Consider the following 113,043-nt stretch of genomic DNA (forward strand, 5'->3'; position numbering starts at 1 on the left):
CAGAGCGAGTGAATTTCCTCCCAGCACCAGATACCCCAATGGACCCCCAAGCTACTATCCTTCGATGGTGTGGCTTTGGGCTTTGGTCCTGCTCTCTCTCCCTATTTTCATGAGTGAGTACAAATATCTGGTTGCATGTTTAGCATTCTTTGTCTTGAGCACAGGTCAGTGGAGATGTTAAGCCATGAAAAAGCAGGTTCTGTCTCTCAAAGGTTCCTGTCCTATGGGCTTGGACTTGAGCCTGGAACAGGAAGATCCAGCCAGCCCCAGATTTCCAAAGATGGAGTGGATGGCAAATGGGTAAGACCCCAACTACAGCTGTCTGGCACAGGAGGACAACAAAATGAAGCATAAAGAAACGAAAGAGGTCATTTTAATTTCTTCTTGATTCTTAGCCTACATCTGGACTGATAATGAAAGACTTAGCAAGACACTAAAATCATCAACTACCCAGTAAAGTTCTATGAAATAAAAGCACTGAAAATATGCATCAGGCTCACAGTAGGTAGTTAATATGTGCACAGATCATGTTGTGCAGTGTCAATTGCTGCACTTCTGTTCATGACTCCATCCCATATGTCCACTTTTCTATCCAACACCCTAGCTCCTGCCCACTTCATCTGAGTAGAAAGCCACCACAGGCCATGCCTGGTGATTTCTGCTCAGCCTGGACCCTTCTCCCTGTGAGTCCCTGCATCTTTCTGGGATTTCCTGGTATTGTCCCCTCTTTCTTGTTCTACCACTCTGGTAGGTGTCCCACTCCCATCTGTAACTTTCCCTGGGTTTAACTTTGTATTTTCCTCCGTTCACATACTGGCTCTTGAACATCATACACACCCATCCCATATATAGCCAAAAAAACCAGATATTGTGAATGCTGGCGAGTTCTTGCTGATGGAAGCCTGATATGGCTGTCTCCTGAGAGGCTCTGCCAGAGTCTGACATACAGAGGTGGAAGCTCACAACCAACCATTGGACCAAGCGTGGGGTTCCCTGATGGAGGAGTTGGAGTAGGGACTGAAGGAGCTGAGGGGGTTTGCAGCCCCATGGATGGAACAGTAGTATCAACAGACCAGAACCCTCAGAGCTCCCGGGGACTGGACCACCAACCAAAGAATACACATGGAGCAACACATGGTGCTGGCCTCATATGTGGCAGAAGATGGCCTTGTTGGACATCAGTGGGAGGAGAGGCCCTTGGGCCTGAGGGTGTTCAATGCCCCAATTTTAGGAATTCTTATAAGATCATCATTACGACTTAAGAAGTCATCTATTTGTCTATATAGCATCACTGCTAGACAGTACATCTTCATAGATCTGCTCCCCAAAGGCTAATACCTAGTTATTGTTATATATGTTTAATAATAACAGGAAAAGCATATTAATAGCAGGAATCTTTCCTAAAATGAATCCTTTTACAGCCTTGCCTAATAAGAATGAGCCTGTCACAGATTATATAATAATCCAAGGCAGATCATCTCAGGAAGATCACTTGCTGGTTATTAGCTTGTCCCATTATGGCTCCTGATAATGAATATTTTAATACACATGCTTTTCAAGAAAGCTATCCCAGTGAGAATGGTAAGGCAAAAGCAAAAGAGCAGGCATGACGTTTGCCCTTAATTACTAAAAAAAAAAAAAAAAAAAAAAAAAAAAATGAACAAGGCTTTATAATGTGACTTTCTGCAGACTTTATAATGTTATTAGCTATTCTTGCTATAAAAATGCTCCCCAAATTACTATGGGTTACTCCAGTGGTAAACTCATGATCTTGAAGTTAAAAATAAAATCATGTGAAAATATGTATAATCGGGGTCTATCTATGCATAACTTCTATAAAGCCCCCTTGGTTTTCCTATTGTTCATTAAACATCAATAACAGGATCAGACTTACTGGACACAGTTTGGAATTGGTTTATTGATGCAAAAGACTTGGAAGTTATACTCCCTTTTATGCTTGGGTGTTTCATTGGCAATTTTTCTGGTAGAGAAATCTAGATTAGTCTTTTCCTTTCTGACCATGTATTTTGGATGAGATAGATTGCTGCAAAGTGTTGGAGAATTAGGGATTAAGATCATGTCCAAAATGTGCTTTTGAGAGCAAACAGGGCTTACCGATAGTAGCCATGACCTAATGTATGGATAGCCTCCTGCCTCCTGAAGGTGGTTCAAGGCCATTCATTCCAGTTTCACAGCAGCTAGAATGAGGACAGGGGTTACACTGCAGGGAGAGGAGGCAGAACTATCTGTTGAGCAAGAATGGAGCCAATGTTTACCCCATCACCTGATGACCAGTCTCTCGCTCTCTGGAAGACAAAGTCCAGAGTCAGGAGAAAAATATTGTAGAATATTATTGGATTATTGATCCCATATCTATTTATCTTACTTATTTGCCCACTAAATAAAGGCTAGTCCCCCAGCCTGTATTTTTCCTGACACACACCCGATAACCCAAGATTTTTATCTACTTCCCTTGGACTTTACCTAGAAATATTCACATGCCATTCACCCTTCCCAGAATGGCCCTGTGTTATGCTATCTCTGGACTTTTACACTTAAATCTTATTCTTCATGATTTCTGCTCCTTTTTCATCTCCTGTTATTACTCTTGCCTCAGCTGTAAGTCAGAGGTCCTCCTTGATAATACCAACAAAAGACTTCATTCCTTCCAACTTCTGTATTCTTTCCATATCTCTCCTGGTTTATAACTTCCTTCTCAAAAGTCAATCAAGCATGCCCATGGTCCTTTCTTTACAACAGTGGTTCTCAATCTGTGGGTCTGGACCATTTCAGTAAGTCAAACAACCCTTTCACAAGGTAGCATATCAGATATCCTGCATATCACATATCCTGCATATCAGATATTTGCATTATGATTCATAACAGTAACAAAAATATAGTTATGAAATAGCAATAAAATAATTTGATAGTTTGGGGTACCCACAACATGAGGAACTGTATTAAACGGTCATAGCATTAGGAAGATTGAGAAGCACTACTAGGTCAGTACTCCCGAGACTGTACACTTCTCATCCATTGCTTCACCCAACATGTAGGTCAAAACCTCAGAATCTTAATGGATAAATATTTACAGAGGCTTCTGAGAAGGAGACAAAGGCCTTGTTTATTCCCAACATTATTTTTGTGATTATGTATAAAAATCTGAATACTTTTATATCTCCAATTCAAATTGGAGTTCACTCCTTCTCATCCCAGTTTGGAAGAACAGTTTTCCTTATCTTTATTTTACAGGAAAAGAAGCTGGTGTCTAGAGAACTGAGATGACTTGTTCAAGGCCACATGCCTGGGAAGTGACAAAACTCACATGGAACCCAGGTCTGGACCTTCCCTTCACAAATGTCTTCATTTTATCTTGACCAGCAGGGTGTCTGTTCTTATCACACATGGTGACCACCATCCATGGCAAAGCTCTGGACAAGTATGCTAACTTAGAAGGGTTTGCACAGCCTGTGGCCATCTTCCTGAGAGTTTCTTTTGCCAAGTCCCCTCTTGGATCCCTAAGGTTTGCTCCATCACAGCCTGCAAAGCCCTGGAGCTTTGTAAAGAATGTCACTTTCTATCTACCTATGTAAGTTGCAGGGATAGGCCTGGGTCTCTTTAGGTGGAGATGTGTAGTGTGCAGCAGCAGTAAAGAGACAAGGTAATTCTCTAGTCACTTTATTCTAAAATTCTCAAGAATTCAATAAGACATTTGAGAACGGTCATCACTTTCTGGAGTCCTTCACTGGGCATGTATAAAGTGAGAACCTATAATATGTCTGGTTTAGAGTCTATTAGGAAATAAACCAATGACTCTTATACTCATGGGGCTTATATTTAAGAGGTGGAGAAAGATGATGTACTGTACATGAATTAATAAAGCAATTATATACGGGTTACAATAAGATCAGTGTTTGAAAATGCTTACTCAGTAATGTTGAAAGAATATTTACTCAGGCTACCTAGTGTCCTATCTTGACTGTTGACACTGTACAGGAATGAACAAAGTAATGATGTGTATAGCTGCGTACTTCCAATCTGAGTAATATTTTGGGTGTCATGGTCACTCTGGTATGCTTAGTTCGGGTTCCCAACATATCTAGGTGGCCTCCCAGCAGCTACTGGAGCACCTTAGACACTTACACATGCCAACCCAGACAGTCATCTCCTTGCCATCAACTGACTCCCAGGATCCTCCTTCTGGCTGTTTTCTTACTAATGCTTTTCTTTTAAAAATAGCATTTGTTGTGTTTGCATGCTGATTTCAAGTGGAATGCATACACATTAAGATCATTTGCAGTTCACACACTCAAAATTGCTGCTAATATTTGAAATTAGCTTTTTATGCTTTCTTTCAAATGGGTCACAAATATGGAAAATCTGTGTCACTGTCTTGTACATTAATGACATCAGCATCACTCTGGGTCATTAATTAAAGTTTTAAATTTGTATATTACTTCAATTTATATCTAGACTCTTATTTGAGGACGTTAATGTTTTTATATTCTTGACATTACAAATTCTGTGGTGAAATTATAGCTAAGTAACTACACACAATCACAGACCATTTAGGATAAGTACCAAGGAATGAGATTTCTGAGACCGAGTATGCAACTGTTAGTAACTTTGTGTCCAGAATTCCCAACTGCATACACTCCGTACACTCCGTTCGTAGAACTATAACAGCATCCATACAGCAGAGGCCCTCACCTCTTCTTAATCTTATTTGAATTTGTTTATTGAACAAATAAAATGCTCATATAACAATCATAACAATAAAAATCATCATGTCTCTCTTTTCTTGGCATACCTTGAAATAAAAGTAATGATAGGTTGTTTCCATGTTTTAAATTTTAAATTTCTTTTTCTAGTTTGACAAGTATTACTTTTTGTATTCTTGTTGATTAAAGAGAGTTTGCCTAGAATGGAGATGTTGAACATGTAGATGCTTCCTTCATTTTTATAACTAGGAAGCTGTGTCTTCTTGGCACCTGAGAGATAAGGTTTTCTCTTCTGCACATCAGGTCCGACGATGCTTAGCCTTCTCAGTGATGAGAGATCTGGGGATGTGGCTTATAATGGATTGGAATTACAAGCACTGTGGTCCTGGCTAACTGTCTTTTGGCCAGTTGTGTATCTGTCTGGTGACCAACTTTCCTCATCTGTATGACAGCCACAGTAGATGTCTGGGGCTTGTATAGGTCTTAAATGACACTGCACATATGGAGATTTTAAATCAGTGCTGAACCCTCTTGGAGCACTCAGTAATTGTTGGCAATATCTACTCTGATTGTACCCTTGAGACCTCTTATCAGGGAAGCCAATAGTGACTGTTGGAATGGCAGAAAGTTAGAATCTTAGCTGACCAGGGCATCAAATCCCATAGTAATAGTATCTGCCTCATCTGGACAGAGAATACTGGCATCCAGAACAAGAAAATAATTTACTCAAAGTCACCCAGCACATTCCCCAAGGCATGAATGTCATTCTCTGAGGCTGTCCCACAAAGTTGTTGCTCCTGACTTATGACAGGGTAACCAACACTATAAGTAGTGGCTTTGGTTGGTGGAAATCTCCCAGGACTAAAGCACGTTTACCCTTCAGTGCACTATACAAAGACCATCAGAGGATGGAATCCTGTGTAGTCCAGGAGGAAATGCCATGAGCTGGGAAGGACAGCATGTGCATTCTTCTTTCCTGTGGTGAGAACAGTTCAAAGGCTCAAGGAGGGATAAAATATAAAGTTTTACCCTACAGGATTGGAAGAATCTAGAGTCTTAAAGTTACTTCCAGGATCCCCAGAGACTCAATTACCCACTGATATCAGTTCCATGTACAGCTTCAACCCCCTTAATACAAGGCTGAGCCACAGGCAGTTTATCCAGATTCCCTTTGTAGAATCTCAGTGCCTCCATGCCCCCCACCCCAAAAGTCCCAGGTGTTCTGAAGACAGGGTAGGGATTCTCAGAGTTCATTACCAACAGCTACCAAAGTGAGAACCTGACCCCAGAGCAGCTGAAACATAATTTGAATAAACTTATGTTGAAAAACCACAGAAGAAAATCCAGCAATCCAAGTAAATGATAATTTATGTAAGGAGAAACTACAGCTCTGACTGGGAAAGCTAGGACATAGAGTAAATAGGGCAATAGCCTGACTCTTTTGATCTTTGAAACTGTGCATTTTGATAAAGGCTAGGCATGGCAGCCAGTGTGTCTCCTTTCTCTTTGTAGTACCTGTGATAGCACCTGCTGAAATATGATAAAGGGGAGGCGGGAGGAGCATGAGGTAATCTTAGTAGCACTTTCTTTTGCCTTCTGTCAATATTCTTTAATTTTATTGTAGGTCATTCCTATCAGTAATTGCCTTTGGCACTTACTGATGAGTTAGTATTTCCCACATAAATGTAGTATTGCCAAAGATAGAGCAAGCTTTATTTATATAGGTCATGGATCAAGAAGGGGCTGCTTGGAAGTATAGTATAGTATAGTATAGTATAGTATAGTATAGTATAGTATATAATCCCTGGATTCTATAGCCTTCGGTGTCAACATTCTACCCATCTTTCAGGAGCACCATAGCATGAATTCAAGGTATATAGAAAGAAATTTTGAATTTTTGACTATTTAGGTCCCTACACATGATTTCTAACATTAGGGAAAGGAAATAAGGACAAAGGTTCATTTATTCAACCTCTGATTTCTTCATCCATCTTTTATGAAATTCGTGTCCTTAGACTCAATCAAACTTGAGAATCAGAGAAAGGAGGAACAGAAACCATTCCCACATGGCCTTGCTTCAAGGACGTTGCCATCTTGTTTGTAGAATCACATCATACATTCTTCTACATCCCAATAGCCCCTGACCTGCATCTTCACTCTGAGATGACCTTGACTCAGTCCCTCCCTGAAAGTAGTAGAGAACCCAAGGGGCAGGAGAAACAGGGATTCTATCCTGAAAATGTTCCAGCTCTGGAAATAGGTCTTTGAGCCACAGGGTCCAGGCTGAAGTCCTGGGTCTGCCTGTGAGAAAGTGGGAGACAGGGACCATTTCTTTCCTTGTCAGCCCATGATCCCTCAAATAGGGATAATCACATGAGTGTTCAGTGACAACTGTCAAGCTGTATCTCATTTCTCTGTAGAGAGCACCATGTCTGCTAACCCTAGCTCAGCACACACAGCAACACCTATGCTTTGTTGAGTGCTCTGAATTCTCCTTCAACAGCCAGTGCACTGTGCTGTGCCCATGGGCTTCAGGTTTGGGGTGTGTAAAGCAGATGACTTGGGTCAAGTCCTGCCTCTGCTTCTTAGCAGTAGGATCTCATCAGGCTTCAGTTTCTTCTCTGCCACAGGGAGGAGGGAGTCAATATTACTGTCTTCCTCACAGAAACGCTGTTCTGAGTGTTTGGGACAATTATTGGTTCATGGTACCTACTACAATTTCATTTTATTAACAAGATTATTACAATATTATTTAACACACTCATTCTTCCCTATTCTGCATCATCTTCAATGAAAAAAAAAGCCGAATCATAAATTATTGTATTCCTTGCATCTTCAAGTCTTATCAGGTGTACATAATGTTATTTGATAATGTTGACTAAATAACTGAAGGCTTTCTGGAATACCCAGGTGTGAGCTGAATTTAGCACTGGGAGGATTTGATGTGCAGAGGAGGCACATTAGGAAGGGGCACCATAAGGGTAGCATATGTCTTTTTTTAACTAACCACTCATGCACAGAGGATTTTAATACACCTCTAAATAGATAACTGAGATGAGATGAAGCTGATGAGATGCAGAGATGCCCATAATCTAGGCACCAGGTGACGGGAGAGAACAGGATACTTCTGGGCTTAGTTGTTACTTTGTTGATGTCCTCAACTTGAAGAGGCTTGGAAGGAAGAAGTGAGCATGGCTGTTGCATTGAGTTATATTACACCCTAAGTCTGAGTTAGGAGAGTTGGAAAGGAGATAGATTGTCTGCTGAAACCTTGCCAGGAACTAGTGTGTGGTTGGTGATATCCTCCTTGCCTCATAGCCTCTCCGTGTATTAGTCCTTGCATCGGCCTGTGGTTTTGTTGTTTGTTTGTTTGTTTTGTATAACATGCCTGGGTGATTATGAAGAATTTAATTTATTTAGTCCAGATTCCTGGAGGCTAAAAGTCCAAGGCTGTGTAATTTCCAGATGAGCTATTAATGATAGCGCTCAATTGTGTTACAACATACTGCAGAGATAGGAACAGAGAGTGAACAGGCAGACAAATCTCAAGGTGAAGCAGGAAGTTAGCAAGCAGAAAGGGGGAGCCGTCTCTCTGTATGATAACTCACATAGTAGGGGAAAAGATGGAACTATAATAGAGTTATACTTTATTACGAGTTCCTTCCAAGAGTAGCATCTCTAGTGACTTAACCCTCCACCAGGCCACATTCACAAATTCAACTATAGCCGGGTCTTGTTACAATGTAGACCAAGATCATCTGTACCAATGAACATTATTTCTTATCACAAAGTTTCATCTGTCTAGGGAAACTATTATGATAGCAATTTAATATGAAACCCTGCTATTTTAATGATAATAGGTATTCTGTAAAGAAGTCAGAATATTCTGCAAGTTTTTTATAGAGTCCTGCCATGCTTTTGTATATTTCCATTTCACTTAAAACAACTTGGAGACTCTTGTCAAGGCTCATAGCACCTAGTTCCCCTGGGTCTCACATAATTTGATTTCACCTTGCTGTCCCTAAAGCTTTTGTACCGGCCATTTCTCCTAACTGCAATTCTTTTCTTTGTATGCTGCTAAGACCCACATGCTCATTTCATTGTCATCTCTACTAAATGTTGCTGTCCCCAAGAAGCCTTCCCTAGCCATGCAGTTGAAAGTATCACTTCAGTCCCACATTTTCCTCTTTCTTCACTCAATTTCTTGTCCTACATATCACTATATTCTCCTTTGGTCAGTTTGCATTTGGTCTGCAGAACAAGCCGAATGTAGCCAAAGAAGTTGTTTCTTCTGTCCTCGGATGTATTTTTATTTCTTAGACCTGAGTTCTGCTTCCTGGATCCCTAGTACACAGGTAGGTACTGGAAGATGAGTGTAGAGCCCCATGGAGAACACTGCTACAGAGATGGGTGGAAGAGATAAGAGATAAGACAAATGTCAGGAATACAGAGCTGAGCCTTATTTCAGAATGCTCACCGAGAGCTCCAACATACCTCCGAAATGTCCCAGCATAGTGACATCTCACTTGATCTGTTCATGACCTGTTCACTGCCTGAGAAAGTTTCATGCTCCAAGCTGACTACAGAGGGCACAAGCATCGTCTCAGTGTGGCCAGTGTGCATCTTACTTCACATGAGCTACTCCTGTTGGTGGCTCTCACAGACCCCTCTGCACTGCAGAGCTTCTTCACAGAGGCCTTTTTGATTGAACTCAGAGGCCATTTTCCATTGTGAGCCTGTGAGAGGAGGGCTTGCAATGATTCTTTATAAAAAAAACCAAAAAACAAAAAACATGGTGGGTAGCATGGTTCTAAGTCAGAAGCCAAACATTTTTTTTTTAGAAGCCAAATATGGGAATAAATGTGTAAAATTTCCCTATCAGGATGATAAGGAGCGTGAACCTTCTTTCTCATTAAGTCTCTCCTATGTGGTTAGCACACATGGCACAGCTATGTGTGTTTTTAATGTTCTTCCTAGCAATAAAAAGAGGGTCAAGGAGGCAGAGGAGAGGAGGGGAGATCAGGGAGACAGAGGAGGGGAGGGGAGTGCAAGGAGGCAGAGGAGAGATGAAAAACCAGGAGAGAGGTAGTTTAGCCTCTACATTTTTCTCTACTTTGATATTACTGTATTGTGGCATATTCAAGCAGGAAACAGGATATGAAATATGAGCCCAGAGTTTTATGATTTCTTAAATCAGGAGAGATGGATTGTCTCATCTCTGCATAACTTTTGTGTTCGGTATCTCAATTTTCAGGGAAGCAGCCAGAGCTATATCCATCTCTAAAGAGAAAAACACTGTAAAGGCTCAAAGCTAGTTGCATGGAAGGGATCTGTGAGGTAGAGATCCAGGAATGGATGTGCACACATCTGTCCTCACTGGCCCGAGTGCTGTGCATATACTGTCCATATGATCCACTCATTGCTTATCCAGTCACCATCTCACTCAAGCGACACTTCTACAGCAACCAGCTGTGCAGCCCTAAGCAAGCTGGTGAGACCTCTGGAAATGGTTTATCTCCTGCACAGGTAAAAAGATTTTATTACCAGAGCCAAGACATTAAAACTATTCAGATGCATTTCTGGTAACATGAACTGTACAGCCATGTCTCCAGAGATGTCAGAGCCCCCACCTACATGATACTAAGAGTTTCAGTATCAACAAAAGCCTTGCATCAGACACAAGACCCATGAGACCCCCAGCCATGATAGGGAACCACAGTGATGATATCCTCTCCGTATGTGGAGTTCTGTTTTGAAAGAATAATGAATAGGTCTTTGCTGGCAGCAACCTTGGGGTTAGGAGGCCTGGGCTTGGATTTTGGATTGATGGCCTTGAGAAAGTTTCTCTTTTTTTTTCCTAAATCTTCTTTATTGGTTTTCTATAGTAAGGCTGGGGTATACTGGGAGCCCCGAAGTTTCTCTTCCTTGCTTTCACACACAGGCCAGTGACAGGCAAGGTTCCTGGCCTATGATACCAGTAAGAGAGGTGGTACCTCTACCATAAAGTCTGGCCTTAAGGCAATGCCGTCAGAACTTGGTTCCCAAGGTGGGTAGACTAGTATCTTCTAATCTTGAAGACTCTAGTGTGCTTCTGCCCATCATTGATCTACAAATTTACTATGTAGTATTCTATCTTGCCTACATATGCACTTAGAGACACAAGCTCTGAGGGGTACTGTTTGGTTCATATTGTTGTTCCTCCTATAGAGTTGCAGACCCTTTTAGCTCCTTGGATACTTTCTCTAGCTCCTTCATTGGGGGCCCTGTGTTCCATCCAATAGATGACTATGAGCATCCACTTCTATATTTACCTTGCACTGGCATAGCCTCACATTCCCCTGTACTGGGGCATAATTGCTAGCATATGCAATAGTGTCTGGGTTTGGTGGTTGTTTATGGGATGAATCCCTGGGTGGGGCATTCGGTGGAGGGTCCTTTGTTCTGTCTCAGCTCCAAACTTTGTCTCTGTAACTCCTTCCATGGGTATTTTGTTCCCCATTCTAAGAAGAAACAAAGTATGCACACTTTGGTCTTCCTTATTCTTGAGTTTTATGTGTTTTGCAAATTGTATCTTGGGTATTTTAAGTTTCTGCACTAATATCCCCTTATCCATGAGTGCATATCATGTGTGTTCTTTTGTGATTGGGTTACCTCACTCAGGGTGATATCCATTTGCATGCCACTCAGGCATACATCCATCTGCCTAAGAATTTCATAAATTCATTTCTTTAATAGCTGAGAGTACTCCATTGTGTAAATGTACCACATTTTCTATTTTTTTTTTTTTTTTTTTGGTTTTTCGAGACAGGGTTTCTCTGTATAGCTCTGGCTGTCCTGGAACTCACTTTGTAGACCAGGCTGGCCTCGAACTCAGAAATCCGCCTGCCTCTGCCTCCTGAGTGCTGGGATTAAAGGCGTGCGCCACCACGCCCGGCTGTACCACATTTTCTAAATCCATTCCTCTGTTGAGGGATATCTGGGTTCTTTCCAGCTTCTGGCTATTATAAATAAGGCTGCTATGAACATAGTGGAGCATGTGTCCTTATTACCAGTTGGAACATCTTGGTATATGCCCAGGAGAGGTATTGCTGGATCTTCCAGTAGTACTATGTCCAATTTTCTGAGGAACCATGAGACTGATTTCCAGAGTGGTTGTACCAGCTTGCAATCCCACCAGCAATGGAGGGGTTTCTCTTTCTCCACATCCTCGTCAGCATCTGCTGTCACCTGAATTTTTGATCTTAGCCATTCTGACTGGTGTGAGGTGGAATCTCAGGGTTGTTTTGATTTGCATTTCCCTGATGATTAAGAACGTTGAACTTTTTTTTTCAGGAGCTTCTCAGCCATTTGGTATTCCTCAGGTGAGAATTCTTTGTTTAGCTCTGTACCCCATTTTTAATGGGGTTATTACATTTTCTTGAGTCCAGCTTCTTGAGTTCTTTGTATATATTGGATATTAGTCCCCTATCGGATTTAGTATTGATAAAGATCCTTTAGTTGGGGATATCTTATTCTGTCAAATCTTTCTCTGATTCGTCACTTTGTCTGCCACTCAATTAGACATCAATTTCAAACCTGGGGCTTCCTTTACAGACCAACTTAACCTTCACTGTTTAGGATTAAAGGTGTGTTCTAAGGACATATCTATATTATGGCCAGAGATATTAAAGGTATGTGCTAAGAATGAGCCATACCATGACTAGAAATATGTTTTTCCAATAAATTACACAATATCATGGTTAACAATGTGATCAAATATCCTGCAACAAGTTGCAGGTTCTTGGCCCCAGCATGGGCTTCGTTTTGTAGAGTGAGCCAATTGTAAGTTATTAATCACTCCAATGACGTTTATGTCACTATTCCAACAATGGGCTTGTCTTGCCAGGCCAATCATTACCGTAGCTCACAGGGTCACATCTGGGTAAGAATAATGATTACTTTCTCCTATTCTGAAATTTCACTTTCATTCAGTAATAATGGGTAAAATACAAAAATTGTATTTTTTTTTCATTTTTATTAGGTATTTTCCTCATTTCCAATGCTATCCCAAAAGTCCCCCATACCCTCCCCCCTGACTCCCCTACCCATCCACTCCCACTTTTTGGCCCTGGCATTCCCCTGTACTGGGGCATATAAAGTTTGCAAGTCCAATGGGCCTCTCTTTCCAGTGATGGCTGACTAAGCCATCTTTTGATACATATGCAGCTAGAGTCAAGAATTTTAATATACATATAAAAAATTATCCACCATAATCAAGTTAGCTTTACTTCAGATATGTAAAATGGTTTAATATATACAAATCAGTAAGCATAATATATCACAAAGACTAAAGGACATAAATCACATGATCATATTAGATACAGAAAAGACTTTTGACAAATTCCAACATCCATTTGTGGTAAAAAGTTCTAGAAAGAAAAAAAAACGATCTAGAAAGACTAAGGATAAAAAAGATGCATCTCAAAATGATAAAGAAAAAATGCAGGACAACCACAGCCAATGTCATTCTAAGTTTAAAAATTTCAAAGTATATACACTAAAATCAGGAAGAAGACAAGGATGTCCAAATTCTCCCCTCCTGTTCACACAGTGCTCAACTCCTGGTAAGAAGAGATAGAAAAGGACCAGGGCTCCACCTTGGAACATGTCTCTCCAAATCAACATGTCTCTCCAATCAGGTAATTATTTTCACCTTCTTAAGTTATCACCATGTCTGGATACAGCCATCAGATGGTGACTGGGGCTTTAACACATGAGCTTTCAGGGAAGAATATTAATTACAAAGCATAAGCATCTGCCCTAGTTCATGTCCTTCACACAATGCAAAATTCATGTAGCTCATCTACAGCTCTCTACCTCCTCAATGATCAAAGGTCCGAGACTTTGTATCCAGTTGATCTCAACTGAGTCCCCGTGGAAATGGAAATACTTGGCCATTCCCATGATTCAATGGCAAAAGTAAATCCTCTTAATTACTAAGGAAGCAACGGGAAAATAACACTCAGAAATTGGAGCAAAACACAAGGTAAATCTAGGAGAGCAAATCTTAAATCCTAAAGTTCTATTTCCAGTGGATGGACTAGCATCCCAATGGCTTATGAAGCATTTCCTCTATGGTATTGCTGATGCCCTAGGGAATCTCTGTGGCTTACTCTACTCATATTTTGAATCTTCCCTAGGGAGATATTTCAGATACTGGCATTTCTAACTTGCTAGGGTTTCCAAAGCAACATCACCTTCACTTCCATAGCTTTATGCATCATACTCTTATGGTTGCTAGCTAGGAATCTAAACCTGCTACATGCTTGTTGAGATCCCAGACTTTCATTTTAAATCTGGCTAGATGCTAAGATGACCCTAAAACTCTTGCCTTCTGCATGCCTCAAAAACAACATCATGTGGATAATAGCTGAAGATATAGTTAAGGTCCTTGGCACATCAATTGAAAAGCCTCAAATGTCCAAACATAGAAAACATTTTCCCCAGAGAACAGTCCATCAGGCCACACTTGGAACCAAGATTTCTAGTGCAATCTTCTCAAAGCAGTTTCTTCTAAACCATTTTACACCACCACCATCACCACCACCACCACCACCACCAGTGCTAGGAGCAGTCTTGGATTCCTCACATGTCCTCAAGGGCACCTTTCCTTTTGATGAAAAAAAAACTTGGCTTATTTTATTGCACTAATCTCTTTTACAACAGTACTCTCTTTTTGTACAACCTTTTAAATGATTGATTTGGGAAATTTGTTTCTTTGGAAAGGCTGGGTTTTTGATATATTCATCCTGTGCTTTTTCTCAGTGCTGAAACCATTGAGGAGGTAGAGAGCTGTAGTTGAGCTATATGAAGTTTGCATTGTATGATGAACATGAACTAAGACAAATGCTTATTATTTATGGTATACTTTTTTCCTAGAAGCTCATATGTTAAAGCTTTTTTCAAATCTGACTACAAATATGATTGAAACCAACAAAGCACCTTAATGTCCTAATCTTGTGCTAACCACAAATTTTCTCCTTTAATTAAAATCATTTGTGAATCCAGCATGTCAAAAAATCTCAGGTGATGAAAAATCCAAACAAATCCAAACATGGATGATCTTGAGCCTGATTCCTAATGAAGTCCTCATTCCCATTTGAGCCATCAGGAGCTTGACTCCACAGTCTTCTTTTCTTTAGTGCCCACCTGTATCCCTCAAAAGCCTCACTCACTACCCTCTGGGTTTCAACAGCACAAAATGTTCTTCAAACATTTCCAAATTTCTTCACGAGGCACTTAAAATGATTTCTGAACCACATAATCAAGTTAGTTACAAAATGATCCACTTCTAGTAACAATTTTACAACAAGGATTAGGCTGTCTCAGGAGCTGGAGGATGACACATTTGTGAAATGTTACAGACAAAGGTTATCCTTGCAAATCTGAGAGCACTCCAGAAACAGCACAGTTGGTATACTGAATTTCTCTTTGTTCTGTTTGCTGGAGCACTAATGGTGAGGGCTGTCCCATTTGCCAGAGTACGGCCAGAAGAAAGGATACCTACAGATTGGAGTCCCAACACAGGCAGCCCATGGGCTAAAAGATAAGGAAGTGGCTTTTGGACTGAGCTCAGAGCCAAGGAGGCAGCAAAGAGGCAAACTCAGGGAAACAGGTTGAGCCCTGAGGTTTCTTATTGTTAAAGCCATAAAGCCTGCAGGGTGCAGGGTGCAGGGTATATTGCACAAAGGTAATAAATGTTATACTTTCTTATTACCTCAATTTGTAAAGAAATTGAAAAAAAAATATTCTGTGGAATCAAATCATGTTTTATTTCTTTCACACAAGATGAATCTATATCCCTCAGAGAGGGAAGCATGAAGAAAGAGACATCATTAGAAAGAGTTGTTGCACATGTGTTGGCTGGATGAGTGTTTCCTCCAAGATCTAATGGAAGATGAGTACCTTGGAGGACACATGAGATATTGTTTTATTAACTTCCCTGTGTGTCATAAACAAACCTCTGTTAACGTCAGCTATGACTCAAATGACAAAAACAGAGATAAATTCAACCCAACGTTTGGCTTTCTCTTAGGCTTATGTTGGGGTTACTTATAAAGATGCTTCATCACCAAAAAGTCCCACCCCAGCATGGATGCGAGCTTTCCCATAGCTGCATAGAGGGGTTTCCAGTTTCAGCTAACTTTCTGCCTTCTGCATATTCTAGCACCTCCAGAAATAATATGTAGCTGGAGTAAAATTATATATAGTTGGGAGGGTGCTACAGAAGATAGTGGCTGGAATCTCAAGCGAGGGTCTAATGACTCTGCCAACCCCTTTCCCCTTTGATGAAATATCACTGGATCAGATGTTTTTAGAGTTTTCTTGCAGTCAGTCATAGGTGATCTAATTAGGAAGCTAACAGTGACTATGCTTAGATGATGATACCCAGCATAAACATTAGTTCATCTTACCCCAAGTAGAAATTTGTTGTGTCCAGCCAGCGGTTCACATGTCTGGGTTCTGTTCTGGGAAGGCATTTTGGAATCTGGAAGAGAAGAGGGAGCTAGATGGCGCGCGAGAAAAATGAAACCAAGACAGTCATTCTGATCAAGGTTCAATTTTAATGTCAGCAAGCATGCTTTATAAAGAAGAGGGGAGGCCCATCTCTAGGCATGTAAAGTTCTTTTGAAGTAGACATGAATATAACAGTTTGGTGCTAACTCTTGGAAGAGAACTGGTTTCGGCCTCAGGCAGATTGGGCCTCAGGCAGGTAGTGGCACATCAAAGGATCAGCACAGCAGGTGACTCCGCTTAAGGGCTGATGGTCACAGTCAGCCTTGCTAGGCTGGAAGGAGGTAACAGAAATTATTCTCATGCTTGTGAGAAAAATGATTAAAGAGTTTGTTAAAGTGAAAACCAAAGTCCAGCAGTGCAGTTCCATGTCTGACATCTGGGGATTTATGATGTTCTGGGCTCTTTTCTGCCTAAGTCTTGTGACTTAGGTCATCTCCACTCAACATTTGCCTCTGTCTTTGGTCATCATCACATATAATCTTAATATCCTGGGGAGGTCTCATTTGCATCTGAAGCTTCAACTTAATTCATAGCCTCTCATGCATCTCTTCAGGAACTTTGACCATGTCACAGGGTACTGGGCTTCAGCTCATTTCCATGACTCCCTCAGTCCCTTTTCTTTAAAAAAAATTATTATTAGATATTTCTTTATTTACATTTCAAATGTTATCCCCTTTCCTCATTTCCCCTCCAAAAGCCCTCCTGTCCCATGCCCCCTCCCTCTGCTCACTAACCCACCCACTCCTGCTTCCCTGTCCTGGCATTCCCCTACACTGAGGAATCAAGCCTTCACATGACCAAGGGTCTCTCCTCTCATTGATGTCCCACAAGGCCATCCTCTGCTACATATGCAGCTGGAGCCTTGAATCCCTCCATGTGTACTCTTTGTTTGGTGGTTTAGTCCCTGGGAGCTCTGGGGGTACTGGTTGATCCATAATGTTTCCCATAGGAAGATCTTGGATTTCTTATGCCTTCAAAACCCATGGAAGACTCTCACTCATTGCAAAGTTCATCAGCTTGCTTGAGATACATCAAAACATAAGGAACTGCATTAAAGAGTCACAGCATTAAGAAGGTTGAGAGTCACCATGCTAGGGTAACCTGAAATGGTGACTGAAGTCTCAGTGCACTGCCTACCTCAGATGGTGACTGAAAATTGAGATCAAAGTATGGGAGGATTTTCTGCTGCAGTGGGCAAATTAGAGACCCAAAAATCTACTTCAGGGTATTATTTCACCTCTGATACATTCTTGAATGACAACAGATTTCATGGAAGAAATCATAGGTGAAAAGAGAGTCACACAGTTCTTTCTTTCTTTCTTTCTTTAGGAACCAGAATGCTTGGGCCAGTAGTAGTTCTCAAGTTTTTAATGTTACAAACTTTTAACACAGTTTCTCATGTTGTGCAAGCCACAACCATTAAATTATTTCATTGCTATTCCATAATTGTAGTTTTGCTACTGTTTTCAATCATAATGTAAATATCTGTGTTTTCCAGTGGTATTAGGTGCCTTGGTAAAAGAATCATTTGTCCCTCCTAAAAAGAGGCTGAGAACTCATAGGTTGAGAACTGCTTGCTTAGGTCAAAGACTGGGACAATGATCATGACAGCCTGTCTCTAGGGAGGGGACTGTAGTAATTGCAACTTTATCTTCTTTATAGAAATCTCAAATGACATCTGCCCTTCTCAGCAAGAGATTTCCACTAATGTCAGACAATCTAATCTGTGACTATGGCCTCAGAGAATCCCCTATAGTTGAAGCTCCAAAGAAGGTCTAGAACAGTTTGGAAAAAGAGGGAGGAAGAATGACCTCAGTCTGTGCTATATCTCCAGCACTGAGTTGGCATTATGCTCTACCCCTGAGCAGGTGATGCTGAATTGTAGAAGAAAGCAGGTTGAGGAAGCCAGTAAGCAGCATTAATCCATGGTCTCTGCTTCAGTTCTGCTGTCAGGATCCTGCCTTGACCTCTTGCCCTGACTTTCCTTCATAATAAAGTATAAGATGAAATAAACCCTTTCCTCTTCAAGTTGCTTTTGGTCATGGTGTTTTATCACAGCACTAGAAATGAAATTAGGACAGCACTCATGGTAATCTTCTTAATCATTGTCCTGACTTTGAAAGGACTAGACACCATCACACAATACCTACATTCTAAAGAGAGGCTCCTGTAAAGACCTCTCATCTTTTCGGACCCATTGAATTGACTTACAGAAATGTATCTGAAAAGAAAGCACAGATATTGACCCCAGGAGATCAAGGTGGCATGAAACCCTTTGGAAGTTCCAAGGATGAGGATAAAAGATTATAGGAGACACCATCCGTAATTCCCCAATATTCATCATTGGCCAGTTTCCACACTGAGTGACTTAGTTTTCAGTATACACTTTTATAACTGGGTGGTTCATCATATATCATAGTTCTTTTATTTTTGCTATTATTTTACCCTTATAAAATATAGTAACATGTTTATTTTTAATTTATTACATATTAACATATTCCCCATTTATGAATGTGATATTAACCCCCTCCCTTAGAATGAATTTGTTGGAGTAAAAACATTTAATGCATTTAGACAAAATTAATGATGTGAGTGCTATATAGAGATGGGAGATCACCTGAGGACAGAGGAAGCATTCATATTTACATGGGGAATAAAAGAGAAAATTAACTGAGGAGCAGAGACAGGCTAGAAGGCATGGGTGTCTAGAACACAGAAGCAGACAAGCAGCCAGATGGTTATATAAACCCTTTGAATGAGAAATCCTTGACCACAAGGCCTTGTAGCAGAGTTCCTAGGTCAAGGGTGAGGGTGGCTCAAGTCCAAGGTTGATTAGCCTGTTGCCAACCTGGCAGCCTAAGAAAAATGTTATTCTCATGATCTAATGGCTGCCTCTGTACAAAGTCATAATTTGTTAAAGCCTTGGGATAAGACTAAACCACATCACCCTTTCCTTCATCTCCAAGTGTTTTATTATTGGGTGCAGCTAAGGCTTTATACAGGGAGTTCATTCAGATTCTAACAACTCTCACAATGTAAAAGAAAATCCAAGGGGAAAAGAGTATTCCAATAGTATATCAACGACTTACACATAAACAGAAAGAGAAGTGTCCCTCCAGCTCATGTGATACAGGCACATTGCAATTATTGGGCAGATATAAGATCTCATATGGGGTTTGGTAGAATAAACATCACTGACCACTGCTACAAAGGTCATCATATGGTAGGAACAGCGTCAGAAGTTGCAGAAGGAGCAGCCAAGTTCTAGACATGGCCTCTTCTTTTTGCTTGAGTCTCGAATGGAGCTGAGATTTAACTGTACTGAACATAATCCATTCCTATCATTTATGTTTTCTTAAGAAAACTTCTGTTAGTTTCCACAAACCAAACGCCAGTGAGGTTTGCCAGGTTTCAAAGACCAGTCATCTAGGGCAAAAGACAGAATCATTAATAAGTGCAATACATGTTGCTAAATAGTTGGGCACTGTACTAATTGGTTAGGTCAACACTGATATTGTTCCATGTGGACTGAGATGCAGGGAGGAGCTTTCACCTTTTCTCTAAAAAGCAAATGTCTTTCCAGATAAAAGGGAGGACAGACATCAGTTTTGAATCTTTGGTCTCCAGAAATATCATTTAAGGCATTGGGGAAGAGCTCATGATCCCTGGGAACTGTGTTGATACAAGAACTCTTTGAGTATTGGTACAGAGCTCTATTTTTATTTATTTATTTTTTTTTGGTGTTGACATTGGTCTCATCTGGACAAGAGCAGACTTTCCAAATGACCATGGTGAAAAAAAACATATCTGCCTCTTCCATCCACCTCTTTTAAGCCTTCATCCCTGCCCCAATCCCCAACCTTCCGCCAGGAGAATTGATCCTGTAATTGTTTACAAGATCAATGTATTTTTTTTCTCATGATAAGGCTTCCTGTTGTCAGTTAGGACATCTTCCTAGTACATTAAGAGTGAGAAGTAGCTAACAGCCACCACAGAGTAGAAGTTGGCTGTCTCTGGTTGTGTTCCTGCCTTTGAGCTGGAGCTTCTGTGGGATGTTAAGTATTCCCTACTCAAGGCTCAGCCTTAGATTCTGCTGAGTAGTTATGATGCTAGTTTGCTGGGCAGCCAGAGAGATATATTACAGACTGGATAGATACAAAAGATACTGATTAATCCTTTATTTTTTTTTTATAGAATAGAATGCTTTTTCCTTGCCTCCACCCATGGTGGGCCTCCCATGTACAGCTACCCTTGATGTCTTACATGTTTCCATTTCCTTTTATAATATGATAGACATATTGGATTAGGGTCTGTATTAGAATTCCATGTTATTGTTATAACTTCTTTAAAGAGTTTATATCCAGTAGCAATCACATTATAATATTTGGGGGTAAAGCTTCAGCATATAAATTCTAAAGGATACTCCCCTTTATTTAAGTGAACACAAGGGTAAAATAAGTACAGAACTTTAGACTCAATGTATTTAGGTTTCTCAAAGGACATCTTTGAGATAAGCACTCAAGTACAAGAAGTCTGTTTTGAAAGATGGATAGTAGTGGAATAATAATGAGACATAGAGAAAGGAATGGAGTGAATGAAGAACTAATTATGATATTGTTGAGTCTCGTGGGTGACCAGAATTAATGCTGGCAGAAAACTCAGGGAAAAGAGAGTAATTTCAGGTAGAGTAACCAAAGTGGGCCTATATTCCAGTTCCAAGCAGTCACTGGCTGAAAGCTACTATGGTGAGTGGAGGAACATATGCATTCCCCTACCTTCCTACTGGAAATAACTTCACATTAAGTAAATCCCTCCAGATTGCAGTAGTTCTGGGCAGGTGGAAATTACCTAAAAGTCATGGAATTATGTGGTCCCAGGATGCCAGCCAAACAATAACGCCATCTAACACTGGTTCTTTGTAGCTTTCCAGAAGTCACAGAGAGCTGGGTACCTGAAAGGGAGGCTGGAAATGAAAAAGGATGCCTGGGCAAGAGAAGGATGAAGCCAAGACAAAGATTTCTGATCAAGGCTCAAAGTTTAATAATCAACTCTGTGTTTATATAGAGAAAACCAAGACTCATCCTTTGTTTCATCTACATTATGTTGCTTTGTTTCAGCTGGATTAGGTTGCAAAGCACGCTCAGCAGGCAGTCTGCTCCTGTAGGAAATTGCAGGTGAGGCAAGGTGGAAGACCTCCCTCTAGGTAGGTTGGAAGACTCCACCCTAGGTCGGCAAGGTGGGTGGAAGACCAACTGTGGCAAACAAATTAAGGTCTGTTTCAGCTGGTCAAGGCTAGGGGAAGGGCACTGTTCTTATTCTGGGTTCTAGGAAAGGATCTGTGAGGATATTTGTTTACATGCTTAGGGGCAAGTCTAGAGACCACATTGACTAAGTCCCCTGTGGTATCATGCACTAATTGTTTGTGTTTTTATATGGTTTTGTTGGGGATGACTAATGCAAAAATGTAATGGCTGAAACATAGACCTTTAGTTCTTACTCATAGGAAGTAAATATATATATATATATATATATATATATATATATATATATACACATATATAGTTATAGTTATAGTTGTTATAGATCTATTCTCCAGACACAGATGAGGAAATCAGGGTCCTTTTATCTCGTCCATTAGAGTCTCAGAGTCATTGCCCTTGGTTGGCTGTAGAGAATGGCAGGTATGGAGAATGCGTCACTGTATCAGCCTGAAGACAACCTGACTCCGGTTGTTACTCCTACCCTATTGTCATTAACTAATTTCATTTATCCAGTTAAGTGAGTGAAAGACTGATGAATTCTGGCTTCTGAAGGGAAGGTGTCCACACAAAAGTCCATGCTGGGAGACATAAAACAGGAATCTTGAGAGCTTCGAGCTTTCCTGACACCTAGCCACTGCCTCTTTTTGGAACAGGGTTTCTGTCTAGCCCTCTACCTTTCTGATAGGCCCATGGAGCATCTATTGTCCATCCTGACTGTGAGCTTGAAGGATACAGAAAAGGTCAGTAGAAAGTCTAGACACATACTTATTAGGGAAGGGTTATGGAGATCATAGGGAAGACACCTCCGCTGTCTCGCTGTTCAGTAATATATGTGCTTAGTACCCTGCAAAGTTGGTTATTTCCAAACATTTGACACCAGGGCATGGTGCTTGAGAATATAGTTCTATGATCATGCAGGTTTTCCTGATTATTCACTGTTCATATTACATGATGTGGTCAGTCCCTCAGCCACACTGAGCCTCAGATCCACTAATAGAAAGGCAAGGTTAATCTGAGCAGTGATACCCTACATTTCAAAACACTGTATGTTCTCAAGAAGTATCGGCAAATAAGTACAAAGATGGATTTTTTTTCTGGACACTTCATATAGGTAGACTGACACCCAGTCTTTGGCATTTGTGTCTGGCTTCTTTCATTTATCATATCTTGAAGTTCTTCCACCTTTGCAGTATGTTTCTATGGCTCAATAGTATTCTGTACCGTAGACTATCAACTTTTACTAATTGATTCACTGGTGGATAGATTTTGTGCTTTTCTCTTTTGGCTATAATAAGTCAGGTTGTTGTTTGTGGACTAGTTTTTGTATGGCCCCTGTGTTGGAATTTATGTTTATCTCCAGAAAAATTGACAGAATTCTCCCAAAGCAGCCATGACATTAGATGTGTTTCTTTTCATCATGGAAGCCCTTTTAGGCCTCCTTGGTTATATTTATTCCTAGGTAGCTTTAAACTATTATAAATAGAATTTTTTCCTGATTCTATCTCAGTGAGTTGTAATTGGTATATCAAGAAATTGCTAAATCAGCCGGGCGGTAGTGTCACATGCCTTTAATCCCAGCACTTAGGAGGCAGAGGCAGGCAGATCTGTGAGTTCGAGGCCAGCCTGATCTACAGAGTGAGTTCCAGGACAGCCAGGGCTATACAGAGAAACCCTGTCTTGAAAAAAACAAACAAACAAAAAATAAATTGCTAAATCATATATATTATTAGTTGTATGTCTTGTAACTCTGACAAAAGTACTAATTAGAACTAAGAAATTTCTGCTAGAGCTTTGAAGTCTATTTGAGTATAGGATCATGTCATCTGTAAACAGGAATACTTTGACTGCTATGTGCTAACTTTGTACCTTCGAATTCCAAACACCCATATTGACTGAGAGTAAAGGAAATATTTATCATGCTTTCCTTCTAGATATTAGGGAAAATGCTCTCAAAGTCTTCCCATTCAGTATAATGCTGGCTTTGGGCCTGCCCTACAGCCGTTACTATGCTGAGATGTGTCCCTCTCTTCTTAGCAAGATTTTATAGTCTTGCACTTGGTTTTTCTGCACCTATCTTCAGTTATTTACATGCTGTGTTGTGTTCATTGATTTGAGTGTGCTGACCTTGCCTCCCTAAGATCAAACAGCTTGCTTAATGTATTTCTTTTAAACCGTTTTTAAAAGTTTATCTTCTATTTATTTAATTTTTTCACAGGATGTATTTTAATGTTTCTCCCCTCTCATCTCCTTTTCACTTTCCTATCCACCCAGGTTCATGTTTTTCTCTCTCTCTCTCAAAAATTATTCTTATTTTCTTTTAAAATAATTTTATGTTTTTACTTTATGTGTATGAATGTATTGCCTCTATGTATATGTGTGCATCACATACATGCCTCATACCTGAGATCTGAAGAGGGCATCGGATCCTCCTGGAGCCTGGATTATAGGTGGCTTGAGACATGACATGGGAACTGGGAACCAAACTCATGACTCCTACAAGAGCAAGAAATGCTCTTAACTGCTAAGCCATCTGTCTCTCCAGCCCCTTAATGTGTTCTTGAATTCAGCTGTAAATGTCTTGTTGAGAGTTTTATATCTATAGCAAATAAATAGATCAGTCTACTGTTTGGTTATTGTCTCTTCATGTGTTTTGAGTATCAAGGAAAAATCACTTTACAGAATGAGTTTAGTAGTGTTTGTTCACTTTTGTTTGCAGCAAAAGTAAGTTGATGACAATGAAAATGAGTGAAGTTGTTTAGAAGGACAAATCATTACTTGTGGGTGTATATTGATGTAGCACCTTATGGAAATGAAAATAGAGGTTTTTCAAAAGTATAAAGCAGAACTGTATGATCCAACTAAACTGCCCCAAAATATATGCCCCAAAATATATGCCCCAAAATATATGTCCCAAAGATATAAATCTTATCAAGTGATATCTATAGTTCATATTTATTGCTATAGTACTCACAGTAGCTATGAAGTGAGTCAGCTCAGATGCTCAAACACTGACATTCAGATGAAGAAAATGGGGCATAATTACACAGTAGAATTTTATTCAACTATAAAGAAAAATGAAATCAGTATTTTCAGGAACAGTGAACAGAAATGAAAATCATTCTGTTAAGAAAAACTAGACTCAGGAAGGCAAATACCACATTTTTTCTCATACATGGTTTTAGATATTAATGTTTATATTTTTGTATGTATATTGTCATGAATCTAGAAAAGTCCATGAGAGACAGAGAGAGAGAGAGAGAGAGAGAGAGAGAGAAGAAGAAGGAGAAGGAGAAGGAGAAGGAGAAGGAGAAGGAGAAGGAGAAGGAGAAGGAGAAGGAGAAGGAGAAGGAGAAGAAGAAGAAGAAGAAGAAGAAGAAGAAGAAGAAGAAGAAGAAGAAGAAGAAGAAGAAGAAGAAGAAGAAGGAAAGAAAGAAAGAATGAATGAAAGAAAGAGAAAGAAAGAAAAGGAGAAGAAGGAGGAGGAGAAGGAGGAGAGGGAGAAGAAGGAGGAGGAGAAGAAGGAAAAGAAGGAGGAGAATGAAAGTACAAAGGGAGACTATTAGGGTGGAAAGGATGAGCTGAGAGACACAAAGGGATGAAGAAGAGTGGGAAAAGACCGATAATAATAAAATCTGCTTCAAAGTTCATAATAAAACCCATTACTATGGAGACTAACTTAAAAACTATTAAAACAAAAATACATTGTTCATTTATATAAGAATGCCTATCCCTAAATCTCTCCTTTGAAAGGTTGTGAGATCCTTGACTGTGTCTGCATGGCAGAAGGCTAGACCAGTTTACAGGACTCTTATAAAGATAAATTAGGCAAAAATAAAATGATGAAATTTAAGATTGTTACCAAATTAAGTTCTAAAACTCTCCCAGCAAAGAGAATCTGGGAGGTGTGCCCTAACCTCTCTGGTGATCAACTGTGTGGCTGTGAGGGGCTCTGAACAATTCCAGCTTGATGTGAAGACCCAAGACCAAAGAGTCACCTTACTTAAAGGAGTCTACAGAACTGGTGCCTAGGTTTGGAAAATAAGAGAGCACTGAGGTGTGAATGTCCTGCTGAGAGATATTTATGTAAGAAGTTGTTAGACCAGTTTGTGGACTCCTGCAATCTAAGTGTAGAGTCCAAACAATTTAGATAAACCTGGGTAAACTCTGGGTGGGGGTGGCTTAGTGATCTCTTGAGAAACCTGCAGAGCTCTTTGGAATAGAAAGATTGTTCTTTTGTGGTATCATACAATTGATTGAGAGAAATTTGCTGGTACCCTCCAGGAGTGGGGCAGAATCAGTGTGCCCCCTTTGTCACAGGCTGGAGATCTCCCTGTCCTGCAAACCTGTAGCCTCCAACCATGTGCCTCTCTGCTCTGATCCTGGTGTCACTTGCAGCATTCACAGCAGGGGGTGAGTCTTCATGGAATACAAACATTCGGGTGATGGTGGGGTACATATCAAAAGCTAATACCAGGTAGAGGTGGGCAGAGGTGACCATAGTATAAAACTGTAGCGAGCTTTGATCGGTAGCCATTTTCACTCTTTAGACAAGTCTCCCAGTCCAGCTGACATGCTGAGTCAGAGAAAAACAAACACTCTAACTTAAGATCACATGGCAGGTAGAGAAGGGCAGTGCGCTAGCACCATGTGCCACAAAGGGGATTAGGAAAGCTGCCCGTTTCCTCCTTAACTGTTTGTCTACAGTTAGCCTGATTTTGGAAAGAAGCTTGGTAGAAAATTCGGAATCTCAGCTAAATACTTCCAAACTGCTTGTCTTTAGGCAAAGTACTCAGCATGGTGAACTTGTGTCGTCCTGTCTCTACAGAAGTGGTGACCGTACCCTCTCCACTGGGTCACTGTGAGGATGCCTTAGGTGGTGCCTTCTATAGTATTTAGGGTGGGTCTAGGTGAGAGGAGATGACGGATAAGGGGGTTGACTTGAAATGATGTGTATCAGGGCTGAGGAGCCGGATCACAGGGTAGAGCCCCTTCTGTGTAAGCACAAGGACTCGAGTCTGAATCCCCAGTATTCGTGTGATGTAGCTAGTGGGACTACAATCTCAGTGCTCTTGTCCCAAGATGGGAGGTGGAGGCAGGAGAATGCCCAGAGGTTCCTGGACCAGAACCAGCTAGCCTCGTATACAACAAAGGAGACTAGGAAATGAACAAGGGGACCACATTTTAAACCAGCTAGTGGATGCAGTGTGTAAAGTGGTCCTCTGACTTCCATACAAGCACCACTGCATGCACATGCCTTCATTTACACACTCACAAGTGTGCACATAGGTGCACATACATCATATGTACATATATACTGAAATTATAGAAAAATGGAGCATATTAATAAGAAATCGGAGGTGTAATCAGGTCATCACATTAGAGATAATGAACATTAAGATAATAGTCTGCTAATCCTGACTCCCAAAGAAAGGGTTCATAACTGGGGTGACAAAAAGAAAGGAGCAGGGTCCTGAGGAGGTGGAAGGATGGGTAAACTATAGACAGGAGCCTCCTTGAGGCAGCTTCTGAAGAATTCCTTTTCTTTTCCCCCCAATGGATTCTTGGTCACAGACTATCTTAGTTGTCTTGACCATGGTTGAAAGTGATTACAGCCCATAAAACAGTAGCCCAGGAGGGGAGACATGAATAAAGGAGGTGTATGGAACAGTGGTTCTGGGTTTGATGTACCACAGGAACCACAGTTCCCATAGAGTCAGGGAAGTAACATGTCAATACATCACATGAGCAAATAAAATTCATGATTAATACAAGACTTCATATTGGATCTCAGTGTTTATCTGTGACATCTTAGCAATTGAGGAATTGAGATCCATAGGGCCATGCACACCATAAACACCGCCTTAGCCTATCTATGACCTATGAGTCCAGAGCTTAAGAACACTGAAAGCCTAGAATATGTTTAGGTTTTATCTTCTCTCTGTACATGTGGCTCTATGAAAAGCCAGGAACTGAGAGTAAAGCAGGAACCAGGTTTGGGTGGAGCAGTTTTTGCTGCCGGTCATGCCATTTCCATAGTGTGTGTGTGTGTGTGTGTGTGTGTGTGTGTGTGTGTGTGTGTGCATGTGTGTGACATAAGCTGTTTGCAAGCTCATGTTCTTTTTTTTTTTTTTAAATTAGGTTCTTTCTTCATTCACATCTCCAGTGCTATCTGAAAAGTCCCCCCTTCCCCCCCAACTCCCCCACCCACCCACTCCCACTTCCCCGCCCTGGCATTCCTGCACTGAGGCATATAAAGTCTGCATGACCAATGGGCCTCTCTTTCCACTGATGGCCGACTAGGCCATCCTCTGATACATATGCAGCTAGAGACACGAGCTCTGGGGGGCACTGGTTAGTTCATATTGTTGTTCCACCCATAGGGTTGCAGATCCCCTCAGCTCCTTGGGTACTCTCTCTAGTTCCTCCATTTGGGGCCCTGTGATCCATCCAGTAGCTGACTGTGAGCATCCACTTCTGTGTTTGCCAGGCCCCAGCATAGTCTCACAAGAGACAGCTATAGCTGTGTCCTTTCAGCAAAATCCCGCCAGTGTATGCAATGGTGTCAGCGTTTGGAGGCTGATTATGGGATGTATCCCCGTATATGGCAGTCTCTAGATGGTCCACCCCTTCGTCTCAGGTCCAAACTTCGTCTCTGCAACTCCCTCCATGGGCGTTCCGCTCCCCATTCTAAGAAGGGGCAAAGCGTCCACACCCTGGTCTTTGTTCCTCCTGAGTCTCATGTGCTTCGCAAATTGTATCCTATATCTTGGTTATTCTAAGTTTCTGGGCTAATATCCACTTATCAGTGAGTACATATCATGTGAGTTCTTTTGTGATTGGGTTACCTCGCTCAGGATGATGCCCTCCAGGTCCATCCATTTGCCTAGGAATTTTGTAACTTTATTCTTTTTAATAGCTGAGTAGTATTCCATTGTGTAAATGTACCACATTTTCTGTATCCATTCCTCTGTTGAGGGGCATCTGGGTTCTTTCCAGCTTCTGCCTATTATAAATAAGGCTGCTATGAACATAGTGGAGCATGTGTCCTTCTTACCGGTTGCAACATCTTCTGGATATAGGCCCAGGAGAGGTGTGAGTCGGAAGTGTGAGTGAGAAGTACTTTGAGGGAACTGGAAAGAGCCCCCATTACCCTGTTGATTGCTCATGATGTTGATATGTGCACCTTCCACACAATGTAAGTGGCAACTACTGTACCTGGCCTTGTTCATAACTCCCACATAAGCCAAACACTTCTTATGCTGAGAAGTCTGGTTTCTATCCATTCTATCTCAGTGGGAGGTCAGTATTGGCCTGATAGAGGCTATGCCAAAATCTGCTCAGACATTGCTCTGTTTACATCTTCGAAACACTCAGCATCTTCTGCAACCTACTCCCCTTATCCCGATCCTTCTGCAGGGCTGTGTGCTTGTCCTTACACCCTATGGTAGACATTCTTACCCCCAGTAGTGGCTGCCCTTGCGTTTTTGCTTTCAGCCCTCCTGTCACTCCACAGTGGCACTGGCAGAGTGGGTGCACACATTCCTGCATGCACACCGAACTTCACTTGCCTCTTACCGGCTTTTAGTGAGGAGTGTTCATGCCTTACAGCAATCATCCTAGAACATCTCACCAGCTTCTCAGTAGGACCCGCCTTGCACTGAGCCAGGATCTGATCCTGATTCTGAGTCTTCTTTCTTCCCTATGACCTCGACATCAAGCAAGAATCAGTTCTTCCTTTCTCATTCATATCTTCATATTAATTTATGACATTTTCTCCTAGTTATAAAAAAGTAGACAGTGTCTAGTACAAAGCAACTCACATTGTCACCATCCACAGACATCCTACTATATAAGGATTATATAATAATTTTTTTCCAGAAAGTTCCTCTCTAAATGGCTTGATAATAACAACAAGGAAAGGAATGAAGCATGGGTTTTCTTTAGTAACAGGAACCATAGTTACAGCTTGTAACCTACTTTACATAAAGATTTTCCAGTATTAATAGCTTCTTCTTATATTAATTATTATATATTAATTAATAAGTTCTTCTTATATAAATATATTTTAGACTTACAATGGGCTTTTGTCCTGATAGCCTAATAATCATAAGTAAAATAAAAGTCATCAAAACATAATCTGAGGATATATAACTTTCTTCCAAAATTAACTTTTTATTTTATACTAATTAACAAGAAGTAACAACAAGAGACAACTTACATTTTTCAATACTTGTAGATACCTAGCGTCCCAGACCCCTGTTTTCTTCACTGTTTTCAGTACAGGGTTTCAAGTAAAGTGGGTTATTCTTCTGTTAGGTGGAATCCTGGAGTCATTTTCTATTATGCCACACATACAGAAGGAAGTATCTTTTCTGTATAAATATAGGAGCAGTTGTAAGAGTGAGAGTAAAGAAAGTACTTTCCGAGTGCTCTAAGGCACAGGGGGGGGGGGGTGTGATTAACCATGGATGTGCAGGCATGGGTTATCCTGAGAAGGTGTGTACACGTGCCCCTGTCTCTTGAGGGGAGATCAGGATGATTCCCTCAGACATCACGATACACAGAAGAGGGCCAGAAAAAAAAGAAGCAGAGGAATGAAAAATGATTGTCCACTCTATAAGAATGAGGTATATGGAAGTATATCGAATATATAGAAGTATATAGAGATATAGTAGAATACATAAAAGGCTCTACTCTGGATGATCCAACTGAGAGATAATGGATGAATATTCTAGAACTTAATTGTTTGCTTTACTCTGCAACTGTTCAGACTTTGTATTTGTCCACTGGGTAAGACCAAAGTCTGGACTTTGCAGCCCTCCTTCACAAGCATTGTCTCCCTCCTTCCTTCGATGGTGTGCTGCTCAGCCATCCCATCAGAGCCTCTGTCCTACTTTATGTGCTGTTGTTGCTTTTCTGCATGTTCCTGATTCTACATGTTCTGCATGTTCTACACCTTCCCCCCATTCACTCCTGCGCCTGCTATAAGCCAGAGTTTTTCTTTTGAGATGAAAATCAGAAGTGTTCCTACTAGGACACATATTTTAACTCAGCATTAGGCTAAGTGTCTCTATGATCCTTTCCTACAAGGTCAGCTTCCTGAGAGGAGGAGGAGAGACCCCTTGTCCATCCTCTTGTCCACATGCAGCTCAGCCTTGTGATCTCCTTTATCATCATCATTATTATTATTATTATTATTATTATTATTATTTTAAGATGAGATCTGGTTATGTAGCTCTGGCTGTGCTGGAACTCTCTATATAGACTAGGCTAGCCTGGAACTCACAGAGATATGTCTGCCTCTGCCCCTTGAGTGTTTAAATTAAATATATGTGCAACTTTGATGGGACAGTGCCACGTCCTTAATGGGTACATGCTTCCAGAGACTTTTGAGGATTATACTCCAGGTCGCACACATTGATAGTACTCACTACTCTTTGTTTAAATGCTTTGCTTGTGCAATTCCCATTTGCCCCTTCCATCACCCCTCTAAAATAAGGACTGTTTCCTTTATCATTATCTTATGTGAAAACATACCAAAGCTTAGCGGGGCTGTGGCAATTATTCAAGGTATCATGCTTAGAAAATGGGAAACTTATTAGAAATCCTGGTCTGAGTTTTCCTCTCTGATGTGCCTGATGTGTCCTCTTTTTCTCTTGTCCAGCAGGACACCCATCCTCACCACCCATGGTGGACACCATGCAAGGCAAAGTCCTGGGAAAGTACATCAGCTTAGAAGGATTCACACAGCCTGTGGCCATCTTCCTGGGAGTCCCCTTTGCCAAGCCTCCTCTTGGATCTCTGAAGTTTGCTCCACCACAGCCTGCAGAGCCCTGGAGCTCAGTGAAGAACGCCACCACCTACCCTCCTATGTAAGTTGCAAGGGTGGGCCTGTGCCTCTTTTGGAGGAAGCCTGCCTCACAGTGACATAGGAAGGGTCAGCCCTGTCCTCTAACAGGCTTCTACTTTGATCTGGGATCAAGAACATCATGGAGGACTTCAGTGTCCCCAAGTTCCGGGCCTGCTTTGCAGGGTCTTTTTCTCTGTATGCCCACAGTACGTGTTTCCTCATCCATAACAAGAGGCTTCCAACTGCTAGAAATAGAAGAACATGGTGGAAAGTTGAAACACTTAGAACTGCCCAGTCTCCTAGAACCCTATCTTCATGGTGTACTACTTGAAGTCCCACTGTTTTGTTTGTTTTTGTTATTTATTAAATGTGTGCTTACAATAGAAGAGTTAGGAAATAAAAGATAAAAGCCGGGCATGGTGGCACACGCCTTTAATCCCAGCACTCAGGAGAAAGAGGCAGGCAGATTTCTGAGTTCGAGGCCAGCCTGGTCTACAAAGTGAGTTCCAGGACAGCCAGGGCTATACAGAGAAACCCTGTCTCAAAAAAAAGAAAAAAAAAAAGGAAATAAAAGATGAGGAAAGTGACCCCACACAGGATGCTACCCAGAAACAGCTGTCACTGCCATCTGACACGTTTCCAGTCTCTTGTCTGCCGTGAGCCTCCACAGCTCTGATGAATGCCTCCCTCACATATGAGTATGCTGGCAGCCTCAGTCACCCTCTGCCACTGACTCTCCTACTGTTGCTTTTAGTCACCTTAATTTCAGTGTCACTGCATGACATGCACCAAGTCTTTTAACATATGATCAGCATGAACTGTTGGAATTACTCTACATGCTCATGAATACTTTAGGATAAGTCCCAAGAAATATAATTATTGAACCAAAGACTATGAACCTATTCTTAAATTTTCTCCAGAGCATCTCCATTAAGAAATTCTGCCTAAACCTTAGGCTTACTGAAATACTTTTATTCTGCCTATGGAGAAACAAATAATGTGCAATGATCATAGCAATTGTGTTGAAATCTTTGTGAACTTAACAGAGTCCTCTTCTGACGTTTGAGTTATTGCTTTCATGACTATTACAACCTTTCCCTCCATAATGTAAGGAAAGTTCCCCGAATGAAATGTAGAACCATTTTTATTGATTCATTTCTGTACCTGGCATTCATTTCTGTGTCACCCTGACATCTGAAGATCTCAGCTGCTGCTTCTAAATGATGCTTCTACAAGTCAATAATGTTTGGCTTCTGAGTCCACCAAGATCTGGGAACATGGCTTGTAATGTGCTGAGAAGATAAGCACTGCCCAGCATGGGTCTTCAAGGTGGTGAGATGTTTACCTGGTTCTCTGACCACGCTGTGCTTTATCTTCTCATCTATGAAATGCAGATGAAGGTGGAGCCTACCCTGGAGCTCACCTAAGGCATTAATATGTAAGCATATAAAGTAATCAGTCTTCCACACTGGAAGACCTCAGTAACATTACTAACTCTAATCTTGAATGGCCTTTGAAATCTTTTATGAGAGCAACAATGGTTACTTCAAATAATTGATGGCAGAATCTTAGCAGGCCAGTGTCGCAAAGCTCTTGGACATAGCAGCCTCCTTACTGAGACCTGGCAGACTGGAACCCAGGTCAGGAAAATCCTTCAGGGTCACCCAGCTTATCAGTGCATGAAGCTGAACTGGAAAGCAAGTCTTTTTGAGTTACTGATGAAATGCTGTTGTCTCAACAGGTTTGACAGTTGAGAGCATTTCTGTGACTGATGGCAGTCACCCCAGGACTAGTCCATGTTCACCTCGTAGAGAATCTCAGTCAACTTTTCAGCCCACTGTACAAAGCTCAGCAGAGCACAGGACCCTGTCTAGCCAGTGCAAGGAGTGTCCTCTCCAAGGGCAAGCCAAACATAGGAGCACCTATGTTCTCTTTGGCCAGGGCAGATCTAAGACTCTGGGAAGGGAGGTATAGTAAGTTGTTCACTTGCTGTAGGACAGAGAGACTGCAGCCCCAGTGTGCCGTTCCCATGGTTCCTGGGGTATCTCCATTCCAGTGTCCCCATGGGGTGATAATAACTTACAGAATTACAACTCTCAGAGGAAGGTTGATACCAGGTAATGTTTCCAATTTGGGTCTGATGAAACATTGGGTGTTCTCTCTCCTCTCACAGGTGCTCCCAAGACCCAGTGACAGGGCAAATAGTCAATGACCTCCTAACTAACAGAAAAGAGAAAATTCCTCTCCAGTTTTCTGAAGACTGTCTCTACCTGAATATTTACACTCCTGCTGACTTAACAAAGAGTGACAGATTGCCAGTAAGTTGTGGATCTGTTCTAACCTTCTGAGTTTCAGCATCTGTCTCTTCCATACAACTGGAAGAGCTTAAAATAGCTAGAGGCAGGGGCACCACAGGAATGAATTGATTCAGAGGCCCAGAGCTTCCGTCAATCATAGGAAACATTTTTCCCTTGATTTTTCCTAGGAACACCAAGCAATGGTACTTGCCTTCTAGGTCCACTGAAATCTGGGAATGTTGTTTGTGATGTACACTTCATTGCATGAGTCTCCAAACAAAGCAGTACAGCATTGAATAGCTTCTCTAACCCTCTGTGACTTTGTTTCCTCATGTACTAAACTGGTGTTTGGGGACGATGGCCTTATAGCTAGAATATAATCTTCTCTGGTTTTCTCACACAAATAGAAGGAAAAACTGATTACCTATAGTTAGTTGCCAGTCATCTGGTGGCAGTTGCTTTGCCCTAGGAACTGTGAGTCAGTAAGAAGAAGAACTGCTTCTGAGAGCATCCGTGGCAGTAACTGACAGTTAGGGGCAGATATCCTGTTGTGTTGCAGATGTTGAGATTGCTTCTGGAACTGGAGCTATTAGCTCTATGATGACAGGGACTAGCACCGTAGCTTCCAATTTAGTTAGTTGTTGGGATTCCCCAGCACTACAGCCCAGCAAGCGTTACAGATTTCAGACCTGTGTATCAGGATTACCCAGCCCCTGATAGCTATTGCTACTGTTCCATCCAGGAACAAGAGTTGCTGAGACCCGGCATCCATAAGACCCAGGAACTCTCTGAAACTTATAGCAGTTGCTTCTCTTCTTTGGCTTTTGTGGTCCTATTCCTCTTCAAGCCTTAGCTGTCCACACTCTGTAGTCTTCATTTCTCTGCTTCCTCTTGCATCTGTCCTTGCTATTCTCTGGGATATTTTATCCGTCTCTCGCTGCTATAGCTACTATAGTGGCTGCTGTTTCTAGGGTGGTAGCTATCACTGCATTTTGCTACTACTGATGCGTCTATTGATGTTGCTAATGTCATGCCCCCTGCTGGCTCTGTTACTGCTGTGCTTCTGATGCTGCTGTAAATTTTGCACACAGCTGAGCTGTCTCCAAATGCCATGATGTCTGCCTCTGGCCCTGTAGTAGCTGCAGGGTATTCCTAGGGCTCTGATGCTTTCCTTTCTTCTGTCACTGATTCCTCTCCTTTCTTCTCATCACCACCTTAGCCAACTGGACTAATGGAGGATATCAAGATAAAGAAGAGGGACAACAGTGTAGCTGGTGGTAGAGTAGCTGCCTGGATGCTCAGGGCCTTGAGTGTGATCCCCTGCATTAAAAAAAAAAAAAAAAAGACTAGTCAAGAAACATCCACTCTAGAGAAGCCATTGAGCCAGAAGCATTTGAGTAAGTTTGTTAGCCTGGGCTACATAGCAAGTACCAGGCCAGCTATCGTTATTCTGTCTTAAAAATCAAACCCTTATCTGAGAGAGAAAGAGAGAGAGACAGAGAGAGACAGAGAGAAACAGGGAGAGACAGAGAGAGGCAGAGAGAGACAGAGAGACAGAGAGAGAGGGGGGAGGAGAAAGGGAGGAAGAAAGGAAGAAGAGGAGGACAAGGCTCAGGGTGGGACTCACTAGGTCACTTGTTCCTTCATCTTGTTGCACTCAGCATCACCATATGCACAGTCAGTCATGGAGTCTGAGAATGATGAACTTGAGTCACTGACATAAAGCCCTAGTGTGAGGAGAGTGGGGTGCTGGGGTGAACATAACATCACAGGCCTCAGATGTTTCTATGATGATGTTTTCAGTTTAAGGAGGCCTGTAAAGACAGGGCTCACTAGTCTTTGAAGAAAGGCAAGAAATGATGGGCAAGATGACATTCTAGGCCAAAGCATGGTAGAAAAAGACTACCTGTTGTAGCCTTGTTTGGTACTAGTATGGCTTCCGTGATGTCAGAGTTGAGTCAGCTTAGATTTAGGCAATCAAACTAGACAATTTCTAGGGCCCTTTAGAGGAACTTTCTGATGATCTGTGTTGCTGCATCTTTTTCCAGGTGATGGTGTGGATCCATGGAGGTGGACTAGTGTTAGGTGGGGCATCAACCTATGATGGACTGGTGCTGTCTACGCATGAAAATGTCGTGGTGGTGGTCATCCAATACCGTTTGGGCATCTGGGGATTCTTCAGGTAGAGTTTGAACTCTTCTATAACTAGCCCTCCAATATTAGTCTTTTTTTCTTATTATATATCAGAATACCAGATCAATACTTGTGACATGTATAAGAGAAATATTATTGAGTTAAGAATTTTAGAGGCTTGTCATCCAAGATTCAAGATACATTTTTTCCTTCTGTTGGAGGTCTGGTTTGGGCCCTCATATTGAGATCAATATTGTAGAGGGACAGAAACAGAATCTTCAGGATGCAGAAGAGATCACCCACGAGACAGAAAGCTGGAGAGATGGCTGAGGAAGCCTTGCTATTTTTATACCTGGCTCACTAGGGAACTAACCCTGGTGCCATGAGATCACCAAGGGCAGTGCACCCAGTGACTTAATGGCCTTTCACTGGACCTCACATTTTACAGGCTCTAGTACTCCATCATTCTTTCGTATGAACACATCCAAATATAACAACTGCCAGAACAAAGATGTCAGGACTCAGTTCTAATGATGCCAAGCATTTTAGAGACCACTGCCTGGCTTATTCAGAAGACATCCTGCTCCTCCACTAATGGACCTCGCCTATCCATTAATTCTCCACCTATTACACTTGCTTCTAAGCTGATTTATGTGTTGTTCCCTGTGTGATTCCAGGCATAGATAACAGCTACTTCTGGACCACCTTTTGCAGAGTGGGCCCATTGCTGTAGGGGGTGCATTGAGTTATGGCATGCTTATGCTATTCTGAGTAGAGGGGGGGAACCAAACTTTCCTCCTTTCCCTGCATCCCACTGTGCTGATGCTGGCCATGCTGCCTCCTGCTTGCTTGGCATAAAAGCCTGGAGGACATTTTGAACTCCACTTTTTCTTAAACTCAACATCTAACCAATAAACCAGTCCTTTTGGCTCCACCTTCAAAAAACTGACTTCATCTACTTATCATTTATTCCTGTCTTCCACTCTGATTAAAGTCTTACAGTTTAGGACTGGAGTATTGTTATAACCAGTGGGTTTTTCATTGTTGTTGTTGTTGTTTTGTTTTGTTTTGTTTTTTGTTTTGCAAACCTGTTACTTTTAAGGCATGACTTTTCTACAGAGTGGCCAGAATGCTATGACAAACAGGAGTTGAATCATATCTTGCTCCTGCAGATCATTTCCATACATGTGTAGAATCTCTTGCCAAGGCTCTCAGCACCTGCCCTGGCTGTGTCTGCTGCCAGCTACACCCAGACGTTCGTTTCCACGACCCCAAGGTCCTTTGTAGCTAATGCTTCTTATAACAGCAGTAATATTTTATGATATTCATAAGCCTGCATGATCATTTTACTCAGGTCTCTATTAGCTAGCACTGCTCCCAAGAGGCCTTTCTTGGTCCTGCAGTCTGAAGTATCATCCACAGTTGCTCCTGTCTCCCATCCCTACATCTTTTGTAAGCTAGATGTATTTTTATTTTCAAAGAACTTTCATTACTTGATACTAAAACCTCTTCCCACCTGTTCGTGTTCCCTATGCTCTGTAGTATGAACTGACTATACTCAGATGTTGGGGGTTTTGACTGTCTTGTTTCCAGGTAAGTACTAACTAGCTCCTAGGCAACACTGCTCCTGGAAGATTGCGTGTAGAGTCCCAGATAGCATATTGCTAGAGAGATGAGAAGCTGATGAAGACATGCATTAGGACTGCAGGGCACAACTTATTTCACTAAGAGCTCCCAGCTTACTTCTAGCTCATGACATATCTACTTTTACCCTGGTTTCTTTCAGCACAGGGGATGAACACAGCAGGGGGAACTGGGGTCACTTGGACCAGGTGGCTGCACTACACTGGGTCCAGGACAACATTGCTAAATTTGGAGGTGACCCAGGCTCTGTGACCATCTTTGGAGAGTCAGCAGGAGGTGAAAGTGTCTCTGTTCTTGTAAGTTTTCCTGGCGCCAGGCCTTACTAAGTATGATATCTGCTGATAGGATCCCTTGGAGACCAGATACGGGGAACTTTGTTTTCAGTGCCTAGATTCAGGTTTGTATGTTTATTGCTCAGCATCAGACAGTGCAAAACTAAGAACCAAGCACTCCTCCGCCTCTCAGAGGTGCTTTTATGCCCTACCATAAGAAAGCACCTGCTATATATTATTTTTCTTCTCGTGAGACTGAGTCCTCTTTCTCTTTTCTCAGCACATTAATGTGTTGAAAGTAAACTACAGATCATAAAAGGGAAGGGCATGAGGTAGTTCAGGCACCACTATTTGGCTCCAAGCTAGACATATGCATTGAGGGAACTAGAGCACTTGGAGCAGTCAGGGGGTCATCTTAAGTAGTCTTGTGGCTTTGGAAACCCAATGAAAAGGGCAGCAGTGTGTGGGACTGAGGGTCCAGGTGGGAATGGAGAGACGGTTGTGAGGAGGGATGGACAGATGCTTCCCCAGGGAGACAGGGAGACAGGGGTCTCAGACACATTCTGATGATATGAGGAGTCAACTTGGTGTGGAGACAAGGAGTGGGAGATACTGTGGGGATCTATGGAAACTTCTGGGAGTCCTCAGTGGCCTGCCCACTCCCTGAGAACTGATCAGAGTGCAAACCCATCACCATAATTTTCAAACATGTGGCTGAATATTTGAGGAAAAATGGTCTTGTTTTCCTCAGAGATAAGGGAAAGTGCAGATAAATTCATAGAGGACATATGGACGTGTATTACTGCAGTATTTCCACAACCTTTATCCATCCATGCATGTATCGACCACCTCTCTCCTGTAAACCTGCCTTCCATCCTCTCTCCTTTTCATTGTGTATGCATGTGTGTTCCTGTGGCTTTTTCACTTATTTATGTTCCATAACTTTTTTTTATCAGTTTTTGAATGTTAGTTTAATTCTGCCATGATTTCCCCTTACATAACAAATATAGAGACTTATAGTGTCTGTCTTCAATTCTGACCCTAAAGGAAAGCTAAAAACTAGCTTTAGCTTGTACATTCTCTATTTGGATACTTCTACACATGGGCTATTTTGTAAACTTTATCACATAGGACTATTTTGTTCATTAATTGAAATATTTTGCTTCAAGGAAGAGAATCCAAGTTCTTTTCATGCTATCACCTTGATGAGATAACTAAATATTATAAGTAATCTCCTAATTTATACAAAAAGCATTGCAATTCATTTTCTTTATTAGTTCTTGAATTACAATGTTTTTCACATAATATATTGATTTCATGCTTACAATCAATAACTTTAATTTCCTACATATATTATATACAATGTGATGATAAATTGGAATGGGTTGAAGGACAAATTTAATTGATTTAAACATATTTACATGCATATTGATATTGGAATATGCTTAAGATGAGACTTACATACTTGTTATTGATTCTACTTTTATTTAATTGAGATCTCATTAGATACAAGGAATAATTTCAATTTCTTAGTACTTTTTAATGTTTTATCTGTGGACTGTGACATGATAGTTTTGGAGAAGTTTCCATTTTCAGTTAAGAAGCCTTTGTATTCTCTACATTTTGGGTGGAATATTTTGAGTAAATCTGTTAAATCCAGTTGATCCACGGCATATTTTAGCTCTGAGATTTCTTTGCTTATTTTTAGTTTGGAAGACCTTTCTTAATACGAGGGTTGCATAATGAAGTCCTCCAATACTTTTGCTTCATATCCTAGGTGGCCTTTCATGTCCCTTAGTGATTGTTTTATAAAATTAAGAGCCTCTAAATGTTTGCTTATAATTGTGGTGCCTTCTAGATAAATTCATCTGTTATTAATATGTAGTGTCCCCTATCTCTTTTAATTAGCTTGAGTTTGAAATATACTTTATCGACTACAAGGGTAGCTATGCCTGCTTGTTTGCAGCTTCCCTTTGCGTGGTGATCTGCTTTCTCTGCTTCGGAATTCAATGTGTGAACACCCGTCTGTTAAAATGGACTTGTCTTTCCGTTTTTCCTTCTTCTGACTCTTTGGATGTTTTCTGTGAATGTTTCCAGGGGGATGTCCAAATGAAGTTCAGCTACAGGGTCAGGTAAAATTTGGGGCTGACTGCCACGTGGGGCCACCGAGGCAATCCCACATTGGCCAGGAGCCAGCAGAACCAAGGGGGAGGCTTCACACGGTCATCAAGGTGATCAAATGGACTCCAAACGCTGGTCCCACAGAATCCTGTGAGTGAGTCACTGAGTATAAAGTCACCTTCTCTACCTGTCTCTGCCAAGTGTTGTCTCCCTTGGCCAAGAATCTCTTCCACAGGGCTATTTCTGAAAGTGGTGTGGCCCTCACTGCAGGCCTGGTCAAGAAGAACACCAGGCCTTTGGCTGAGGTAAATTCTACCCAGTGCTGTTCCTGTGTCCTTTTGTCTTCTCTCCTCACAAATCTCTTTTGCTATGGGGTACAGTTGACATTTTCAATGGCTAGAGCTTGTTTTGAGCTCACAACTAGGCCAGGCTCTGCAAGTTCTGAAGTGATTTTTTTTTTTTTGAATCATGTTCTTAGACACCCGACAACTCAGAACAAGTTTCGATATGGCAGCAAGCATTTCCCTGAGTACATCATATGGGTAATTTTTTCCTCATAGGAAAGATAGAATTCATATTTGAGTGGCAGAAGACACCTACCTGGCCAGAGTGTGGAGGCAGTAGCTCTACACCAGAGAGTAGAATTCTTGATTCTTTTTCCTTACCACACTGGCTTCTCTTAACACATCCACATTAACAATATTATGTTCACTTAACAAATTAGTTTTCTTTTTTAAGACAGGGTCTGACTATGTAACCCTGGCTGCCCTGAGACTCACTCTATAGACCAGGCTGTCCTAGAATTCTCCAAAATCCGCCTGCTTCTGCTTCACAAGTGTTGGGCTTAAAAGAATGCACCACAGCACCTGATTCCACTTAAAAAATTATAAAGTAGCACAGGTTCAAATATTGAAATAGTCTGTATCAAATCCCAATTACTGACAGAGGCAACACTCTGAGGAGCCCAGTACGCACACCTGCTGGTACTGAGAATTTGGGGCAATCATGTATCATCAGTAGAAACTGGGCATTGGATAGAACCCTAGGCTGTATTGACAGAGGTATAAACACTACTCTTAACCTTTGCTTTGTGGCCTGTGATCTGTTGAAGAAAATTGCTGTCATATCTGGTTGTAAAAACACCACTTCCGCTGCCATGGTTCACTGCCTTCGCCAGAAGACAGAGGAAGAGCTCTTGGAGACCACACTAAAATTGGTAGGTGAAATTGGTTGGCCTCTCCCAGTGCTCCCCAACCTTGTACTTTACCCCAGACTTCTTCACTTCATCTCTTCTGCAGTTTTGGAGAAACGACTTCGGAACATTCTCTTGCCTCTTGGCAACAGTGGCAGCCTTCTGTATTATTGAGATTGTTTTTCTTTCTTTCTCTCTCTTTTATAATGGAAAACTATCAGTGATTTTCCATTATAAAGTATCATTTGGCTGATTTAGAAGCTATCTAAATTATAACAGTTATACCTACTTTTCCATGTTTCAGGAAACTAGTTCTTATATAGATTCAATGATATTATCTGCCTAACCATTTATTATCTTCCATATATCCATCCCTCCATTGGATTCACTGAAACCAGTCCACCAGTCTAGTATAGATATCGGTTGAATCCAATATGGCTTTGGGTCTTGGATTCTAGTAGACCAGGCTCAAAAAATACTGGTCTATGTTTTTCAGAGTTAAGAACTGCTGTCTTCTTTTTCTCTTTGGATTTCTGAGATGGCCTCACTATGCATCTGGTTGGTTGTTCTCTGAAAAAATTTCTGTTTCACCATCTTCAGTGATGGTATTACAGGTATTCTCCTTAATAAATGTTTCACAACTATTTGAGTCTCCAGAATGGAAAAATATGTCTTCCAACCATAGGTGTACCTATCACCTACAGGGTTACTTTGTATCTTTGGGAAATTCCAGAGAACCTAAGATCACAAGACATTTTTCTAAGAGTTTTGAAGGTGCTTCTATGACTATTCATTGAGAGACAAGAAAGAGGGGTAGGAGAGGGAGAGAGAGAGTCAGAGAAAGACTGAGTGAAAGGTCTACCTTGGTTGGTAGACCCATAATGCAGTTGCTTTCCATGCATGGGTCAGATCCATTAGTAAATGTCACATTGTAATCACACTGAATGTGATAAATGTAAAACACAGGAAAGCATGCAAGAGAAAGAATTTCAGTGAGCATGGGCATTGGAGTTTCTGAACACAAGACTAGAACATTCACTTCAGGAATGTGTTGTGACTGAGCCTTCCAGTAAGTAACACCTATGACATTCAGGAACAGAGAGGACTCAGGATGTAGCTAGATCTAGATGCTAAGGTCGTACTTAGCATTTGCCACTCTCTATTCCTCTGTTGGCCATCATTTCTGGCTGCCTTCTCTATGCAGGAGGTTTGTTTTCTGGAAGGCTGAAGATAGCATTACTCAAGATCTATATGGCATCTCTTTAGAAGCTAACTTTCTCCAAATGTTATTGGTGTGTTTTGTATAAACTTCACACTATCTTGTAGGTATCTCTGAACTGTTCTTTATATTTGGAGGCATAGCCACATGGCAACTGGAGTCACCTAAACTTAGGACATCAGAAGGAAGAATGTTAAGGCTAGGCAATCATTATCTCCTGACACTTCAGTCCATCTCAGCCCATCTTACAATCTCCCTGCAAGTCCCCATATACTCCACATACAATCACATTGTTTTCACTGTATCTGCAGAGGAACCATGGGGTGTTGTGAAGAACACATAGGTGGAAAGATGAAGAGGACAGGTACCCATAGTAGGTGCCTTTCCAGATCTCCAATGACCCTGATTCTGCCCGCCACCCCAACACACATACACAATGCACACACACACACACACACACAAACACACACACACACACACACAGTGCACATAGACAGAGAGCACTGTAGGAATTAGGATGGAGAGACTGGTCATACCCTAAACCCAACTCATAGAATCAGCTTGGCACCAGGATGGCTTCCTAACACAACCTCTGTCTTATCTTCACAGAATCTTTTTAAGCTGGATTTGCATGGAGACTCCAGACAGGTAAGGATTATCACCTTCAGGATTAGACTCCTCTTAAGTTTTAACAGTGCTTTCACTCCAAATAATAAGACTTCTGTTTGTGGGATTCTGGTTATTACTGTGTGTGCATTCTGGAGGCCAAGACAGGAGAAATCACTCATTCTCTTGTCAGTTAGCATAGACAGAAAGACCATAGACTAGAATTGAACTTATTCCCAACTCTCTGTGGAGGGCTGTGGTCAACAACTCTGTATCCTGGGGCTATTTGTCTCCTTGCCCCTTTCTCATTCATACTCCTCATTCCCAAAAGGAGCTTGCAGGGACAGGCTTCACTAGAACATCCTCCTATCAGGAGGCTGAGATGCCACTAAAGGTTTTGTAAAAGGAACAGGCTGATGAGTCATGCAGGGAGGAGCCTAGAGTTTCATTCTCCTATGACCTAAGAAAGTCTACCTGCCATTTCTTCCTTCCTGCCTTTCAATACCCAGCTATTGCCAGCTATGGTCCTGTCCTCTGTGTTTATCTCTCCACGGATCCCAGAACTTCCTTAAAGGGTCATATGGGAGTGAAATGAGAGTATTTCAGGCATCCAGTAATGATTTATTAAGGGCTTACTTTGTGTCTGAAGCTGATTTAACAGCTGGGACATGACAGTAAAGTACATATAATCTACTGCTTTCTTGGACACTTCTGTCCTAGTAGGGAAGTTATGTAGCAGAAGAAAAAATATGTAATAACATATGTTTTCTATCTATTAGAATTAAATTGGGAGGTATGGAAATGAGAGGTTGGAGCCAAGTGGGAGTCCTGTGGGCCTAGCATCCCATTTGCAGTAAAGCTTTATCTTCTTGTCTCATCATTGATAATCACACATGTCCACCTTGCGGCCTATTTACTGCCATTTTTCAATGTTTGCTGCTTTAAGTTATTTCTCTGCTTAAGATGCTCTAGAGCATAGTGCTACTGATAAGTCCGTTGTCCCCAGGCATGACAGGCTGTGACCAACTTTGGGGAGAAAACATGAGCAATAGCTGGGCTTCTGCCAGGCCTGAGTTCTGGTGCCTTTTGACCTTGAAGTCAGTGTTGATGAGCCAACATGACACTACGCCCAGAAGAGAAAGAGCTGAGTAGTCATGTGACACCTTCTGTGTGTGAAAAAGGCAGGAAGAGACTGGAAATTAGGTAAATGAGTGGATTCATGAGACAATGCATTTAAAAAAAAATCACAGTAGACTTCATGATAGTGAATCTGAAGCTAAAGAAATTTATTCGTATGCAATCCATGATTGGGGAAATGTTGAGCCCTATTAATCTGGTGTTTTATTATAAATAAGTTCTACATGTCAATTATTTGTAATAGATTTGTTATATAACATGTTTTTAAAACTGGGACCCACATATAATAAAAGGTCGATTAGAATGTTGGGAGTAGGTTCCTAGAAGCCTAGCCCAGTAAGTCCCCAGCAACAGTGGCTCAGAATTCACCGATGCAGAATTTATGTCAATTTTGCAGGCATAACTATCAGGAATAGTGAGAATCACTCTGAATGATATAATCTACTACAGATGAAAATACATATTCTACAATAATATACATTTAATTTCACCTAAGGGCCCCTCTTCTTTCTTGCTACCCTTAACTTACTACTGAGATGTCCCAAATCAGGCCTTTGTGGCACATACGCCATTAATTTCCTTCTTAGTACCCTAAGTCCCCACAGCCCCTACCCAAGGCACAGTGTCTATTTTCTGGCTTCTCCATTAGAAAGTCAGAGAGGGAGATGGGTTTCCCTGGAATTGTGTTGTTCTCTTCCTCAGAGCCATCCCTTTGTTCCCACTGTGCTTGATGGAGTGTTGCTGCCAAAGATGCCTGAGGAGATCCTGGCTGAGAAGAACTTCAACACAGTGCCCTACATCGTGGGAATCAACAAGCAAGAGTTTGGTTGGATTCTGCCAACTGTGAGCATGAACAGACCTCTTAGATAAGACCTTCCCCTACCCATCACCTCCCCCAACATTTCTTTCTTCCTGGACCTCTGCTTGTACCTAGGGCATCTGTCTCTTGTTACACATGAATACTTCTTGGAGACATTTCTAGTTAACTTTAAGCCTGGGTGGTCCAGTCCTGGGAATCTTATCTCAATTAACAGTTTGTCACTCTATTAAACTTAGGCATTCAGAATGGACAGGCCGAGAAGGCCTACAGAAATAAGATCCAGGCAATCAGAGAAACATGGGTGTCTCTAAATGGAAAGGGCTGGAAGTTCAGAGAAGGCTGACTGGGAAGCACAGCTTCCACCATGAACTTGGACAAATTTCCCACAAATCTCTGCATATGTTCTCATTTCACAGCATTGAAAGATTCAAAGTCACTCCATCATGACTTATAATACCTTACTCTTAAAGGGAAAGAGGGCTTTTCCTTTTCAAAGATAATAAAAAAAGCCAGACATTAGGTTCTAGAATAAGGCAGGTTTCATTTGCAAATAGGGTAGCAAGAGAAAGAAAGCTCAAACATGACTTGAACTCAAGTCCCAGATAAAAACATCACTAACCCTGGAGATGTTGCAAGGCTGGAGATGCTTGGAAAGGAGCCGTGGAGTGAGTGCAGAGTCTGGGTAGATAGACATTAGATTTCTTATTCAAAACTCATCTGCATGACAGGTCAAGAGGAAGTAAGAGCACCAACATGGTTGAGATGAAAAGAATTGCCACCCTGTGTGTTTACATTCTAGAGAGGTTACAAAATGATGGACATATATTCTCAAGCATTTGGGTCTTTGGGTGTGAGGTTGCCACAGGCAGAGAAGTAAGGCCAACCCCAAGGTTTCTATAGTCAGTCTGGAGCAGGTGTTGGTGGCTGCCTATCCTTACCATGTTTTAGCTGAAGATGAATTTCTGAAAGCAGCAGACTTTGCCAGCACAGTCATTATAGAGAGACCAGTATTATCCTTCATGTGGCTTTCAGGTGATAAAAGCTATGTTGGAATTAGACCAAGTCTCTGTATAGGACTGAGATAGGCTGAAAGTGTCACCACTCTCACTGCAGCAGGGTCTTGTAGATAGCAAAGAATGCAATGGATGGCTTTTGCTTTCTCTTTTATGTCTGTGAGGTTTTGTTTCCTCTCTACTCTGAGGGTCATTGTGCCCCCTAGCCTGATCTATACACATATTTAGGGTATCATTGGTCGTGACTGGATTTTTGTATAAATCCATCTGCTTCCCTGATTCTTTTAAAGCTCATATCCAGAATGCCCATCAAAGCCCAAATTAATATCTGTATCTGTTTTGCTATAGTTTGCCTGTCTGCTCTATTCTGATAATGTCTGTTTTTAAAGAGATGTTAACCATGTTTTTAAATAGATGATGAACTACCCACCCTCTGATGTGAAATTGGACCAGATGACGGCCATTTCGCTCTTGAAGAAGTCCTCTTTTCTTCTTGTAAGCACCCTGGGGACCATGACAGCTGGTTGAGAAACAAAGAAAAGCTGAGAACTTGCCCCAAATTATAAACCTACAGAATTTCAGGAAAAGAATGGAGTCTTCTTTCTGTCCCCAGTTTTCTGATATTCCCACATCACTACCCAGGATTTGTTCAGGGCTCAAGAGATTCATAGTCAATGAACTAACAAGCTGGAGGAGTCATACAAGCCACACTGTCACTTTCCTCATCCATTCTAGAACCTCCCTGAGGATACAATTGCAGTGGTCATTGAGAAGTATTTAAGAGACACAGATGACGAAGGCAGAAATAAAGACCAACTTCTGGAATTGATTGGGGATGTGGTATTCGGTGTACCATCTGTGATTGTGTCCCGTGGACATAGAGGTGAGTCCCTGAGGTTGAACAGGAAAGAGACTTATTTTTACCCCTTTTATCTGTGACTGGCTTATTCACAAACATTTGCAAATGGGAAACTGCCAATATCAAGTCTCTAAGGCTGCATTTTGGCCTTCTCTTAGTATGTCCTCTTTGATTTGTACCGAAATCATCTGTGAAACTCACTGAAATATGGAGTAAGTGGGAGGTGATCCCAGAGTTGGGACAAGAGGCGATGACAGAGGAAAGCACAAAGGCTGATACTTGGCTAAGCATGTATTCACTGGAGCTGGTTCTAGGAAGGGCTGGGAAACCAGGAGAATAAATAACCCAAGGTGATCCCATCTGAGTAGTCAGCAGAAGAGTGTGTAGTAACCAGACAAAGACCCCTTAGGCAAAGAGTGACACATGGTGGATGCAGACAGAAGCCAGGCTATGAACCGGAACAAGTGTCACAGCAACAGCATCTATCACAGCTTCCTTATGTGAAGTTAGGCTGGTACCTGGGTTTAGAGGCCAAATACTGGGAGAGGTTTTAGAGGGGTTTGAGATCAGAACCAGTTTTAGAGTATTAACAGAGGGCAGAGTGGGAATGAGGGATAGCATCAGGAAGGCTGTTAATGACCAAGGAGGTCAATGAGGGAGGAGATCCATGTAGCGTAGGATGTAGACACTCTCTGTGTTCTTGGATAGCTTCTGTCCACCTTAGTGTGCCACTGTATGCAGACTGAGGGCTATCAGTTCTAACCTTCCTATGTGACCAAGTGCTAGGCATGGGTGTGAACCTCTGGATGATAAGCTCACCCTAGGAATGAGGACTTCTAGGGGTGCCATTTGTGGAGCCCTTCTTCACCTCAATCACCTAACTGCAACCCTAACTTTCTGGTAGAGTTTTTTTTTAATATTTAAGTTTGTATATTATTTATAATTATATTATTATACTTTATTTACATGTGTATTAAATATTATGAATACATTGGTATTGGTTAATTTTAATTAGTACCAACTAAAAATAATTGATATTAATGATTAATGTCAGTAAATAATTAATATAGACATCAACATCAATTATTGATTGATTACTAATATTAATAAATAGTGTTAATAATTAATAATTAATGCATATTTATTCATGGTCAAGTATGTTTCTTTCTATGTGTATATATCCTGTTTCTGCTGGTTCTGGCAGAGGCCAGAAGAAAGTCATGGTAATCAAACCTAGATCCTCTAGATGAGAAGCAAGTCCTCTTCGCCACTGAAGCATCTATCTAGTGCTCCACAAAGGTTTAAATTTTCTGTTTGCACCCATGATTTAAAGTAGCTGTAGGAGCCGCCTACTGTGACGTCAGTTTCCCCAGTTGTGGGTGAGAAGAAAAGGAGTGAACCCAATACTATAATGAGGAGAGAGACAAAGAATGAGTCTATGTAGTAGTATTGACAGCTATTATCCAAATGCAATAATAAAATATTTGATAATGTAAGTAATATAAATGCTAAGTGATATTGCAGTTTATGAGTCAATGTAAAACAACTACTGTAGATTTGCTACCATAGCAAATTTTGTATTTAGTGAAAATGACATTTTCTCTCAGCATTGCAGAATGTAACTCAAAAATGAAACAGGAAGTAAGTGAGATGGCTCAGCAGATAAAGGTTCTTGCTGCCAAGGCTGATGACCTGGGTTTAGTCCCTGGGACTCACATGGTTGTCCTAGGACCACACATGCACTGCGGTCTGCCCATCTCAATACAAAACACAAATAGATAGCTCTAATAGAAAAGGTTAAAGATGAACAGAATGATTCTGATTTTACAACAATCTACCCACTTCTGACCTCCAGCCTCTGACCCTTTCTTCTTTGATGTTTTGAGTTCTTTCTTATAGATCACATGCATGTAATAATGTGGACACTTGTCTATCTAGATCTGACTTCATCCACTTAGCATATAATTCTCCATCTTTTTGTGATTCCTTTTTAAGGGCATACATTATTCCATCTACACTACGCCACACGGTCTTCAAGCATTCGTCTATTAGTGGAAACATAGTAATTCCATAACTTGACTTTGGTGAGCAGTATAATCATAGGTCAGATATATTTCAACACAGTGGTTTCAAATCTGTGACTTGGCAGTTCCATTTTTAATATGCTTTAAACACCAACTTCATATTTTGTAGCATACACGTTGTATGAGTGAGATTCCTTGTTTCTTCATCCTTGTCAAACACTACTTGTTATTAGCTTTTCATAAAATACATTCAGACTGGGAAAGATGCTAGCTCAATGTTGTTCTAATTTGTATTATATTAATGATCATTGATGTTAATAATTTTTATTGATCTTTTGTCCATTTTTTACTTTTATTCTTCTCTTAAAGAAATGTCTACTTGGGTCCTTACCATTTTCTTTTCCCTGTGAGAAAAGGTCTGTCTATTTAGACAAGGCCAAGGCATCCTCCTGCCTTTATGTCCCATGAGCTAGGATTATAGGTGCTCCCCTCACCCTCCACCCTGCTCTGGATCCTTACCCAAATAAATGGCTGTTTGCTTGCTTTTTTTTTCTTGCTGTTGAATTCTTCACATCCCTTAGACACTTTGTAAAGCAATTCTCTATAGCATGGATCATTTGAAAATATGCCCCACCTTAAACACAAGTGTGTACATGCATGCACGCACACATGCATGTACTCACACATGTACATACTCAGACATGGATTATTCATTATTTTTCCCTCTTGTGAATAAGTTTTGCAATGGGATATCTATTTCATTTTACAGTTTTTGCCCGAGTTGTCTCCACTTTTGGGATCAAACCCAGAGAGCCATGGTCTAGCCAACATCTTATAGTTTTTCTTCTGTTTTCTTGTAGCTGTCTTAGTTTCCCATTGTGAGTTAGACTTACAATCCAATTTTCCATTCTCCTTCCCTGGCATCATGTATAACACCAAGTCTTTCCTTTGTATAAATCTTCTCTTTTTCTTAGTTCAACTAAGTTTATTAGTTTTGCTTTTCTTTTAAAAAAGAAAGAAAAAAGAAACTTGATTTTCTTGACTCTTACCTTTTCTTATAGCTTCAGAACTCACTTAAAAAAGAAACCCTCTTATTTAGTTAGTTAGTTTTATGTTTGTTGGCATTTTATCTTCAGATATGTCTGGGCACCATGTCTGTGTGCCTTGTGGAAGCCAGGAGAGGGTATTGAATCTCCTGGGACTGTAGCAGCTATGGTTGTAACCCTCCATGTGGGTGCTGAGAACTGGATGCTGAGAATTGAACCCAGCTCCTCTAGAAGAGCAGCCAGTACTCTTAACTACTGAGCCAACTCTACAGTCCCTGCTTTTTATCAATCATGATTATTTCTCCTTTCTGCTACCCTTGGGTTTACTTTGTTGTTCTTTTAGATCTCTTTAGTGTAACAGTAGATTGTTTGATATTTTTCTTCTTTTTATAATGTACTTGTTTAATGCTATGAATGTTTCTCATACAACTACTTTTACTGTATCTCATTAGTTTTGGCAAGCTATGACTCCATTTTTGTGTGCACACATTTGTATATATGTGTTTGTGTATATCTGGTATACACACATGTACATGAATGTTCATATTGTGTGGGCACTTACTTGTGTGAGCATGTGTGTGGATACCAGACCTCTGTTGCTCTCTACCTTATATCCTGAGATAGGGCCTCTGGCTTGAACTCAGGACATGATAGTTCAGCTGGTCTAACTAGTCAGAGTTCTCCAGAGATCCAGATCTATGCCTCCAGCATGCTAGGATTACATCAGCCTGCAATGCCACATGCATCTTGGGCATCCAAACACTCATCCTCACTTTGTGTGGCACGCTCTTCCCCAATGAGATACCTTTACATCCCTGTTTCAATATGCTTTAAAATTTCCTCTTAGCTTCATAACAGACATATTAGTTGCTCAATACCATGTTTATTTCCAAGAGTCCATCAGTTGTCTAAAATTGTTCCTGGTGTTTATATCTGGTTTCAAACCATTGTGATCAGAAAAGATGCTGACTCTAATTCCAGTCTTCTTGTATTAGCTGGGTATTGTATTGTGTCCTCATATAGGATCTACTCAGGAGAATGTTCTGTGAGTGCTTGAAAACAGTATGTATTGTTGGGTGCAATATTACATGAAAAGCTATTAAATAATTTCTTCCTAAAATACTGATCAAGACCCATTTCCTTAGCAATTTTCTATCTGAATGAGCCATCATTGACTGTGGTATTGTATTGAAGCCCCTTTGTGATATTATTACACCTGACCTCTCTGGTGCTTCAGATTCTCTAACATGGAGATGTTCTGGTCTAGGATGCTAAGAACAAGTTTGCTAGAACAACTCCACATTTCAACTCCCCCTACAGTATACTTTGATGTCTTTGAGATCGGAATGTATATCACTTTGTAATGACAAAATTTGGCTATAGCTATCATTTGATTTAGTTATAACTATAGCTATTATTTGATTTAGGTATGTTTCATAATACCATTGTTTTGTCCCCGTACTGAGAATAAGCTTGCTGTACACATCATCATGGCCATTCTGAGTATTGTTCACTGTTCTGTATCATTGACTTTTGTGTTTTCATTTGTCTAATGTTATCCATCTCTATCTTTATGTTTAATGAGAAAAGTAAGACATGTCTAGAGTGGTGAGTTTCATGAGATTTGATTTGTCTGAGAAAGCTCTTATTCTCTCACTTATGAAGGACAGCTTTCTCCAACATTGTACTCCTGAGACAAAAGTAACTAGTGCTCCATGTTTGCATGTATTTATCCTTAGAAATTCTCTCTTTGAGACAAATATCTTGGAAGTGCCTCACACTTTTCAGAATAGATGGGGATAAAACACTAAGAATGCTTAAAACATGTCTGAATGGAGGACACCCAGCAAGCTGTGGATCATGAAATGAATGAACACTTGTGGGTTATCAATGAACAACCCAGTGTGCTTACTGAATGCAGTGCATTCATAAATCTTTTTCCTCCCATGAACATCACTGTCTCCTTCCACTAACTGCACAGTGCCAAGCACATCAAGAAGCTTGTGTTGAAGTGTTTCTCTTTTTGCACTGATACTCAGAGGTCTCCTGCATTACAAAGGCCTTGATACCATCCAAGTTTGTGTCTGGCAATATGAATGGTATGTGAATCTGTGTCTTCTCAGATGCTGGAGCCCCCACATACATGTATGAGTTTCAATATTGTCCAAGCTTCTCGTCAGAAATGAAACCAGATACGGTGGTAGGAGACCATGGAGATGAAATCTACTCTGTCTTTGGGGCCCCAATTTTAAGAGGTAATGGTGCTTTGCTGCCTGTGAGCTTGCAATTCAGAGCTTTGCGTTCCAAGGCTTCTGTGGCCTTGAGCATACCTCTCCTCCTCTCTTGATTTTCATTTCTCAACTCAGTGTAACAGGGATGAGCTCAACTCTCAAGTTCCCAGGCTTTCTCCCACTACAGCATAGATAACGAAAGGTACATACTTCTTAGCAGCCAGCAATACTCTGTGTCTTAGTTAGGGTTTTACTGCTGTGAACAGACACCATGACCAAGGCAAGTCTTATAAAAACACAACATTTAATTGGGGCTGGCTTACAGGTTCAGAGGTTCAGTCCATTATCATCAAGGTGGGAGCATGGCAGAATCCAGGCTGTCATGGCACAGGAAGAGTTGAGAGTTCTATGTCTTCATCCAAAGTCTGCTAGTGGAAGATTGACTTACAGGAAACTAGGGTGAGGATCTTATGCTCACACCCACAGTGACACACCTATTCCAACAAGGCCACACCTCCAGATGGTGCCACTCCCTGGTCCAAGAATATACAAATCATCATACTCTGTATCAAGATCCTGATCAATAATGCACCAAGAGAAATGGCTTACCCGAGTGTCCCATTTGAAGACAAGAATGCCACTGATGCTTCACTCCTCATTCATAATGACATTTCAGAATGTGAGTGAGGATGAGGTCAAGCTGTTCTTACTCAGCATGACATATCAGAATATGAGTAATGGACGGGTCAGATGTCATGTGCATCAATCTGCCTATATGCACACCTATCTGTATGTGATAGTTTAACTCTATAGTAATTAATATAATATGTAAAGAAATCCTTTCAGAGTGTCTTTAATATTTCAACTTCCAGTAGTTGCTATAATTCATGACTGTGAGCCACCTTATGGCTTTTTATGATACTCTCTGTAGCTCCCAAGATTACATCTTAAGGCCATTGTACATCTAATTGTGGGTTTATGGAGAATACATAAGAAAAGATGCAAGACCCAGAAATCCCATACACCCTGTGATCCAGAGAATTCTTCATCTGTGGCAATTTCATTTCAAGTAGACTAGAATTGAACGTGGATGATCACAGCAGAATATACTATATGCCTGCTGTATAGTAGATAAGTTATTCTCAGACAGAAAGTATACACCAGCTAAGCATAGCCCTCTGTAATAAAGCTTTTGATTCTACAGCTTTGATGTAAACGCCCAAACTTGACTCTTTTAATAATCTCTTGAGTGATACTGCTCTCATTAGCTCATGAACCATGAACTGAATAAAAAAGATTATTCTTACTCCTCACAGGTGGTACCTCAGAAGAGGAGATCAACCTCAGCAAGATGATTATGAAATTCTGGGCCAACTTTGCTAGGAATGGGTGAGTCTAGTGATGCAGATGGAGCCAAGTTGATGGGTGAGATGAGACAATAGAGTACCCGTAAGGAAGAGGTAGCGTTTAAATTTAACTGATTGGCTCCAACCCTGTGACCTAGGGCTCTGACAATGGTGTTCCTTTTTTTTTTCTTTTTGTTTTTCTTTTCCTTTTTGTGGTGCACAGGTCTTTAGGAGAGACAAACCCTATAAATATCACAGGAATGTAGGGGACACAACAGCCTTAAGGAATTCTATTTGATTCTGTTCCCAGGAATCCCAATGGACAAGGGCTGCCCCATTGGCCAGAGTATGACCAAAAGGAAGGTTATCTGCAGATTGGAGCTACCACGCAACAAGCCCAGAAGCTAAAAGAAAGACAAGTGGCTTTCTGGACTGAACTTCTGGCTAAGAAGCAACTGCAGACAGAACACACTGAGCTGTGAATGGGAGACTCTGTCAGCCTCACCCTCAGGGGAGCCCAAATGAGTCTACTTTACATGGAAAATGACTGTGGCCAAGGCTTTGGGGAGACTGCAGAATTGTGTGGTGGGAGTGGACAGAGGCCAGGGAGAGAATATTTGCACATGTGGACTCAATTTGAAAAAATAAATTTTGTTCCATAAATCAAATCAATATTGTAGACTGGAAATTAATCTATGCTCCTCAGAGAGAGGCAATGTCATAGGAAGATGGTTCCGCAGAGAATCCATTTGTGGTATGATTATCCAGAAGTCTAAAGGAAGACAAGTATGGGGGAAAGAAGTAGGGAGTTTGGCATCAATACATCAATGCGTGAAGAAATTTAAAGGGTTTGGTGAGCTGTTAAGGAGAAGTGGAGGCTAATAGGAGAGTTATAAGGTCCCTGGAACCACAGATCCAAGGAGGAGTTACACATATAACTGATTTCTCCATGTATATCTATCATAATTTTATGAGAAAAATCCTGAGTAGGTATGAAGCAGAAAAAAAGGCATAAGGCCATGCTCAGAGTTTCTTATCCTAATGAATGAAATCTGTAAGGAAAAGCACAAGGCTATTTTATTTTATTTTATTTTATTTTATTTTATTTATGTTTTTGCCTCTGAAGGCTAGGTGAAGACTTACTGAGGCTGAGTGGGGAAGTTAAGCATGTATCTTGAGGATAATGGTAGGAAACTGTCCTGGGTAGTGTTACTAGCTGTCTTTTGATGTTCAGGAATGGCAAGGTCACAGAGAAATTTATAGAACCGTGGAATTCTCTTAGAAATTCTGGGAACTGGACTGGATACCACATTTAAATTAGCAGCTCCTGGACACCAAGTCTCAGAAATCTTACTCAAGAAAATAAAATCATGGGAAAGACCCCTGTGAAGGGTGTGTGCACTGAGCAGGGTATGAGCCCTTTGGAATAAGCATAAACAAAACAACGCCTAACATTAGCATAGTCTGGAGGAGGTGGTGGACTGTGGTAGCTAGGGAGAGCACAAAAAATCCCATACTCTGTACGTCCTATACTACTTGCATACTATACCACAAATACTCAAGCTCTTTAAAACATACACACAAACACACATGCACATTCCCCTCTCCCCCCCACACACACGTGCACACACATACACCACATAAAAGAATGGGGTTTCATCAGACTAACAAAACCCAACCACGCTCCTGTTGATTCACAGATACCATTTATTCAGTTTTTCTTTTCTTTTCTTTTCTTTTCTTTTCTTTTCTTTTCTTTTCTTTTCTTTTCTTTTCTTTTCTTTTCTTTTCTTTCCTTTCCTTTCCTTTCCTTTCCTTTCCTTTCCTTTCCTTTCCTTTCCTTTCCTTTCCTTTCCTTTCCTTTCCTTTTCTTTTCTTTTCTTTCCTTCTCTTTTCTTTCTTTCTTTTTTTTTTTTGGTAGGCATTGTATCAAATATTAAATGCAAAAATGACAGCCTCAGAAAAGAAAAATTCCACTAACAAGAGACAACATGATCAGTCCATGTTGACTGAGTGTTGGACACAAGTGTTGGATCGAGCAGACAAATTTCAAATAAGCGTATAGGAAATGCACACGCCCTGTTCGTGGGGTGTTTTCAGCAGAGACAAAGACACAATTAGAAAGAATTAGAGTCTGAAACTGCTACTCTGGGAGAACTGCTTCCAGCATTTTCATATCTCATGAGCTCACAGCAAAACTCTGCCTTGAGAGTTTGTTTCCTCTAGACGAAAAGGAAAACAAGCAAAGCAAAGCAAAAGAAAACACAAACTCACAACAACCTACTGAGAAGAATGTGCAGCAGGAATCCAGCCAGTAAACCCAGAGCGAGGCAGTGTGATTGAGCTGGAGACTTGCCAGTACACCCAGTGGCCAGTGGCCAAGAAGGATACAGTTTTAGTCTACCTCTCCACCCATCACACTCTGTGTCTGTTGTGCCAGCACCACATATCACAACTCCACTCCTCCTATTGGGCAAAACAAACCTGTGCATACCACCCTGATGCATACCACCACCAGTTCAGCCCTGGTATGGCTGTAAAGATAACAGTGGTGCTGCCTGTGCCAGCTTATTCTAGTGATCAAGGTCTCTGAGGGGTTTCAAATGACTCCAGTCACAAAGTACCCTGCTGCTCATGGTGAGAAATAGAGCTACAATTTGGGGGATTCTGTGCCCTCCTTCCACTGTGTGAATTTAAGTCCATTCATTGACGAAATAGAGGGAAGAGGGAGAAGGTTGAAAAATTCCTTAAATGAAATGAAAAGATACAACATACAGAACCCAGATAAAACAGAAGTAGTTCAGGAGGAAATTCTATATCATGAGTAACTACAGTCTTATGTCTTTAAGAAGATATAATTATGCATCAAATGGACTTGAATTCATAGAATAGTTCCTCCCAGAGCTGTAGAATGTCTATTATTTTAACAGCTCACTACTATTTTACAACGTCAACAATTTTTTTTTCCAAAATGGATCTGTCAAAGAGATTTGATCTTAAAGAAATTCAAGATTTCTAAAATCAAACAAATATCTTAGTAATGCATCCTGAGAACTTAAAAATAAATGATTAGATAAAATAACCAAATTACACAACAGAGGAATGAAAAGAGGTACCCAAACACGAAAGTATGAAGAGGCTACACTGCTGGCATAGGCTAGGGTCAGCAATTGCATAGATGCACTGACCCACCTGCTGTTGTACACTCCCATGGAAAGGGAGGCCAGGCACTTTGGCAAATGTTTGAAGAATCAGTGTGTATGAGTATGCATGGATGGTTGGAAGCAAGACTTGTTGCCAGTGGAGTTTGTTTACTAAATGAACATTATGTCCAAAGGTTCTTTCTCTGACTGGTAAACTTCCTTGAACCTAAGTATGCACTGTGCCCAGCCAGGTCACTTGGCAGGAATACTACAAACTTAATTTAGGAATCCTCTAAAAGTTGGTAGAGTGTGAGGTCCCTTCCTAACTTGAGAGTATGGATTCTAAGACATGCAGGTCCAGGAAGGCCGAGAAATGTGTCCGTCCTAACATCCCAGTGAGCAGAGTGGGAATGTGAGGTACTCTAAAATGGTCAGCTTTGTAGAAGGACCCCAGAACACTTCCCACTACCCGCAGGCACCTGGCTGCTGCTGTCTGCTCTTAAGAGGTCAGGGTGCATTGAATTGAGGTGAGAGTGCTGCAGGGAGAGGTGCTTATGTAAGAAGCTGTTGGATGGGTTTCTGGCCACTTGTAATCTGAGTACTGGGCACTGAATGTTCAGATAAAAATGGGTAAACTCTTAGTGGGTGTGGCTTGGAGGGCCCAACTGACACCCAGAGAGCTCTTTGGAAGGAAGAGGTTTTTTTTTTTTTTTTTGTCATCTTAGATTACATAACTGAGCTGGTTGAGCAAGACTTAAGGAGGCGGGTCCCCTGGTCCACAACAGAAGCATTGCTAAAGCAGCAGATAGCTCAGAGACCCACAGAGCCCTTGTCCTTCCACAATGGGCCTCTACCCTCTGATCTGGCTTTCTCTTGCTGCGTGCACAGCTTGGGGTAAGTTCTTCTGGGTTACAAATGTCTGTGTGTACATTTTCAGTCTTTGTTCTGGGCACAGTGGGCAATGCTGTGGACAAAATAGTCCAGTCCCTTGGTGAGTTTTGCTTTCTGCACTTGAAGGGGTGCATCAAAGTCCGAAGAACTTGACTCCCACAGAGACAGAGAGGAGGATGGACACTGAGATATCCAGCTATAGGAGGCACAGGAGAGGTGAAGAAGGATCAGTCTGCTTCCCTGTGATTCTTTGTCAAGTTGCAAGCAGGTCAGAGAGAGAGAGAGAGAGAGGCTGAGCAGAACATGGAAAGCATAAACTCAGGAGTGAGCCTTATATATGGCTCCTAATCAATAACTCCGACTTGATATCCTAAAGCTTGCAATGCCTGGGTGATACAGTGACTAGGGGACCCCCCGCCTTTAAAGCAGAGATGACAGGAGTGCCTTTTTCACTGAGGACAAAATGAGCCATTGCTTCTGCTCTGGGTCCAGAGGATAAATTAGGTTAAGAGGTAGGCAAAAGGTTTGGCTGAAAACTTAATAGATTAATAAAAATTTCAACGTGCTTAAATCAGACAATTGAGATGACGGTGTTCTACTGAAGCTTCCACAAGGCAGGGACAGGTCACAGGGATGGTGTAAAAGAGAAAACAATGAGGTTAGTCAGGAGGCGAGGGCAGCGGAGAGGCAGGGGCAAGCAAGAGCCATCATTGTAGTTTCACCTGGAAAGAAGAGAGGAGTGAGGTGGAGGGGGCGGTTACATGGAGTTCTTTGGGAGGTTTGGGGGATATAGGGTTTTGTTTGGGTTTTTTGACGACTAGATCTTGGAGATCAGGACAGGTGGGGTGGCCCAGGCAGGAGACTTAGATAAGGTGGGGGATGGGACCTGCATTAGTTACACCCTGGGGATTCCAGTTCTCTCAGCCTGTAATGTCACCCTGTTTTTACCTTTTTACAGTCAATGCTTGGTGCTTTGAAATCTTGCCTGCTCGCCTGGCAAGGCCTCTTTGAGAAATTATGTAAAGAGAATGAATGTGCCTGGGCACACAGCAAATGTTCCGTATTGCACTCTGATATTACACAATTTTAAATACATAACTACCTAATATTTGTGCCATTGCTGTATATCCACTTGCCACAGGAATATGACCCCAGGTAATCTGTTTCTACCCGCTTCACGGTGGACCATCACTGAGCTGACAAAGCCTACCCCAGGCGTTTCTCCTCAGGCTTCACCCTCCTTCACCTCTTAGAAGTGTTGAACACATATCAGCATCTTATCCCATTCTCCATGGGCTTTCAGAATATCCTAAAGTAGATTTTGTATGTACATGTCTACCAGAAAGTTCATCGTTCTTTGTAATAACTAGTAACAACAGCTTGAATATTCACAGTATGCATCTGGCTGTTGATAGCATGTGACATAGAGGCTGGATTCCTATGAGGAGTTTTCAGTTCTAGTGACCACTTCCCACTAAATTTGGAAATGTCCTATCTTTTCTGGCCATAAGCTTTGAGGAAGAATGACATCTTGTCTAAATTCAAAAACCCTACCCAATGAGGGATGTTCTCACAAACTGAGGCCCCTGAGGTCAGACAAAGAGGACATCAGGGGAGCCATGACCAAGTGTCTGTAAGTCCACCAACCATGTAAAGAAGGACCAAGTTGGTTTGTGCAGGTCCCACAATGAATAGAAGAAGAGTGAGGATGCTGCAGAGACTGTCTGTTCTATGAGAATGGAGGCAGTAGGGTAAATGTTTTTGATGCCCAGTCTCTCTTACCTGGAACATCATGCTCAGAACCCCCAAGAAGAAGGTTTTAGAAGTGTGTTGTCTGCTTTACCACAGAGCTATTTCTGCTGCTTATTTGTTTGCTAAGTAAAATCCAGCCCCTTACTCAGTCCTCCAGGGTTTTCCCTGGTGTGTTCTTTCTCTTCCAGGATTATCTTTCTCTATCCTGGACTCCTCCTGGTGGCAGTCATAGGGCACCCACCCTTCCTAGCTGGGCTGTTTGCTGTCTGTGAGCCACAGCACCCTTTCTCATTCCTGCAATGTCATCCCCACCTCTCCCATCCCCTTAGCCTCTCCCCACACTGTAAGTCTCAACCCTTGTGTGACCAATCAGGAGACACCACTTTCTCTTCCAACTGCTGTATCCCCTTCCTCGCTCTACCCCAGGACAAAAATCTTATGCATCTCAATATTAAGTCAAGTGTGTCTGTTGCCATGGCTGCAAGGTGAGCCCTCCTGAGGACAGGGAAGGCTCTTGTCCATCTTCTCACCCAGCTCAGCAACAGGATCCTAGTGGATGAACATTTCCAGTGGAAACCAAAACTCATTTTCATACTTGGTACCTCTCTTTCTGTAGTGACTTAGGCTGGATGCTTTTAAGACAACAATACACGTTAGTCTTTAATCAGCCCTCTGAGATGAGAACAATTGTCTTCACTCTAATTTTATGTAAGAAGCAAATGAGACCTGGAAGGGTTTGATGTGACTTTAGTCACATCAGTCCTGAAGTGACAAACCCACCAAGAATTCACATCTATCTTTTCCTTACTGATGTGTCCCTATTTTCTCCTGTCCAACAGGGTACCCATCCTCACCACCTGTGGTGAACACTGTTAAAGGCAAAGTCCTGGGGAAGTATGTCAATTTGGAAGGATTCACACAGCCTGTGGCTGTTTTCCTGGGAGTCCCCTTTGCCAAGCCCCCTCTTGGTTCCTTGAGATTTGCTCCACCACAGCCTGCAGAGCCCTGGAGCTTCGTGAAGAACACCACCTCCTACCCTCCTATGTAAGCCCCTGGGGTAGGCCTGTTTCAATATAAAGGGAATGAAGATAATTTATTCTTTTGTCTTGAACCTTGATGTTGCTTGAGAGAGGGTGAGTGGAACTACATGAGTGACAAGAACAGTTGAGGGTGACTTTAATTTCTCATGCCTAGGTCTATCCAGCCACCTAGTCACCACTGAACAATCCTTTCCCCCTGCCCCACTCAATCTTCGAGCCAACAGAAAAGCCCAAAAAGTCCAGATAGCCTAAAGAATGTCAGTGCAGTCAGTGTTTCTTCCCTTGGCAAGGTACTTGTGAGGACTGAAGAATTCTACTCCTGGTGGTATCCTTACTACTGCATGCTTTTCTCCTAAAAATATCATTTGCTATTTTTTCCATTCTGACTGCAAATGTAAGATGTAAATACTGAAAACAGAAATGGCAGGGCAATACACAGAAGCAAATGTAACAAAGTTAATAATCAGGTACAATCCAATTCCTCAGAGTTACTGTGAGCATTTGAGGTCATATTTCCAGTCTTATGTCTGGTTTGTCCCTTTATACAGAGATTATGAGTATGGAAAATATGGGTGACTATTTGCACATTTATAACACCGATATTATTCTAAATATCAATGCAACATTAACTGGATATGAAATTAGACTGTATGCATCCAATCTTTTATTTGGGCTAAGTTCTTTCCATGTTATTGACAGTAAGACAAAGGTGATAAATTTGTAACACATCACCACGGGAATTTGGGGAGAAATGTAAGAAGTGACATTTCTGAGTCAAGGAGTAGGAATTTGATCTAAACTGCACACCCTTCTCCCAGGCAAACATTAAAGCCCCCATTCAGAGGAATTCTCCCCATGCTTTGCCTTACTCAAAGCATGTGTGTATCAGATAAGCAGCATGAGCAGTTAGAACTTAAGAATGCAACACTGGTCTTTATTTGAGAGTTCTAAACAATAGTGAAGTTGAACTCTTCACCTCTCATTGGTCATTCAGTTCCTAGTTCTGTGAATTATGCTCCTTTCTCCCATTGGGTAGGAAAATTGCCTAAGCTAGAGACATAAAGGTCACCTTTTCTATTTCACTTCTGCCACTCGACCTCTGAGGAGGCTTGGCAAATGAGCACCTCCACTCTCTCTTTGACATACTAGAAGCCAGGTGCCATCTATGAAACAGGATAATGGACACCTGGGGCTGATGTGTCTTAAATGACTCCTACTCCAGGAGAAGCTGATCAGTGCTTGGAACTCTGAAGAACTTGATCATTGTCACCAATTCCACTCTACAATGGCCTTATGGGGTCCTTAATCAGGACAGCTCACAATGATTGTTGATGTGATGGGGAGATGAAAGAACCTTAGCAGGCCAAATGGTGAAACTCTTAGAGACATTACTCACCTCACCTGGTCCTGGCAGGTTAAAGCCAGAGCAAGCAAGAAATTCAGCCAAGATTACCCAGCATGTCAGTGGTGGAGGCAGAACCAGAGAGATGTCTTCTTATGTGCCAAAGATAACACCTTCAGCCTACAATAGGTCATTTTGCTGGTTGATAGAACACTCCCAAGGATGGGAGCATATTTGCCTACATAAGCATTGCCATCACCCACTGAATAAGCCCAACAGGGTGCAGGGCACTATCCAAACAGTGCAGGGAACACTATTGTCTAGGGAAAATGAGGTCAGCATCTGAGTGACTCTCTTTATGGTACACAGTACTCCAAAGGCTCCAGGAAGGGAGAGATGCCAAGTCCTTCTTCTAAATGCTTGGGAGAGTCTAGAGTCTTAGTAGTTCCACTAGGAACCTAAAGACTCTATTATCCCTAACAATGACTCCAATCCGGTGAGGATAACTGTAGCTATGTGCTCAAAACTCCAAGTACCAGGTCAGGTCCTGGGTAATGTATCCAAGGTTCAACCTAGGGGAACCTCAGATATGTTCTCTCCCCTTCCAGGTGCTCTCAGGATGCTGTTGGAGGGCAGGTGCTCTCAGAGCTCTTCACCAACAGAAAGGAGAACATTCCTTTACAGTTTTCTGAAGACTGCCTCTACCTGAATATTTACACTCCTGCTGACTTGACAAAGAACAGCAGACTACCAGTAAGTATGGGGACCACTGGACCAGAAATCTGAGATCCAGCCTCCACCTCTTCATGGGCAACCAGAAAGGGGCTGAAGGCAGCGAGTAGCAGCAGCTCATGGGCAAGAACTTTTTAAGAACAGTGTGACCTCATTCTTCCAGTGACATCAGTTTTGAGTGGAGATCATAGTACATTTGGAATGGACATTGTAAATTCCTAATTTTTCTCACACAAATAGAAGGAAAAAGAACAGGTTGCTTTTGTTATTAGGTTATGTTTTGCTCCCCAGAGAGACTAAATAACTCTGTGCAGTTAGAGAAACTGAGGCTGTGGTAGAGAAAGGAGAACATACAGAAGACGTGCTCAGAAGAGTCAGGTCTTCTGACCATCATTCCTGTGCTTTTAGACAATGTCTGGGAGGGAGGGTATGCGTTGCCTTTATTCTCAGGTCATGTGTGAAAAATGTGAAGACTTTCACTGTCAAGTGAAGGTGTTCACTGCCCCATGGAGGACTAAGGAGTTAGAGTTCTGAGGTACTCGAGTCAGCACTTTCTCTGCCTGGGGTTTTTACTGTAGTAGCTCATTTCCCAGTCTGTCTGCCTTTGGCACAGTCCGATGACCAAGTGAGTCATTTCAAATGGAAACAGTACCAGAGATGAGCAGGCTGCCAGGTATAGATCACAGGGTTGGGGAGGGTCTTTTGAAAAAAGGAATTGATCCCTGGGTTATAACAGGCTAACACCCAACACATTTCCCAGAAGCTCTTTTGTGTGGAGTCTGAATTTGAGATACTTGCAGATTTGTGTGCTACTACTTAGTATCACCTGTGCTCTGCACCCACTGGGAGGTGAGGATTAGCCTTAGTCTCTCTCTCTCTCTCTCTCTCTCTCTCTCTCTCTCTCACACACACATACACACACACACACACGCTCACATATACATGAACACATACATATACACACATATACATACACACATACATATACACACAAGCACATACATACATACACAAACACACATACACATATACATACACATATGCATGCATACATACACACACAAACACACACATACAGACACACATGTACATATATACATACATACATACATACATACACACACACACACCACCTTCTACAGTGCATTTAGTATCCCCAAACACATAGTCAGACCTGGGCTTGGAGAAGGGAGAAACTTAAGCCAGGCTTTCAAGGAGCTTGCCCCTGGGTCTGCAGTTATAACCTCTTCAGCATGCCATTGCCTACCATCCTTGGGCTCAGCAATTACTCTTAGATGACCTTAATTCCATCTCTCCTAGAGATAACAGGAATCCCTGAGGGAGGAGAGAGGATTGATAATGCCATGAGCGACCTCCGTGGTTCTCAACCTTTCTAATGGTCTAATAGAGTTCCTCATGTTGTGCTGACACCACTGCAACCATAAAATTATTTCATTGTTACTTCATAATTGTAATTTTGCCACTGTTATGAACTATAATGTAAGTATCTAATATGCAGGATATTTGGTGAGCTACTCCCCAGGGGTCTCGACCAACAGGTTCAGAAGCACTGTCCTAGGACACAGGTTTTAGAGCCACGAGGTCTATGATTAAATCCTGCTTTTGAGAAGATGGGGGAGCAGAGCCATCTCTTAACCTCTTAGCCTGCGTCCTTAAATGGGAATTGTTATACGAAGCTCAACACCTGGCAAGCTTTGTCACTGTTCTGCCTGGGTGCACACAGCAATTGCTGACACACTAATTAGACCTGTAGGATGGTCTGACTCCTGGCCTAACAGTGGGCTCACTGCACAGCAGCCATGAGCAGGCACTGGACAGCTTAGCATCTGGGGGCTGGAGGCAGGGGCCAGGTTGAAGCTATAACCATTGGTTTTTATGTCCATCCCAGTGTTTGAATGATTAATGGAGGACTATTTGCTTATGAATTAGTGCCTAGGCCTTAGGCTAGGCTTGTTTCCCAACTAACTTATAACTAAATTAACGTATGTATACCATTTTATGTCTGCCACATGGCTGGTTACCTCTCCTTGGTTTCATACATCTGATTTCCTCCAAGTCTTGGTGGCAAATCCTCTCCTTCCCGGCTGTTTCCCAGCATTCCTCTCTTTCTGCCAGGTGTCCCACCTTCTAATCCTGCCTCAGTTTATTGGCCATCAGACTTTTTAATCTAAATCTGATGCTTTTCCACAGTGCACCAGAGATTATCCCTGCAGGAAGCTTGGTCTCTACCTTGTCTTTTCTGTGATATCTTGGCAAAGCACTGTGTTTCTTATCTGTCACCTAGGAAAATACTGTCTCTACCACCTAGGTAGGTCATTTTTATTGCTGTGAACAATTCTTGTTCTATGTATTCATTATGATTTTCCTCAGCAAGAGTATCTGAACCTTATTTTACACACTCTCATTTCTTCCCTTATTGACATTCTCTTTAAATTAAAAAAGAAGAAAAAATATATTTCCTTTCAAGTGCAAATCAATTAGAGTACCTGGTACTTAATAGGTTTAGAGATAGCACTAGCAGAAGACTGAAGACTTTCAGGAGAAAGCAAGTATGAGGTAGGATTAGCAACATGGTGGATTTGTTTGTGCAGAAAGAAAGCACACTTGGAAGGTGCCCCATCAGGGTAGTGTATGTCTGTCTCATCAGATAATCACTTACTTGTGGGAAAAATCTAGTTTACCAGTGAGGAGTTACCTGGGATGAAATGAAGAAATACAAGAGCTTTTATGTTCATTCAGGCATAGGTGATAAGAGCAGGGGAAGTAGATCAATAACTTTGAATTTGGGCTGTTTCCATGGCAATGTTCTCAGTTTGAGCATCTTGGGAGGATGTGAGAAATGAGAAACACAGTGCGGTACCATGTTACATTATATTCCTGGCAGGAGCTGTGGGTTGTTTGAAAGAGAGAGAGAGAGGGAGGGAGGGATGGAGAGAGAGAGAGAGAGAGAGAGAGAGAGAGAGAGAGAGAGAGAGATTTTATAGCCTTGCTGTGCATTAGTGTGATTTGAATGGTGACCACAGTGACCATAGCTTAGAGGCTGGTGACCAAATCAAATAACCTTTTCTGTGTTCCCAAGTGTGTGATGTATGACCTGACTCCCCAGTAGCACCCCAAACTGCCTCAGTACAATGAGCCTGTGGGGTGCAGGATCGGTTATGTTCTTGTCCAGGTGATGGTGTGGATCCATGGAGGTGGACTGGTGGTGGGCGGAGCATCCACCTATGATGGACTGGCCCTCTCTGCCCATGAAAATGTGGTGGTGGTGACCATTCAGTATCGCCTTGGCATCTGGGGATTCTTCAGGTAAGGTTTTGGACTGTCCTCTCCATCTTAGCCATTATATCAGTCTGAGGTTAGTTAATTACAGAGCATTTTTATATAACAAAAGATATGAGAGACTGAAAGTAGAAGATTGGCTCCATCATCTGGGCTACTACTGAAGGCCCTTGGCATGGAAAAAGGTTACAGAAGAACAGATGACGTAAGTAAGAAGACCACATGATGAGGCTGGAAGCTAGGGGCAAGGAGAGGTCTTGTTACTTTACTTTTTAAAGATTTATTTATTTTTATTTTATGCATATGAGTGTTTTGCCTGCTTATATATGTCTTGCACCATGTAACTGATTTGCACCATGTAACTGATGCCTGCAGAGGCTAGAAGGGTGCTTTGGATCCTCTGGAATTGGGGCTATGGTGGATTATGAGGCCCACTGGGTGCTGGAATCAAGCCTGGTACTTGATAAGAGAAATAAGTGCTGTTGTGCACTGAGCCATGTCTCCAGCCCAGATCTTGTTTGTTTGTTTTTTTGGTTTTTGGGTTTTTCTATAACAAAGCACCTTCTGACAAACCAGGTTCTATGAATGCTGTACGGATCCCTTCTGAGAGCTGTGCACTCAGGAACATAATCACCTTGCCCTTGACCTTACCTGTGACATGTTCTTTTACAGATAAATCGTATGCCACAATAGAAGCCAGAATCCTAGCAATGAGCTACTGGGAAACAGCCCATATCTATGCCAAAGTGGCCACTATGACCCTCTGCTAACACTCTAATCTAAGCCCTGAGTCTGGAGCAGGGATAATTATTAGAGCAGTTTGTTATTACACACTTGCTGTTTCAATGCCACCTTTGTTTCATTCAGAGTGTTCTATGAGACAGGAAGCCCTGTCATGTCTCTGCACAATGTCTCTAGGTCACTGAGACATATGCTTATAATGTAATGAGACCTATACTTATAATGCTTAAGACCACTACTTACAATAACACAGAAGTGCTTTCCAAAGATCACCACAGCTACATTCATTCTGCTGTCCTCATACCCAGTATCTTTTCACCTGCAGCTTCTCCTGGGTGAAATTCCATTCCTTGGATATTCAGGGGAACTGTGTCTTCATTTTATTCAGGTCTTTACCCAACCCACTGCCTTCAATCGAACCTTTCCAGTGAAAAGACCTAAAATGCTGCCCTCAGAGGCCTACATTTGCAATGGGGTGTGGCTGATTTTCTTGTTTTACTATCTGGAATCATTCTCTAGTTATCTGCCAGTTCCTAGTCTGTAGCATGGGCTGAGTGCAGTCAGAGATTTGTGGTTTCTTCTCAGCTGTGCTCTAGGTCTGAGCAGTGCTGGTTGCAATCCTGGTACATAGCTGCTTGAAGATGAGCATAGATCCCTGTATAGAACAGCACTGCAGAGATGAGAATCAGATCAACCTCCTTGTGAGGGGTGCAGTACACAGCCTGATTCTGGGGTGTTTGGGAGCCCACCCCCCAGCCCATATGAGGAATTGAGATCCTTGCTAGCTTTGCCATGGCATCTCAGCCTTGACTCTAACCTGCTCTCTTGCAGCACTGGGGATGAACACAGTCGGGGCAACTGGGGTCACTTGGACCAAGTGGCTGCACTACGCTGGGTCCAGGACAACATTGCCAACTTTGGGGGCAACCCAGGCTCGGTGACCATCTTTGGAGAGTCAGCAGGAGGTTTCAGTGTCTCTGTTCTTGTAAGTGTTCCTAGCTCCAGGTAAACCCCCCAAGTTTATGTGTCGAGCCTCCTAAAAACTATCCACCATCCAATACAGACATGAGCATCTTTGCTTAAAAGACTATATACAACACACCATCGGAAGGCAGACAGCTAAGGACCAAATGCCCTTTGCCCTTGGGAAACTTAAGCTTAGTTTTACATAGAGGCACTCAAGAATTCCAGCTTCCCTCTCTCTCTTTCTCTCTCCCTCTCCCCCTCTGTCTGTGTGTATCTCTCTGTCTCTCTGTGTCTCTGTCTCTCTCTTTTACACACACACACACACACACACACACACACACACACACACACACACTTCTCATGGACTATAACCATAGGTAAAAAGTGCAAATAGGAGTATGAATCTCAGCATAAGTTAGAGCAGGTATCCTTGTTTGGGTTCAAGCCAGAACTATGCATTGAGGAAAGTTAAAGTCCAAAAACAGAAGGAGCTTCCCCTGAGGAGGTCTGACAGCTTTTGCATGCCTAAGAGGGAAGGCAGCCAACTTTAATGAACCTGGACCTCCTAGGGAAATAGGTGTGGGGGTGGAGGGATAGGAGGTAGAATGGGAGAGAGATAGATCACAAACATGGATCACAGATGCAGATGGGGGAGTAAAATTTCTTGGTGCATATAATATAATATAATATAATATAATATAATATAATATACAGAAGGTCTATGAGCCGTAAAATACTGCCTTGGAGCTGAGTAGAGAATAACCAATACTAATGTATGTTTCAAACCTATATTGGTTTTATATTCAAAGAGAGAAATGTTTAAGTAGAGAAAATGAAAATACAAATTAACCCAAAGAATAAAGTTGTCCATCTTCCTGCTACCCAGAAATTATTATTATTAGATTTTTATGTTCATTTCTTTAATATTTCTCCATAATTTTATTTAACTGCCCATATCATCTATATGTCTATCTATCTTTCTGTCTGTCTTTTTCCATCCATGCATAATATATTTTCTTTCTCCCCAGTATGCAACTGCATTTGATCTTCAATTCTTTTACCCAAATTAAAATGTAATATGCAGTAATAGAACATACATATTTTCCTAAATATAGAATAATTATTTGGTATCATCTTTTATAAATGCATAATATTCCGTGGTAGGAATAAATCCTTATTGCCAAAATTTATAGTGTTCGAATCTTGGGTTGTTTTCAAATTTTACTATTAACAAAGAATAATCATTCTTTGACATTTTCACAAGCCCCCATGATCCTTATTCTTAGGGTATATTTTGAAGAATGGAAATGATGGGACAGAGTCTGCAGCTCAGGGTTAACAGTCTTTTCAATTTTCCCTGTGAGCACCAGCCACCTGATTCCTACTCTGGTTCTTACTCTGGTCATTGTTTCCATCCCATTGATGTTCTCTGGGGGAATGCAAAGCCAAAGAGAAGTCTAGAAAGCATATCAGGAGACTTGAGTAGCTGTCATGTCTACAGCATCATAGTCCTCAAATGAATGGCCAGGGCAGAAGAGAAGCTGGAGGAAGCCTTAAAGAGCAAGTGAACCACAGACCACTCTCAAAAGCATACATTCTCCTCCTCTTCTTTCCCCTGCTAGGTCTTATCTCCTTTGGCCAAGAACCTCTTCCACAGGGCCATTTCTGAGAGTGGTGTGTCCCTCACTGCTGCTCTGATTACAACAGACGTAAAGCCCATTGCTGGTGTAAGTACTGCTACGAACGAAACCTGTGTCCTTTGCTCTACTGGGGTCCTCGAGTTATTCTTTCAATGGAGTTCAACTCACATGCTCAGGACATGCTTGAAGGGAGAATGGCTGAGGAAGGACTACTATGGCTTTATCTATGTCCCACTATTCAGGTTCTGTATTTATGTGAATCATATTATGCAAATGTTCCACAATCCTGCACATGTTTTAGTATGGTTAGCCACATCATATGCATCAGCTCACTCCCAAACTAGGAACAATCATCACCCTCATCTATGTGTGGAGAAACTGAGATTAAAAGAAATTTTTCTATGGCTTACCTACAGTCAACTATTTAGGAAGCAGTAGACAAACCTCCATAACAAAGGGCCTCCATAGAAGCACTGAGATTCAAGAATAGTATGCATAGTTTGTGCTGTTATAGGTAAGTATATTAATGGGAATAATTAACAGTAATGGCAATCCCAGTTATGCATTCAACTCGTTTCACTATCCCAGTTAGTAGCAGAGACAACATTCTATAGGATCATTCCCAGATGTACTGATCTAGAGTACATTTTTCAAACTTCTCTTGTCTTTAGAATTTGGTTGTAGGACCCAAGCATAGTGACATTTGCCTACAATACCAGCACTTTGAGAAACAGAGGCAGGAGGATTGCTATAAGTTTTAGACAAGCCTGGTCTACAGAAAAACATTCAAAACCATCCAAAAACTTCATGATCTTCTCAATAAATAGGTGACAGGTAAATAGATAGATAATAGACAGATAATAGGTAGAGAGATGATAGATAGATAGATAGATAGATAGATAGATAGATAGATAGATAGATAGATAGATAGATAGATAGAGAAATAGAGAAATAGGGAGGGATGGAGAGAGAAAAAAATGAATATGGGATAGAATCCATTATGCACATCAATGGAGGCTGTAGTCATTGTTTTTAACCTCTACTGTTGCCTGAAATCTCTGGCAGCTGGTTGCTACTCTTTCTGGGTGTAAAACTACCACATCAGCTGTTATGGTTCATTGCCTGCGCCAGAAGACAGAGGATGAACTACTGGAGACCTCACTAAAATTGGTAAGTATATCCTTTCTACATTCTAGCAGTAGTCAATCTATGTAATGGCATCCAATCTTCATCTCTTCAGTTAAAAGTATTCTAATAATAACATAATGAAAAATTGTACTATATCCCTCTATAAGATGTATCTTAGTGACCTTCAAATAAATACCATTCTGGATTTAGAGGTTGAGGGTATTCAATATGTTTTTCATAAATCATCACAATATTATTTGATACAGTAACTAATTTATAACATAGTTTTCTAGCGCAATTTTCTATATTGTCTTACACTGCCTAAATGGAGTATTAAGATAGCTATTTCCCCATTCATTCATATACTATAATAATACTACTATATTAGTTCATCCTTCTGCTCATTTTATATATATATATATATATATATATATATATATATCTTGTCATCAAATGTTACTGGTATATTCCTTTCTCTTCACCTATTTTTCAATGTGTCCACAATCCATGAACCATCCAGCCAATTCATATATACATTTCTTTCTTACTCCTTACCAATATTACATGTATTGGCCAAATTTACCCATCTTCTCATTCATCTGTCACTCCATTATCCATCCAAAAGTATGTGGACGCAATGCAGACAAAAATTTAACATTTTTCTGTGATACAGAGAATTACTCATATGTATATACTGAGTTAGGAGTGACAGTAGAGATAGAGAATACATTCAATACAGTTATCAGGAATAGTGCTTGGAGAAGTCACATTTGAGAATTGATGGACAGGCACAGGAATCTTTCATTACAAGGAAATATAGCAAGACAAACATACAAAAAAGGGCATGCAAGGTCTTAAGAACTACCACACTTGTGTGTGTGGAAGGGAACATAAATAAGCTCAAGAATCAACTGAGCTCTTGGCCTATCTGGACAATGGATACTCCTGTCCCCTACCCCCAACAGGATTCCTCCCTGTTTGTCCATGGATTAAGTCAATATGGCCTTGGTGCTTTGGTCATTAGTTCCATAAATGGAGCCCGAGATATCCACAGAATTTAGGCATCTATATTCTAACAGTAAAACAAAGCTAATATTTCAAGTTTCTCTGTGTGATACAAGAAAACTAGATTATTCAGAGATAGTTGGTGACTTAGGAAAACTCAAGGGACCTAAGATCCCAGGACACCTTAAGATTATCTGAGATCCTGAGGTAGTACTTCCAATTGCTTATCCATTGCTCCAATATGCATATGCGCATGCTCACACACATACACAGACATGCCTCACAGTAAAGAGGATCTTAGCAGTTACCTCACTATCTAAGAGATACCTAGTAGTTAAAGTGTAATGTAACTATTAAATGGTTGGGATCTGTATGGGGGAGTCTAAGCCATTAGCCTTTCATTGGATATTATGAAAGCCCTCACAGATTTCATAATATCAAGGAAGGAAACATTATTCAAAGGTGAAATGATAACACATATCAGAATGAAATACATTGCCAAGAGTGACAGTGGACCACATGGGTGAGATTACTTAACACTTCCAAGAAACGTTTGGGAGTTTCTTTCATGAAGACGAAAAGCAGGAGATCAATTACTAGGTGACATGGGTTAGGTGCATCCCAATTTTGATGGACAGACTTGAATTATGTAAGCCTTTACTAACAGTGCCTGTTCCATCCCATGATGCATTTGATTTTTATTACATACATGCCTAAGTATGCTTGAGCATAAGATAGAACACAGAAGGTTTCTCCTAAATGTTCCCTCAATGGGCACAGTTCATCTTATTGCATATGCAACAAAACTAGTTCAGGCCCAATCAACTCTTACATTCTCTACCTAGATATGTTCTGAAATACCTCTGCCTTAGTTAGGGATTCATTGCTGAGAAGAGACACCATAAACAAGACAACTGTTATTATTTTTTTAATTAGGGCTAGCTTACAGTTTCAGAGGTTCAGTCCATTATCATCATGGTGGGAAGCACAGCAATATGCAAACAGACTTAGTGCTGGAAGAGCCAAGAGTTCTACATCTTGATCCACAGGGAGAAGAAGTAGGGGACTGGGTAACGTGGGCCAGACTTGAGCATATATATGAGACCTCAAATACCTGCCTCCGTAGTGACACACTTCCTCTAACAAGGTCATACCTCCTCTAATAACTCCATACCTCCTAATAGTAGTGCCACTTACCATGGGCCAAGCACATTCAAACCACCATGACATTTGAAAAGAAACTGTCCATTGAAGGGCAGACTTTATGGTTGTTAAGGATACCAATATCTTCTTGTTTTATTAATATATACCAGATGCTCAGTGCAGGTAGAAATCCTAGGTTGTCAGTCAATCTTAGGTCCATTGTTAGATGAAGAGTGTATGCATAAAGTGCCTGAAGGTAAGAGTCCTTTGTTGCCACATGCATAATTAAAAGAGAAGTCTATCTATATCTCAAGTAAAGCAGAATCATGGTTGGTAAGCTATCCCCGATGCTCACCTGCCTCAGCATTATAACCACTGAAGCCTTAGCAAACACAGGAAGGAAAAGGGTGGGCTGAAAGGAGTGTTATCGAGCCTGTGGTCACCAGGATTATCTGATGCAAGATGAAAGCACTCATTTCAGTGATTCTAGAACAGAAGAAAAAGAATGAGCGTGTAATAACAGAATCTTCAGTAACTGACATATTCTGAATAGAAAATTCAAGACATGGCTGGATCCAGATGTTATAAATATGTCACTGAGAACCTGCCTGTCTCTATGTGTCAGCTCACCATTGTCTTCTATCCAAATAATTGTGCCTCATATGGAAGTAAAAGATAATAGCACTCTAATCTTATATCCGACTTGCTTGGAAGCCATCTCTACCCCAGATGTCAGCAATGGATTTGCAGGACTCTTCTGGATGGACTCCATCATATATTTATTCTTGAGCTGTTCTCTGCATTTGGGGACATGGTCACTCTAAGTCCCACATAAATACCCAAACTCTTGAATTGAGAAATGAGGGAGAGGGAAGCATCCTGAGCTTCTGGTCCATCCCACATCCAACCCCATGTCTCTTTGAGATTACCTAGTCCCTGTCATCACTTTCATAATATTCCACTGTTTCCTTGAGGAAAATTGGGGCATTGTTAGCAGAAGGAAAGCATGGGGAGACAGAATGTAGAGGAACATAGACACAGACAGCAGACATCCTCTTCAGGATGTCTCATCAATCCTGACTCTGGGTCCTATGACCTTTCCCCCTTGCTTCTGACACCCCCTCCTCCACCCTGTTCCACCCTGGGTTCATTGCCACATAGCACAAACAGGAAAGATCTGGGGAAGGGGGTGGTACCCTGGTACCTTAGAGGCGCAGTTCAAATGATCACCTTTTTTACATAGAAGGCTTTTAATCTATTATCTGTCTTTATCTTCATAGAATCTTTTTAAACTGGACTTACTTGGAAATCCAAAAGAGGTAAGGACCTTCTGCCCCAACTTGGATTACAAATGTTGATTCATAATAGTGTTTAGCTCCCCTTAACTATGAATACAAAATTTCCACTGTGGTATAATAATCATTTGTTGTGTGTGCCTTTGAGAGGGGAAGTTGCCTGCACTGGTAACACAGACTGAAAGACCAGAGGTGTAGCTAGCCTGACCCGTAATACAGGGCTCCTGGTCAACAGCAGTGTGTTTCTGGGCTCACCTCTCACCTCTCATTTGCATCTCCTACACCCATCATGGCCTGTGGGAGGATGCTGTAATGGAACCTTCTATTGCCAAATGCCCGAGGAAGGATCTGAAGAGCCTTCACTAAGGGACAGAATTCTGACAGGACACAGGGGTGATGAATGATATAAGGAGCATGTGGTAACCAAAGAAGCCAGCCTTCTCCTTCTCCCCATGAAACGCCGACAGTGTGCAACATCTCCCCCCTGCTCCCTCTCAGCCTTGGTTTCTACCCAGTGACCTTAGCTGTGCAGTTCTACCATCCCATCTAGAGTTTTTCCTGTAAATCCTTTGAGAATGAAATGAGAGTTAGTCAACCATCAACATTTCACCATTTGGCAAGAGATGATTTAGCATCTGGGGTACAGCAGTGACACAGACAGTACTTTTTGACTTTTTCTTGGCGGGGGGGGGGGGGTCATTCCAGAAGCTGAGAGAGCGCAACAGCAAATCAAATAAAGTATGTGGTGTATCTGATATTAGTCAGACAAACAGAAGATAAATTGGGAGATGGAGACAGAGTTGGCTAGTAGTAGGATATATCCGCAAAACAGGAGATGGCTTGACTAGGAAGAAAGCCAGATGTTGGGAAACTTGGAGGTAATATTACAGGCAGAGGGGGAAACAGCTGCAAGAGCCTGCTGCAGGAAGCCAATGTGCTGGGAGGGGATATTGGGAGGAAAGCTTAGGCTTCTGGCTCAGGAGGTGGGGAAAGTGTGGTAGCATTTGAAAGGCTTGTATTTTGATTCAGCAAGAGATGGATTTTCAGTGAGCTTCAAAAGGTTATCTTGGATAGTTAGGCTATCTTGGTTTTATTTGTTTTGATTTGAGACATAGTCTTACTATAAAGTCTAGGCTGTCATTGAAGTTAGGATCCTCTGGCCTCTGCTTTTCAATTTCATGCTATTGGAATCATAGGGCATCATATCTAGTTATGCAGTCCATTCAGACAGCAGTGCAGAAATTCACTGTATAAGCCAGGGGCATGGAAGGTTCAGGAAGACCAGGTAGGAAGACTTTACAGAGCAGCTTAGTAGTGTGATGTGATTGGAGTTGAGATATTTTTAAATAAATTTCTGAGATGACTTGCTGACCATCAGTGATTTAATGAGGAGGAAGAAGGACACCACTGGCCTCTAAGTCAAGCACTTTACCCCACACAGTAGTTTTGGCTATTCATGGGTAGTATTAGCAATCACTGCATGCCTTTTGGCTGCTGTCAGTCTTCTATGAATTCGCTGTTCCACGTGGTCCTTCACTGTCTGGCTTCTGCAGTTTTACTGTTTCCTCCCTCTGTGTTCTTCATTTATGCCCATTCCTCATAAGGTTAACAGACCTGTCTATGTGAACACACATTAGAACATGTCATTTTCCTTCTGATGAAAAAGTCTTGACTTTGTTTAGAGACCCAAAAGAGGTCAAGACCTTTCCTTTTTGGATTACAGATGTTGAGTAAAGACAAAATACCTTTCCTTCTCAGAACTAGTACTTGAACACATCTCTGAATACCAAAGATGGGCCATATATTGGAGAGAAAGGTTATGTTGCCCTCTGACTCTCTCTCTAATCCTGTGAATGGCAGGGCTCTATGCCCAGGCTTTTTTGACTGTCCTGGGTGAGCTTAGCACACTGACTCTGCTACCTTGACTTGTGCACTTTCCCCTAAGTGAAAATGCCTGCCTTTTCCCTTATCTGTATAGAGTGTTCTTGCCCAGATCCTGCTGAGGTGGCAAAAAGAGGCTCCTCGTGGCCCCAGTATATTTTTCTTCAGATGAACAGCTCTCCGAGGAGATTCCTGCACTGCCCAACTTCTCTGAGGCAGCAGCAATTATGTCCAGGGCATATTCTATTTTGTCAGCCTGTTTGATTATGGCTTGGTGCTTGGATTTATTTTTTGTTTTGTTTGTTTTACAAACAGTGAATGAAGTCTCAGTTTGGACACCTTGAGAAGAGAGCTTACCACCTCTAAAACCTAACATTGCATCCCAAAACACTCAGGTTTATATAGAGATTAAACCCACTCAGTCTGACTTCATTAATCACTGATTCTGTATTTGTGAAGTCATTTGCTAAAATGTACATGCAACTTCAGTTCAACACTATGACACAGTCAGAGTCTTTTGGACCATATGCACTAGGTAGCAAGAAGCTCAAGTCATGTCATGCCCAGGCTGCCATCAGAAGTCAGAGAGGAAAGACTGTGTCTTCTTGATTTCTTTCTCGCATTCAGAAATAACCTCTTCATGCCATATGCAATGCTGAATCTTGGAAACTAGTTACTGATCCAAGTAATTTCTCTGTTTAAGATGTTCTCGAGCATAGTGATGAAAAGCTTCCGTGCCCCCCAACATGGGTGACCGTGAGACACGTTACAGAGGAAACACATGTAAAGTGTGAACTTCCTTCGGCTGTGATGCTTTTGGTTTTGAATTAGGTGTTGATGAAACAGCATCACAGTGCATCCAAAAGAGAACAAAGAGACCTGCAATGCTGTCAGGAGGCAGAGGGAGGGTGTCATTCTGAAGAGTGATCACATCAGTGATACAGATTGGAAAGGAGAGGGAAGAGAAAGAAAAAGAAAGACAAAGAAAGACAAAAGCAGGCTGGTAAACAGAAACCAAAGGAATTTATACTCACTAAGACTATGATCAGAAACATGCTAAGCCTATCACATCCAGTCCTTTGTTATAAAGTAACTTGAATTTTAACTAATTTTAATTTTAATAATTTGTAAGAGACATGTGTAATATAAGGTGTTATTAAATAAAAACTAACTCACAAAGAATGATGGGAATTGTGTGGCCAAAGGTTTCCAGGAAATAACTCTTAAATTCTCCTTGTGTAAATGGCTCAGCATTTGCTAATTCAATGTTTTCAGCAACTTTACAGACTTACCTACAATCACCCAGTTAACCCAAACTAATATATTAATCCAAATTAACATATACCTGCATATTTTTAATTAAAAATATAGTCTAGACTTTGAAACACACTTTTCATGGTATATATTTTTCTTGGGATGAAGACTGGCCTCTTGACTTCCCTACCACCATCATCTTGGTGGCACTGATCCCTTCAAGAATCCTAGACTTTGTCCATCTTAAGACACTGAGTTTCTGTGGCCATAGCCACAGGGTTCTTTGTGCTGACCAAGCTTTCAGACATCCAGAGATGGCACAGATGTAACAGATGGCAAAATATTAAATAGAGATTAAATTTCTGTCTTCTCTAGAGCTATCCCTTCCTCCCTACCGTGATTGATGGAGTAGTTCTGCCAAAGGCACCAGAAGAGATCCTGGCTGAGAAGAGTTTCAGCACTGTCCCCTACATAGTGGGCATCAACAAGCAAGAGTTCGGCTGGATCATTCCAACGGTGAGAATGTACAGACCTCTTAGATTCACTCCACAGAGGTTCAGCCATCATGCTCCCTACTCTGACCAAGGTTTATGCACCCAGATGTCTACAGTTCAAAGAGGCTTAAGACTTTCTAAATAAATTTGTTTGGAGAATCCTTGATGAAGCCCTTTGAAGTGCTCATATCTGAGCCAGAGAAGGGATTAGTAATTGGAAACTTTCTAAAGTAACTACTCTAGTTGCTCAGGGTCCTGGCTCCCCACCACCAAGCTTTCTATTGTCAATGCTGAGCTCTCTCAAGCAAGCATGTTAGGGTCCTGGTATCAGCCTGGGGTGTGGCTTTCATGTTAGAGGCATGCTGAAACCAGAGGAGAGCTCTGATTGCAAACATGAACAGGATCAGCACAATCTCAGAGTTCTGCAAAAGTGTGCTTCCCTTTTCTCCCTAGAGGCTAACGAGAAAACGGGTGGAAGTGGAGAGCAGGGTTCAGAGGGCCAGAAATATCAATGGAATGACCTCTGGAGACCACTGCAACAAGATGAGTCTACTTTATTGTTTCAGGAATAGGGTATAAAAGGGCTTTTTAGGGGTACTAGTGGAAAGGGCTAATTGGTTCTAGTACAGCACCTAATTATCATATAGCCTACAAGCCAGAGTGGGACATGTGTGCTGAGTTATGCAGCCTTGCAGAGACCTCTGTACAAGGTCACTCTTCAGACAAGGTCAGCCAAGGCCAGCCACCTGTGTCCAGGGCCTCTCTCCAGACAAAGACAGACAGAGGCAGGGAAACACCATGAGAAAGGGAGTGGTACATTCCACATCGACCTCAGAAAGCCATCTGGTCATGGGGAAACAGGGGACTGCTACCTAAATAGCAAGGTTCCCCAACACAGAAGGACCTCAGGGGGCATCATAGAAACATAGATACAGACATAATGCTTGGTTTTGTTTCCTCTTGTCACCTGAGTCTGGGGTGTTGGGGTGTAGCCTGACTCCTCTGTCCCTGATCCCTTAGCTTCTCTATGACCCTGGCCTGAATGTTCCCCTACTGCATTGACGAACATTGTGGCTTCTGATGTGATCAATACCTTTAATTAAGTGTCCTTTACTAAGTGTCCTCTCTGTGTTACTTACATTCATTTATATGTGTGCATTGGTTTTTGTTGCCTTTTTTTCTCAAAAATTTAAAACTCCCACACCTGTAAAGAGCCTAACTCCACCTCCCTGCACTTTGGTTTACTTGGTTAATCTTTGGCTCTTTTTACTTCTCCATGATTCACAATGTTTAATCATTTATTTAACAGCTTATGGGCTATCCACTCTCTGAAGGCAAACTGGACCAGAAGACAGCCAATTCTCTCTTGTGGAAGTCCTACCCAACACTTGTAAGACTCTAGGAAATCGTGGGAATTGTTTGAGAAGGAAAAATGGTTGGTGGCTTTCTCTAATCACAAACCAGTTTGATGGTGGAAACCCTGTACTTATTTTATTTACCCACTTTACCATCCAGGTGTGTTGAACCCATATTTGTGACTCCCCTGTCAAAATTCAATTGAATTCAGGATATGTTTTAGAGAAAAGGACTTATTTTTAAAGTTAGCCAAACCAAGACCATGGAGACCATCACAAATAACCATCTAGGCACTGGAGGTGTGAGTCTTACTTTTGGAGTTATTTGGATGCAAATCAGATAGGTAGACACCAGGTTAGTTACAAGGTTTTCATTTTTGTTTTTATGACATACAGAGGTGGGAAGAGCTGTGAATACCTATAGGTTGATAGATATTCTAAGCTTTGTAAATTTAAAGAAAAATTACTAACTAGCAAATCATATGACCCATGTCTTCCTTCGTTTCATTTTTCAAGAAAGGTTAATTCTGAACTTCATTGTGTGGATATAAATTGTGTGTTTTTCCCCAGAGAAGTGAGAAAATAGCAATAAATTACTTTTCTCAAGAGGATCAGGGGTGAGATAATAATAATAATAGTAACAACAATAACAATAATAAAAGCAAGCCACATTCTTCTGTAGGAACAGCTAAAAACAATGTCCACTGAAGATCAGTTTGTTTTAATATATCAGGTCTTCAGGCATGTGGGTCTCTTCCACCAATGCCAGTGACACAATAATAGGTACACAGCATACATACCTGAACTCAAATAGCAATTAATTAACATCAGCGTTAAAAAGAAGGTGAAGCTAAAGAGTTTCTTTCAGACCTTCCATGAGCATCACCTGGAGGATTTGATGACCACTGAGGTAGTTTAGGATTAATAAATCCTTCTTAACTGGCTGCAGAAACCCCATCCCTCACCCAGCTAGATAGTCACTTTCTGATCCATTTCAGAAAATCTCTGAGAATATGATTCCAGTGGTCGCTGAGAAGTATTTAGGAGGGACAGATGACCTCGCCAAAAAGAAAGACCTGTTCCAGGACTTGATGGCAGATGTGGTATTTGGTGTCCCATCAGTGATTGTGTCTCGAAGTCACAGAGGTGAGTTTCAGGTGTCAAATGGGAGAGGGATACAATTTCAACTTCTGGGTCTCTGACCTGCCTACCTCTTGGCATAGGTAGATATGAAGGCTATTCAGATCAGGCCCCAAAAGTTGATTCCATATAGCCAGAAGTGCTGTTTTGCCTTTTTTACTAGTAAAGATCTGAGGAAAAGGCCCACATGCAGTTTAATTTAACAGGCATTCCCAGAAAACACCATTGGGAGGCAAGGTGATAGAGAGAAAATACAGGCCTCAATCTGGAGAGCTGACCAGCACATGTCCATCTTAGCTGCAACTGGAGAGCTCTAGAGAACAGGAAGGAGCACCTTAGGCTCCTCTTCCTGAAAAGCAAGGCTGATGTGTATTCACCCACCAGGAGCCGTATCTCACAGGTCCCATGATGCCCTTATATAGGTCAAAGGACAAGGAATTGCTTCTCTCCTTCCACCTTTGCCTGAGTTCTGGAAGTTGAGCTCAGATCATTTGTTCTGTGCTTCAAGTATCATTACCTGCTGAGCTGTCCTGACAGTCCCTCTCTGATTTTTACTGTAGGCACTTAGAGCTAAAGAACTGTTCTCTTAGGACTGTCTGTACTTTATCAAGCAGGCTTTGGTATGTTGTGGTCTCATTCTATTTAGTTCTAGGAATTTTTCTTTAACTCCTCCTTGACTTCTTCAATGATGCATTTATCATTGAATAGCATGTCGCTTAATCTCCACGAGTCTGAGCATTCTCTATAGTGTTTCTTGCTGTTGGTTCCTCACTTTATTCCACTGCCAGGAGAAATACAAGGAGTGTTTCTATTTTCCTGCATATGTGAATACTTGACTTGTGTCCTAAACCATAAACTACTTTAGAAAAATTCCATGAGAATTTTTTTTTTCTGAAGTGTCTGGGTGATTGTCTCTAGGTGTCTAATTGACCTAATTATGATTTCACTTGACTCTAACGCATCTCTGTTTCATTTTTTTCCATCCAGATGACTTGTCCATGGGTGAGAATGGGGTATTAAAGTTACCTAGTGTGTTAAGGTTAATATGTAGCTTATACCTAACAGACTGTTTTAGGAATTGGATACACTTTTTGGCACAATGCTTAGAGCTGAAATGTCCTCTTGGGAGATTGTTCCCCTGATCAGTATGAAGTGATCTTCTCTGTCTCTTCTCACTCATTTTGGTTTGAAGTTGATTTTGTTTAAAATCAGAGTAACTAGATGCTTTTATCCTTTTGCTTTCCTGGTTTCTGTTGCTTAAAACATTTTTCTCCCTAATCATTTACCCCAAAGTGGTGCTTATCTTTTTTGTTTTGTTTTGTTTTGCTTTGTTTTGTTTTTGTTTTTGTTTTTGTTTTTGTTTTTGTTTTTGTTTTTGTTTTGAGACAGGGTTTCTCCTGTATAATCATGGTTGTCCTGGAACTCACTCTGTAGACCAGGCTGTCCTCGAACTCAGAAATCTGCCTGCCTCTGCCTCCCAAGTGCTGGGATTAAAGGCGTGTGCTACCACTGCCTGACTAAGTGATGTCTATCTTGATGTACTTTCCTGGGGGGCAGCAAAAAAGATAGATCCTGTCTTCTTACACCATCTGCTAGTGATGTCTTTTTGTTTGGATAATAAGGAGCACTGATGCTATTTTCAAGGGCGTATACTGGTGCCTCTCATTGCTGTTTCTCTGGTGGTATTTTGCTTCCTCTTTGCTGACTGCACTACTACCATTTTGTTCCAGTGGTCTCTTCAATGTGTTCATCCTTCTCTATAGTCAGAAGTACTCCTTAATGTGCCCTTTGAAGAGGTATCTTAGTGCTCATATCTTAGTGCCTGCCTCTGTAATGGAAAGTTTTGGGTTCCCCGTTAGCTATAACAGATACTTTGTTGAGTTCACAGCTGTGGTCTTTCAGAACCAGACATCCATCTTTCTGATCTTTCCTGGATTGAACAGATTCTGTTAAATAATCAGCTATAAACCCAAGTGGCCTTCCTTTATGTATGACTTGACATTCTCTCTTGCATCATCCAATATCATTTTGTTGTGTGGTTTTTTTTTTTTTTCAGCACGTCAATTATAACATGACATGGAGAGTTCTTTTGCTTACCCCTGTTGGGTGTATCCTTATCTTCTATTTGCTGGGACTCTTGTATGCTGACAATCATCCATTTCTTTAGATTTTGGGGTATTTTCTTCTGTTTTTATTGAAAATATTTTCTGTGCTTTGTGCATGAAAATCTCCTTAGGTGCTCATTATTCACATGTCTGGTCGTCTCTTGGAGCCCCAAAGGTCTTGGGGTCTCCATCTCTCCATGCTTCAGGTAGGTTTATGGGTTTTTTAAAAATGTATCATTAAACTTAACTGAGGTGAGGAGAGACCTTCTAGAATGTACCAGAGACCTGGGAGGTGAGGGATGTTCAGAACTCAAAGAGAGGGACCTTAGATGAAATGCCCAACTGTGGGGAAAGGACTTGTATAGTCCATCTCCAGTAGAAAGACAGGGCATCATTTCCCCTGTCTTCCTCCCTTTCTTCTCTCCAACTCCTCTCCCCCCCCCCCACTGAATCTTCTACACAGGCAGATTATAGTTCTTGTGTATGCCTGTATGTATGGCATTCAGTTACATTCTGTAAATGCAGGAGATCAGGATTACTTAGCCCTAAGTACTGGCTAGTTACAAGTTGTGGCCCAGGAGTTGAGATGCTGGTCATTAAAGACTTCTCAGCAATCTGGCTGGCTCTGCTCTAGCCCCTCCTCATTTCATGTCAGCCCAGCTCTTGCCCTTGTGAATTCTGAAAATCTTCTTCCTGCCCTGGCTGTTCTCGGGCTGTTGTACTGTGCCAGCTCAGCTGTTTGCAGCTCAGCTGTCTCTGCCACTGCTGTTCTTGTCCATCTGCAGTTGCCCCTGTCTCACTGTCTAGGCTGCTTCCTTCTTCATGTGACCAGCTCAGCCCGCAGACTGAGTAGTCACAGAACGGAGAGCTCTTTAGTTGTACATAATGTTTCAAGACCAGGAGGCATCACTGGGAAGTATATCCCAGCTGATTAGAGTCTAGTGTGCACTGGATCTCCCTTCACAGCCTCTATTGTTTGTTTTGTTTACCTAATGGTTCTGATATTGTATCCGTGTTTACCGTTGTGTGTTGTGTGTGTCTGCCATTGGTGTGTGGTGAGTGATTTCACCCTATGCTCTGAATCTATCTCTATTTGTGTTTCCCTTCCACTCTCCCACCCCACGGAAGTTCTCATTCTGCAACCCAGACTATTATAAAACTTCTTGTTTTAGGACTAACCTCAGATTTATAGCAATCCTCCTGCCTCAAACTACCAAGTATTGGGATTACAGGTGTGAGCTACCAGGTCCAGATTCTTGAACTGCTTGAGGTCAACTTTCTGTCTGATATGACAGCAGCTACCATTTCTCTCTATTTTTTCCTTGTATGTGATACCTGTTTTCATTCATTTCTTTCTAATCTATGAACCTCTTTAAAGGTAAGGGAGTCGTGGGAACCGACGCTTGGGCTGTTTAAACACGCTTGCTGACTGTCTCTTGTATTTCAGGAGGTATCATTTGATAGCAAGGGCTTACAAGAACTGCTTTAGAGTTGCTGTTTGGTTGGTTTGTGGACATATCCCTCCTTTCTTGGTGCCTTCTCTTGGGGTTTCCTGCTGTTATGTAAGGGCATGTCTTGAATCATTTCTGTATTAATATTGTATTTCTATTAAGTGGTTTTGTTTCCTGTCTATCCTTAGTCTTTTGTGTATCTTCTTCCATCAGACTATATTAAGCTAGTAGTGGTGTAACACCGATTCTGGGTAAGAACTCTATATTTTTGCCCCTAAAAACACAGACACACAGACACACACACACACACACACAGAGAGACACACACACACACATGCTGACAGACACACAAACAGACAGACATATACATGTGATTTGTGTGTGCTTCATGTCAGAATTTACATCATTTCGGTGGCAGTTTATTGTTAAGTCTAGTTGGTTGGTCCAGTTATAGTTATTAGCAGTACTTTTCTGTTGATGCCTCACAATGTAAAAGATAAAATTTTGTCTGTATCATCACTAGAATCCTAGTGTGTCCTGCTTGTTGCTCTCTTAACCCATATGGCTTTGATGTTTCATGTTATTTATTGCTATCTTGGAACTTTAGTTTAAGAAACCTGCTTTAGCCATTCCTGTGAGGCAGGTCCAGAGGCAGTGAGATCCACAGCTTCTGACTAGGAGAGTTGCTACATCTCCCTCACTTCTGAGGGGCCCCTGTCCCAAGCACAGTGCTTGAGGCTGGGGGTTACTCTCCTCCAGCACAATGCCTGTATCACCCTGATCTCCATGCCCATGAGCTTTCCTCTGAGACACTGGATGTAGGTTTGGTCCTTCCTTGATTGTGAAGCTCTTCTCTCTGATGCTCCTGAGGTTCCTCCCCCCCCCCCGACCCCCGTCTCCTTGGTGATTAATATTATGAGTGCTTTGTTTCCTGGCTACAATCAAGGAAAGGCTGCTATGCCTCCTGACCTAATGCTGAGAACTTAGCCCAGGCTGGGAGCATTTTCAGCTCTAATTTCCTGAAATAAACCTTCTGTCTCCTTCTATTTACTTCCCTTCTGCAAGTCCTCCTATTCAGATGCATGTCCTGATGACAGCAGCTTAAATTATGAAAAGATTTGCAATTGTGATAAGAATTTTTGTAAACATCAGGCGTTCGGGGCGGGGGGCGGGGGGGACGGACCTTGAGCTGTATACTGTGTAAAACATGTTGCCTCATTCACAAAGTTCTACATAGCTGGGGCCTGCATTCCTTGCTAACATGATTGAGTGGGAGGGGCATGCCTATTTGACCTTGAAGAGCTGCTTCTTAGGTGAATTAAGGTCATGGGACTGACCCTGTGGTCAGTCTGAGACACAATTGGACAGATTATTCTTCATCCTATGGAGTCATGGCATATGTTATTTAAAACCTTTGAGACTCAGTGGACAAAGAACTTGGCACTCAATGCCCATATCCTGAGTTTAGATCCCAGAACCCCTGTGAGGGTAAAAGGGGAGAACTGACTCCAAAATGTTGTCCACTGCCCACATAGACAGCGTCACAGAATACACCAACATGATGCATCATACTCACATAACTTAATAGTAATAAATAATATTTTAACTTGTGAATGAGTAACTCATAATGTGAAAACAATGATAGTAGTGTATGCGCACGCCTTTAATCCCAGCACTCAGGAGGCAGAGGCAGGCGGATTTCTGAGTTCGAGGCCAGCCTGGTCTACAAAGTGAGTTCCAGGATAGCTAGAGCTACACAGAGAAACCCTGTCTCGAAAAACCAAAAAAAAAAAAAAAAAAAGTAGTGTATGAAATATACTTACCATTATTAAAAATGTGTGTGAATACAAAGTTAAGCATTTTTTCCTTGTGTGTGTGTGTGTGTGTGTGTGTGTGTGTGTGTGTGTTTATCTCTTACTATCTTCAAAGGGGCAAGGCTGTAAAATCTCCCCAATATGCTACTCTGGAGCCTGAAACTTTTCTCTCTGAGTTACCCTATTGTAGGCACTATCTATCCCCTGTTGTGAGTTATGCAAAGTTCTGAGGTTCCAAGGTTGGGGGTGGAAACATGGGATTGTCCATAAGAATCAGTACTTGGCAGCTCTAGTGTTCTGTGAGCAAGAGAACACTGGAGCCATGGAAAGGACATTGTGAACTCTGCATGAATCCCTGTCTCCGCAGATGCTGGAGCCTCCACCTACATGTATGAGTTTGAGTACCGCCCAAGCTTTGTATCGGCCATGAGACCCAAGGCAGTAATAGGAGACCATGGTGATGAGATCTTCTCAGTATTTGGATCTCCATTTTTAAAAGGTAATGTTTCTTTGTTGTCAGAGGCCTGGGCATTAGGAGGCCTGAATTTGAGTCCTGGCTTGACGACCTGTACAGGTTTCTCCTTTTCTCCCCAGTTAGCTTTCCAGCCACTCTGTAGCTGGGTTGAGCTATACCAGGAGTCAGTCCTGAGCTTTCACACATATGAAGGAAGCTTGTGTTCATGTGTCCCCCGACACAGTTACTCTCAGCATCATGACCTGTAGTGCCAATTAGAGAGATGATAGGCCAGCCACAGGCTTTACTTTGGGGGAAGCGGGACACTGATGGACTCTCTTCCCATTAGAGCATTGCTAGGATTTGAGTGAAGAAACAGTTCATTTCTAACCCTGGACAAAGCCTATCATATTTTACCCATGTGTCTGTCTATATATATCTGGGTCATATATTTGCCATCTTTTGTAACATGATACTTAGGGAAGCTTTCACCACTGTCTTCAGTGCACTGCTTTCCACTAGTTATGTGTAATTAGCAATCTAACTCATGTTTCTCATGAAATAAGTATCTCTGGACCTCTCCCTGTTTGGTGATGTCTTAGGAATTTTGGAGAAAGAGAGAGATTAAGAAAAGACCCAAGAGCTAGCAACCCTACAAAGACTGAGGAAACTCATAGTTTAGGGCAGGCATGTGAGCATGGGTGACAAAGGAAGCCAGTATGTAGTAATCTATTCTTAACTTGAAGTTTAGACTATCAGTCAGTGTGTTCTTAAAAGGTAGGTTTTAAAATAGTAAGATGTGTGGAACACGCTAGGCAAAGGTGCTATTGCTAGAGGCTCCTAGAAAACTGTCTTGACTTTCCACTTCCTCGTGACTCTTAACTGGTATTTTTGGTATTTTCCAACAACGCCCTCCCCACCTCCTTGAGTTGTGGTTTCTTCCTTTAAATACCCCCTTACCCAGCTACTCGGGGTACCACGGTCCTCTACCCCTGCGTGGTGTATGACTGTGGGACCGAGAACACTCTTGAAATAAAAGTCCTCTTGCAGTTTGCAGCAAAAAAATAAAAATAAAAAATAAAAAATAAATTAAAAATAGTAAGATGTAGAAAAGGTCAAGACTCTAAGAAGGTCTAACTTCTAAGAAGCTCCTAGGATGATGACCATGATCAGAATCACTCCTGCTATGTGACTGCTAAACAAACAAATAAAACCAAACAAAGCCACTTGCTAAGTATCTGAAGCTTACTCCTTCTTCCCCATACAGATGGTGCCTCAGAAGAGGAGACCAACCTCAGCAAGATGGTGATGAAATTCTGGGCCAACTTTGCTCGGAATGGGTGAGTTTTGTGACAAAGAAGGGACAGATCTGGAGGTGTGGTGTAGTTGTGCTTTTTGAAGAGGAGTGTTTTCTAAGGTTTGAGTGGCCAACCTCCTGTCTCTGTGACCACAGCACTCCAACAATGAAGGTTAGAGTAATCTGATTTAGAGCTTTGATGGAGCTTTTGAGATAATTCAGCATTAAAGGATGGGATGTAAATTTTGGCTCAGAAACTCAGAGGGTTCAATTCTCAGTCTTTTGACCTGCTTGCCCAGTTGTTGTCAGTGTAGAACATGGTAGGATAATGTGATGGCTAGATCTCTTTGTCTCTCCATCTCACTGGCAGTCAGAGAGTAGAGATAGAAGAAAAGATGAGGGTCTTAACATACTCATCAGGGTCATGTCCCTTAGGATCAGCTCCTTCCAACTAAGCCTACCTTTAGAGTTCCTACCATGTCCCAGGAGCACTCTCAGCTGAGGATCAAGTCCAATAGGGCTAATATTAATCTCTGAGGCTCCATGTTCAGAATCCAGAAATCTTTTAGTTAGTGTGAGTTCTGAAAGACTTAGGAAGCCCTTTCCCCAAAGCCTTTGGCTCCCACAGCCTCTCTGGGGTTGATTGTGGTCATAGTTTGATTTGAATCTAGGTAGAAGGTTCAAATCCTGTCTCTTCTAACTCATTAGACTCTCTATTTAGAGTCTCATCAACTTTATTCTCAGAGCTTTAAGCATCGTGCTTTTTTAATGCTGTCGACAGGGACTTCAAATCTTTCTTTTGCAATCTAAGCATAAGCCTTGAAGACCTCATTGCACTTGCATTTTGACAAAAAGAAAGTCGGGGCAAAGGTGGGTAAAGAAGAATAAGGATAAAGGTGGAACTAGAGACAGCTCCTGAGAAGTCCTGGGAGCAGCTTTCATTTTTATTTTTTTAATTTTTTTATTTATTTTTACACAGATTTTTTTGTTATTTTTTATTAGATATTTTCTTTACTTACACATCAAATGCTATCTCCTTTCCTAGTTTCCTCTCTGAAAATTCTCTATTCCCTCCCCCCTCACACTGCTCGCCAACCCACCCACTCCCACTTCCTGGCCCTGGCATTCCCCTATACTTGGGCATAGAATCTTCCGCAAGAACAAGGGCCTCTCCTCCCATTGATGGCCGACTAGGCCATCCTCTGCTACATATGCAGCTAGAGACACGAGTCCTACCATGTGTTTTCTTTGATTGGTGGTTTAGTACCAGGTAGCTCTGGGGGAGGGGGGGGGCGGGATACTGGATAGTTTGTGTTGTTGTTCTTCCTATAGGGCTGCAGACCCCTTCAGCTCCTTAGGTACTTTCTCTAGCTTCTTCACTGGGGACTCTGTTCTCTGTCCAATGGATGACTGTGAGCATCCACTTCTGTATTTGCCACGCAATGGCAGAGGAGCCTCAAAGAAGACAGCTATATCAGGTTCCTGTCAGTGAAATCTTGTTGGCATCTGCAATAGTGTCAGGGTTTGGTGGTTGTTTATGGGATGGATACCCAGGTGGGGCAGTCTCTGGATGGCCATTCCTTCAGTCTCTGCTCTGAACTTTGTCTCTATAACTCCTTCCATGGATATTTTGTTCCCCCTTCTGAGAAGGATCGAAGTATCCACATTTTGGTCTTCCTTCTTAAGTTTCACGTGTTTTGCAAATTGTATCTTGAGTATTCTGAGTTCCTGGGCCAATATCCACTTATCAGTGAGTGCATATCATGTGTGTTCTTTTGTGATTGGGTTACCTCACTCAGGATGATATCCTCTAGATCCATCCATTTGCCTAAGAGTTTCATAAATTCATTGTTTTTAATAGCTGAGTAGTACTCCATTGTGTAAATGTACCACATTTTCTGTATCCATTCCTCTGTTGAGGGACATCTGGGTTCTTTCCAGCTTCTGGCTATTATAAATAAGGCTGCTATGAACATAGTGTAGCCTGTGTCCTTATTACAAGTTGGAACATCTTCTGGATATATGCCCAGGAGTGGTATTGCTGGATCTTCCGGTAGTACTATGTCCAATTTTCTGCTTTCATTTTGATCTGGTGCATGGAACTCTGGCTTCTTAATGAAGCAGTCTCCTCAGCAAGGGTACTCTGCTTCTACTCAGCCTTAATCATAGTCCTTGGCTATGGTAGTGGGGGTGGTGAGAGGTTTTGTGTGTGTGTGTGTGGGGGGGTGTGTTTAAGTTTTGTTTTTGTTATTTGGCAAGATTGAGTTTTTCTATTCTTCCTGTTGTTTTTGCCTATGAGTCACACCACAAATATAATTAAGGACAAAACAAACCTTGTGTACTACCTAGATGCTCTTGTACCTTTGAATGTCCTCCACCATCGAATACTCTTTAACTCTGTACCCCATATGATATCAGAATGGACAAATACAGGTAAATCTGTTGCGAGAATGGAGCATAAGTGGCCTCTAGTCCAGGTATCCTTCTCTACGGAGCCATCATGAGCTTGGTTTCTCTACCTTTCTTCCCTATTAGAACCTTCTAGAATTCCCATAAACCTCCCTTACCGCATTCTTCACTCTATACGGCACACTCCAAACATTCCCAAACTCATTCATATACCAGTTTAAAAAAAAAAAAGTTTATCAGCACCACATGAGGGGGCGGGGTGTTAATCTCAGCAAGATCTACTTTTTAGTAATATTAGTAGTAGTAATTCTATATGTTATCATCTTTCAATTGTTGAGACAAAATTCCCAAATTTTATCAACTTAAATGATGAAGGTTTGATTTTGGCTCTGACTTTCTCTTGAAATTTTCACTTTGAGCCTATGACAGAGTGGACTGTGGTGACTTTAGGTGGCATCTGGTCTCTTGGCACTCAGGAAACTGATGTAGTTGTTTTGTTTTGTTTTGTTTGTTTGCTTCTTTTGTGTGTGTGCATGTGTGTGTGTACATGTGTGTGCAGTCAGGAAGCACTGAGATAAAAGACTGAAGTCCCAACATGGTGCAAAGCTGACCCTTAGTGACCAGATTCTCCCAAGTAGGTGCCACCTCCTGATGCCTCCATGAGCCCTAACATAAGTGTAACCTGAGCTTCAGCTTTCAACACATGAGGCTTTGGAGGAGAGCTAAGATCTAAAGAACACGGAACTTTCTAAACATGAGCAGGCTGCCCTAGGAGTTAAGGATCTGGCATGGCTGTGGAAGGTAGCTTCTTGGCAGTGATCCGCCAAGGTCTCCTTGAAAAATATCTCAGAGCACCATGGGGACAGCACAGTTGCTTTGGTGAATTCTTTTCTTTTTTTCTTTTAATTCTGTTCACAGAAACCCTAATGGTGGAGGGCTGCCCCACTGGCCAGAATATGACCAGAAGGAAGGGTATCTGAAGATTGGTGCCTCAACTCAGGCAGCCCAGAGACTGAAGGACAAAGAAGTGAGTTTTTGGGCTGAGCTCAGGGCCAAGGAGTCAGCCCAGAGGCCATCCCACAGGGAACATGTTGAGCTCTGATCAGGAGGGTCAGCTGTGCTTAAGAACCTGGAGTCAAAGGAGTATTATTCCACAGAAGATTTTTGTAGAGAAATAACTCTTATCTTTGAAGCTATAACACTATATGGTATTTTATACAAATGCATTAAAAAGGAAATATTTATCTCCTTCAACTTGTAAAAATAAAACATTGTTTTGAAAATCAGAATTGGGTCAATGTCTGTCTTGGCAGGTTTTAGTTGTTTTTTTTCTTTTTGTTTTCATTCATTCATCCATTCATTCATTCATTTGCTTGCTTGCTTGTTTCTTTGTTTTGTGTATGTTCATGTGTGTGCAGCGAAGCTTGAGAAAATACCTCCATCAGATTGCCTGTGGGCAAGTTTGGAGGGCATTTTCTTGATCAATGATTGATGTAGGAGGACCCAGCCCTCTATGGGTGGTGCTACCCTGAGGCTGGGGTCCTGGGTTGTATAAGAAAGCCATCTGAGCAACCCATGGGTAGCAACCCCGGAAGCAGCAGTCCTTCATGGCCTCTGACTCAGTTCCTCCTTCCAGGTTCCTACCATGAGTTCTTGCCTTGGCTTCCTTTAGGGAACTATGACTCAGCATGCATAGTCAAATAAACCTTTTTCCTCTGCAAATTCTTTTTAGTTGTGGTCTTTATTGTACCAATAGAAACCTAACTAATGCAATGTCTTTGGCTCAAAATTAGTCTATGTGCCTCAGAGAGGGATAGACAAAGAGAGAGGAACCATAAAAAAAAAAATAATTAAAGAAGCAACCAAACAACAACAAAAACCAACCCCCTCCCAAAAAAAGGAATCCCTTCTTTGGTTAACTGTCTACCCTATGTATAATCTATCCCCTCCAAGAACCCAGTACACCTCTGGCAGAATTGCACAGAAACTGTATGAGGATACAGAGAGTGGTTGGGCTTGCAAATGATGATCTAGTAACCCTCTAAAATGCCCTAATCTCTTTATAGGGTCTCAAGGAATCTTTTACAGATATTCTTAACCTTTCTCATTAAAAGGCTTTTATGCTCAGGAGACACTATTTCACAGCAGATGTGAATATGTCTCACCTTTCCTTTCCAGAGAGATATTCTCATAAATAAAATGAGAATGACCAGAGTTTTCTAAGTGCTAAAGGCAATGTGTGGTCTAAATAAGAATACAAAATTAATTGAGAACCACAGACCCAAAAAGAAGCTTACACCCATTCCAGACTCCTCTGTAGATGTCCTCCAGGTGCTTATGAATAAGTCTGTGGACATGCTGCAATACTGGGATAAAATTTGTCTCTAGGAATGCACAAAGCACACCACTACTCCATTTCCATAAGGGGACCATACTCTGCCCACATGGGGGAATCTTTACCAGATGAAGGCCTATTGCAGCCAAAGGAAAAAGTTGTAGTTCTGTAACCCATCACATGAATAGAACAAATAGTACTGGACCTAAGTCATCAGAGAGCTTTTACTGCTGCTGAGAAACAGGGTCAGCAAAAAGACTTCATCTTACCCACCCTGACAACATAACCCACTCCTCCTTAGCATTGAGTCAGTAGATGTCCTGTATCAACTCACAGAAGTCAGTTAGTGGGTGTGCCAGTGTGGGAGAACTCTCTGGAGTCAAAAAAGCAAAAAAGAGCAATATCAAAGGTGTGGGGCAGAATTAAAGTGTGCTATTTTATTTCAAATTTCATGTAGCTTATATTGTAGTGTGAAGTTACAGTGTTATGGTTCAAAGATGGGTACTGAAAGCTAAAGCCAACCATTAACGATGTTTCAACCTTTGATCATTGTTGTTCTGCATCTGCCTTATTTATCTTCATTTGTTGTTCTCCAGTTCCATTTATTTATCTTTTTGCAAACACAAAATTTTATTCTCAAACATGAATAACAGTCCATATATACAATATGTATATATCCCACATTTTCATTATCCACTCTCATGGGGCCAGTCCAAGTGAACAAGTGAGCAAACCATTAAGGGATAAATAGTCTCTTTCTAGGGAAAGGAGAGCAGGGCAGGCTGTATGTCCTGAAAACAACTTAGAGCATCTATAAGGTAGAGGAATACTAGAACAACATCATTTGTAATGCTGTCATTGATATCAAATCAGATTAAATATTAGTAGTTAATCTTTAATCATGATATGGGTCTAAAATGACAAGTGAGGGGATCTTCACTGGACTCTTCTAGCTGAGTGGCTTCAGCCCAGCACCTTGGTAGGATGGTGTCAGTAGGGCCCCAGAAGAAGAAACACCACCTGGGTATACATTATGGACCAGCCACCATCAGCAAGTCCAACATTGCCAAGACTGTTGCTCATGATGACCTCTCTGTGGCCATGTCAAAAGGACTAGTCAAGGACTTTAACTGCTGAGTGGACAACACGATTATCTGGCAGGAAGAAGAAAAGATTATATCCAAGGTGGTGGAGTCATCCAAGGTCATCCTGGGAGTATCCAATGTCCACATGGACTTGAACTGCAAATCCCATGTGCATGGTAACCCATGGAAATACCATGCCCTTTGAGCAACACCAGCCATTGAAGGACAAGATCTTCAGATCTCTGCTCATGGGTGGACTGGGCTCAGTTTCAATGGATTGGTACAATTTTCAAACAAGAGATCAGCAACCTTTTCAAATGGACAGAGTTCAACAAATAGTGATTCATGAACTTTAAGGTGCAAAAGCACATGTCCAATAAATGCCCACTCACCACTCACCCCCCTTTTTTAAACATAAAATTCTAGGAAGGAGCTCTTGTTATTTGCCACATCCACTCCAGTAAAAACTGTGTGGCTGTCCCAAAAGCTTGGATGCAGTCCTGAATCAAAATGTTTCAGAGAAACTTAGTCTCCTGGAGCCTTGGCATCCTGTAATATGAATGTTCCAAATTTGTCCCTGTGATAGTGTGGAGGGTCTTGAATGCTTTCTTGCAGTATTTTACTGAATAGAAGCTAGAAATCTCAGGGCTAGTTCAAAATAGTAAACTTAGAATTCTCATTACAGACACGAATGGCAGCCTACATTACCATAATAGTATAAAGAAGGTAGATTGTGGTTTAATGAGGAACTGGAGTATTGGACTATTCATGAAAAGTTTAGTAAAACAGAACTTCCCTGGTGCATGTTTTTCACTAGGCCCAGAGGAATAACATAATTAGGTATTTACTAAGGGACCCCTGGTGGTAGGTTTAACAATAGACCAGAATTGCACCTGGGCCCTTTCACCTGGCTCCTGTGAATAGCTGATTTTAGATAGGGCTGATCTTATTTCAGTTATAAACACTTCCTAGTTCCTGTCAGTCTTTACATATGCATTTCTCTGTTTTGTGTCAGATAACTTCAATGTACCTTAGCTGATGTGTCACTTAACTTCTTTGCTTTCTTCTGTAATATAAGTCTGATGCTAGCTTTGAGAAATTACATTCAGATACAGCACTCTGTCTGTGTCAGGTCTGTTTGTCACTTTTCTGTGACTCCCTGCCCACCTGAATAACAGGACCCTGATTCCCCTGCGGGTTGAGGGGTCAACTGAGTCCAGTCTGCAGCAGTTATTCCTTCTCACTCTGTGACTCCTATCAAATGATTGTCAAGGTACAATTACCATCCTGATGTTCATACAGATTTGTAGATTCTTTTATGAAAACTTGATTCATCTATAAATATATGAACCAGGGTAGGAATTCTTCTAAGAAAAAAAAAAAATCACCCTGTGAAATTCACCATGCTGTCTCCACTTGGTTCAGTATTAATGATTGTGATGATGAACAATAAAATTATTACAGGTACATATAGCCTCTGATAATTGCCTTCAAGATTGGCTGGAGGATGCTATCTTTGTAGGATTTGGGGAATGGAGCCAGGTAGAGGCTAGACAACCTAACCTAATTCTAATCAGGGAAACCAAGTCAGTGTTTTAATCCAGCATACATGGTGAAAGATCATAACCAGGCATATTATACCCCTCAACATAGACTCAGTCATATCAAGTACAACCCCATGGAAGCAGAAATTCAACAGAAGGCCCAGAAAGATTCTTTTTCCAGAGGCAATCTCAACAAAGTAATCTTCCAGGTTAAAAAGAGACTTCTGGACCCCCCTTGGCCTGCTTAAAAAGGATGTCCAGAGATGTCTCTGGGCAGCTAGCAGTTGCCTCTTTCACCCCCAACAAGGCTTCACAGGAGTTAGTACTGAGGAATGATAAGGTGAGTAACCATGTGTTGACCAACCTAGATCCCCTTCATTTGGTTGTAGTGTTCAACAACAAGCAACTGCAACCCCAGCAAATTTGGGATCTATTACAATGTCTATAGGATCTCTTACACCAGGAAGAGGTGTTCACATAAGTGACAATAACCAGGAACGATCCTTAGGCTAGGGTCAGTGTCCTGGTTAGTATAATATGTTCTGCCTGTTGGTAGTCCTGGGTAGGAGGAGCCATGACTCTACAGTTATGTTCTAGCTGGCAATAGAGTATGTCATGTATGGCTTCTTACATTTTGGTTGAGCTCTGTATAAACCATGTTGGAGCCAGGCAAAGGGGAGTCAGAAAGGTAAAGAAAGTGGTGTAATAGCTCAACAATCAAGAGAATTAGTATTTTTTGGCTTTGAAGAAATACAAATAAGAACAAGTATAGCAGAGTTGGGGGAACATCATTGTGGGAAGGTTAAGGGAATTTGTAGAAGAGTGGTGTGTATAGCATTAAGCGTGAGTGGGAGAAAAGGTGTGTTTTTCAATATCCATGAGTTTACTTATGTTTTCCTGTTTCTTTTGCTGTTGATTTCTAGGTTCATTTCATTGTCAAATATAATACAAAAAAATAAAAGCTTCAGTGTTAGTCATTTGTGAAGGTCTGCTTTGAGAACCATATTTTCTATTACAAAGGAAGTCTCATGAGCTGCTGAGAAGATTCTGGGCTCTGGAGTATTTGGATGGCATGCCCTGCAGAAGTATATTAGGTCCATTTGACTTATATTAATGTTATTTACCTCAGATGGTTCTCTGGTTTTTGGTCAGGGTAGTCTATATATTGGTGACAGTGAAGTGTCAATGTCACCCACTATAATTCCCCTGGATTCAATCTATTTATTAACAAATATTGTTTTTTGAAACTTGTAGTGCTGATATTTTGATGAATAATTTTTTTCAATTGTTACATCTTCATGATGAAATTTTCCCTTAATATAAAGTAACCTTCTTTGTGACTTTCTGACTAATATCAATTTAGAGTCTGTCAGATTGGGAACAAAGACAATTTCTTTCTTTCTATTTCTGCCTTCTTGAAAAGCCTTCTCCATCATTTGATCCTAGGCTGTCTTTGTCCTCCATGGTAACAAGCACTCCTTGGAGGCAACAAACAGGTGAATCCTGATTTCTTTTTTATCTAATCTCCTAGTCCATATCCTTTGGTTAGGGAATTGAGAGCATTACATTTCCTGTTTGTTTGCTGATTTTGTAATATTTGGTATCACCTCCTGTATTTGGTTAACTACATTTGCACAGAGCAGGGAAAAGTTGAAAGGAAGTTTGACTCATGTGGCTCCAGCATTCTCATTTGAAATAAAACTTTACCTTCTCTGACCTTGCAGCCTTACATGCACCCTCTTTGGTGCATGTAAGGCTGCAATGCTACTCCTGTGATATTTTCTTTCTAAGAGACTGCCTGTCTGTTTGTTTGCTTCTCTGTTTAAGGTACTCTCAAACATAGTGATGCTGGCATATCCAGTGTCTCCAAGCACTGCAGGCTGTGAGGAACCTTATGGAGAAAACCTATGTGATGAATGGGCTTCTGCCAGGCTTGATGATGAAAATATTATCTGCTACGCTCTCTGGTCGAGTCAACTGGACAAGCCGAGAGGCTTAAAAGTCACTCATGAGGCAAAAGAGTTTCAAAGAAGTTCTCCTCCTGGAGTCTAGCATTCCCTACCCATACAGTAATTTTTCATTCCCGAGTTCCATTCCCACGTTAGTCTAGTGTATGGATCCACGTGCTCTCTTTCAGTATTTTCCTATTATAAGTGCTTTTTAAAATTGAATTCTGACATGGCTTAAGCCTTCCACCAGTGTTCCAACAGTCCTAGAAATGTCCTTGAGCAAGATCATGGGCTTAGAATTCAGCAAGATTGTAAAAGCTAAGTCACTCCCTTACACAGGAATTTACCATCACTAAGGAAGAAGGAAGTTTCAGACCAAAGGAGAAACCAGAATAGATACTATAGCAGAGTTATAACCATACACACGTATTTACAATGGCCTAAGGGGAAGGTGGACTATACAAGAGACTAAAATAGGAACTATGGCAAGGACACGAAGCCCTTGACCCTGGCTTCTAAGATTAGTGGAGCTTCTAATCTTAGGTGGAGCCTATGTTGATCCCAGCTGTTATCAATGAATTCTATCCCAGGTGGTTCCCTTTAGACCTTTTGTGTTTGCATTCCTCTGTTTTATGTAAGATTCTGGTTACCTCAATTGTACCTTGCGAATATGTCACCCAACTTCCTTATTGTCCTCTGCATAAAAACTCTGATGCTCGAGTTGCAAAATTACACTCAGATTCCACACGAACTCTCCTGTGTGTGTCTGTTTGTCACTCATCCACGCTTTGCCCACCCGCGTCGAGAGACCCCGTTCCACGCAGACACAGGGACCCAGAGGGTCTGCGGCAATTATCATGATGTTTTTCAACATAAAGTCAGTGTTGATGAATAGACAAGGCAGTGCATCTAGAGAGAGGGAGAGAGAGAGAGAGAGAGAGAGAGAGAGAGAGAGAGAGAGAGAGAGAGAGAGAGAGAGAGAGATTTCCCTCACTGTAGGGGAGGCCATGCTGGAGAATGACGGTGAGCTACTTCTAGTGTGTGACAACATAGCTGGAAGAATGGGGAAGCAGCTAAGTTAGTTAGATCCAGTGGAGTATGAACTTCAAAAACCATAACTAACAGCATGATTATAAAATTGGGGAAACTGAGTGTTTTGTTATTCAAGAATAAGTAAACATTAAGTCTTTCCCAAATGGTGTTCTGATATACTCTTGTGATCCAACAGTGTGTAATGAGTCCGAATTTAGGTTTTTTGTACTTGACTGCTGGTGGCTCTTGGTCTCCCTATTCCCTCATTTTTTCCTGCTTCTCTAGAAAAGTTAGTGAGTAAGAGCAGGACAGGTTCTTATTTTGGTGCCATCAGAATAGACAAACACACTTTCTTTAACCGCACAGAGCACTCTGACCAGTGTTTGACTGGGTAAACAGTTCAGGAGAAGATCAGAACAGAATGGGTTATTAGGCAACTATTCACAATATTTATAGCAATTTGTTTTTCTGCTTACTTCAGGATCTATGTCTACTTGTACTCAGCTGAGCTAGTACTTTCTCACAGAGTCAAAGACTTTATGCCAGCAAGCACTTAAGGCAGTTAATGTTCAAACGAGGTCACTCCAAACAACCAGAAAAATATGACAATCCTTAATATGTAGACAGCTAATAACACAGTCACAGATGGTCAATTGGATATCTTGAGTTTGATTCCAGAAGCATGCCTTGGTACAGGTTTGAATACAGTTTGCATGGGAGACAGTGCTATCAGAGAGCACTGTGGGTAACTGAGGAAGTCAGAGGGAGGGATGCTGGTGTGACTGCACTGTGTGTTATTTTACCTGACATTTTGATTCCTCACTAATTACCCATGTTTCATCCACTGTATATGTTTGCTTTTCTGGCTAATATGTGTATTATTAATAGAGATTTTGATTATAACCATATATTTTGTAATAATATAATGGATTAGTACATCAACTACATAATATCCTAGAATATCCTGTTGGAACATGAAGATATTGGGCCTTAGCAGGTCATGCAACAAAAGCCTTTGGAGACTTTGCTCACTCTACCTGAAAATGGAAGCTTGGGGTCAGAGCAGGAAAGAAATTCATCTTAGCCAACCCAGCACATTATGTCTGATACAAGGTTAGAATTTAGCTAAATTCCTGAGTTTCTCCCACAACAATGCCCTTCCCTACATCAACCTACAACAGGTTGCCTATCAATGTAGCTGGCTGTCTTGGTAAATGAATGTCTTCTGAGAACTATATAGCACATTTATCTGGTGTAGGAACACAGTCAACTACAGACCACCGTAAAAAGTCCACGAGGACAAAACCCTGTCCAAGAACTGCAGGAAGTGACATCTCATAGTGTAGGTCACTGTACAGTCATCTTTTTCCTTGGTCCAGAACATCCCAAAAATCGCTAGGAAGAGAAGAGGTACTAGGTCTTCTCCATCCATAGGACTCAGAGAACCCAGAGATTTGCATGATTTCCACCTCTCACCCATGGAAATTACTTCAATGAAGTAATAGTAACTACAAATATAGGCTCAAATCTCTCAGTGCAGGATCAGGCCCAGGTAAGGTTCTCACTCTGGTGGAATCTCAGATGTTCTCTCCCCTCCCAGGTGCTCCCAAGATGCAGGTTGGGCAAAGCTAATCTCAGATATGTTCAGCACCGAAAAGGAGATCCTGCCTCTCAAGATTTCGGAAGACTGTCTCTACCTGAGTATTTACAGTCCTGCCAATTTGACAAAAAGCAGCCAATTGCCTGTAATTGCAGGAACCATTACTCCAGACTTTAAGTTTGAGCATCTAGATCTTCTGTGGGCTTAAAAGGTGATAAAGGCAGCAGGGGTCAGGAGCACATAAGTCAGGAGTGATTCAGGGACCACAGCTTCCTTCCAGTTTTCACTTGAGTTCTTATTCCAGTGATGCCAGACTTTTGTAGAGAGTACTATACAACTCACATGTAATTTCCCAAGTCTTAGTAGGACAGAAGGAAAAGAACTGCCTATTCTAGTTATGAGAATCCTATCCTGATGGCAGTTAAGTCATGATTTCCACTAAAGTCACAACTGGGAGGAGTCTTAGGGGGAAAGTGAACAACCCAACATGATACAGATAGAGAAACTAAGTTTCTGGTGGGGAAGAATAAAGAGCACGAGGAAGTGGAAATTCAGGTTTCCTGGTTTTCATGTGCGTCTTCATAGACAGGGCCAGTGGAGCAGGGAGGTGGCTTCATTCTCAGGTCGCCTGTGACAGCTTTATTGACATATGAACAATTTCACTCTCCCATGAAAGGGAGGGAGGATGGAGGATGCTGGAACAATCTCAAAAGCATGTTGCCTGCCTGTAGGCAGCACTCCAGGATTTCACTCTGGCTCATTTCCATATCTGGGTGCCTTTGGCACAGTCTGATGACCAAATGATTCAGCATTTCACATGGGAACATGGTTCAGGAGAAGGGGCAGGCTGCCAGGTAAAGATGACAAGATTGGGAGAGAGTTTTCTAGAGAAGGCAATCTTGAGTTTGTAATAGTCGGCACTCAAAAAACTTCCCAGAAGCCCTCTATGTGAGACCCAGGAGTCGCAGACAAAGTTGTGGAAATGTTTGCTAAGATTTGGTGTTTCCTGTGTTCAAAAGTCAGTGGGAGATAAGCAGAAAAACAAAACAAAACAAAAGAAAACAAACAAACAACTTGGTGACACCCATTCTTTAAGTCATATAAAAAGTGAGCATCCCAGAGGGAATCCTTATCTGGCCTTCTCATTGGAAAGAGACACAGAATGCTGCTCATAATAGACTTGGAAGTGTTAAGTACTATCTACCATGGATCTTCCTGGCTATGCCTCCTTAGGACAGCTGTCAATCCTCTCCGTGCATCCAGTCCCTCATTTGTAAACTGTGAATAGCTGTTCTGTGTCTGAGATGGATTTGTCCACAAGTAGAACTTGCATCTGTCCCTGATTCTCCATAATTGTTATCAACTTTGGAGCCCTTGAGACCGTTTATCAAGAAGCCAACAGCTATTGTTGGAATAGGAAGATGGTAAAACCTTAGCAGGCCAGGCAACAATACCTTTGGAAACTTTACTCCCCATACCTGGACCAGAGGTACCGGTACCTAAAGAGTCAAATATGGGGTCAAAAAAGGAAACATTTAATCTGTTCCCACATAGCCATGCTTTCATGGATTGTTCCAACTGGTCTATGAAGATACATAACCTCTTCAACACATCATTACCCACAAGCCTCAGACTCAGCCTTCACTCTTAGGTATCCACAGTTCATCTTTTGCAAGCTACAGAGATTCAGAGGGTGAAAATGGGGATCTTGAGATTATGATAACAGGAGACCCTCTAGCTTCAGACACATGCACTAGAGACACAGATTATGAGTATTAAACCTGGATCTACCTTCACAAAGATGAGAACAGAGCCCTTTCTTAACCTCTCAGCCTGCTTCCTCACATGGAAATTGCCATACAAAAGCTCAGTGAGTATCAAGCTGGATCACAGTTCTGCCTGAGAGCCAACAGCCATGCTGACACATTAGGGTCTGCCTCATGGTTCAAGAGCCGTCTCACAGCACTCTGGTCATGGAACAGAGTTTTTGGTCAGCTCATCATGTTGCTGACAGGATCAAACCCTGAATAATTCTCTTACTGGCTGTACTTTCTCAGCAGGAAGATTCTCCTCCATTGCTTATCTGTTACACAGGAAAGTATTATTCCTTCCCATATGGAGAGTTTATTATTTATAGTGCATAGACCAATTCTTGGTTCATTATACCCCCATAATATTCTCTCAAATTATCACAATATTATTTCACACACCTTCATTTCTTTCTTGATCTTCTTGTTATTTAAATTAAAGAACATGGATTATAGATATTACATCCCTCTTCCGCTCAAGTTTCATCAGAAAGCCTGAATCACTCTAGATTTCGAGATGATGGTAGCCAAATGAACAAAGACCATATTGAATGAAGTGGATGTGAGCTGGGAGTAGCATAGTGGGAAGACTCAAGCTTGAGGAGAGGTACACTAGGAAGGGATGACATCAGGGCAGCGGGTGTCTCCCCAGACAATCCCTTACCATAGAGAAGTTTAATTCATCTCTGAGGAGTTAAATGAGATGAGACTAAGCTGAACTACAAAGTCTGTCTTTTTTGTTCGCGTTCAGTTGCCTGAAGATCCTGTGGTGATGAGAGGACCCTTAGCTTTTATGGGTTCCATGATAATCTCAATTCTGTGTCTTAGAAGGATGTGAGAGATGAGAAGAAAGGGTGGGGTCATTGAGTGGAATGCATCCTGGGCCTTATCTTCGAAAGTAGAAAACAAGAAAACAAGAATAGTCAGCCTTTTGCAATGTTCCTGGAAACTGGTGTGGTTTGGGCAATGACCTCCAGTCACAGCCTAGATACAATCAATTCATATGAACTCAGATTGTCCCTAAATCTTCAATCTACTGCCCATGTGGCTTTATTGTTGTTCAGGTAATGATGTGGATCCATGGCGGTGGATTGATGCTAGGTGGAGCATCAACCTATGATGGACTAGCTCTCTCTGCCCATGAAAACATAGGGTGGTAACCATTCAATACCGCCTGGGTATTTGAGGATTATTTAGGTAAGATTTTACATTTTCTTCACTGTATATTAACTAAACTTTGCTTTGGTTCATTTGGTTCACTAGTGAAACAAACACCCAAGGCTGGCTAGATATAAGAACACATATTTATTGAAAAGTTCTTAAGACTCAAAATCCAATGTTTATGTAGATGACCTATGAATAAGAACACTTTCCTGGGAAGTAACATAGTAGAAGATGAAAAGTTAGATTCTTACATGAAGAAAAGATAATGTGACAGGGGAGAAGTGAGTAATGGGATGCAGTCTTGATACTTCTACAACAAAACACTCCTGGAGAACTGAGCAAGGTCCTATGAGCACTACAGAGATCCTCTTGAGAGTGATGCACCAATGGCACATTAGCCTTGCACTTAGCCTCATCCCCCCATGCCCTTCCAGTGCTCAGTACTGACTTCCACAGTAGAGCCCAGAGCCCAGCTATGAACTGTGCAACCAATGTTACCCTTCCTTATTACCACACTCAAAGTCCTATACCTCTGACATTTATAGTTTCTATAGTCACCTGTTTTGATAAGCCTGCACTTTGAATATTATAGCTGCTCCAGCCAGTGGGCTGAGTGAACTGTGAGACAATGACTGGATTCTATCATGTCTGTGCCCCATGGTCCCCACTTCAGATGATATAGAAGATCCTGCAAAGTCTTTGTTCTATCTGAACTCCTCTGTCTTACATTTACATATCTATTCCCATGGCCTTGGGACTCTGTTCCTGATGCTTCTAATTGAAATCACCTTTGCAGTTACTGATGAAACACATGGGCTCATTTATTTCTCTTTCTTGATGTTGCTGCTTCAAATAGAATTTTCCCAGTAAATATCACCCGATGACCCCACATTGATCACTTTGTATTTTTCTGCGAGCTGACTTACTCTCTTCTTGACTACATGATTCTTCTCTCCAGTGTGAGCTGAGCATGGTCAGAGATTTTGTTTGTCTTATTCTCTATCTATTTGAGCAATGTTGGATCCTCAGTGCAGTACATAGTTTCTAGAATATGAGTGTAGAGTCCCACATAAATCAACACATTCAGGATTATAGGCAGGTAAATTCTTCCCCAGCCCCCTGTCAGTGCTGTGATGTCCAACCTGATTCTGAAAAGCTCACTGAAGCTTCCCAGGCCTCCTGGCTCTTGAGAACCCTGCCATGACATCTCTGTCCCCATTCCACCCTGTCACATTGCAGCACAGGTGATGAACACAACTGAGGGAACTGGGCTCATTTGGACCAGCTGGCTGCACTACGCTGGGTCCTGGATAGCATTGCAAACTTTGGAGGGAACCCGGATTCTGTAACCATCTTTGGAGAGTCAACAGGAGGTGTCAGTGTCTCTATCCTTGTAAGTTTTCTTTCATCAGACCCCTTGCTGTGGATAGATTGATATAGCTACTAGGTCTTTGAGATGAGTACATGTGAGGGAACCTATTAGAAAGCAGCCAGTACAACATCTTTACATTCAACATCTGTGTTCAGGTTGACTCTTTGCCGCACAGAATCAGATGATGGACAGCATCAGGTGTATAATTAGCTCTCTTTTGTTTTTATAAACTTACCATTATTTTTTTTTATTCTTGGAGCCATGAACATCTCCAGTGTCTCTGCTCACTTGGTTGATCTTGTTCTCCTTACTAATTATTTCAGTATTAGGTGTCACTCTACAAGTCCTGGGATGAGGTGATGAGTACCCACTACAAATGGGAGGAGAGAAGCAATAAGTTGGACCAAGTGTCCTTGTTTGGGTCGAAGTTGCATCTTTACATTAAGCAAATTCAAAACCCAAGATCAGTCTGGGGCTTCCCCTGGGGTTAAGAAGGCAACATCAGGTTGTCTTAGGGATGAGAGGAAAGTGGGTAGGAGAGATGGACGATCCAGTGGGGAAAGGTAGGGCAGAAGATGTGGGTCACAATCATAGGCTAGGCATATGAAGTGTCTTGCTGATGTGTGGAATTGAGTCATAGGAACTGTGAGGGAAGCTACAGATGTTCTGGGAGCTGTAAGAAACCTTACTGTCCTCAAAGTTGAGCAGACATTCAGCCATGGAACCAACACACACTGGCATTCTACTTGAATTCTCAGAGAAAAAAATAGAATTTTAATTGGTTACTATATTTGAGTTACAATATTTTAAAGTGTGACCATTTGCACACAACATTAAAATAAATGATTAACTATTTCATGCAATATTGACATAAGATTTAGTAAATAGAGAACACGGTCAGTATTTGGAAGAACATAAGAAGAGGTGTGGAAATCCTGGAGAGATGGATCAGTGACCGACTGCCTGCTGTTCTTCCAGAAAACCTGAGTTAGGTTTCCAGCATCCACATCCACAGATAACAACCACCTGGGAACAGAGGAAACTTCTTATTTTAAAAAGATTTATTTTATGTATATAAGTACACTGTAGTTATCTTCAGACATACCAGAAGAGGATCCCATTACAGATGGTTGTGAGCGACCCTGTGGTTGCTGGGAATTGAACTCCAGACAACTGGAAGAACAGGCAGTGTTCATAGCCACTGAGCCATCTCTTCAGCCCAGGGGAAATTTCTTATGGAAAATTAATTTAAGGAAAATGTCTTAAATGACAACATACCCAGGGATTGACATTTGGCTGTTACATTTATTTATTTTCAGTCTTGTCTAAAGTTCCATATATATTCATGTATATACACATAATTATATGCAGCATCATATCTTTTTCTATATATATATCATGCATCACTTATTCTCCATCCATATCCTCTTTTCTTTTTCTTTTACTTTTTTCTCTACATATGCAGCAGTGTTGTTTCTTTAGTTCCTTTGTCCAAAAAAAGCTTCTTGTCATATAGTAACATATAAATGTTGTCCTTACTAGTAAGCTCTCTTCTGTATTGCTACCTTTCTATAATTGAGTAACATTGCATTGTCAAAGTAAATCCTAGTTACATAAATGTGTATTAATATCTTGGACTAAATCCAATTTTTACTATTTGAACAATGCATGTGCTTTCTAAGAAATGTCCACAGATCTCTGTGATCTTTGGTGTTAGGGTAAATTCTGAATAGTAGAGAGACAGACAATTTGTACAGGTAGGTGTTACAAAGCCTTTTATTGGTATTGTCTTTCCAATAGTTTGGATTTGCTCTGATAGGTGCTGGTAGTGTGTTTTCGCTCTGTGAAAACTCTGAATTTCTGCCACATTCTGCTGAGACGCTCTTGGGAAATATCAGAATAATAAGCTGTCTGGGATCAGGGCTAGGATGGGTGAGAAGCAGTTTTATCCACAAAGCACCTGGGTCTCCAAATGCATGGCCAGGAGATAGGGGGAGCCCTAAACAGCAATTGTGCCATGATTCATAGTAACTTTGACTTTTCTTTTTACTGTGGAGAAATATTCATCAAAACAACTTAAGGGGGAGTTTATTTTGACTCACAGTGTAAGGATGCAGTTTGCCACAGCATGGGAGTCGTAATTATGAGAGCTGAGGTGATTGGTCACATGGACACATAGAGAGGATTCAGAACAGAAGCAAATGGTGCTGCCCAGCTCACCGATGACCTTGGGTCTTCAAAATCATGTCTTTTAACATGGGTCAATAAATCAAACAAGTGTGGTATCTTTCCAAGTGCAACCAGATTCATCTCCAGAAACTTGCACCATTACAAATGTGTATAAGATGCAGACAAGGAAACCCCAGATTGGGGCAATTCCCCTTAGCTTTGATCAAACCTCTTGGATTTAACTATAGCTTGACTTTCTCCCTAGTTGCCTTTAGCATGGGCTGATGACCCAGTACGTCTGCATTCCCATGTAAAGGAGGCCCAGATACTGGACAGGCTGCTAGTCAAGGGTTACAAGAATGCAGCTTCCATTAGACATCTTCCAACCTCAATTAATCTGATACAGAAACTGGCCCATAGCTGTGCTAACAGATTTATTTCTAGGTGATTCCTGATTTTCTTCTTTCAATTTGATGTTAACCACAAAACCCATCTTAGGAGTATAAAATCTTCTCTCCCCTGCCAGGTCTTATCTCCTCTGGGCAAGGACCTCTTCCACAGAGCCATTTCTGAGAGTGGTGTGGTCATCACTACTAACCTGGGCAAGAAGATTATCCAGGCTGTGACTGAAGTAGGTCTCAATTGGGCTTTCCTGCATCACTTTTTGAGCTTCCCTTGGGTCTTCCCTGGCTGTTTTGGCTGCAGGTTGTTGCTGAGATAATCAATCCTAAAGTACTATTGCTGGGCTCAGTATCAGAACTATCTTTTGGCTCACAGTGAAGGCACATTCTGCACGTTCTGATGTACCTTCATGTGAGTAATGTTCCTCAGACACCCTGTGATTCTGGGCGGAAACTGAAAGATGAGATTTTTTTTTTTTTTTTGGAGCTAACCTGAAGGAAAGTTGTTAGTGGGTGGGAAAAGCAGTATATGAAACCAAAAAGACCTCTTCCTTTATTTCAAATGGGCTCCTTAGAGGTATTCAAGTTAAAGAACATTTTGTCCAGTGATGTGTGTGTGTGTGTGTGTGTGTGTGTGTGTGTGTGTGTGTGTTTGTGTACACACCCATGTGCACAGGCTTATGTGAAATGACCCACTCATGTTATTATTCCAATTAGTAACAGGCAATATTCTGTGGGATATAGTATCTACCTCTGCTAATTTAGAGCAGTAGTTCCCAAACATTCTAATACTGAGACCCTTTAGTACAGTTCCTCATGTAGTATTGACCCTCAACCATAAAACTGCTTTTGTTGCCACTTCATAACTATAATCTTGCTAATGTTGTGAATTGAAATGTAAATATCTGATATGCAGGATACATTTCCATTTTTAAAAATTGACCCAAAGGGGTCAAAAGCAAAAAGTTGAATAGTGTCAATTTAGACACTTTACAAACCCACTATCACCTGACAGAATAAGATGTAAGAGCAAAACCTGGTGATGCATGACTATAACCAAAATACCCGGGGAAGCAGACAGAAAGAAGAAATGATGAAAGATTGAGGGTATCCTGACCTACTTAGTAAAATCCTTTCACAAAAACTTCATCATCATCATCCAATAAGAATGAATGAAGGAAAAAAGCAGGAGGTAGTGAGAGGAGAGATAGGGAGAGTGGAAGAGGGAGAGAAGAAGGATGATGATGAGGAGGAGACGACTGGGCTAGAAACTACTGTCGACATCAACAGAGAATATAGTCATTACTCTTGACCTCTAATGTTGCCTGTGATCTTTTTCAGGTAATTGCTATTCTTTTTGGGTGTAATGGCACCTCATCAGCTGCCATGATTCAGTGTTTGCACCAGAAGACAGAGAGTGAGCTCTTGGAGATCACAGTGAAACTGGTACATAAGTATATCCCTTCTAGTCACCACTATTCTATGGCTCCCAACATTGTTTCTTTTGCTGTTCTTGTCCTGGATAGACTCTAAGGGGACAGTTTCTCAGATCTTGGGAGGAGTGTCAACTTCCTGACCCCAACTGGGAATTTCATTTCCTATTATGAAACACCTTAAATGTCAAAAATTAGTCCAATTATATGTTTCATGATGAAGAATTGCATGGAAATCTTTCAAATCTATGAAAGCTTGCTTTTTGAACATTCTTATAACATTTTAGTGAATAAGATATTTCGTAGTCCTAAAACCAAAAACTACTATCCTGAATTTCAGGGATATTTAATTAGGAACTTTTCAGAAAAATGTCACATTATCTATTGGTTGATATAAAAATTATGTTATAACACAGTAGTAGACAACTTCCCTAGGATTTATGAGATATTTCCTCACTTATGTTCCTAGGATAGCCATCTATTTCCCTATCTTTTCATCTATCATATGCTAATTCATTCATTCATGCTAACAACCATCCCATTCATCCATAGCTTTTCATTAATTTTCTAGAAATACACCCATAATTTTTCTTACATTTTCAGTATGTCCCTCATTCATAAATGATCCAATAAAAACATATCTTTCATTCCTTCAACCACCCAAACAATGGACAATTATTCGCTTAACTATGAAAAAAAGTTTCTGTTTGTCAATATACACATACAACTCACCAGTTACATTATTTTTCTATTTTTGATATGTAATTACATTTTTCCCTTTGCTTTCTTCCCTTCAAATTCAAAGGCAATGAGGAAGGAACAGGCTTAAGAAAGTCACCAAGGTGAGAGGGGCTGCTTCAGCTAAGAAGGGTGGACTATGAATCAACATGAGGCATGATCAGTGAGCTCTGAACACTGGTCTTTTTTCTTTTTAACATCTAGTGTTTATTTGCTATTTTGAGATTGGGTCCTACTCTGTAGTCTAGAAATTTGTAATCTGCCTACCTCAGGCTCCCAAATGGCTATATTGCAGGTATAAAACTTAACACTAAGTGCAAAGTAGAAATGCACTCTTGCGCGCGTCTGACTCAACCAGCAAGAATGATGCTGCAACAGGATCCTTCTGCACACGTTTATTGGGAGAGCTTGATTGTAGAGGCGAATAGACCCTGAGCCCAGCACTGGTGCTGCTTTATATAGGCCTAGGAGAGGCGTGTCTCACACCCGGATTGGTTGTGCTTGTTTGATGCTTACCACCTCATTTGCATGCCTACATCTGATTGGTTACTTTCTCTTTCATCTGATTGGTTAACTTCTCTCTCATCTGATTGGTCAACTTCTCTCTCATCTGATTGGTTAATTTGGTTAATTCTCAAAACCTCATCTTGGCAAAAAAACCTTTTCTGCCTATGTTTGCGTGGTGGCCAGCAGAAGCCTGTGCCACTCTGCAACGGCACATGTGGCTTCCCACAATGCACTATATAAACAGGGGCCTGGGAATGTGCAAGGAGATTGAAGGAAAGACTTTGTACTGCAGGAGGGGGTGGAGGTCTTTGCACTTCAAGGCTTCTACATCATACCAGGGGCTGAGGAGTGGGGTGATGGCATGTGGCTGGAGTGCAGGAACTTTTGAAGGAATTTCAGACTGGACTTATTGTTAAGCAGGTTGTGGGGCATGAGATAAACAAAAGAGGGGAAAACGCCTTTGGCTTCCCTGACTCAAAAGGGCAAAGCCTGTGGACTCAAAATATACATATCAGTATTCCTGAGCAGTAGTAACTCTTTCTGGGGTCTCATGGTTACTGTTGCCAGGGTCTTCCTTCACCTCCCACGTGCTAATACATACAGGCCCTTACTGTCAGTCTTCTGCAGATCTGCCTCTACTTTCCCTTCTCATTCTCTTTACTTCTTGAGAATAAAAGATAGACCATGCCATTTCCCTTCTTAAAAGCCTGGCTTTGCTTACAGGATTAAGTCCCTTCCCTGCACTGAGATGGTACCCGCCCCCAAACAAACCTGACTGCCAGGAAGGTGCCACATAAATTTCTGCTCTACTTTCCTATCTGTCCCTGTGATTAAAACCCTGAGATCTAAAGCAGCTTGGTGGAGTAAAGGGTTTATGTGTGTCACACCTCTAGGCAATGGTTCATCATTGAGGGAAGGCATGAAGCAGAATCTCAAGCAGGCTTGTTCAGCTAAGGAAACAAGTACAGCAGAATCTATGGAGAAAGGCTGCTTGCTGGCTCATGGGGAAACACATACTTAGCTAGTTATCTTATATATCTTAGGACACGGTTTCCAGGGAATGGTGCTGCCCACAGTGGGCAAACAAAACATTCCTCCACAGACATGGTCACGAACCAATATGATCCTGACAATCCCTAATTGTGATTCCCTTCTCAGGTGACCTTAGGCTATTAAAGCTAACCAGGAATATATATCAAAGTATTAGGTCTTATTATGAAACATTTCAAACAATTATTTTTGTTGTTTTCTGCTTGCCCCTTTTATATTTGCTACCTCACTAATATTAACAGAAAAGAACTTGTATTACATGTCTGTCTATCAACAGAAGAATGGGTAATGAAAATGTGTCATGCATACACTATGGAATTGTAGTCAAGGGTAAAAAAAATGTGTCATATATTACACATAGAAAATAATTCCACTCTGTACCCCCACCCTCTAACACTCTACCAGAGAAGTCCTCCAAATCCAGGCCACTGTGAATTTCCTGGGATGAGTCCTGACTTTCCTGGTTTCTTGCTCACTTCATTAAATTCCTTCCCGATGCTTAGACCTGCCCACTCTCTTCAGTTGTCTATGGTACTCTTGCAAAGATACCACACCAGATATCAAAAAGACCAGCTTTGTGTGTCCAGTGTGTCATCTTCCTTCAGAACGTAGTTCCTCTCAGCAGATCTAGAAAATTCTGTCTTCACTAATCAGCTTTTACAAGGGGGAAGTAGTTGTGCCCAGGTGATATTTTCTACTCTCTCTCTCTATTGGGCAGAATCTGGTGCTTGCCGTGGTATTTTCTTTCCATAAATAGAAACAAGGTTGCAGTTTAGGCTCCTCGAGTGATAAGCTCAGTCTTCTCAAAGCCAACTACATATCTCAAAGAAAGCAGATTCACATATGGATAAACAGAGGCAATCAGCCCTTACTACTAAGTGAGAATTCTCCTCTCCCCAATTCCCTACCAACATTGCTGTGCTGGTCCCTGCCTCACAATTCTGACTTTGAAGTCTCCTAAACTCAGCCACTCTCTTTAGAACATTGGGTTTTCTTGTCTATAGCTACAGGAGTCTTTATGCTTGGCAAGCTCTCAGACCAGCAAAGAGGGGATGTGGCTCAAAGGTAAACTATAGTATTCATAAGTGCTGCATTCCTGTTTTACCCAGTACAACATCTCTCTGTCCACCGTGATTGACAGAGTGGTGCTGCCAAAGGCACCAGAAGAGATCCTGGCTGAGAAGAGTTTCAACACTGTCCCCTACATAGTGGGCTTCAACAAGCAAGAGTTTGGCTGGATCATTCCATCGGTGAGAATGTATGGACCTCTTAGATACACTCCACAGAGGCTCAGCCATCATGCTCCCTGCTCTGACCAAGGTTTATGCATCCAGATGACTACCATTTAAAGAGGCTTATATCTTTACAAAGTAAATTTGTTTTGAGAGTTCTTGATGAAGCCCCTTCAGTGTTAATTTATATCTGGGCCAGAAAAGGAATTAATAGTTAGAAACTTTCTAAAGTAACTACTCAAAAGTGGCTCAGGGCCCTGACTGCCCACCATCAAATTCAGCAATGAAGAACTCTCTCTAGCAGGCATTTTAGGGCCCTTGTATCAGCCTATGGTGTGTCTTCCAGTGCTCAAAGTTGCACTGATACCAGAGCAGATCTCTGAGTGCAAGCATGGACAGGCTTATTGAGCTGAGTATTTCCCAGTGTCCAGCAGAGGGCAGCATAGTAATAAAAGAACATGTTTTCCTTCATGGCACCAAAGAGGCTGCTGGTTTATGGCTGAGATGGTACAGATCCAGACAAGACTAGAAGCCAGACAAAGACACATTAGAAGCAAAACCCCAGTGTGGTGGTACATGTTTGTAATCTCAGCACCTAAGATGTAGAGACAGGAGAATCTGAAGCTCAAGGCCAGCCATGCCTAAAACCCTGACTCAAAACAAATATTAGAAACCAGTTTCATCAAATGGGTTGGTTGTTTTCTCCAGAATACGTAGAATATGTGCTTCACAATCATCTGAGACTGAAGACCCACAAGTTTCTAATTTCAAATCTTTGCATTTTATTTTACTATGGAGAAAAATACATTTTAGCAAATGTCTGATAAATGATGAATACTATAGAGAGATGGAATTGATTTAGTATAGAAATATTTGTTTCCAAACTGTGGAGGAAAGACTGAAGTAACGGCCATCTAGAGACTTCCCCACCTGGGAATCCATCTCTTTCCTCTAAGCCTGTCCTTTGTCCATAAATCTGTCCATGTCTGACAATTTATTGTAACCTACCCCTCAGCCTGAAGCAGGCTGAGCCAGACCTTGACTTTGCTGCCACTAAGGCGATTACCTAGGGTGGAGCCTTCCTCCCTAGATCACTCTGTTGTTCAGCCACAGTCGCTGTTCCTCTTCAAGTTACTGCTACCTGCTGAGAAGCCCAAGAACTATTCCGGAGACTATGCCCTATCCTGCATGTAGTCACCTGCAGCCGGTTCCAGGATCCAAGGATGAATTGGCGGGAATGGGCCTCCCCCTCCTTTATAAGCACATCTGCCGTTAAATATTTGAGCCTTGAACAGACTAGTTGTCTTGGTTTCCATTATTTCTTGACCCGCCTAGGTTCCCTCTTCTCTTTCAACTCTGGTTGCCTCCCAGGCTCGAACCCAGACATGAGAGCCACAGGCCAGCAAGTTATGTCTGTTTTTGTTTCTTTGTTTGGATGATTGTTGTTCTGTGTTTCATGTTCAAAAGAAAAAAAATGATTCAAACTTTATCTGCTGGCTGTTCACCCCTTGATTTAGTTTAACTTGTTTAAAAGGCAGTCTCAATTTGCACAGCAGAAACTAATAAGTTACCATACGAAAAAATCTCTGTGACTGTATTCATAAGGTAACAAGGTGCTCTTCTCTGAAATTACAGCTACAAAAAGCAGGAAATGTTTGTTTGTTCTAAATATATAAGATGTGTGTAGCCACTTCATTTTTTGTTTCTGACTGGTTTTAAAAGTATAAATATGTTCTGCATGTTTTGGCTATAGAGTATTGGCTTATAAGTTATTGGATATGGTTAAAAATTTGTAACATTGGTAACAGAAAGTTAGCTTAAAACTGGTATCTCAGGGTTAGAGTCATACTAAACAACAACAAATGGCATGAGCCAACCCAGGAAAACAGTTCTCTAAAGACACTTCTAAATTGGGATAATATTTTATGTAATTCTTATCCTAGAAACTAGATTTATAAATTATAGGATTTAAAAGAATGTCTCTTTGATGAAAGATATTAAAAGCTGCACTGTCATGCATTCATAAGAACTGGCAAGCAAACTATGTAATGTAAAAGTAATTTTCTTGTTACTAATTTTAAAGAGAACGGATTGTTTAAAACTGGGGTTTGTTTTCCAATATTATGGGTATGGTCTAATATTGCAAGGAAACTTAAGAATATAGTTAAACTGCCAGTGTTCCATTGGCTGCAATTTGCAGTTTGATCACAGACTCAGGATTCTTAATTCGCTCATATTTGTAATTAAGAAAAAAATCAAGCAATTAGAGATGCTTTCAAGAGTAATAAAAGAGTTTAAAACAGCTGTAGCACACAGTACAGGTCTGCTGTCTCTTTTAGTCAAGTTTTATTGGATTCAGTGCTAGAAGTAAATTTAACTCCCCAAGATTGGAAAAGAGATCTCAGGGGGAGTTTATCTGAGATCAAACTAGGTCCTGATGAACCATTTCAGGAATTTGTGGATAGACTGCTAAAAGCAGCTGGTAGAATTTTTGGAGCTCCTCG

General features: G+C 41.4%; 2 protein-coding genes across 8 annotated transcripts; both read left to right on the top strand.

Moving 5' to 3' along the window:
- Nucleotides 1-21,376: 21,376 nt before the first annotated feature.
- Nucleotides 21,377-54,016, top strand: LOC110299985 (carboxylesterase 1E). Of its 7 annotated transcripts, none has more exons than XM_085843705.1 (14): nt 21,377-21,480; nt 31,203-31,410; nt 33,562-33,706; nt 35,734-35,867; nt 37,605-37,758; nt 40,056-40,160; nt 40,967-41,071; nt 42,876-42,914; nt 44,712-44,852; nt 46,257-46,337; nt 46,578-46,725; nt 51,895-52,026; nt 53,319-53,391; nt 53,659-54,016. In XM_085843705.1, the coding sequence occupies exons 2-14, from the start codon at nt 31,226-31,228 to the stop codon at nt 53,828-53,830; spliced, it is 1,614 nt and encodes a 537-aa protein (XP_085699831.1). In that variant the 5' UTR covers nt 21,377-21,480; nt 31,203-31,225; the 3' UTR covers nt 53,831-54,016. The 7 variants fall into 7 exon arrangements, with proteins under 7 accessions (XP_085699831.1, XP_085699829.1, XP_085699830.1 ...); XM_085843703.1 differs by having other exon boundaries at nt 31,206-31,410; XM_085843704.1 differs by having other exon boundaries at nt 21,377-21,451.
- Nucleotides 54,017-57,214: 3,198 nt separating this feature from the next.
- Nucleotides 57,215-90,409, top strand: LOC110300388 (carboxylesterase 1D). Its single transcript, XM_021170553.3, has 14 exons — nt 57,215-57,385; nt 59,974-60,178; nt 62,125-62,269; nt 65,442-65,575; nt 67,121-67,274; nt 68,878-68,982; nt 69,961-70,065; nt 73,452-73,490; nt 76,977-77,117; nt 78,405-78,485; nt 79,449-79,596; nt 85,328-85,459; nt 86,682-86,754; nt 90,039-90,409. The coding sequence occupies exons 1-14, from the start codon at nt 57,334-57,336 to the stop codon at nt 90,220-90,222; spliced, it is 1,698 nt and encodes a 565-aa protein (XP_021026212.1). The 5' UTR covers nt 57,215-57,333; the 3' UTR covers nt 90,223-90,409.
- Nucleotides 90,410-113,043: the final 22,634 nt, after the last annotated feature.

The sequence above is a fragment of the Mus caroli genome, unplaced genomic scaffold, assembly GCF_978045245.1.
Source record: "Mus caroli unplaced genomic scaffold, Mus_caroli_1 scaffold_10, whole genome shotgun sequence".
NCBI lineage: Eukaryota > Metazoa > Chordata > Mammalia > Rodentia > Muridae > Mus > Mus caroli.

Bases quoted from the DNA above. Each gene is read 5' to 3' on its own strand.
- LOC110299985 (XM_085843701.1), top strand. From the start codon at position 25,897: ATGTGCCTCTCTGCTCTGATCCTGGTGTCACTTGCAGCATTCACAGCA. The intron at 33,707-35,733 runs GTAAGTTGTGGA...ATCTTTTTCCAG, and splicing joins CAAAGAGTGACAGATTGCCA to GTGATGGTGTGGATCCATGG. The intron at 53,392-53,658 runs GTGAGTCTAGTG...TTCTGTTCCCAG, and splicing joins GCCAACTTTGCTAGGAATGG to GAATCCCAATGGACAAGGGC.
- LOC110300388 (XM_021170553.3), top strand. From the start codon at position 57,334: ATGGGCCTCTACCCTCTGATCTGGCTTTCTCTTGCTGCGTGCACAGCT. The intron at 62,270-65,441 runs GTAAGTATGGGG...GTTCTTGTCCAG, and splicing joins CAAAGAACAGCAGACTACCA to GTGATGGTGTGGATCCATGG. The intron at 68,983-69,960 runs GTAAGTACTGCT...AATCTCTGGCAG, and splicing joins ACGTAAAGCCCATTGCTGGT to CTGGTTGCTACTCTTTCTGG.